Source organism: Malaclemys terrapin, chromosome 3, assembly GCF_027887155.1.
Source record: "Malaclemys terrapin pileata isolate rMalTer1 chromosome 3, rMalTer1.hap1, whole genome shotgun sequence".
NCBI lineage: Eukaryota > Metazoa > Chordata > Testudines > Emydidae > Malaclemys > Malaclemys terrapin.
Window position 1 is genome coordinate 53,587,888 of NC_071507.1, and position 115,690 is coordinate 53,703,577.

At 45.5% G+C, this 115,690-nt stretch overlaps 1 protein-coding gene across 1 annotated transcript; it reads right to left on the reverse strand.

The window, feature by feature from the left end:
- Nucleotides 1-217: 217 nt before the first annotated feature.
- On the reverse strand, nt 218-55,944 carry PARP1 (poly(ADP-ribose) polymerase 1). Its single transcript, XM_054022836.1, has 23 exons — nt 55,704-55,944; nt 46,575-46,737; nt 44,639-44,757; nt 43,218-43,432; nt 33,519-33,615; nt 31,326-31,442; nt 30,195-30,371; nt 29,029-29,170; nt 27,453-27,593; nt 26,359-26,601; nt 24,837-24,905; nt 22,698-22,830; nt 17,717-17,912; nt 16,127-16,255; nt 11,256-11,339; nt 8,467-8,589; nt 7,224-7,352; nt 6,615-6,713; nt 5,776-5,928; nt 5,259-5,386; nt 4,822-4,883; nt 3,123-3,237; nt 218-1,509 (listed from the first exon to the last, which is right to left on the reverse strand). Exons 1-23 carry the CDS (start codon nt 55,821-55,823, stop codon nt 1,428-1,430), a joined length of 3,036 nt encoding a protein of 1,011 aa, XP_053878811.1. The 5' UTR covers nt 55,824-55,944; the 3' UTR covers nt 218-1,427.
- Between the last annotated feature and the right edge of the window lie 59,746 nt (nt 55,945-115,690).

Below are 115,690 nucleotides of genomic sequence, written 5' to 3' on the forward strand. Positions count from 1 at the left end.
TTGGAACACTAATTGCAATCTCACCAACTTCATTATGTAAAAATCTGATTCATACTCTAAAAATCAAGCATTTTCGCATTACTGTGCCTGCAGGCATTATGATATACATATTAGAACGATGCCCTGAATTTGGACTTTCCTCTGTTGAGATTTAGCACATTTAAAATGTATGTATTTTAGCCCTCAACATGTGTAGTTTGTGAACGAGTCACAGAAGCAGGGTTATTAGTTATTTACTCCATGTTTTACACTGCATATATCAAAACAATGTAGAAATGGATAGCTCAGGACATTAGGTAAGGAACATTTAAACACCAAGTCACCATGGTCAAAAATCATCCCAGGTTGTTTTGTGGTCTATGGGAAGTGAGTTGGTCTCTCTCTGGATTTAAGAGAAATACCCACATCACAAAAACTACCATATTTAGAAATAATGGCACCTTCCGTTGACAGTCTATCAAGAGTGGTCAAGGATAAAATTGGCCATGGAGACTGAACTTGCATTTCAGCCTAGGTCAGGGCAAGTGAAGCCTGCTATACCCATGCAACACATTTGTTCTGTGGATCAGAAGAACATCAGTCTACAGGAACGACCTTCACCCCGCCTAAATCACATGAAAAAATGGTATTTAAGGAAGTTTGTTGAGGCTAACACTGAACGAAACATAGCAACATGTGTTGGTGCTTTCCATGGACAGTTGGAACATTAGGCCTTGGTTTAATCAGAAACTGCTTACTACCACCACCGACTGTTCATGGGGAAAAGAATCTCAATGGGAAGTCCAAGTTTTCATTCCAACATGGATTGTGAGATGTGTCCACAGGTTTTAATGTTCAGTGTTTATATTTAGAGAGACATGGCGTGTTTAAAAGCATTACAAAAGAATACATTGGAACAATTTAACAAAGCAATTCAATCATTTTGCAACATAAAAATAAAAGTTGTTAGTATGAAATTAGCTTTTATTTTTACCTCAAAATAAATGCACGTTTAACATTTATTCAAAATCAAAACTGGAAGAGGATATTTTAAACAAGTGGGCAACTTATTTTTAAATAGCGCATCTATTTGTAAACATTCATAAATTCCTTTTCCTCCCCAACTCTATTTGGCTAAAATCCCCTTCCCTTTTTTTTTTTTTTTTTGGTCTACCATCAATTCAAAGACACACTTGATAGCCCAAAAATTAGAAGTGGCTTAAAACAAAACCAGGTATTCATTCTCATCAGAATTCAGTTCCATGTGCTGCCACATATTTATATAAAAACCTCTTACTAAAGTGATTTACTAAATCTGGATTTAGTAACCTCTGCTGCATCTTAGCGCTTTGATACCTTGATAAGGGAAGTCAATGCTTAAGCATGTCAGAAGTCAGCACTAGAATGTAACTACATTATAACTCATTAACGGGGCTTCTAAATAGGGTTCACCAGAGTGATGTCTTATAGTTGAACTTCAGTTTCAGCAGGTACTTCAAATTTACCTGAGCAACATCATAGACAATATATCTGGGAAGGAAACAGTGAGTTAAGGAACAGCTACTATAAAACAACAACATAACTTGGACTTCAACAATGTTTACTTTGAATCAGAGTCTATTGTGTAAACTGCTTAAAGGAATAGGCAGAGTTACCAGACAGGAGCAGCACTGAAGAAAGTGTGATGGGAATCTCAAGAGACAAACTGACTTGGACCAGGGACCGCGTTTGCTGAAGATTATGTTTATGCAATGCCATTCTTGTCTGCCAGGACCTCATGGCGCCAAGTCACACGCTCAGTCCAAATATCAGGGACAAAGAAAAAGGTGTGGTCTGAACATGAGACTAAGGATCAGGAATTCCTGAATACTAATCCTATCTCTCTTACTATTTTCCAGTGTGAAGCCATTCAATCTGTATCAGGTCCCCCATCTATAAAAACAGAGAATACTTGCTAGCCTCACAGGGAGATTGAAAATGAAAAACAGTGCAATTGTTGGCATTGCTGAAATGGACTGAGACTGCCTGCATCATAGTTATTATGCTACTAAGTTTCATTAGAAAAATAAGGCAGTTCACCTTGTCTGTTCATTTTCTCAACTCTTAATGCTACAAACCTACTTCTAAGATGATGACTCCTAAGGGCAAGTCTACACCACAGTGCTACATGTCTGGTGAAAATATGCTATGCCAATGGGAAAGCGCTCTCCTGTTGGCATAATTACTTCACCCTTGTCGAGAAGTGGAAGCTACGTTGGCAGGAGAGCATCTCCCACTGGTATGGACAGTGCAAAACTGGTGTCGCTGGGGAGAGGGGGAGTGCACTTTTTCACACCCCTGAGCAACGTAAGTTATATTGACTTAAGCTGTAGCGTAGACCTGCCCTAAATCTAGATTAAACAAATTCTCACTAAGTCTGATGTAGTTTAAAACTAATAATGACAAGCTGAATGAATAGCACATTAGTTGACTCCATTTCATGTTGTCAACTGAACTAACATAGGAGCGATATTAAAAGCCAAACCTGCCATATGCTCCCTGCTGCCAGCTCTTAAGATAAACAGCTTTATGGTGAAACAATTCACCCAAGAGCAGTCAGCTGAGTTTCTGACAGGTCTAGAGATTGTTAATTTAAAAAGTTATTTGATTAGTAGGATGGGAGGAAGTGTATCTAGTGGTTAGATCATCTATTTGAGAATCAAGACACAGGTGCTATCCCTGGTTCTGTCACTGACATACCATGAGTGCGGACAAATGAATTATAGGTCTCTGTTTATCCATCCATCTAGAAATAGTAAAAGGCTAATTCCCCCCCTCAAGTGCTGTGAAGTTTAAATTTAAATGGTTTACAAAGAGCTTTGAAAGTGCTACAGAAGTGCAAAGTACTGTAGGTAACATAACTACTTACCATGTGTACTATTTCTTTTTATGCAGGGTTGATAATGACAGTTTCTTTAAACATTATTCTAAAATTGTTAGAGGGACTCTGCAAATTGTAGCTTACTAACCACTCCATAAAAGATCTAAAAGAAAAGGCTTCTGTATGTAAACTTCCTCTACTGTAATGGTGCTTGCTAATAATTCTGCAAGTTATAATACAGAGAAATGCTTTCCAGTTAAAGTGGAATGATAATAAAGGATACTCATTATATAGAAGACAGGTATCGCTAACTCCAGATGGAATCCCATTCCCTAAAGGAATATCTACACCATCTAGAGTGATAGTGGCTGTAGGATCTGGTGCAGTTTTGCCCAAACCTATGAAAAAGAAAGACAGTGTTAATTATAAGTTTGGAATGTAGGCAAAATCTTGTTCACATAGTATTAGAAAAATTCTCACTATTCTCAGTGTTACAGTCATTTATACAGTGCAATAGATGTGTGTGATACTTTACAGACCATTACAAGCACCATACCCCTACTCTCAATGGCTTGCCATAAAAGACATTTGGGGAATCCTATGGTATGTCCAGTCTCTCTGGCATGAAGTTTAAATTTTCTTATTTCTTCAAACGAAATTGTGTACAATTGCCAGATTACTTAAGAGCCCATTTCTGCTTGCACTGAAGTCAGAGGATTCTTATCCAGTTCCCACTTATGTCCACTGGAAATCAAGCGCTTCAGCACAGCCTCACTTGTACTGTAAAAGCCAGGGGTTCTCAACCTTTTCTTTTCCTGAGCAAACCTTCCCCCAGCTATAAAAACTCCATGGCCCAGCTGTGCCACAATAATTGTTTTTCTGCATATAAAAGCTAGGACTGGCGTTAGGGGGTAGCAAGCAGGGAAACTGCCTGAGGCTTTGGCTTCAGCCCTGGGTGATGGGCTTCAGTGCCCTGGGCTGCAATCCCATGTGGCAGGACTTTGGCTTTCTGCCCTGGGCCCTACTGAGTCTAATGCTGGCCATACTTGGTGGACCCCCTGAAACCTGCTCACGGCCCTCTAGGGGGCCCCAGAGCCCTGGTTGGGAACCACTGCTGTAAGCTACAGATTTATATCCCAAGAGATCTTAAAAGTGACGCTGACACTGTATAGACTATATTCACTTTCCAGTTCTCACACACCATTCCCAATACAGAGTACATTTAAACTGTAAAATTTAAATGAAATTAAAATAATGAACTAATTTCTGTTCTCCTGTATAAGCCCCTCCTTGACATACAGTTAATTTGGGGCCTAATGTACTGTATACTTACATGGACACTTAAGTCAGATCTTTACTAGAGTTTATATCTTAAAAATCAAAGATGCCTTTCAGATCTGCACTCTGTTTAATCAGGGGCATTTGTCAAATGTTACTCTTCCCCCAATTCTGTGCGGATAATTCTCAAAATTCATTAATTCCCTCTACAAATCCCCCAGAAAACAGGAACTTAAGTAGCATTGTAAGAACAGCAATCGTTCCAATTCCAGCTTTTATCAGCAACAGACAAAAACAGCTATTTATTCCCTGAATATTAAAGGGATTTTGAAAGTGTTATTCAAAATCCTTTACACTACTGGTTTATCAAGTAACATCCTACCTCCAGCAATGCCCAATACCAGATACCTCAGAGACAAACACACCTACTTTATTGTTCAGTGCTACACTTGGGGGGAAATTCCTGCCTGAACCTTAAGACAGCCAGCTAACACACTATGAAGCATGAAACAAGAGTCCCTCCCCCTCCCCATATGAAAATACATAAATACATTATTGAAGGTAACGTTATCCAATCTTTTTGAAGATACAGCCATAGCACAAGACTAGAATATTTTTTTCACCAAGCAAAAGCTGACATGGGATGAAGCAGCAACGATTGTTACAGTTATCGTCACCCTGATAATTTCTCAACTAAGCTTTACCTTTGACACTGTGTTTTCCCTTGGGCAACTTAGTTATGTGGGAAGCATTCTTTAGCTCATGCCTAGAAAGTAGAAAGAAGAACATTTCTGGAGGAGTTTAAGAGAACTTTCTTAGTGAAAAATAAAGACATTTAGTTACATTACTATGAAGTTATTTTACATACTATGCCTTTAGAAGACCGCTGTGGTTTCTCCTTCCTTATTATAGTTATTACTATTAATGCTGTTTCTTTTTAAGGCAATATTCTCTATCTGCAGCACAAATTTTACTCAAATTATTCACTTATTTCAGGAGTTTCCAAAATTGTCCTGATTTAAGAAAGCTTTTAATGATTTCCAAGCAAACTGCAACAGCTTCTCATTGTCACTTGGATGAAGACAGCTTAGGTGCTACCTTCTACAACTCTGAGCCAGTTAATAACATACAAGTTACTTACATGTTTCCAAGGGCAACCTCTCCCAGTAAGATTAAGCCTATTGGGTCAGTCTGAGACGTGTGACAGTAGTTGGCACTCTTGGATACCATGTCCGCAAAATAGATACCTTTACCGAACATGTAACCAGTCTGGGAGTGGGAAAGGAAAAAGGTTATCAAAATAAAATCCCAGCTTCAAAGACCAAGTTGATGTTGAAACCATCTGCCTGGAATTCTCTCTGTATTAACTAGAAGAGTAATGCTACAAAACAACCCCCAAGCTCTGTCTGAGGTATAACTTATTGGCAAACTTATAGACATGTTGCTCAGCAACCATTCTTTCTGGACAGCTTGAATAGCATTACATGTTCACAGAGGTCATCTGGCCCCTCCTTAACTAGACATTCTCTTCTTTAGGCTCTTACAGATAACAGCCACAGGAGACCAGACGGATGGAGGGGGGAAAATGTGTCAAGAGGAACAGGATGAGTGGCACAATTATTGTTATGCACTTGTTTAACAAGTAGCATTTTACATACCACAGGAGCTTCAGGGGGAGCTATTCGGAGACCCTGTGAGAAGATGCCGGCAAAGTTGGTAGCGCGGGAGCCATGCCAGAGCAGCTGGCGATTATGAAGCTGTCTGAACGGTTTGTAACGCTGATTTTCTCCTTCACGTTCAATCTTGAAGATCTTTATCATTTTAAAGAGGGAGAAAGGAAAACAAAAATCTCATAGTTAACAGGTGCATGGCAAGATGGTCTGATCTTGAAAATGGGTTAATTTGTGCTAGGAAAGTTAACATACTAAGAGAAGCAAACTTCACACTGTCATAATCTAACTCCAGCTGCCAGTTATCTATATCAAAGGTTACACCAGGACATTTCATTACAAGTTATTTCTCTTAAGTGCTGGCGCTTGGCATAAGCAGACTCAAGGGGGCCCCCATTTGCTTTTTTAGTATGTGTTAGGGGAAAAGGGGCACCAAAATATTCCTTCATAGGGCTCCGAGTGGGCTAGCACCACTTCTGTTCCCTACTCCCCCCCCCAATTTTTACTTGCTCACAACTTTCTGAATAATTCTCCTTTGGGGTTGAAATTTTCCAGGTTTCTCTTAGGCCAAAGGTGATTTTTTCCCTGGATTTATTAAGAGACAAATGAAAATAAAAACATCTTGACAGCAAGAAATGTCTAAAAACTTAGATTTGCAAATTCCTCCCCAGCTCCTTGCCTTGAGATTTTGTTGTATTCACTCATGTAACAAGTACTTTCTATAACAGAAGCTCAGTAGTTATTCAACACACAAAAGAGACACTGAAGAAAGCAAAGGTGTATAAACCAATTTTACACACCTAACTCCCCACCCCTTCAAAACTTACATCCACAACTTTTAGATCATATGCATTGTGGGTAGAGGCATGTGTATTCTTCACATACTGCTTTATGATCTTGGCTTCTTCTGAATCTTTATCAATAACCTGGGAGGAAAGAGCAGAACACAAAAGGTTTCCTTTAAAAATGCAGATTAATGTGATCCTGTTAGGTCATTTTGGGGACTGAAAAATTCATCCTGCAGTTGGTAGCTCCCCCCACTAAATCTCTTATTTATCACTAGGACAGACATGCCTCGGGCATCATAAGTTGCTTTTTGGCCAAAATCAAAGAATCATCTCTGTATGAGTTGAAGGGTGACACAAACTGTTATTGGAGGCTTTGGAAAGACCGGGAAATATGGGCTTTCCCCCATTCCACCCTTCAGGAACACAAACAGGGCATTAGAATTAAGAAATTATTTTTGTACAGATGGTGGAGTGAATACAGGCATATATAATGGTATACTGGGAGCTCAACATGGGGCATGATTTGTTTCCTGCTAGAGTGGAAAGCTGTATTTTTAGTTTGCCAGCAGTGCCTTCTACTCCATACGAATGGATGCCAAGTTCATATTCACAGCCACTGACCACAGTCTACTATTCTATTTCATTTACCTTAATGTTAGTTTTGAGCTTTTCATAGTTGATGTCAATTGGGTCTTTATCCCCATCTTCATTTCCACCTCTGAGAAGGCTGTAAGCGACCTCAATATCAAGCAGGTTGTCTAACATCTCCACTTTGGCCTGGATAATTTGAAGAGGTTATTTTTCTTACCATAGGAAAGTCTTTACAGCCTTAAGACCTTGTCCTGCAGTTGCTATGAGCATGTTAATGACGAGATATTTATAAATGTCTGTGCACCACTGCCACAACACTTGGGTGGCTCACATCAATAAAGCTATTTATAGAACATTTCTGTTCACAAAAACCCACCTATCCCTATTATAAAATCAATACAGCACCTGGGCAAACGGATCTGACACTTCTCTTTAAGTGAACCATCCCAGGCTCCAAAGGAGGGTGCAGATTTCAGAAGCCCTCCCCTGTTCTGCTGCCAGCTATGGAGAGTTTAAGCTCCAGAATAGAGAGTTTAAGCTCCAGAATAGAGAGCTCAAGCAAACTGGCAGACTTCATCTTCTGCAGAGGGTCATGGGGATATAAGCAATTTCTCAGACGAGTGGATCCCAGGGTGTGATGTCAAAAGCAGCTCAGTATCCATGAGGATTGTGTAGAACCTACATTAACACCTGCAATTCCTACGTTAAGGTCAAGCTCTACATCTTTCTCTGCTTTCACAAAGCTAAAAACAAATCCCCTCGGTTTTCCCCTTTCCATTCAGTTTTGCTACTTTAAAACTTTACATCAGTTGATCCTTTGGCAAAGATATGCAACAGAATATGGGCGGGAGTCAGGCTAGCATTTTCAAGCCTGAAAACCTAAAGTTATCCCACTTATACTGAGGAGGAATTTGGCCCAGAATCTCTTTAGCTGTATATAAGCCGCAAAGCCTGTGAAGTGATGGTTAAGAGCTAGTTCAGCCTTTGCTATGCTAAGCACAGGGGACAATTCTTCAGACATTTCTGGATAACAGCTAAGCCAACTTAAACAGCATAGAAAGAAGCCTACATACTTACACACAAAGCTACACTATAATAGTCAAAGCCTTACAATATCAAATAGGATTGCGAACAGTTCTGTCCCAAACAATGAAGCAATGGTCACTTTTAAGTTGACCTAGTTAAATTCCTAGAAGAAGGTGTTTCCTCATTCACACTTAACAAAACACAAACCTTCTACATTTGAATATCAGGTGCCAGAGCTGCTTTCCACAATAAATATCATAAGTTTCATTAATACCTGGATATGATCTAGGTTATTTAAGAGAGGTGGTTTCTTCATCCCAAAGTCATGAGGTATCAGGGTATAGAAGCGATTGGAGAGATCCAGTATCTGAGAATCACTGCCACCATCAGAAACTGCCTAAATGAGAAAAAGAGAAACGAATTCTGGGAAAGCTCTATGTAACAATAGATGCACTCAAGGTAAAAAGAAATGTTACCAATACAAGGACAGAGAAGCACAACCAAAATGATTTTAATGCTGAAACCCACTTAAATGAATAAAGGGACAGTCCTGTTAAATCACTTTCCATGTTCCAAATCAAAATACCTACAGAAATACAATCATTTTCCCGTAAAGGAACAACTGATAAAGGAATACGCTTGTTCGAAAGAAACCTGAGGTTCTGGTACACCAAAACGAACCGCAATAAAACCGTAAGCGCAGACATGCTCACAGAGTGAACTAGAGAACAGTGGAATGAATCATTTTGTTGCAGCATGCAGCTGATGTGCATTTACAGTAAGTCTGGAAGTGCCCCTCTGCATGCCTCTTTTGGGTACCATACAGAGGACTTTTGTGAGCTCTCTGAACGATATTGACTAGCGATCCTTGGAATGCTCCAAATCATGAGCTACAGTGCCTTATATCACCCAGAACAGATGAGCAGTACAGCATGTCTAAATATATCATTAAGCAAACACACTCCCCTTCCATCTTAGAACCTCATCTTGGAATGCAGAGAACAGAAGTAACTGCCACTCCACAGGAGTGTTAGGTCAAGCTCACTGCTAGCGCAACTCCACAGACTTCAGTGGATTAATCCCCCATTTACACCAGCAGCAGTGGATTTGGTCCTGTCTCAGGCCATATCTACACCAGGGGTGCTAGCGCAGCATAGCTACGGCATCACAGCTATGCCTCTTGTAACCCTGTAGTGTAGACACAGACTATGGTGATGGAAGGGGTTTTTCTATTGCTGTAGGAACTCCACTTCCCTGAGACACTGCAGTTAGGTCGACAGAGGCATTCTTCTGTCAACCTCGCTGCATCTACACCAGGGATTAGGTCAGCATAGATATGGTGCTTAGGAGAGTGGATTTTTTACACCCCAAGGGCTGTAGCTATGGTGACCTAAGTTTTAAGTGTAGACCAGGCTTAACTTTACATACTCCTCTACCACATGCTTAAAAGGCTGTTCTTCCTAAAGAACAACTTAGGTCTTTTTTACATTACAACACTGAAGTTGTGTCCTCTTAGGGCTGGTCTGCACTAGAAACTTACACTGGCAGAGCTGTGTCTCGTGTGTGTGAAAAGTGCACACCTGAGATGTAGCTATTCCGACCTAATCCTAATAGGCAGCAAAAGGTAGACAAAAAATTTCTTCTGTTGACCTAGCTACTGCCTCTTGGGGAGGTGGATTACCTACAGTGATGGAAGAACCCCTCCCCCGTTGCAGTAGTGAGTGTCTACACTGAAGCACTGCAGCTGTGTCACCATAGCATTTTAAGTGTAGACAGCCTCAGTTACAGATGGTGTGATTAATAGTAATAGTGTCCTCAGCAATGGGTTAATTAAAAAAGAATGAAGCAGCCCTTTTACTGCAGCCTAAAGTATGTACCCTTCCTCCATTAATTTTTAGTTGATCAAAACAAGTGTAACCTCTATAAAGTACAAATGCAGCAAGGAATCCAGCTGCGTTCTGAGCCCAGAATGACTTCTGAATTCCCTTGCTGGTTGTAAAGTCTGTTTCTTGCTCACCTGATCTGGAAAAAGGGGTAAAACGTGAGGTGGCAAAGTTTACAGATGATACTAAACTGCTCAAGATAGTTCAGACCAAAGCAGACTGTGAAGAACTTCAAAAAAATCTCACAAAACTAAGTGATTGGGCAACAAAATAGCAAATGAAATTTAATGTGGATAAATGTAAAGTAACGCACATTGGAAAAAATAACCCCAACTATACATACAATATGATGGGAACTAATTTAGCTACAACTAATCAGGAAAAAGATCTTGGAGTCCTTGTGGATAGCTCTCTGAAGACGTCCACACAATGTGCAGCGGCAGTCAAAAAAGCCAACAGGATGTTAGGAATCATTAAAAAGGGGATAGAGAATCAGACGGAGAATATCTGATTGCCCTTATATAAATCCATGGTACTCCCACATCTTGAATACTGCGTACAGATGTGGTCTCCTCATCTCAAAAAAGATATACTGGCATTAGAAAAGGTTCAGAGAAGGACAACTAAAATGATTAGGGGTTTGGAAAGGGTCCCATATAAGAACAGATTAAAGAGGCTAGGACTTTTCAGCTTGAAAAAGAGGAGACTAAGGGGGGATATGATAGAGGTATATAAAATCATGAGTGATGTGGAAAAAGTGGATAAGGAAAAGTTATTTACTTGTTCCCATAATATAAGAACTAGGGGCCACCAAATGAAATTAATGGACAGCAGGTTTAAAACAAATATAAGAAGTTCTTCACACAAGCGCAGTCAACCTGTGGAACTCCTTGCCTGAGGAGGTTGTGGAGGCTAGGACTATAACAGGGCTTAAAAGAGAACTGGATAAATTCATGGTGGTTAAGTCCATTAATGGCTATTAGCCAGGACGGGTAAGGAATGGTGTCCCTAGCCTCTGTTTGTCAGAGGGGGTGATGGATGGCAGGAGAGAGATCACTTGATCATTACCTGTTAGGTTCACTCCCTCTGGGGCACCTGGCATTGGCCACTGTCGGTAGTCAGGATACTGGGCTGGATGGACCTTTGGTCTGACCCGGTACGGCCTTTCTTATGTTCTTACCTGCTGAACTTCGTTAAGGATGGAGTATGCACTCTGGATCTGCCTCTTGCTCAGCTTTCCCAGTGGCATCTTCTGGAGGTCAATCTAACAAGGAGATTTGTTGAAGCAATTAAAACAGGACTCCATTACAATGAAACCTCTATCGTTCCTCTCATCTGGCCACCAGAAAGATCTGAGACTCCAGGCAGAATACATCATATAAAAATTAAAACAGTTCAGAGCTGGCATTTATCTGCACGGATTGAAGAATGAATAGAGCCGTGCAGCCAGAATATGGACAAGTTATCTCCCAATGGGACAAAATTACGTCTGTAACTTAAGATCATGTGCAGTACGTGGGCTGAACAAAATAAGTGTTTCAGTATAAGATTTAATATTTACCTAATGCCATAAGCATTCATGACCTTTTATAATTAGGTCTACTGCTGGAAAAACTAATATAAAGGTCAGTTTGAACATAATAAAATATCCTTCAGGAGATCACATAATGTGCCCAGTATTTTGACTGCAGTAACAGTCCAAGCGTACTCCATTTCAGCACTTGCACTTGGCACCTGTAAACTGCAGAGTAAGGCATGAGGAAGTTGTATTCTGTATTTTGCATACAGAGTGCCCCATCAAGGCACATGTTAACTAAAAGTGTAATCTCACAGTACAAGTTATGCTTCTGTTTTCCACATTTTATTTACTAATTTATTTTAGAAATAGATGTTGCCTGGCACCCCCACCTATCTCATCCTCCCCACATTTTGGGCAAACTAATTAAACCCCCCAGACCTTAATTCTTCTACTGGTTCACCTCTCAAGACCTTCCCAGATCTCTCTCTGGCCTGGTAGCAGTTTTGAACAGCTGGAGCTTGGGAGTTATAGATTAAATCTAGACCTTTTCATACACCAGCTTTGTAATGAAGAAGCATGCAGCAGCATTTAACAAAGCTCCATTTTAATTGAATGGTTTACAAGAGGTTATGGATATGCTCTATGGACATTAGCAGTCCTCACAGAACACCCCTCAGCTTGTCAGGTCAATACTATTTGTGTAGTTAGAGCACTGACAGGCACCAAGTCCAAAACCCTCATCCCAGAGAGGAAAAGTGTAGAGTGGCTAGTTCCAAACAGGATTCAATGGCAGAACCCTCTAGGAAACTCCACAAATCATTTACTGTTGGATAAATTCTATTTTATTCATTAAATTTAAGTTAAAATTCCCAGTTACACATGCACACCCCTTCTGCAAAGGAACTTGAGATTCTCTTCTGAACCAGTGAGCCTTGCCACCCAAGTGCTGAAGTAATTTGCATGATAATTTGCACCTTGTATCATGGTACAGAGATTTGCTTCCCCCTCCTGCTGCATCTATAACGTGATGAAATCCAGCTATAAAGATAAACCAAGCTGGACTGAGAGATAGAAGTCACAGCCTCAGCTATGACAGAGTGCAACTTACGATATCTTGAGGACACTCATGTAGAGGGACACATGCACTTTCAGGAGAAATAAGACAAAGATGGTCGTAATCAGACAAAACATTCTCAGTGATGACAATTTAGGCTTGCCACTGCCTAGACCAATACACATTCCCTAACAGCAAGATCTATTAGGCCTTGGCTACACTGGTGCTGTACAGTGCTGCAACTTGCTGCGCTCAGGGGTGTGAAAACGCTCCCCCCCCACCCCCCGAGCGCAGCGCTGTAAAACGCCAGTGTAATCAGCGCCTGCAGCGCTGCACACTCGCTCGCAGCGCTGCAAGCTATTCCCCTCGGAGAGGTGGAGTACTTACTGAAGAGCTCTCGCAGCGCTGGCGGCGCGACTATACTCGCGCGCTGCCGCGGCCAAGTGTAGCCAAGGCCTTAGATTGTTATGTAGCCTCCCAAGAGACCAGGTCTAGGTTGAAGTGCTGGAAGTCCCTTCTTCAAGTCACTTAAAATTAGCATTACCAGGGTGGAGTGGACTTCCATCTCCTACGGCTATATAGGAAGTAAAGTAGCAAACAAGATGTAAAACTATGATTTTAAGCTGCAAAGCAACATGGATCTGATCTGTTTAACTTTGGACAAAACAGCACAGAGATCATGACGGATCAGGTCTAGATCAATAATATAGCCACTTTGCTGCTGCCAAATGCATCAGGTATATTGTCAGAATCACCTCCAGTGCAGTCACATGCACCAGGTGGAACATGAGGACAAAACAACACAGAAGCGGCAGACACATGGGCTACCAGCAGCAAAACAGTTAATACACCAATGCTTCGCGAAGGGGTAATGTAGTACTTCGCCCCAGTGCTTGATGTCAGGGTCTCCATCCAGGAATGAGAATGGCCAGTACTAGGGTAGTTCAGGTCCTAGTCCATTTAAGCAGGTGTTTACTACAAACAATGGTGTGAAGAATTGTAACAGGACTAGTACAGGGTTAAGTGAGGGGAAGTCTTTACAGAATCAGAAAGCTGAAGAAAGTCTTCAGGTCACCCCCATCATGGAAATAATCTTTTATATCACAGCAAGTCTACCGGCAAAAAGCCTGAAGCTGCCAAAGCTATCTACACACATTGGGAGTGCCTGGATACAGTGCAGTAGATAAAAAGCACATGAAATCAGGCGGATGAAAGGACCCCTTGGGGAGACTGCACACAGTTTTTGGCTCCCTAGCAGAGGCAATATTCTTTCCTCATTGGAAAGAGCTGCTGCTCCCATGCATGGGATAATAACGAAGCCATAATCTAATGGGAAGAGCAAGTCTCCATTCAAGCTCCAGGGGCCATACAGAGCCTCAAATGGCACAAATTAGCATGGGTCCAATGGAGCTAATTTTCTCCAGATGATCTAAACAGTACAGGAAATGGAGAATCATTAGCACTTATTTTAGAGGCTTTAATCCAAAATCTGCTTTCAAAAGCCACAGAATATACAGGAAAATCTGTTATCATAGATGCTTCAGAATGTGCTTGCACATTAAAAGGACTTCAGGTATACAGTGTTTCACTGCACATGACAAACTGAAGTGTAGCTGTAGAAAAGGTGGTGTGCAAATTAATCTGTATGTCACAGAGAGCAAACAACACCTCTTTCAATATGCAATTTTATGCTAGGTGAATTAAACTACCTTTATAGGCTGACCAAAGAAAGCAAGAGAGAAATGTTGTTGAACATTACAGATGCCCTGACATGCAGCAAGCAGTTCACCCACAGCATTAAAAATAGATTTGGAGACTGCAGATGAAAGTTAATACACAAGTTTATATGCACAGGGTGAGACAGGCATATGGCCCTACTTGAACTGTGGGATGATTATCAAAAAATAGTGGCTGAGTTGTGGACAAGCCATGGAAAATTGCGGAAAAGTAATAATGGACCTTATTATTTGCAGTAATAAAGCCCATTATTATTTTTCCGTGATTTTCCGCTGTGGGCTGGAAGGGGCCCCCACTGTCAGCCTTGCACAGAAAGGGGCTCCCGCTCTCAAATTGCAGTGGAAGCCTAATATTGTGGAATCCGCAATTTCCGCAATATTGGAAGTTAAGTAGGGCCTTAGGCAGGCACTACCAGACCATTCTTAGCCCCACCTGTTTGGATTCATAGCTATATGTTATCCTAAAGACATGGGAAGAAGGGTGGATCACAGCACTTTTTTCCCTCAACTGAAAGAGTGGTGAGCCGCTGACCACAGGTCTACACTACAATCTTAAGACCTATGTTAGGTCCACTTACAGCCACCACAGTAATTACTACCCTCCTTCTGTTTGTGGTGCGCCTCTTGGGTGGGGGGGGCGGGGGAGGAGAGAGAGGAAGCTGAGAGCCAAGGCTTTCAGGTCTGCACAGCTCCCAGTTGGGAGCAGGGGGCTAGCCGCTTGGGGCTTCTTGCCTCCCATCAGCCGGAGAGAGAGAGAGAGAGAGCGCGCGAGCGAGCGAGAGAGAGGGAGGAAGAGAGTCGGGACTGCAGGGGCAGCAGGAAGTGGGGAGCCTGGATTGCAGCAGCCCGGCTGGGGAGCCAGGAGCCAGCTTTCTTTTCAATTTCACAGCTGATGTAAGGAAGCAGAGCGTACACAGACACTGCATCGCCCTAACTACACTGACATAAGGCCTACCCCTCTTGTGGGGGTGGAGTTATTATGTCGGTGTAGTAGGGTAACTTACATCAGCGCGAGCAAGGCTGTAGTGTAGACACTGATATAGTTAGGTCAATATAAGCTGCCTTATGTCAACCTAATTCCGAGGTGTAGAGCAAGCCTTAGAAACATTACACAAGAATCCGGCATTTAACATGACTAAGAGTAGGAAATAGGCTTTATCAAAACATCACCTTAATGCACATATCAGCTTTCTGTGCACCTCCAGAGCCTCAGTTATTTAAATTTACTAATAATAGTTTTACTAGTGTCAGGGCTGCAGACCCAGAAGGGTGTTTCTTGCCTCATGTATCAGTGGCCATCTGAGTTAAGATTCCAAAACCTCTACCAGTGGTGATGATGTGCATAACACAGAGGAACACAGAATGATTTTCCTGGTCCTAGGTTGAGCTTACAGGACGAGCAGACAGAAAAGTCTCCTTTAGATTTACAAGCTGAGAACATTCGATACAGACATCACTAATGAAAGAGATGCGCCAAGATGACATTTGTATAGTTATGAATGAAGTGGCATTTACAGGGATTTTTTAAATTAAACTAGTGATAAAGGCTGGTTAGAACACACACACACACACACACTTTTTGTTGGGCCTGATTCAATGTCCTCCAAAGTCAATGAATGATTCCCATTGACAGTGCTGGATGAGATCCACAGTGTGAACAGCCTGCTACTGCCAGCATAACTATGGTGTCTAGTGGGAAGGCGTAACTAGAAACAAGGAACATTAAATAAAAGTGCAAGTACCTCAAATTCCACCATGGCTTTCTTCATGCTCTCCACATCAAAGATCATCTTAATAAGGTCCTGGACTGGCTTAGGAAGCTTTGACTTGGTCCCAGCACTCACTGTCAGTTTCCTCACAGCTTCTTCATCCTAGAAAGAGTAAATACAAACATACCAAGGGATAAGGGAAATATATTGATTGTCATGGTAACAACTCAAAGCCAAGTTAGAGAGGGCACACTATTGCACAAATGACTGAATTTGGTGGGAAATGTGAGGTATTGCTCTGAGAATACAAAGCAATGGGTCATTAAGTCTGTATTAAAAAAACTGAATAATCGTTAACTTGACATATGTAATTTCAAGTGGTGCTCCATGTAAATGCAAGTTAAATTTAGAAGAACATATTTTTCATCTTCAAACTTGTATTTTGCTGCTTCACCCAGGCAATATTAAATAGGTTTTCTTTTTCAATAATACTTAGCATGTATGTAGATCTTGGTCTGAACTAGGGGACTGTGCTTTGTTTGAACTTCACAGCCTGTACTAATCATTTTCAATACATTTCTATTGTAAATCTGTCTATTCATGGTACAGTCTTCTGTTGACCACAATACCATCTGTGTGTTCTCCTGGATATAGATCAAAGATGCTGTAGCCTGATCAATAAAGCATCTGCCTTGTACTTCAAAACAGAGTTCAGTGTGCGTTGAGGTTGTAATTTTATTAACAGCTCATCAGTGTAACATTCTGAATTAATGCAGACTACTTTGCTAAAGCGACGTATTTTTATATTCAAACATTTCAGTTGACGTCCAACAATTTGGCCATATGAATATGTGATAGCTAGAAAATATTTTCTAATTTTTTTGTTACTGTTATCTTAGGGGCTATGTTCAACAACTGTAGGTTTAAAAAACGCTCAGAAGTATGATTCAAGTTGAGGATATCCCTTTAAGTAAACTCACAGAAGTTCTCAGGGGTCAGAAGAGGGAGAATTCTTGTTTTACTATTTAAACAGCTGACTCTTTTCTGCAATGGCTGATTTCTCGTTTTTGGTCTGTTCAGTATATGCATTTGACAGAACTCTGGGGAAGAGCCAGTTTTAGTGTTTCCTCTGTTTGGATGGGTCACTCACACAGCGGTAGGGGAGAGAGTACTTTCTTAAAACTAGGAAAATGAGATTGTAATGTACAACTGGCATTGGACTCGGGGATCTGGGCAGTACATGAAACTACTTTTGACTTATTGGTGTCCTTTTAACTTCCCCAATTGAGAGGTCCCAAAAGTGGGCGCACAGTGTCGACTCAAAGGCATCTGAGCTAACTTTAGTTTTAACACTTTTCTAACATGACTAGTTATCTATTTAAATGCACTGTTGTTTGCACCTGATCTACATGGTAAGCCACTTGGGGTAGGCTCAGTATCATCTTACACTCGCATAGCACTGAGCACTTTAGCACTCTGCCTAACGCAAAATATCCAGATTCCTGCACCTTATCCTTTTGTTGAACAAATGCATTCAAAAAGCAAATAAGATAATGCAGGATAAGTATTTTCCTTTGTGTAAAAAAGAATTATCTTCCCAGCACAGGAATATTAGGGAGTTACCTGTCCATAGTCTATTTCCAGGGGGTAGAATTTTTTGGGATATTTAGTGAAGTTCTTGGAATGCCAGGAGTTGCCCGTTTTCTCTTCATACAAATTCAAGAAGTGCTCAATGGCATCATCTTTAGATGGCATCTGCTCCAGTTTGTTACTCCCAATCGCAGTGCCAACACGACCCCAAGATCTGAAAACCCAATACCTAGAAGCAAACAAAAAGGAAAAGGGGACAAGTAAGATCTCTGGATCTCAGTTCTAAATGAATCTGATCCCGCAATAAAGACTGTGTGGACATAGTATCAGAATCATCCATCTGCGTTATCGTTAAATGGAAGGCTCTCTAGTTTTGGAATGACTACACACACATAATGGGGCAAGTTTTTATACATCAATGCCTAGAGCTACCAAAAAGTGGCTGCCACAGAAAGATGTGCACCCTATTTAGGCACCAATATTGAATTTGATGTGTGAATGTAGTACTGAAGGCCACTAGATTAACAGCTCTGGAGGCAAAAGTGAGGGTAGCAGTGAAAGCTTTCCTTTACTGTCCTATCATCATGCTTCAACTCTGACCTGGCGGGACCTTCCCCAAGGCCTGGTCTAACGCAGTTTTTTGTACTAATTTCACTATTTCAGTTGGGGGTGATTTTTTTACTGAAATAATCAAAGGAGCACACGGTTATATTACAAAGGAGCCTTTATACTGGTATAACGGTGTCCACACTAGGAGGGTTGTACTGCTTTAGCAATATTGGTATAGTTAAAATAGGGCCACTTCTGCGTATAGACAAGCCCTATGGCAGAGAGCCAGGCAACCGTTTGCAATCTCAGGAGACACCAACTAAGTTGCCACCTGGTATCCATTGTGGCTGGGATGCTGGCACTTGATCTATGGGTGGGGCCCTACCAAATTCACGGTCCATTTTGGTCAATTTCAGGGTCATGGGATTTTAAAAATAGTCTATTTCATGGTTTCAGATGTTTATATCTGAAATTTCACGGTGTTGTAACTGTGGGGGTCCTGACCCAAAAGGAGGTCGTAGAGCTGTTGTAGGGGGTTCGCGGGATTGCTACCCTGACTTCTGCACTGCCTTCAGATCTGGGCACTAAAGGCAGCACAGCCGCAGAGCTTCCTGAAGCTGAGGGAGGTACCTGGAGGTAGGTCTGATCTCTCCTGGAGGGCGGCCATACAGGGGAAGAAATCCTGTCCTGCCCCAGCCCTGCCAGGACTAGCAGCTAGAGCCTGGTGCACAGTAGGAGACCCCAGCTGGGGCACCCCCAGCCCTCCCCTCCCCTACAATAACTAGATTTAATGGGGGGAGATCTGATTTCACAGTCTGTGACATGTTTTTCATGGCGGTGAATTTGGTAGGGCCCTACCTATGGGACCTGGATTGAAACTAACCTTGCTTCATCATTGACACCCAACAATAGCAACCAAACAGTAGAACACCTCTTGCTCACTACCAACGTGAACCTCTCATCTCTAGTCTGCCAGTTCAGCTCTATGGTCCATCACTAGTCACCTGCGCCATCCAGTCCTCCCACCTACACACCAGAAAACCTTAAATATTGATACATTAGTCCAGGGATAGGCAACCTTTCAGAAGTGGTGTGCCGAGTCTTCATTTATTCACTTTAATTTAAGGTTTCACGTGCCGGTAATACATGTTAACGTTTTTTAGAAGGTCTCTCTCTGTAAGTCTATATTATATAACTAAACTATTGTTGTATGTAAAGTAAACAATGTTTTCAAAATGTTTAAGAAGCTTCCTTTAAAATTAAATTAAAATGCTGATCTTACGCCACCAGCCTGCTCAGCTCACTGCCAGCCTGGGGTTCTGTTCACCTAGGCCTGCAGCGGGCTGAGCGGGGCAACTCGAGGTCAGGGCAGAGGGCTGGGGTGTGTGTCGAGGTGCAGGGCAGAAGGCTGGGTGTTGGGGGGAGGTCAGGGCAGAGGGGGGTGCAGGGCAGAAGGCTGTGTGTGTGTGTGTGTGTGTGTGTGTGTGTGTGTGTGTAGGATCAGGGCTGAGGTGTGTGGAGGTGCAGGGCACAAGGCGGGGTGTGGAGGTGCAGGGCAGAAGGCTGGGTGTGTGGGGGGAAGATCAGGGCAGAGGGCTGGGGTGTGTATGGAGGTGCAGGGCACAAGGCTGGGTGTGGGGGAGGTTCAGGGCAGAGGACTGGGGTGTGTGTGTGTGTGTGGAGGTGCAGGGCAGAGGGCTGGGGGGTGTGTGTGTGTGGAGGTGGAAGGCGCAAGGCTGGGGTGTGTGTGGAGGTGCAGGGCACAAGGCTGGGGAGTGTGTGTGGAGGTGCAGGGCAGAGGGCTGGGTGTTGGGGGGTGCAGGGCAGAAGGCTGGAGTGCTCGGCTCGTGGGGGTGCTCCCAGCCCCCTGCCCTGAATGGCTCATGGCAGGGGGCTGGGAGGGATATGCCCTGTTCCACTCCCTTCCCCAAGGCCCATCCCTACCTCTCTCTGCCTCCTCTACGGAGCAGCGAGCACGCTGCCACTCGGCTCTGCTGTGTTGTGCTCTGCTCCGTCGCCGGCAGGGAGAGTGGGGAGCAGGAGGGGCCGGAATGCACCACGTTGTGGGAAGAAACGGGGGGTGGGGGGTGGGAGGGGAGGAGCGTGGCTGCCGCAGGACCAAGCTTCTGCCTCCTGCCCCCGCAGGGGAGAGCGGTGGGCGGGGGGGCTGAGTGGGGCAGGGGGCCGGGACTCTCCCCTTCAGGGGCAGGAGCTTGGTCCTGCGGCAAGCAAGCTTCCCTCCTCCCCCTTCTTCCCCCAGCGTGGCGCTTTCCGGCCCCTCCGCCCCCTCCTCTCAGTGGGCAGGCAGCGTGCCACTCAAAATCTGCTCGCGTGCCAAAGGTTGCCGACCCCTGCATTAGTCTGATTGCTTTGCTTGTGTGCTGTATCCCTTTCTCCCCACTCTTTATTCATCTGTCGTTTTACATGACATGTCTTTGGGAAAGGGATCAGCCTCTATCTTGCAAGCAACTAACATATTTGGGCTCTACTGCGGGCTAAAGAAGACAATACTGCAGAGTAAGATTAATTAGGATTTCAATGCTTTTTTGTTATCAATGCCCAACTTTATATCACACATAAAAACATAGGGGCATGGCTACAAATGTCAGATTTCACCGCTACTCATTAAGCGTTTGCCATAAGCAGCAGCACTGTAAGTGGATTCAACTTCCATTTGAGAGAGTCAGAGTTGTGCCTGCTTACATCAAGGCTGAACTGGCCTATAGTGGAGCCAGAGGAGATGGTTATTCAGAGAAATTCTGGTGGCTCTTGGGAGTCAGGGGGGAGAGAGAAGGAAGAGACAGCCTCAACTCTTGTGACTGCACAGACAAAGGATCCTGACATTAAAAGGAGAGAAACAAGGCAATTTAATAGTCCAAGTAGCGATCCAGAATGAAGCGAGCAAGCGGAAAGCCCACAATTCCCATTTGTGTGGTTGCCCAATGTCATCTTCTATGGCGCTGCAACTCCACTGTCTATATCCAGTCACTGCTGTGGCTGATTTTTGCTTTGTGAAATGTGGAAACTGAACAGAATAATGCAAATGTCAACTTATTATGCTCACACATTTTGAAAACAGACACTATGAAATCCTTGTTACGCATGCACAACTTTAAACTAAACTATTCACTAACTAGGCAAGACTCCAAATCCTAGTCTAAATTTAAAAAGAGAGAAACTGTCAAAATACAATCATTTACACGTCCGGCTGTGGTACTGGCACCATCTTAAAGAGTTTTTGCATGATTTGTAGAGATACGATTAATCTTTTTTTTTTTTTATTTGTCTGCACTGAATACCAGTCCTGAAATTTCATCACATACTAATCACAAATCCAGATATGGGAACTGGTAACAAGTGTCCAATTTGAAGTACAAGCAATTTAAATATCAGAGGGGTAGCCGTGTTAGTCTGAATCTGTAAAAAGCAACAGAGGGTCCTGTGGCACCTTTGAGACTAACAGAAGTACTGGGAGCATAAGCTTTCGTGGGTAAGAACCTCACTTCTTCAGATGCATCTGAAGAAGTGAGGTTCTTACCCACGAAAGCTTATGCTCCCAGTACTTCTGTTAGTCTCAAAGGTGCCACAGGACCCTCTGTTGCTTTAAGCAATTTAAAGTATAAGTCATCCACAGCTGAAATAGGCAGCTTATCTGCAGCCCTTAGCTTACCTTGGTTATTGTGCATTCTCTCTGCTCCAGGAGAATCCATTTTCCCCAAGGCCCTCTTGACTGCACCTTCCTCAATAGTATAGCATGTGCACAATTCTGATGTATGCTTGGCTAAGACTGGGCATGATGCTTCCTGGCCTTTTTCAATGCACCTTGCCAAGCCTCAGGGTACTGGTTTCTACATGCTTCACAGATGTGGAGCAGCCTGAAACTGAGCTAGCCTCCAGAGGCTTCGCAGTCAGCTCATACCAAACAGGAGTTAGAGAAAACAATGCAGCCTGCACGTCTCTTCATAAACCATGTCCCAAAATTAAATCATGCCAAATCCTCAGGCCAAATCCTGCCTTGCTGCTCTCGAATGCTGAGACACCGGTCCCAGGACATTATAGTTTGGGTGGTACATCATTTAATTAACCCTAATTCTATAGCTAAAAAACCCCAACTGATCAATCTGAGATGTTTTCACTATCAGTGGAATTGAGCACAAACCAGACTTGCTCAGGTGCTTATCAATTCCTAATTTCCATTTCATCCTGTAGGTTTACTTTTTTCATCTCACTCTATTCGGCAAAAATGAAACTAGATTGGTCAGTTTCACTTCCATGTTTTCATGCACTTATGCCATGTTGCTCTGTTTGGGTTTCCAGAACTACAAAGGAACTTTTCCCATACAGAACAAAACAACATCACAGAAATTTTTAAAAGAAGTCATGAAGACATTTCTATTTATATCTGGCATTTGTATAAAAAAAGTACTGTAAAAAATCCCACATTTCCATGGGAAATTAAACCCACCTGATCTCTCGGTCATCCTCCAGTAGCTGCAGTTTGTAATAGGAATTGGTTCCTCTGACGATATCTACCAGGCCGAGCGTGGCACTGAAGATTTTACCACTCTTTTCAAAGACATGAGCAGAGTCCTCCAAACCTATGAAGAAAGGTAGTGAATTAGAGCCAGGGTGAGGTAGTCATTTTGTATCTCCTTTCCTTATTCAGACTAATTTTGTGTATGCAGACTTAACCAAGAGATGTTAAGACACACACGGGCACAAAACTGGGTGACTGGGCAACAAAATGGCAGATGAAATTCAGTGGTGATAAGTGCAAAGTAATGCACATTGGAAAACATAATCCCAATTATACATATAAAATGATGGGATCTAAATTAACCGTTACCACTCAAGACAGAGATCTTGGAGTCACTGTGGATAGTTCTCTGAAAACATCCACTCAATGTGCAGCAGCAGTCAAAAAAGCAAACAGAACGTTGGGAATCATTAAGAAAAGGATAGATAAGAAGACAGAAAATATCATACTGCCTCTATATAAATCCGTGGTACACCCTGTGGTGGGGTGGCTGCCCCACGCCCTGAGAAAAAGGGCTGGAACAGGCCAGAGAGGCTGTGCAGGCCAGCAGCCAATCAGCAAAGGCCTGTGGAGAGCCAATCAGGGCCAGGCTGGGCCCTATATAAAGGATGCCTAGCAAAGGAGAAGGCAGTCTCTCCCTGACTAGCAAGGGAGGAGGACTGGCTCCTGAGGTAAGGAGGTAGTACCTTGGACAGAGCAGTGCTGGGCAGGCTTGGGGAAGCAGAGGAGAGCTCTGGCCCAGTTACCTGCCAGGTCCCTGCTAAAAAGGGTCGAGAAGGTGCACAGGGCCAAAGGGGAAGCAGCCCAGAGAAGATAGGCGGACAAGAGAACGAAGGAGGGCAGACAGAGGCTGCCGCTACAGGGTACCTGGGTCGGGACCCAAAGTAGCGGGTGGGGCTGGGTCCCCCATTCTCCCCTTGCACTGCACCTGGCCACAGAGGAGTGGGGCCGAGACAGACTGCTCCTGAAATGAGGGGATAGACTTTGGGGGTGAGAGTGGAGTAGTGGGCACTGCCGGAGGGCAGCGTCCTGAAGAGGACGCCACCGAGCGGGGAGCAATTCAGGTCCCAAATCAGCAGAGCAGATGACAGGCGAGACCACATGCAGAGGGCGTTCCGCAGCTGACAAGAGCTAATTCCTGAAGCAACAAGCGGGAGGCGCCAGCGGTGGTGAGTCGACACCCCATCACACACCCACATCTTGAATACTGCGTGCAGATGTGGTCACCCCATCTCAAAAAATATATATTGGACTTGGAAAAGGTTCAGAAAAGGGCAACAAAAATTATGAGGGGTATGGGAATGGCTTCCATATGAGGAGAGATTAATAAGACTGGGTCTTTTCAGCTTGGAAAAGAGACGACTAAGGGGGAATATGATAGAGGTCTATAAAATCATGACTGTCGTGGAGAAAGTAAATAAGGAAGTGTTATTTACTCCTTCTCATAACACAAAACTAGGGGTCACCAAATGAAATTAATGGGCAGCAGGTTTAAAACAAACAAAAGGAAGTATTTTTTCACACAACGCACAGTCAACCTGTGGAATTCCTTGGCAGAAGATGTTGTGAAGGCAAAGACTATAACAGAGTTAAAAAAAGAACCCTGTTCTGTTCATTCCCTCTGGGGAACCTGGCATTGGTCACTGTAAAAAGACAGGATACTGAGCTAGATGGACCTTTGGCCTGACCCATTATGGCCATTCTTACGTTCTTATGCATGGAGACAATGGAAAAGCCACTGTTATCTCTATGCATATGCAAGATGACCACCAGCATTTAACATTTCACCAAGCAAACATTTCTTCTATGAGGCAAGGCGAAAGGTGCTGAGAATCCACAACTCCTAGGTACCTCAATGGGAACCAAAGAGAACTCACGTCTCAGGTTTGGGCTATCATGGTTCATTTGCAGAGGAGAATTTAAAACAGAATTTGGTCCACTGGTTGGATCATTAGCTTCCCCGGTTAGGGCTGGGTACTGGCAGGGAGTGCTATGAGAACGCATGGATTCAAACTGATCAGACTCTGACTAGGATGGTTGGAGGCACAGCTGGTTTTCTGCACTCACCTGAATCAGGATCCACTGCTGCTCCTCCTTTAACTGTTAACTTCATTTTCTTTTCAGACTTGCTGGTTCCTGAAGAAAGAGATGGGAAGACCTTACATTTTTAATCTGATAAAACAGGATTGTCTGAAGAACTCTCCTTGAATCAATGCTCAAGTTCTTTAAAAGCACGAGAGTAGTTTTCATTCTGTCTGGATTCACACTAACAGGTTCCACCTGTATAAAACACACTGCTCTTTTAAAGCAATGTTAGAAGTCACTGCACTTTGTCTTCCAACTACACTGCACCTTACGTGATCTAACCTGGGGACTGACCGTCTACTGAGGTGACACCCATCTTCTCCCCTCCCCACACCAAACAGGTGGAACGTTTTAGTTAACCTGCTAGAATTTTGGTGAGAGTTGCTTTCATAAATTAAAACCTGGACAATTGTTTATGAATGATACATTCAGATTCTATTGCTGTGGGCCAAGCTGCTAATGCAACATACAACATGTGGTGGAAATTTTAAGTTTGGGGGTCACAAACTCTGTTCCTCACCTCTGAGCAATCAAAGGTTGGAAGGATCCATGGAGACAGCACATTCACACACCAGAGAAATGGATGAAGAGGAAGATATTGTGTATCTGTCTCTAGACAGAGACATTATACAAGCCTCCTTAACAGTCTCAAATGTGCCCTATGATCTCAGCATCTCGGTCTCAAATGTGCCCCATTATCATGGTCTCTCAACAATGCGTGTGTACATCTTTCACACATTAGCTAGAATGATAATTCACAAGGCTGAACTCAGTGCAATTGTTTCTGAAGTTTAATTTATGTACACTGAACTTACCTACTTATCTTCGACCCTGTACCAAAGCCTCTGGTTTGTACCTTGCCTGTTGCTCAGATGGGGACTGTCACCAGTATTAACAGATTTATTTTGTTGAGTCACTATATTTTGGGTGTCTAGTAGAGCATGGGAGAACCCAGGAATCTTGGGTTCTGCCACTCACTATATGACCCTGAGTAAGTCACAGAACATTCTGACAGAGAGCCAAATTCTCTGCTGGTGTAAGATGGGGCAGCTCTATGAAGCCAATAGGGCTGTGTGGATTTATACCAGCAGAGTGTCTCAGTGTATAAGCCTAGAGGAGAAGCAGAGTTTTTTCATTGGCTCACCCAGCATTATTTCAAACTAAGGAATACAACAAGCTGTCTCTCTCCCCCCCAGGCAAGAGTGAGCTAGAAGAGGGACAGGCAGTACGGCAGGGAGAAACTCTACGAACAGCCCGTTCGGGAGGGAGTTTGGACATTGAGGCTGGTCTGGCCTTGGGATTTTGTTACTTGAAGAAAAAATAAGGGCCCAATTTGGGGAAAGAGGTGAGTTTGGACTATAGCCAGGGCACCTGTGCTGTGTGAGGAGCACACCCATTCGCCCTCAGACCCTCACACAAGAGGCATGCTATGGAAGGGTAAATTAACGCTTAAGAACACGGTAACCAACACTCCTGTGGTGACAAGAGCCATTGTGTTTTTTACCTTGTTCTTCCTTGACCTTCCCAGCACTCTTCATATTTGGGAGCCCGCTGGACTTTCCTCCCAGGGATGTCTCCGTGTGCTCCTGCTTCACCTCTGCACCCCAAGGCGAGAGCGCATGCAGCGACAGGAGCTCCTGGAAGCCCTTGTGGGAGGATTTCACGTCCTGCAGAAACTCCTCTGAGACCACCCGGACTTTGGCCTCCTTTACTTCTTCCATCTTCTTGGTCATTTTCTCAACTTCCTCTGCAAGGAGGGGGATAAGAGTCAGGGAAGCTGTAATCCAAGTTTACTGGAGCAAACGTTACAGTGACAAAGATAGTGCAGAGCTCTTCCGAGAGGCTCTGATTCTAGTCCTGCTGTGCTGGTGCAGGCTTTGTAATGTTTTAAGGAGGCGTTTGCATGTGCTACATCCTGCCCAAAACAAAATCCCCAACAGCCTGGTCTAGGCTAAAACAAAGTTACCTGTTGCATAGTGACTTTCTAGATTTCAAACCTTGCCTCACCTCCCAACTGAGCCAGGGGCTTGGTGGGAGCTGCTCTGATGAGGCCCGTGGCAGCACCCTCCAGGCCAACTGTCTATCAGGGACATTTCTCCCCTACACCATAAGGGCCTGATACTGCACCTTTGAAGTCAACAGGTGTTTTGCTGTTACTTCAGTGGGAGCAGGACCTTACATTGAAATAGTCACAACGAGGCCGTGAATGAATGCTGTTAAATAGTTACGCCTGACCCCACATTTGACACGTAGATACAACATCAACCTCAGCTACCCGTTACATAAAAGAAGCCACCTCACAATTAAAACACAGTCTAGTCCTTTAAAATCCACAACAGGAAATATACCTATTCCTGACATCAGCTCTACTGCAGTCAGGAAAACACCAGGAGATCACTCAAAACTAAAAGCACTGTAGAAAGTCTTGCTTACAAAATATATTTTTATTTACTTTTCCAAGAATATGAAAAAAAACCCACTATCCAAACATGGCTCAACAGAATGTCACTTCAAGCCTTTACATAGGAATTTAACTATGGCCTTTATAATCTAACTCCCAAGTCCTAAGGTTGCTGTTGATATAGCATTGTTCCTCACTTTGTGTGCTGATGCACAGGGTAGCCTTGTTCGCTGTCCCTGTCACCTTTCCGCCCAGGTCCTCAATCATAGCCTTCACTTCTTCCTTGTTCCTGGATAATTTTCCAAGAGTCAAAATCTTCATGCTGGATAATGGCTTATCTAGTTGTTCAGAAATAAAACATCACGTAAATAAAGAGCATTGAGCACTAAACCCACAGATCCCGAATCTGATACTGCTCTGAGCGATTGTCACAACTGTTCATCCTCCCCTAGTACAGAGAACATACAAGCCAGCATAACCCAATGCACAGCAAGTTTCCTGGGAACAGGGGTGGAGAAATGAAAAGGGTTTTAGACTGAGGACATGACTATACTGGCAGCAGACACTGCTTGCACACTGTTGGCTATGAAGTGCTAACACAGCTTCCCTTTTCCATGTACAGCAAAGGGAGGACCCAAGGGAAACCTAAAGGTAACATTTAAGCCACCTCCTTCATTGAAAAGCTGCTTTGGGGGAATTGGAGAGGCAGGATGTCGAGATGGGACCAGACTGTGAAGCAGATATGGTACTGAACTGCCTTAGCCCTGTAACCACTCAGGATCAAAGTGGTAACACAGCTCTAGCACAATCATGTTACAGATCAAACACACCTGTAATAGGTTTTGCAGTCTAGACAGCCACAAACGCTGAAACACATCACAGTAATACTGAAGACTGTTACAAGCGCTGAGGGCTGAATAAATCAAAGTAGCTCCTACTGATAGGTAGATGGGGAATGTTGGAGGAGTCTGGGATCAAGAGGATAGAGGAAATAACCATTAAGTGAGAGAAGCCAATGACTGGTAAGCCACGTGCAAATAAATTATTTCAAACAAGCTACCGCCTTAACAGTTTAATGTTGGATGTGGAACATGTGATTTTAAGGTCTATGGATGTTCCTCACAAAATCAAGCAAGAAGCCTCCTCATTAAATGTTTCATTTGAACCCTAGTCACACTGCCCAAGGAGTTGGATAAGCTCTGCACAAACACCGTTATAAACGTGGTAGGGAAAGGGGATCCCCAGGGGCAGTCCAACGTTTAAAACTCCTAAGTGACTTGTCAAAGCACAACCTGGAACTCAAATGTGTTTGTCCACAGACTGAAGCTGGGATCTATCCACATGGGGGTGAGGAACAGAAGAGGCTGCCTCTGCTTCTCACCATAGCGATTCAGCCTGATGTTGGAGCAGAAGGAGGGTACAGTATATTGCACAGCACTTCAGGGACACCACGTGATTGGCCATCCACGTTCCCGCTCCTGAAGTGCAGTACAGCAGACAAGTGACTGAGCAGAGCAACAGGAAGGAGCTTTGCAGAGTGAGCAGGTCACACACTGAAGCCATAGCTTCTCAAAAGACCAATCAATGCCTCCTTGCCAGTGAAGTGCCAGGAGAAATCCCGTAGGCAGCACTGACACCTGCCATTCCCCTCCCCACTGCCACACTAGAGAAAGCATAAAGTGAATGTTGTTTGGCTCCAACAACTGGATAGACACATATTTGCATTCAAACCAGTCTCTCCTGGCTCTGAACACTGCCTAGCGAGTCATTTACCTGCTGGCACAGACGCCTTCTCTGTCAAAGGAGCAGAAGCTGCTGCTGGAAGCACTGCGTTCACAGCCACAGCCTCTGGAGGGAATGCTCTGTCTTGCTTTTTACACTTAAATTTCTTCAGGTAGGAGATTTCCCGGAACTCCTGGGGGGCAGCATCATAAGAAGACTTTAAAACCTACTAATACTGTTACAAAGTTAAAAGACTAAATTCAGTATTGGTCAGATCTTGGCATTTACTACTGAAAGATTCTTACATGGATCTCAACGTGGTTCACAATCAATTCATTACATAAGCCACACAGCCTCCCATGCGAGGTAGGTAATTATCCCATTTTACTGATTGGGAAACTCAGGCACAGAAAGGTTAAGTGACTTGCTCAAGGTCAAAACAGCAATTTAGTGACAGTCAGGAATAGAATCAGGAGTCCTAGCACTTCCCCAACCCCTTCCCTAATTATTAGAGAACACTGCTTCCCATTACACAAGAACCTAATTCCCCAGCCACATTTGCTCTCTCTCCTCAGTGTAGTGTTTAAAACAAAAGTGGAGGAAAAACCTTGATTTTTTTCAGTTGATATTTCACCAACATTTCTGCTGCAGGATTTGTAGTTTTTGTTGTTGTTTTGTTTTTAAAAGCACTGATCATTAAAAGTCATGAACACAGTCTCTGAAAATGCTTTTCCCAATTCAGAGGGAAAGCAGACGAAACTGCATAGCCGTTCGTTTTAAGATGATAATTGCTTACAGTGTTCTGGAATTCAGACATTAGCATCTGAAATCCTGAGAGTGCAGAATTAGAATCGCTTGCCTCAGTTAGAAAGGAAAAATTGAAACAGCAAAATGAGCCAGTCATTAGGAATTACACTAAAAATCACCGACACAAACCACAAGTCACTCTTGCAGGAGCAGGACAAATTGGAGAGGCCCAAAGTTCTGGAATGGAAGAAATAACATCTCTCCGTCCCACTGCTACTGTAAAACAATCTCCCCTGTGCATTAGCTATGAACAGCTCTTCCCATTCTCAGAGGCGCACAGAAGCTGCAGTATGTCCTGCCATCTAATACCAAGCTGTGGGCATTAATATTTATTCTTCCCTTCCACGAGCAATAGAGTAATTTATGAATTAAAAGTCCAAGTTTTAGATAGTCAAGTTTGCTGCATCTACCTTTGGGATTATCCATTCCTTCCTGTTGGGGGTCTGTGTTTTGGCAACACATTTAGTCCAGGCAGTGATGTCCCCTGAGCAGTAGTATGCATCACTCTTGAACACAAACTGCCCCTTGCACTCCTCACAGGGAAGCAGAGCTCCGAATGCCATCCCATCTGCTACTCGGTCCAAGATCTAAAGCAACACAGAAGCAAACAAATCATGCCAGGATAACAGTGGAAGCACACATAGCACACTGTGTCAGAGAATCCAGCAAACTCACACGCATCTGAATACCTTGGCCTGAAGACAAACAGTGTTACTTGTTGAATCTATAACTAGCTTATAAATAAAAGCACATTCCTCAAAACTACTTGTGGCACAAAGCCTTGACCACATGTCACTAAGTTTGCCTGCCCACACACAGGCACCCACTTGTGCCTTTGGACGGTCATCTCCTCATGACAAGGCTTCTGCTCTGTGTCTGAGACAGCTTGTTTATTGTAAAGTGCTAAGCATGCTTCCACTGGAATAAGTTACAAATGTTGCTGGAAGATGGGTGTTACATTTGGTTACACAGTATTTGGCTGTCAATGCATAATCCATAATAATCCAGTTTTCCTCCTTGGAAAATGGTCCTTGACCATTTTAATCCTAGAGACCTACTGTAGCCATCCCACCCCAGATCCCCCTGTCCTCCCCAGCATCCTTGAGGCTTTAGCACTGTTTTAGGAAATGTAAATATTCCAAGTTAGAAATGGCTCACACCTTCCAACGCCGATTGCAAATGCCACTTCCTATCCCATTCACAACACTGTATGGCAACTACAGTAATTACTTATCTGAATAAGTAACATTAAGAAAATCTTAAATGTAGTTTTAGCTTCTTTTAGTGTAATTAAACTGCTGGGAAGAAAGAGTAGATCTGATGCCACATGCCCAGCCTGCTCCCCACAGACCACCAGCAGGGCATGGAGCAGTTTGCAAACCTCTGCCATGTTTTCAATCCAACTGATTTTTCTGTTCTTGAGATTTTACAATAGGCTTTTGCTTCAGACCTTTGGCTATCATTAGCAACATGGCTCTGAATGAACCTCACGGATTCAGACAGACAGTCACATTCATAAAGAAAATAAAACCCCAACTCACAGCAGATTCCCCAGAAGGCACTTCCTGTTTGTTGGCTATCAGCAGCTCTTTCAGGTCGTTAGTGGAACAGACTTTCCTCAGCTCATCTTTGATGCTCCAAATCAACTCTGTCTGCTCCTGTTGAGGAAAACTTGGCAGGTTGGATATTTGCAATCACTGTCCAATAAGAGCAATCCTGAAGAAGCAGGCTACTGTCAGGCTTTCAACAAACCAGAAAAAGGCAACTAAAAGGAACACCCGCAAACAGCCCGATGCGGTTACAAGTTGTCAGGTTTCGGTGTGACTGATGAGATTGTGTGCTGTGCCTGTGTTTTTCCAGCTGTGAGGCTGCAAGTGAAAGTCAGCACCAAGAGAGACAAGATGCATTTTCTCCCTCTGCTGTGCTTTTCTCTCCCCTGTGTGTGTGTGTCTTGTTTTGTTTTGTTTCTAGGAAATGGGATCAGACTTTAACAACAACTGCTCCAGCCCATCTCAACTAACTTCTCTTTTCCTCAGAAGGACAGTTACCACCATCTTTAATACCATCTAAGAGATTGTCAAATTGGGAGTTTAGGGGAGTCCTTTTAAAAATCCAGCTGGAAGGAAAGGGAACAATAAATGTTCACATGAAAATCTTACTTAATACTTCACATTTCAAATGCTTTAACTGTTTTTCCTTCTTTTCTGTATCTTTAATAAAAAGTCAAAAAGACGTTTATGATGTTTGCAGCAGTACTGAGCAGGCAGAGGTCTCCGCAAACCAAATCTTGAACCTTGTTTAACTCTGTTTAATGTTGGACAGTGACGGGGTCATGTTAAACACCACTGACTCTCTAGGCCCACATATTCCATCTAAATGAATACAACAGGTCACATGATAGAAGTAGAGCCCACAAATCCTGACTTGTACTGCCCCTTTTAAGCTATGAGACCACATACACACACTCCCCTATACAAAGGGACTATAAAGGTCAGTGATCCAGGCAATAAGGGAAAAATCTAGAAACTCTTCTTTTGGGGCTTTCCATTGAGAGGGAGAAAAGGGATGGATAATGACAGAATGTTGGACACTAAAATATCACTTGAGATATTTCTAATAATGCACATGTATTTGTCGTCTGTGTGTTTAGCTGTGGTTTTCTCTGTGCCATGGTGATAATGGGTAGGAGATACATACGTTAAATAATTTCTAGTTTCAGTAAAAAAGACAAATGAGTTCATCATACTAAGAAAAAAAAACATGATGAATTTAAGAGTTTAACCCAAAACCAACCCCGATTCTCAGAATGCTGAATTGTAGCAGTTAAAACCTTCCTGGTCTGTAGATTGCAAAATAGTGTGCTCTGCTAAGGATGTAATAAGTTATGATTGCAAAATAAAGCAGCAGAAAACTAAAAGGCCTTTCTTCTCTGTGTAAGCTGTGTTATGGCCATACTATTAAGACTTCAATTTCAGGAAAAGCTGCTGGTAATTTTTTCTTGAAAGATATCTATGCCAAACTTTCAATGTCTATAAAATTCTTGAAACCAAATCAGAAATTCTTTCCACTATCTTTCCTAAACCAAATACACAAAGCTATGATTTATCAAAGTTTATACTGAAGCACTGAACAGATGAGTCACAAAAGTGTGCAACTGAGCAAGTGATATTATCTCTCATTGACTTAGTTCCACACCTTGTCTCTGTTCAACTTCTCACATTTTATATGCTCCAAGATTTTAGGCAACAACATTCAGTTTTAATAGCATCCCTGGAGCCAGGAAGTGGCATAGAAAGGACTAAAACAAGTTATCTCAACAATGAGACTTTCACCTCCAGGTCACTCATTCAAATCCAGCCACCAACAGTGAGGACCTAAAGCGCTACCATCCAGTACCCTTTTGGTGACCCGTATGGAATGATGTGCTCTCTTATCAGGAGCAAAAAAGGCTCCACAGCACAAGTGTCTTTATATCTCTGAGGGGCCACGGTCTGAATGGGCTTGCATAGTGAACACCACTTCACAGATGAAGCATACTAACAGGACAGCATGAGGGACGCTTGCATTGCTGCGGTTCACACACTACTTGTGTGAATAAATAAGACTCTAGATCCTGTAGCTGTGAATAAATAGGACTCTACATGCCATGGCTGTCAAGCCAGCACTTTTCAACAGCATTACATTCCCTTTTGGAAAAAAAGTTTTACAGGTTTGGGCTAGCTCAAACAACAAACCTTCAACAGCTTCTCCTGCTTGGATTCTCTGTCTTTTTCTTTTTTCTGTTTCTTTTTTGAGGTCACATTTCCATCCACCTCATCTCCTTTTCTCTTTCTAATGGAGAAACACACACAAAGGGAAGTCATTCATAAGTGTTTGGCAGCAACTACCAGAGCTCAGTCTGATTACAGTGGATTGAAACTGAACACTTCGTACAGACTAACTTTTTGATTGGTGCAATGCTAGTTCATTTTTCCTTCCTGCTAGATCCTGCTGAAAAATTCTAGACTCCACAATGGAAAATCATGACCAGACTATGCCTGCTTAAAACAGTTTTCCACTGGAGACCTGTACAGACTGGCAAAAGTACATATAAAAAAATTAAATTGCATCACCCAAGAGCCTCAGGAGATATTAATCTGGGGCTGTATTAACTATTTGAAACATCTTCACTTAAAAAATAAAAAATCAGTAGGAATCAATATATTTTCTCAGATCAATGTAATAGCTGGCATAAATACAACTCCTTACAGTAGGGACATTAGTGGATAATTTATCACCAATACCTGGCTTTTCATTCTGTATGAATTTGAAGTGTCATGGGTGGTAAACACAATGACCCTGGTAGGCCAGTTTTCTTTCAAAGGCCTCGATTAAAACCCATGTAGTATCAGACAGGAAAAAAGTTTATATTGGCCCCCTGGTTTTAAGTTGACACTATTCTCACAGTGTTATGACAATTCTGCACAAACAGTTTAACTGAAGTTGGCTGGAGCTGCAGTGGCTGTTGAGAATTCTAGTATAAAATGTTAGTTCAGAAAGCCAATAAAGGACTTGGGGGACTTCAAAAAGGACAAGGGGCCCCACAGAAGACAATTTACAAATTTCCAGATCCAGGCATGTCATTTTCTTGGCCACAGTGGACTTGACATATGGTCCAAAATTCAGAGTGTTTTCACTCTTTTGGGGAGAAAAGGGGCATTTCACACAGCTCAAGGGAGACAGACCCACAATAACTCAGAGCTCAAGACAGGATGCATATACCAGTACTTTTGACCTCTGGTTTAATTCTTCCAGGTCCCCTATCATTCAAGGCCATGTTTGTTGTATTTTTAAGAACAAAGTGACTGTACCTGTGTTTCTACCACGACCACCACCGATTGTGAAAATAACATTCTCTATGAAACTACTTATCACCATTTTACATGGTTTACTCTTTTTGCACTTCTGCCAGCTTTGACAATGGAAATAAAACTAGCCCAATCTTGAAGTGTTTGGGGTGTAAATAATGCAGGGAAATGTTTATATTAAAGGATCCATTTTTATGAAATTTCAAAGATTCATAGAAATATTTCCATTGCATTTAGACTTTATAAAACCTGTCAAGGGTCTAGAGTTTAGCCAAACTTTGGTTTCACTTACTGCGACTCAGCAGCAGCCCTTTAAAAAGCATCTGTTACTAATTAGGAATCACACTTGTGGGGGAAATCTCTAATCCCCAGAGCCCTCAACACCGTCTACCAAATTAGCACGTGAAAGCATTCACTTCCTCTCAATCTCTCTCCAATTGAGTCGCATGTTCAGATAAGTGAGGACATTAGTTTGACTAGGGGTTGTTGGCCTCAGATGGCTACACAGTAAAATGCCTGCACACCAACCATCACCTCCAGCTGGGAGGCCCAGAATGAGGCAGAAAAGCTGCACCACATTCTGGAGATCACTTGTTTCACAAAAGAAGCCACATGCTCCTTCCAACATCCCTGCAACTCACTCACCTGAATAGCTGAAATACCAAGAAAAGCACAAACTAAGAGAAAACCTGGCCTTCAACTGCCACCAGAGTGAATGAGTCCATCCAGTCCCTTCACCAAGTGAGCCAAGCCAGGAACCTCTCTGGTGACCTCCTAACATGGGGCAGTAGGTTTTATGTACTAGCTGCAACGACTGAAGTCTTTTGGAAGTTCTGCAAAATTGTCACCTGCACCAAACCTAGCCTGTGCAAAAAGTTATCAGCTCAGGCCCAGTTCAGCAAAGCACTTTGTGCTTCAGCTCATTCCATTCTTTGACTAGGGAAGAAGTACACTTCTACCCAGATATAACGCGACCTGATATAACACGAATTCAGATACAACGCGGTAAAGCAGCGCTCTGGGGGGGCAGGGCTGCGCGCTCCGGCGGATCAAAGCAAGTTCAATATAATGCGATTTCACCTATAACGCGGTAAGATTTTTTGGCTCCTGAAGACAGCGTTATATCGGGGTAGAGGTGTATGTGTTGAACTTTCAGGGACATGCTCAAGTACTTTGTTAAATCAGCAGGCTAATATCTAAAATGTCTCCTTTTTGGCAAGGGGAAAGTTAAGCAACACTCTTATGTAGTAATCAGACTTTCCCCCACAATCAGAGTCAGCACATGAATAGCCAAAAGCCTAATACGCCACTGAAAGGCACTGCAGTCAAGGCGCTGTGCCCACACATTCCATCAGCTCATGAAGTCTTTGGATGGTTCTCCTCAGTCATATGCAGCACTGGATTACTCTCTCCTGGTACAGGAATTAATGTAGGTCATAAGTTAACATCTGGACAGCAGACAGCAAGAGGCTTGCTTAAAAAGACTAGCGCCTGTGACCAACTGACATAAGCCACCACCAGAAATGTTCCACTTTCTCCTCACCTTCCTACCGGATACAAGGGGTTTATTTAAACTTTTGGAAAGCTGATAGAGGAAGAGGGCTAAGAAGGACTGGCATACTGTATCCTGGCTCTTCTGATCACCACATCAGCCATCCAAGCTCAGACCTTCCTTGCGGGGAGAAGAACATATGAAAAATACTAACAGCAGTGGAGATTCTGGGGCAAAACCAGCAGCCAGTCTGAAAAGGGAGAAATGCAAAGACCATCACCTCAGTCTGCCCTCTTCAAAGCATGTACTGATTGTTCTTGTTCCTTGTGTGAGTGGTTAATATAACACTGCAGTTAAACCAACCCTGCCCAGTGGCATCTGGAAGGCAGCCTCTCTTTCCCCAGTAAAAGCTGCCTCAAACAAACAGCAATTTCTACTCTACAAAGATAAACGTACAAGAGAATTCTAGGGCTATGGGCATTTACTCTTTATATATTTAGAACATATGCTAGCTGATATTCAAAGGAGGTGCAGCCCACAGACTTTTGGCAGGTTGCCAATGTAGCCCTCAGCACTAAGCATCAGTGCTCCCTACAAGGTGAACCTTTTAGCACACAACCACAACCTTTTTCTTGTGCTGTTGCAATGTGGTATTGTCAGGCAAAGTGTCCAGCAAATCCATCTACCTACTTTACACCCCTAAGACTAGAAATGAAAACTCAGAGCACATACAGGAAAATCGGGTGTTGTGCTTAGATTGTATTGGGCTGGGACTCAGAAGATCTGGGTTCCAGCACCAACTCTGCCACTGAATCATTGTGTGACCATGGGGAAGCTTCAACTACAGCAGACCAGAAAGACAGGGAACAGCTGCATAAAGTTTTCCTCCCATTTTTGATACACATTTTATTTAGATAGAAGACTCCCAGCCAGCTCTCGCTATAAACTCTGTGCCTCAATCCCCCACCCCACAATCTGTAATATGCAGACAATCTGTAATTGTGTCCCTCACAAGAAGTGCTGCAAGACTTAGTTCCAGAATGTGTGCAATGCTCCTTGAGCTCCTCAATGGAGGGTGCGATGAAAGCGCAAAGGATGTGTGCGGTATTCCAGTCACAGACACAACATTTGGGTCCAAACAGAGCTCTGAAAAGGGAAGCCAAAGGCTTCATTGTTAAAATCTCATCTGGCTTAATAAAAGGTGCATCAGAGACAAAGATGTTCAGTTCATTTCTCCTGCATGAACTAACGTGTGAGGCAAGTCTTCTGGGACATTAGCTTCTCCAGTCAATCACGCCAGTTTTGGGCTTCAAGAGAATTTCTTCCTATCTCTTTGCAAAAGGCCAGCAGCGAGAAAGCAAGGGAATTCTACATTACTCCCAATGCTTGCTAGACTCCTTTTCTACATGTACAGCTACTTTCTTGGCTGATCCTTAGAACCCATGGCTTGACCACCTAGCATGAGCAGCAGGAGAAAAGGTACTAGAGTTGAAAGACTAGCTGGCACACTAGCTGGATTTGGCACCTTCATGCCCACAGCGTTTGCTGCTGTCCAACCTCTACATGAACAAAGACGGCAGGGTCAGAAACCTTGGTATGGGACCTCAGTTTGCTGCACCCTATATCACCAGGCTAAATTATTTTCCATTGTGATTCTAGGTTCATATTTTATTTATACAGCAACTTGGCAAACAAATCCATGGCCTCGGAGTGTAAATGCTTCACAGTCCAAGCAGAATCACTAAAATCCCCGGAAAAGGAGAGCCAAAGCAGACAAGAGCAAACATTTACATAGTGAAACTTTTTATGCCCTGCCAAAGGTACTAAGCAAACCCGTCATATTCTGATCCAACTACACTGATGTGTTACTCTGTGCAAAGCAGAACACATACCACAGCACAAAGCCTACCTGAAAACTGCATGCAAATGTAGACTTTCAGCTCTCTGCACCTGAGAATGGTAAAAGCTCATAAGGGTAAAGATGGCCAATTCCCTGGCACTACCTAGCAATAATTGTGTTCGTCACAATCGATGAACTATAACTCAGATATGCTGAGAATTCACTGCATCTGGGAAAGCATTGGTTAGGAAGGTGAGCAGACTGGTATGAGAGGGACTTAAGTAATGTATAGCACAGACCAGTGTTTCTCAAACTTGTACTGGTGACCCCTTTCACATAGCAAGCCTCTGAGTGCAACCCCCCTTACAAATTAAAAACACTTTTAAATATATTTAATACCATTATAAATGCTGGAGGCAAAGCGGGGTTTGGGGTAGAGGCTGACAGCTCACGACCCCCCCATGTAATAACCTCATGACCCCCAGTTTGAGAACCCCTGTCATACAGCATATTCCTAATCAATGTAACTACCCAAAATCTTCAGTAACAAAGACATAAGATTGCCTAGTGCTGTCAAGCCATCCCTATGAACTACCTGTAGCAGTGGTGGGCAACCTGCGGGTCATATGCAGCCTGCGAGCCGCAGGTTGCCCACCGCTGACTTGTAAGATAAGGTTATTTCCCCTCCTCCATTCCTCACAAATGCTGCGGTTAGAAATGGCAGGTGCTCTGCCTTTAGATATCAGTTTTCAAAAGGTATCTTGTATATGTATTGTGCTGGAATGCTGAATACTGAGTAATAATACTTCAATCTTACCACTGAAGAGTAAGTAAAAAAAGATGCGTCTAATCATGCCAGATTACCCAAGGTAAGTTAAAATTTAATTAGATTCAATTTTTGTCTCACAGATCAGTGATCAAGGAAAAAAAAAAAAAAGACTGACAATCAATTCCGACTCTGCCTCTGTTGGCAACAGTGATGACTCCAAGCACAGTAAAAGAAAAGGGGGTTCTGCAGTTGAGTTTGTGACCCGCTCAGTAAAACCTATCCACAACAGAAAACAGTTCAGTGAAACTGAAACTTGAGGGCAGTCTGTGTAGATGGAGCCCAAGACACAAGTATGACAGATCTCAATGAAAGCTGGAAGGAAGCGGAGATTCTGAGATCTCAAATCCTGAGAACCAAATCTGTAACAAGAGTAGGCATGTGGAATGAATGTCCCCTTGCATGGGAAAGCTGGCAGAGGTTACACAAGAAATAAGAATGAAAAAATACCACCTGAACATACTTGGTGTCAGTGACATGAGATGGGCAGGGAGTAGCAAGATTGCAGCTGATGATGCTACAATCTTATACTCAGGAGGAGCAACACATGAAAGAGGTGTAGGAATTGTGCTGGATAAAATCACAGCGAAGACTCTGCTGGCGTGGAAGCCAGTGAATGACAGAACAACTACAGCCAGGCTGCAAACAAGACATGTCAAGTGTACAATAATCCAAGAACATGCACCAACAAAATGAGCAGGTGACAGTGAAAAGAATGCTGCACCTGCTTATAGAATGTAAGTCTTGATGTCATAGCTAGGCACTTCCAAGCTGATGACAGGCAACTCTGATGCATAAATTGGCAACAGTACTGTCTGGGAAGAAGTCAAGGCCATAGTAGCAGAAGGCATCTGAACTAATAATGGCAAAAAAGCTCTCAAATCTCTCTGACACAAATACCCTAAAACAGGAGGCAGTCATATTCAGCACAAGAGGATTCATAAGCTTACATGAAAATCACCAGACAATGCGACTGTCAACCAGATAGACCGTGTGTATATGTAAGAAATGGACACCTTCTTTGAGGGATGTCAGAAGAGCAGATGTTGGCTCAGACCATTATCTTTTAGTGGCCACATTACAGCTTAAACTCAAAAAGATCAGGAAGATGGATAAAGAGTGTTACAGCAATAGAGATGTTCAAAGACAAAAACTCAGATCAGACTCCAGACTGAATTTAGCAACCATTTCAGTGTTTTACAAGACCAGGCTGATGAAAGTCCGGAAGACAGATGGTCAAAGTGGAAGAAGGTGGTAGTTGAGACAGCAGAGGAAGTAGTGGACTACTGGAGAGGATGGAAGAAAGATGCATGGTTTACACCTGGAACGTGGGCAGCGACTGAGAAGCAGAAAGCTCTAAGGCAAAAAAGGAACAGTGCAAGACACAGGCAGAACTCTTAGAGGCAGATGCAAGAAACAAAGAAAAAGGACAAAAAAGATGAGATGCAGGCAAGACAGAGAAGCCTGGGTTCAGGAGAAGGCTGCAGAACAAGAAGATGCAGCACAGAGAGGAGATTTCAAGCAGCTCTGTAGAATAATGAAAGACCTCTCGAAGAACCCAACCATCGCAGAGATTCTGATGGACAGATGTTGAAAACACATGAAGAACAAGCCAGATGACAGAAGGAACATTTTCATTCCATATTAAATTCTCCAGGGCCAACAACCATGCACAGGGTCAAGAGAAATGCCAATGCTAAGTTAAAAATGGAAAAGGGACCTGTAGAAGTCTCGGCCGAGGTTCGGCCCTCAGCGGGGCTGTGGGGTATCCCACCGCCTCGCTCTGGTCTGCCGTCAGTCCTGGTCCGGTGGTAGTGTGGGACAGCAAACACACAGTTAGGGGCTCAGGCCCTTAAGCAGCGGCTGAGCCAATAGTCAGGAACTCAGGCCCTTAAGCAGGGGCTGAGTCAATGAGCGAGAGGTCCCAGCCTCTCTAAGCCAGGGAAAGGGGGAGTCTGCCACCCAAGGGGTGGGTGGCAGGGGGGATGCAGGCCCTCCCACTCCACTGCGTCCAGGCCCAGGGCCCTAGCAGCAGCGGAAACTTGCTGCTGTCAGTGGGGATCCTGGCCGCAACACACTAACATAGGCTCTGGCAGTGTTGCAGCCAGACTGGGGTCGGCTGCCCCCGGGCTACTTCCAGATTCCCCCTTGTAGGGTACCTGCACCGTTCTAGTGTCCTTGGTGGTCTCCCCCAGCATCGATTCCTCCGGGTAGGTAGCTGGAAAGGGGAAGGCTCGGCCCGTCCTCCTCGGGGTAACGGGCGAGGGGTAGGCTTGGCTGGCCTGGTGAGTCCTCAGGCCGGTTGCGGCCTGCTGCTGTCTCCAAAGCAGGAGCTCGGCCACAGACGTCTGCGCTCTCCAGCGGCTTGTTCTCCACTGAGCTCTACAGGCGGGCTTTTATACTTTCGGGTCGGCGCCGTGACCTCTGAGGAGCGGGCGCCGGACCCAGTGGCTCCGCCCACGTTGGTGTTAAGGGAGGTTCGGCCCTCAGCGGGGCTGTGGGGTATCCCACCGCCTCGCTACAGGACCAAACACACCTAATGAAATTAAAGCAACCATCTAAGGCCTCAAATAGTGGTAAGATCCTGGGGTTGACAGAATTCAAGCAGAGGAATAACAGGTGGGAGGTGAAATTCTGACTGAGCAACTAACAAAACTCTAACGAAATATGAGTGAAAGAACAAGTGCTGCAAGACTGGAAAGATGGTATCAGCATGGCATTGCCAAAAAAGGTGATCTTACTCAGTGCACGAACTGGCAAAGTTATTGCCTGGGATTGATAACAGTGCAAAGTATTGGCTACTGTTATGCTGAACAGAATGAAGAAGGTAGTGGATAAAATATTACCAGGAGAACAGACTGGATTCCATCCAGGTAGATCATGCTGTGAACAGATATTCACTCTTCAACAGATCACTGAAAAAATTACTGCTTGGCAAAAATCCATCTTAACTTTATCGACTTCAAGAAAGCTTTTGATATTGTGACTGGAGTTAGGCAAGGGTACGCATTATCACCAATCCTGTTTGCATTAGCCATAGGTTGGGTGATGAAGCAGGTAACAAAAGACATTGCAGGAGGTGTAAAATGGGTTAGCAGAGATGAGTTACATGACCGTCACTTTCCCAGTAACATTGCTTTAATAAATAAGATGTGGAATGGAATGACTGCCTTATACCAGAGGTAGAACAGGAAGCAGCAACAATTGAATTGAAAGTAAATGCAGAGAAAAATCAGATTATGAAGGTAGGAAAGTGGACAGCAGATGCAAAGGCCTATGTGGATGGAAAAGAAGTCCAATGGGTAGAAGAGGTCCATCACCTGGAAGTCTGAATATATTTGAAGGTAGGTGCAATAAAGATATTCATACAAGATTAGGAAAAGCAAACACCACTTTTGAAAGGTAAAACAACATCTGGTCAAACAGAGGTCTCCATATTAAACTAAAGGTCAGATTATACCATGTGACTGTACTGAGCATGCTAATGTATGGTGCAGAGGCTTGGCCAATGACAGCGGCTATTAAGAAGAGATTGGAGGCTGCCCGTCAGAGAGAGCTGAGGAAGATACTACACATTTCATGGAAAGACAAAACAACAAATGCAAGAGCAAGGGAGCTGACAGAGCAGAGCACGTTAGAAAATATCAAAGAAAGCTCAGGTGGTTGGGACACATACTCCCTATGGAAGATGGGAGACATGCTAAGCAAGCACTGAAGTGGGTGCCTAAGGGAGGAAGGCCAAGGAAGAACAGGCATATGACAGTGAAGAAGATACTGAATGCGCTGGCATCACCTGAAAAGTACCACACCTAGTGAGTGACAGCCCAATGGGTCAGTGGCACAGGAGGAACAAAAGTTTAAGGAATCACTTCTGAATCAACAGATCAGAAATAAAGAGAACAACATTAACACCAACACCACCAGACAGTGCAGCACAGAGTCTTTACAACTGAACTCATGAGAACGGTCATACTGGGTCAGACCAAAGGTCCATCGAGCCCAGTATCCTGTCTTCTGACAGTGAGCAATACCAGGTACCCTAGAGGGATTGAACAGAACACAGGTAATCATCAAGTGATCCAGTCCCTGTCACTCATTCCCATGATTGCTAGTTTATGGCACAAAATATTAGACAATTTTCAAAGCCGTGGTTGCTTGGTTGCACTCTCTCTGTATGTCCAAGGGAGATACTTAGATTGCAAGCTCCTAAGGGCAAGGGTGGGTCTTGTTTTAGCTGTGCACAGTGCCTAGTGCAACAGGGCTCTAAATCCCCCTGATTATGGCCTCTAGGCACTACTGTTATACAAAAATAAATGGTATGACAGAGGTTAAAAAGTCCTATCTATATAAAACATGGAATTTGTGAAGACATGCAGTGTGTCTTCATGGATCTTCTAGCCAGCAGGCTCTCTTACATCCCCCACATACCCTTCACTCTTCATGGCAGGCAGCTGCTTTTTCAGAGCTTCTTTATCTTCTGCTTTCAACATCCCAAAGCCCTGGAGCTGACTGGCTCCAAATGCAGGGAGAAAGCCCAGTTCTGCTCGGTGGCTCACAAAGCAGTCAGGATGGTACCAATTATCTATCATTCCCAGCTGGGGCTTTTCAGGATGCACCATCTTCTTGGAAATTCTGATCTGGCCCTGAAGCAGAGAAAAACCAACAGTACAAGCGTGGTGTGATGCCGCTCTGGGAAGGACTTGAATGTTAATTCAGAGAAATAGGTTGGTGATTTTATAATGAAAGTAATGCTTCTTAAATAGCAGGAGTAGCAAAAACTATTCCACCAATTGCCTGCTAGCAGTCGCATGCTGAAATTTACATAGTTATTTTCATTCTAATCCCCCTGGTTTCCCCTACTCTGAAAATTCCCTTTTTGAGTTAAACTTTTCACTTTTAGTCTCAGGCCATACTTACTACTTCTTAAAAAAATGGTGGGAAATCCCATAACCAGTCTGAGCAAAGAATAAAATTCAGTCAAGTAATTTTTGCTCAGTAATAACTCAAAAATAGCTAACCACATTTTGGATCCAATCCAAACAACCTTTACTCATGCAAGTAGCCATACAGAGGTCAAGCAAGCAAATCCTGCAGGATCAGGCTCCATGCAAGGAATTTTAAATTATAAAACTTTGGTTCTCCAGAAATTAATGTGTGAGGACTAATGAAGTCTGACCAGAGTCAGCTTGATTTCTAACCAGATCGTATTCTGAATTACAGTTCAGCCTATACTATTCAAAACAATCACTCAGACATCCTCATTTCAAAAACAAATTTGGACTCCAATCCTGCAAACACACGTGAAAATTTATGCATAGGAGTAATCAGTGGGATTATTCACATTAACAAGTACTTGCAGGTTCAGAATCTTATTTCGCCAGCATTTCTTAAATACCTGTATATGGACGAACAGGACATACCCTACAAAACAGTGATGGGATGGGACAGTGGAGAGCTGCAGTACCCATTGGCCTTCCTCAACAAAAACACATTTACAGTTCACCAAAGCTTCTCTCCAGGCTATTCCTCTGCAGGAACACCAGCAGTAATCTGCCAATCAGCTCCAATGCCTGGACCAATTAAATGCTTTCTTTCCTTTACAGAAGGAAGAGTCAGCAGGTCTAAATCCCAGGCTCTGAAGAGGTCACATTTGAGACCTTACTGCAGTGGAAGAGCTTTGGGTTGACAAATTGTTCAGAACAGAGCATTTCTTCTGAGAAAGTAATGCAACTTTTAAACCCATAATATAAAAGGAGAACAACAGAAAGAACAATAGTTCAGAACTCATGGAATTAACTGTGTTGCCCTGGACTGGAAGGGAAAAAAACCCAATAGCTGCGTGTCTCTACCTTTTCTATTTTCTGTTCACAACCTTTGCAGGTACTTCTGTTAGACTTGGCATATTCTGCAGCGAAGTCATTTAAACTCTTCTCAGCCTTGCCACCTCCCTCCTGGTCAGTCCCTTTACCTGGAGAACAGAGGCAAAAACACTATTAAACTTCTAAAGTACATTTTATTGCTTAAAAAAAAAAGTCTCCCTAACTGTTTATCATCCCCCCAAAATCAGCACAAACATAGTGAGAGACTAGCTGTGAAACAAAGCCAAATCAGCCACAGCCCAGTACATTTAGAGAAATAAGTACAGTGACAAAACCCACAAGTATGAGAGGGGCAGCCGTGTTAATCTGGATCTGTAAAAAGCGACAAAGAGTCCTGTGGCACCTTACAGGCTAACAGACATATTGGAGCATGAGCTTTCGTGGGCAAATACCCACTTCATCAGATGCATGTAGTGGACTACATGCATCTGACAAAGTAGGTATTCGCCCACGAAAGCTCATGCTCCAATATGTCTGTTAGTCTATAAGGTGCCACAGGACTCTTTGTCGCTTTTTACAAAACCCACAACACTCTCTCTGCAATTCAGAATTCTACAGGAAGCGTTAGGAACTCTGCAGACTCATAATAAACTTTGAACGTTACTCACCTATACCTCAGGCTTCACTACTGGGGAAGACAATCTTAGTCTCGCACCTGCACTTGTCAAGAAGCATATAATGCTCCAACAACACTAGTCCCTGCAACTTCACATTTACAAAACAACCCCTATGAGAGATGAACTTTCTACTCTGAAGAACACAAGCCTGACCTGCCAAAGGAGTAAAGTGAGGACTCTAGCTCTAATTCCAGCTCTGTCACTGAGCTGATATGCTGCTCTGAGGTAAATCACCACCTTTGTGCTTCAGTATCCCCATACGTCAAGAGGGATATGGCTTAACTATAGCTCACATTCATACTGTGAGGATTAACCAGTTAATGTTTAAAAAGCACTTGGGAAAAGTCAAGTGTTCTGTACGTGTGCAAGGAGGAACTGTGGAAGTCTGCTTATGTAACTGTATATTTTAGAACAGTTATACTCAGACCTCAGTGGTCGGGGAGCCAAATTAGTGATCAACATTACCCAAAAGAACCACAGTGCAAATTCACTGCTTCATTGTCTGTCTGTTCTAGTAGTATAAAATAAAATAAAATAAAAAATAAAATAAATATTGTTATTGAAGATCTGACCAGAACTGGAGTCAACCAAATAGCCACACCTCAAACAGAACTCCCCTTTTCATATACAAGATGCATTTCTTTGATATGGTGTTACATGCCAGAGAGGCTGACTTCAACCTACAAACCTCCCACAATTCCTGTGTTGTACAGACATTGATGGCTTCAGTCTGCTCTATTATTAATTATTTGTATTACTGTATCACCTAGGAACCCTAAACATACCCAACCACTTCCAATCTGGATCTGATCATTTCCCTGACCATTTAGTTAATTGCACTGAACACTTAATACAGTGCTTATACAATCCTTACTAATGTTTTCTGGAGCTGATATATTGGTAGGTGTGATGATTTCACAGTAGGTCTCAGGTTACTAAGACATCACTACTTTTCCATAGTGTATTACAGATCATTTACTAGTACCAGCTAATTGAAGCTAAACTACACTAGTCAAGTAAGTGAATAAAGTATATTTAGTGATGCAGTGTCCTTTCTTTTTAGACTGTTTCTAACTATTTCACAAGGTTCAGTATACACAGTCTCCTAGTCACTATCGAGAATCAGGAAAGTTCCAGGGATTGTTCTGATTTCGCCATCTGAAGGGACATCACAGCCAGTGAGCAAAAAACCCAGTACCCATAATCACATCCTTTCAAGTATAAATAGGATGGTTCTAAATGGACATGGCATCTTGAATCTCCGTAAACATCACTTTTGCTTTACTTACCTGCTGCGACTCCTCCAGTTTCAATTGCTTTTTTGATTTTCTCCTGATCTTCCCATCGGAGCTCAGGGAAGCCATCAACATCTGCATGGGACACGAGTCGGGCCCGCTTCCAGAAACAAGTATAATGATGCCAGTGGGGGACTTTACCATCGAACATGGGTGACTAGGAAGAAAGCAACATTAGGATGAGGTGAGAAAATTCAGATATAACCAAAAGGAAAAAAGTCACTTTCTTTCTAATCACATGCAGGGATTTAGGACAAGGCACAAGAATTCAGAATCCTATGGCAGTACCACTAATACCACTGACCTAAGCTAAGAGCAGGGTCACAAGGGGGCTTCACAGAGGGAGAACTTCACCCATGTTACAACTAGTTCTTAATCTTCTTTCTTCCCTTTCCCACATTACTCAAAACAACACATTGACAGAATCATGATTGCACCATTCTGAGTGAGAAACAGCACCTGGGGGAGTGTTCAGCAGAGCCATCTGAAAACAAGCTCTCTATGAACAGGGAGATCTTAATTTTAGCTGGGAGGTTACAACCGGCCTTAACTGCATAAGGGCCCATAAAGTGACTGAGGGTCCTGTTTTTCCAAGCTTCTTAGCGGGTTAATTGGGTGCAGGGGTAGGTGAATGGGGAGTACTTTGTATGCATACAGTGTATTCAGATAAGAAGTATACTTCAGATTGTCACTGACTGGTGTGAAGCTTTTCCTTTTTCCAGGGGTGCCTTGAGGTTTCAACACAGCTCCCTTATATCACTCCTTCACTCCCAGAATTATTTTGCATTTGAAAAAGAGGGCTCCATCTCAGAGCCCTTTGGTTTTACCCCACACTCTGCCAGAGCAGCACTGTTAAGCACAGTAGGGCCCCCTGCTAAGTACTGAAGAGGATGCTTTGGCAATATTTGCAGCCTCAGGAAGAGGAGAGTGTGATCTCTCACTTTTAGGCAATGGTGCCCGTTGCTTTTTAATATGCAAAATGGACATGTGATCTTTGGGAGGTAATCCCGAACTTGAAAGGTTTACATCTCAGAAGCACCGTGTCTCATTCCTCTGCAAACATTATGGTTTTAATTGGAAATTAAAGCTAAGACTACACATCAATATCTGCTCAGTAATGCTTTGCATTTACTGTCCGTAGGACTTTTCATGCTGTATGTGTGGAGGGGAGTGGTGGGGGGGAGAGAGAATGTGTTTCATTACCCTTTTACAGATGTCGCAGAACCGGTATAGTAAAGAAGAGCCACTGTTTTCCTCTTGGGGTGCCGAAGTTAAAGCTACATGGTGAATTAGTGGTAGAGTCAGGAATAGAACCTAGGACTCCTGACTCCCATTGTCCCTGTCTTCATCATCAGACTCTGTTCCCTCTTTCCACTTGTTCTACACAACTCCCTCCTCGCATTAAAAGTAGTGAATTCCCCTCCCATCTCTACAGGGGACATAGAGCTCTCTTCTTGATGTCACTATTTTATATCATCCATAGCAGTCATATTATAATCACTGTGGATTTTTTTTTCTTAATCAGCTGTTCTGTCTCTCTTACTTTCAGCCGGACAAACTGATTGCCAAGCAGGGTCAGGCCAGGTCAGTGCTTAAACAGGAGGTCCTCTAAGGAACCACTGTAGGAGTCCATGAGTCAGTGAGTGCTTCTGTAGGGGAGTTAGGAATCAGAATTATAGGACTGGAAGGGACCTCGCGAGGACATCTAGTCCAGTCCCCTGCACTCATGGCAGGACTAAGTATTATCATAGGCAATCCCTGACAGGAGTTTGTCTAACCTGCTCTTAAAAATCTCCAGTGACTGAGATGCCACAACCTCCCTAGGCAATTTATTCCAGTGCTTAACCACTCTGACAGTTAGGAAGTTTTTCCTAATGTCCAGCCGAAACCAACCTTGCTGCTATTTAAGTCCATTGCTTCTTGTCCTATCCTCAGAGGTTAATGAGAACAGTTTACCTCCCTCCTCCTTGTAACAACCTTTTATGTACTTGAAAACTGCTATGTTCCTCTCAGTCTTCTCTTCTCCAGACTAAATAAACCCAATTTTTTCAATCTTCCCTCATAATTCATGTTTTCTAGGCCTGTGAACCAACCTATATCATGTTGGTATGAGGTGTAGTGCTCTGGAGCTGCTATTTGTGGATGGGATGTGCAATTAAGATTCTGTGCTGTTAAGGTTGTTTACAATGTTAAGGAACTTCTTGCAATGGCAGAAGTGCTGATGCTGATATTGACTTGGTTCTCCTCCCTAAATTCCTTTCATTTCTCACTCAGACTGTTCCCTTCAGCAGGAAGGGAAAGCTAAGTAACGGGCACGTCTCATATGATACACTGAGGATTTGCATAACATCTGGAGATGTCACAAGTGTGATCTAATCACAGGTGGGCTCAGACTGAAGCACAGAGTTATATGCAGTTTCCATTCTGAAGATGAAGGGAAATGAAATCTTAGGGCTCGTTGCACACCCCACCTCAATGCAGCCCTTCTTGAATGAACCACAAAAGTTCCTATTGTAGCACCGCTCTAATGCACAGGATAAAAAGCTCACTTGGTCCAGGGTGCAAGTTCTAGATGGGGCACCTGACCAGGCTGCATGGGCACAGAGCAGCATAAATGCCTGCCTCCCTCTCTCACAGGCTGATGGAAGAGCTAGAAAGGAAAATATAGAACAGGAGTACTTGTGGCACCTTAGAGACTAACAAATTTATTAGAGCATAAGCTTTCGTGGACTACAGCCCACTTCTTCGGATGCATATAGAAGTGGGCTGTAGTCCACAAAAGCTTATGCTCTAATAAATGTGTTAGTCTCTAAGGTGCCACAAGTACTCCTGTTCTTCTTTTTGCGGATACAGACTAACACGGCTGTTACTCTGAAACCTGTCAAAGGAAAATATGGGGCTGCTCGGGACCAGGGACCCTACAAGTGTAGGAACCAGAAGATGCCCAGGCTGGGGAGCTGTGAAGGAGATGGGACCCTGGAAGAGCTGCTGAGGAGCAGGGCTCTAATCATTGCTTTACTGAAGGGGAAGCAGGAACCTTTTGCTGCAGGAGGGGGAGCGGAATGAGGCGCCGGTGAACAAGTTACATGCATATGGTAGGAAGCTGAGAGTACAGTGGGGAGAGTAAGAGCATGGGGAAGAGGGAAAGATTGAAAAAGAACATGGAGGAAGTAGGGAGTACATCAAACAATGGCAGAAAATGAGAAAGGAATGCTATAAATTGGGGGCAAGAGAGGAAACAGAGCAAACATCAAAAGAGATGGTGGAAAACACACCAAGCTGTATTGTGGTAGGAGTGAAAGAAGAGGAGTGAAGGGGAAAGGAAGGAAGAAAAAATGCAAAGGAAGTTTAATAAATTGAGGTTTTGTATTTTACAGAGCTAAATAAATACAAATATTCTTACTATAGGAACAAAAAAAAAAAGATATGCATATCTAATGGGAACAACTAGAAGTGTATCGGTGCCTCTTGGGAAGCGGGAGAAGGCTGCAAGTATTTCTCACAGTGGCTAATAGGCTCAGTCCTCAGGCTAGTGGGTGTAGGACAGATTTTTCAAGCAATGCCCTAATGGGAAGAGATCTCCTTATTGTGCTACTTCCATTGGATCAGAATGCAATCACACTAGCAACAGCCAGGATAGTTGGCACTTATCTGAAATGTCTCCTATTGAGGAATTTGTGAAGTGCTCAACTCTGGAATGTAACCTTACTTAGTTGAAGCAAAGGCGTAGCCTCAACAACAGAAATTAGGCCTCTCTCCATAATGGGTCTGTGAGAGCCAAGAAAGCTGCACAGTGTAACAGTACATTTTCCAAAAAAATATATAATCAGAATGATTTTTAAAATGTCCTGCAAGTTACAAAGCATCAGCTGCCTTTTCATCATGGTGCTTTTCATACCAGGCCTTTCCTACCTCTCTGTATTTTGGCAAAACATGCCAAATCTGACTGACTTCTGCTGCCTTGGGTGGCCAAAAGCCTCTTGGAACCTTTTCAGCCTTTTACACCACTGTTTTTCCAGCAGAAGCATGGGGGTCTGAGTCTAGCAGCTGACTCTTGGGTTCTATTCCCAGCAATACCACTGGCCTGCTGCAACACCTTGGATAAATCACTTACCGGGGTGGCGGAGCCTTCCCAAAAGGGGGGGGGGGCGCAGAGGCCCCAACCCCCCTCAAGGCCAATTCTCTTCCCCCAGAGGCCCCACCCCCTCTTCCCCTGGAGGCCCCACCCCTCAGCCAGCCGCCCAGGGCAGGTGGAGGGACCCAGGCTCCTCACAACTACCCGTGCAGGTCTTAGTCAGGCCAAGGGATGGGGCCTTGGAGCTGCAGCCCAGTCATGGTAAGAGCTGCGCAGCCACAGAGGTGTGGGGAGCCAGTACGGACCCTCCACCTGCCCTGGGTAGGGAGCCTGGGGGGCGGGAACACGGGTCGGGGGCTGCTCTCAAGCCCCCCACATCCCAGGCAGGTGGAGGGTCTGCGCGGCTCCCCACAACTGCCTGGGCGCCCTCCGGGGGTAAAGGAGGGGAAGGGGGTGGGATCCCGTGGCGAAAAATGGACAGGCCTGGTCCATCCTCTTTCAAAAAGTGGGAGGGCCATGGCCCCCTGGCCCCCCTGTCACTTACCCTCATCCTTTGTGCCTCAGTTTCCTCATCCGCAAAATGGGAATAACACTCTACCTCAGAGTTATTGTGAACAATAGTGTTCATAATCTAAGATCCTCAAATATGGTAGAACCTCATCAACTCCCACTAACGATTAGAAGCCTAATATGAATTAATGGATTTTGCTTGATCCAAGTTCCACTGAAGTCAACAGGACTCTTTCCCTTGACTTTAGTGGGAGTTTGACAAAGCCCATACCAACTAAGCAAATAAATTTAAGAGGACAGTCTTTTACAAAATAAAGTTAATGTAATCTGATAATTGCAGTTTAGTTCTAATTATTTGCAATACTCTAGAACACACCAGTGAGTGTTCTGTAAAACACAAGTCTTAATTACTAAGACTGAGACTTTGCTATGGCATTATTAAATCTCTGCTGAGGCGTGAAGGGAGAATACTAATTTGTCTGTGAATTATCCAGTGTCCCGATTAGTAAGGTTTTACTGTAAATTCCAACAACTATAAGTTATCTAGATGCTCTAGTGGCTGAGGCCAGAATACAAAAGTCTGATGTATTTGTTCCATAGTGCAAAAATGTCAGATTAATTAAATCTAGTTTAATCCTATCCCCAATTCCTCCTCCTCGCTCTCAAAAAGACTGAAAGAGTCCTATTAGTACCCTGGAAAAGACCTCCAAATTTCAATAATATTCTAATATGAAACTTAACTGTGCACATTACACAGTATTAATTCCAGAAGGCAGCCTTATCCAAGCCTACAGATAGCACTTGGTATCAAGGAAAAACAATAATGAAGAGCCATTTAGGAATGTGTTCATTCCAAGAAAAGAAGAAGATTAAAATATCTCTATGCGACAAAAATAACCAGGTTTAATCATGGATGTGGCCAAACTATGATTATGACATAATATGTGGGGCTGTCAATTAATCGCAGTTAACTCAAAAAAATTAATAGCAATTAATCGCACTTATAACAATAGAATATCAATTAAAATTTATTAAATATTTTGGATGTTTTTCTACATTTTCAATATTGATTTCAATTACAACACAGAATACAAAGTGTACAGTGCTCACTTTATATTATCTTTGATTACAAATATATGCACTGTAAAAATGATAAAAGAAATAGTATTTTTCAATTCACCTCATACAAGTACTCAAGTGCAATCTCTTTATCGTGAAAGTGTAACTTACAAATACAGATTTTTTTTGGTTACATAACTACACTAAAAAACAAAACAGTGTAAAACTTTAGAGCCTACAAGTCCACTCAATCCTACTTCTTATTCTGCCAATTGCTAAGACATACAAGTTTGTTTACACTGATGGGAGATACTGCTGCCCACTTCTTATTTACAATGTCAGCTGAAAGTGAGAACAGGCGTTTACATGGCACTTTTGTAGCCAGTATTACAAGGTATTTACATGCCAGATATGCTAATCATTCGTATACCCCTTCATGCTTCGGCCACCATTCCAGGAGACATGCTTCCATGCTGATGATGTTCATTAAAAAAATAATGCGTCAATTAAATTTGTGATTGTACTCCTTGGGGGAGGGGGGAGGGAGAACTGTATGTCTCCTGCTCTGTTTTACCTGCATTCTGCATATATTTCATGTTATAGCAGTTTTGGATGATGACCCAGCACATGTTCATTTTCAGAACACTTTCACAGCAGATTTGACAAAACGCAAAGAAGGTACCGATCTGAGATTTCTAAAAATAGCTACAGCACTCGACCCCAAGGTTTAAGAATCTGAAGTGCTGTCCAAACTCTGAGAGGGACGAGGTGTGGAGCATGCTTTTAGAAGTCTTAAAAGAGCAACACTTTGATGCGGAAACTACCGAATCCAAACCACCAAAAAAGAAAATCAACCTTCTGTTGGCGGCATTTGACTCAGATAATGAAAACGAACATGCGTCAGTCTGCACTGCTTTGGATCATTATCAAGCAGAACTCATCATCAGCATGTCCTCTGGAATGGTGGTTGAAGCATGAAGGGACATATGAATCTTTAGCGCATCTGGCATGTAAATATCTTGCAACGCAAGCTACAACAGTGCCATGTGAACGCCTGTTCTCACTTTCAGGTGACACTGTAAACAAGCAGGCAACATTATCTCCTACAAATTGTAACCAACTTTGTTTGTGTGAGTGATTGGCTGACCAAGAAGTAGGACTGAGTGGACTTGTATGCTCTAAAGTTTTACATTGTTTTATTTTTGAATGCAGGTTGTTTTGTACATAATTCTACATTTGTAAGTTCAACTTTCATGATAAAGATATTGCGCTACAGTACTTGTATGAAGTGAATTGAAAAATCATTTTTTGTTTTTTACAGTGCAAATATTTATAATCAAAAATAAATATAAAGTGAGCACTGTACACTTTGTATTCTGTGTTGTAATATATTTTAAAATGTAGTAAACATCCAAAAATATTTAAAATAAATGGTATTCTATTGTTGTTTAACAGTGCGATTAATCGCAATTAATTTTTTTAATCGCTTGACAGCCCTAATAATATGTATTCCTCCTGCCTGTGTGGACTGAAAAAAGTCATGAGGAGTCATAACTATTTTAACTTTGGTAAATTCCCAAGTCTGTCTGTACTAGCCTTTTCGCCTTACTATTTCCCACTGTTGTTACCACCAGTGAGAGCACTTTGGCAGACAAGGCATCAGCTGCCACTAGTGTTTTCATCACCACTAAACTCCTCCAAGCAGGACTAGACTAGTTTATAATACTAGTACTGGGCCTATGCTTGCACTACACTGTTGCTAGTAGAAGCAGAACTGCACTCGAGGTGGTAATGGTGGGAAATTTCAAGAAAAAAAGTCTTAGGCTAGAAGCCCTAAGCTAACACTTATTTACCCAACAGGTTTCCTTTCTTTCCAGACAAGTGAGAAGCAATATTCTATAAGGCAGCAGAGGGCAAGCCGTATTTAAACATGGTTATGTTTAAAAATACAGACAGGGTCTGAGATGAAAGGCTAGTTACAGATTTGTTGTTGTTTTTTTTAAACCACACTAATCAAAACACAAGTTTCCCTGAATAACACACTTTTCATCAGGCCATGGGGAAAAGCAGAGCAAGGTGTGAGAATGCACTGCTAGGGTGGTGATGCAGACTTCATTAAAAATGCAGAGATCGAGGAGGAAGGGGGGCATGCAAGTTGCCACTATAAATAGGTTAAACATCTACGGATTATCAGACAGGAGGGAAGATTTAGGCCAGTAACAAATAGCATTGTCAAACACACACATTAAGCTGCCCAGGAAAACTAAAGAATGTAAGTGAAAAAGCCTCCACCGCTCTTCAGCAATAATGGAGACTGAGCTTACACGTCAACTGAATGCATCGTTTTGATTTCAGCCCTCCCTATATGCAATTATTTGTCTCCACATAAAGGTCTCCAAGCTGCAGACTGAGGTAAACAGCATTGTAATGTGTTCAGCAAATGATAAGCAACTCACAAAACAATATAGTGAAGAGAAAAGGACAAATATTCCCCAGTCAGGAAGTTAATGAACAGTTAGAGTCCGGGATCACATGGACTGTGAGAACAAGGAATAGAATTTCTATTGCTTTCCCCCAACTCAATAAATCGCATCTTCCTGCGAAATCTGCTAACAAATTCAATTCAAGTAATTAAATTCAAACAAACAGGACGATGAAATTAAAATGGAAGCCATCTAGAACATAACTTAAGGTTTTCCTTGTGTTTCTTCCATCAAACAACCACAGCAAGATAAAGCTGTGACAACGCAATAATTTGCGAGATTTTAATAAACTGTCTGCCTTTCATATCGCATTCTTGCTCATTTCAGCCGATGCACTTCGAATGCACCCTAGTAAGGGTAGTGGGCGATCAAGTCATATTTTCTATCTGATATGCAAGATCACATACCACATCAACGTCCCCTTCTTAGGAGCATGTGTGTTTCACTGAAGCTAGCTTGCAAAAGCAGGCCCACACACACGCTACCGACTCCCAGCACTTGAGCAAACACCACCCTGCCGCAACTCGTTCAGATTCGAGTCCAAATTCTCTCCAGCGCCCCCCAAAATCCCAGGGAGACGCCATCTGGCCCCTGGGCACAAATCCCTGCCACAGTGATGTCTGAGGACAAGTCGGGGCGAACGGACTCAGAACCCGCACAAATCTAGCCACCCCCATCCCCGCTGCCAGAGCTGCACAGTGCCGTGCCGGGGAGGGCCACCCGGGGGCTGCAACAGCGCCGCGCCACGAAACCAAACGCGTGCCGCCAAGAGCTGCGCTCGCCCGGCGCGTGCCGCACCCGGGCCGCTTTGCAACCGGCGCTGCCAGAGGGGAAGGCGTGGAGCGGACACTTGGCCCAGGCCACCGGCTGAAAGCAACACGTGGCCGCCGGCCTAGCTGCCGGGGCCGCTCCGCACGGCCCCCGGGGGTTGCAAGGAAGGCGGCGCGGCTGCCGCGGGGCCCGTGGGCGGGGCCGGCTCCCGAGCCCACGCGGTACCTGCACCATGATGGCCAGGCGCAGCGAGTCCTTGGCGATGCTCTCCCCGCATTTCTTGCACGAGGCCCGGCCGCTCTTGGCGTACTCGGCCCGGTACAGCTTGTCCGCCGGCTCCGCCATGGCGGCCGGGGGCGCGGGCAGGGGACTCGCGGGAAGCCGACAGCGCCGCAGCAACCGCAGCGCCGAGAGACACCGACCGACCGCCCCACAGCCGCTGCCGCGCCGCGCCTCCCGCCCGGCGCGCTAGCCGAATGCCGCGCGATCCACCCGGCCTCAGCCCTGCCGCCCGAGCCGGCGTTCGGCGATCGACTGAGGCTGCCTGGCAGGGCTCGGGACGTTCCGGCTCGCTACAGTGTATCAATGGGAGGAAGGATGTACCCCGAGGCGCGCGGGGCGGGGAGAGGGTGTCACGTGGCGTCCCCTGTCCGAGCCGCGCAGTATAGTGGGGGGAGGGCGGTCCCCGGCATTTACCGCCCATTGGCGGGGCTGCTGCTGACAGTCCTCACCGATGACTCTGCTAAGCGAGTCGTTACAGCCCAGGGGCACCCAAGGGTGGGGAACGTCTGCTGGCATCTAGTGAGGCACCTGTCAGGACAGCCCATTGCCCGCCTGCTCACTTCCAGGCTCTAGAGAGGTTTAACCTTGAAGTTAGAGGCAGTTGAGGCTGTTTGTAGCCTTATCTTCTTGACCACTGCATAGTTGTGCCATTATAACTGGCCCAGAAAGCTCCTCCTGGGGTAAAACGTACAGGAGGAGGAAAATTCCACTGGGTTCCAAGGTCTCCCACACCTTACCAGTCCCCATTGTCCATATGATCCCACAGGAGACCAGTGGCAGCCGCATCACGGCTTTGTGCTTCCACGAGTGGCTTTAGGGAATCAAAGCCCCTCTCCCAGCTCCCCGCCAGCATGGTCCCCATGGCTACAGCTGTTTCCCCATTCTTCTTAAAGGGGGAGTTCTGCACTGCTGAGGGGACCACAGAAGAGTTAATACAGTCTGTGAAACTCATCAGAGCCAGACAGCAAGTTGGATGGAGTATGTGTATCCTGGAATCAGGCATGACCCATGCGCCTACACATTCTCAGTTTCCTTTTCCCATATGGAACCTAAACCTGCAGAGAGCTCTCTCTGAGCTGCCCAGTGGTGTGTTGATGTTAACTTTAACCGCCACAGAATTCAGGGGAGATCTGCAGGTCATGAGCCACTTCAGTCCATATATCTCAGATCATGTGATCTCTCTCTGTGTGTGTAAATGCCAGACTAGATCACAGAAAGTCACTTGAGTGCAGATGTGAATGGACAAAATCCTGTAGTCTCAGATGACTTGTATGACGGATCTTTCAGTTTAACTCAGGTAATGTCCACTTGCAATATAGTGACAGGTTTCAGAGTAGCAGCGGTGTTAGTCTGTATCCGCAAAAAGAACAGGAGTACTTGTGGCACCTTAGAGACTAACAAATTTATTAGAACATAAGCTTTCGTGGACTACAGCATCCGAAGAAGTGGGCTGTAGTCCACGAAAGCTTATGCTCTAATAAATTTGTTAGTCTCTCAGGTGCCACAAGTACTCCTGTTCTTTTTACAATATAGTGGCTCTGTAGTGAATGCACAGGTCATCCTTATCCTTCTGGGCACAGACTAGAATCTTAGCATTCTCCCTAATTAGCAAGGTTGCTGAAGCTCCCAGGTTTGGATCTCTGTTGTTGACACCTGCATGTACAGTCAGTGTTAATTAGGTCAGTATGTAACTTATATAACTTGCTGTAAATTCCATCGTGACTGAGCTCATTACAGAAGAATCCCAATGTCACAAACTAATTGGGGATTGCGGAGCGGTGTTCAAAAAATCAAAAAGTTCATAAAATTGAACATTTAAAAATTACAGTAGGTACAGTGCATAACTTAATGTGCTAATCATTCAATGACAATGTACATATTGAATGGAAACAAATGTATGCAGTGTACCTTGCAATCTTATATGAACATAGTGTACCTGTAACTGGTGAAATAATACACCTCTGCTCTGAGTGCACACGCCTTCTGCTCACTGCCAAGTACATATGTGTAGCTTCTTGATTGAGGGATACAGGTTTTTTCTCCACCAGGAAAAGTGATTTATGTAACCGGTTGTTCATAACATCAGTGTTCGTAAAATCGGGGTTCTACTGCAGTACTTTGCTGTTGAAGTTAAATTTATATACGATTTCTGCCCTTCACAGTACACTAAAGCATTATTTTATTAAATGTCCCTAAACTTTACGTCACAGAAACATCATATGGCACTGTATGTTCAGTATACTTCTGGGAAGGGATTCAGTTGCCAAAGGTGCAGAAACATGATTTAGCTGATAAGGTGACCTATATTCAGTAGATATTGACCTATTTACCAAGAACTTTACACAAAAAGCAAATTCCAGAATGCATATATTATGGAAGAGAGGAAACATTGTCATTTGGTATTCATCCAACACCCAGGAGCTATACAGGACTGCTGCAGAATCAAAGTGTTTTGAATGCTCTAAGATGCTTCAGTAACAAAATAAAAAGATATGAGGTTTCAAAGGCACCTATCCAAACACTGATTGCTTTGTGATCTGAGAAGATGATAACATAGCTTGTAAAGCTGCAGGCATAGCCATAAAATCCAGTAGCTGCCAAAAGGGCCATTGCTTCAAGTTGTGTGTGAAACTGTACTGTACAAGTCAGCAGTTTCCATCCTTTGGGTCATCAGCAGTTATCAGCTCTCATCCTTCGGTCTCTAGCACAAACACAGATTTGCCTAGTTACTTGCAACTGGGTGTTCATCAGATGCTAAGTGTCTCACATAAGTCATGGCACTCTTCCTTTAAAGAAGAACAGAGCCTAGCTCTTCTCTTGAAGCACAATGGCAAATAACATACAAGTGTTCAGGGCATAACTGAGAAGGACCATCTGTAAGTGGTTTGTGTCACAGTGTCAGAGTAACTGTACCTGTATTCCCCAGTCCTTGATTCCTCGAGGGCACCTACTTAATGTTTCCAGCTCCCAGTTGTCACCTGTCTTGGGTGGAGACCCATGTCTCTCCCTTCTCACCAGGGGTTTTAAGGCTGCACAGTTTCCTGCCTACATTAGGATATCCCCAACAAGCCAGTCTGCCTAAAAGCCAGCACCTGTGCTTCGCTTTCTCGCCAAGACTGTGAAGTGTATATTACCAGCAGTTACAAGTTAACACAGCTCCTTCTTAACAAGCACCTATATGCCTAAAGTAAAAGCATTACAGATAAAACATAATAAAATATTCTATATTAATGCTAAAGCTTCCCAGAGGTCACCCATCAGTCTTATGGGGCCCTTAGTAAGCCAAGATCTTTCCAACCCTTCTGTAAGAGGTGGGGCCCCCCGGGACAGAAGGTTCTGTCCACTTGATGAGAAAGAAGGCCCTGAGCCAGTTAAACCTAGCCTTTTGATATCAAAAGCCCTTACTTTGTCTTTTGGTCTCAGGAAAACCCAGCTTGAACAATTACATGCAAACCTCCCCAGGGTGTGGTATCTCTCTAGAGGGGTTTACAGCCTAAGCAATTCATTGTAATTCCACCCCCCCCCCCCCACCCCGCACTGTTTTTGGTTCCTGGAGGAGCTGTGATAACTCTCCTTCCTGGAGTTACATACAATCCCTGGGCTACAATGATACATACATTTAATACAATATGGTCTCCAAAGATATTGCATGTGGTTGCAATATCTGTCACAGCTTGAACAGAAGGGATGGGATAGATGAATAGATGCAGTGGGGACTTGGAGTTCAAGAGATATTTGTGGTACAATGGGCCAAGAGCAGGCAGAATAAATCTCTGAGGACAGGAAAGGTACAATCGCCCAGTGGATGGGAATGCTAGTGAGCAGGTGCTCTAGGGGCATCCGTGGGAGCATGGAAGGCAACAGATGAAAGCTCTATAGAGAACAGCAGCACTGGGGACATTAGTGGTTCTGTGGGTGGAAGATCTGAGGTGCAAGCACTCTGGGGACATCATTGATGCAGTAGGCAGACAACAGATGGAAGTTCTGGGGAGTGGGAGCTCTGGAAACAGCAGTGGTGCTGTAGGCAGGCAGCAGAAAGGAGAAACAGCCACCCAGGAAGAACAAGATACTTATTTTTTCTTGTTTCAGAGTAGCAGCCGTGTTAGCCTGTATCCGCAAAAAGAACAGGAGTACTTGTGGCACATTAGAGACTAACACATTTATTTTAGCATAAGCTTTTGTGGGCTACAGCCCACTTCATCGGATGCATAGAATGGAACATATAGTAAGGAGATAGATATATACATACAGAGAACATGAAAAGGTGGGAGTTGTCCTACCAACTCTAAAAGGCTAATTAATTAAGAGAAAAAACTTTTGTAGTGATAATCAAGATAACCCATTACAGACAGTTTGACAAGAGGTGTGAGAATACTTAACATAGGGAAATAGATTCAGTGTGTAATGGCTCAGCCATTCCCAGTCTCGATTCAAGCCTAAATTGATAGTGTCTAATTTGCATATTAATTCAAGTTCAGCAGTTTCTCGTTGGAGTCTGTTTTTGAAGCTTTTCTGTTGCAAAATCGCCACCTTTAGGTCTGTTACTGTGTGGCCAGAGAGACTGAAGTGTTCTCCTACTGGTTTTTGAATGTTATGAATCCTGATGTCAAATTTGTGTCCATTTATTCTTTTGCGTAGACACTGTCCGGTTTGGCCAATGTACATGGCAGAGGAGCATTGCTGGCACATGATGGCATATATCACATTGGTAGATGTGCAGGTGAACGAGCCCTGATGGCGTGGCTGATGTGATTAGGTCCTATGATGATGTCACTTGAATAGATACGTGGACAGAATTGGCATCAGGCTTTGTTGCAAGGATAAGTTCCTGGGTTAGTGTTTTTGTTCAGTGGTGTGTGGTTGCTGGTGAATATTTGCTTCAGGTTGGGGGGCTGTCTGTAAGTGAGGACAGGTCTGTTGCCTGCCACGCTCCCACAGATGCCCCTAGAGCACCTGCTCACTAGCATTCCCATCCACTGGGCGACTGTACCTTTCCTGTCCTCAGAGATTTATTCTGCCTGCTCTTGGCCCGTTGTCAAACTGTCTGTAATGGGCTATCTTGATTATCACTACAAAAGTTTTCTCTCTTAATTAGCCTCTTAGAGTTGGTAGGACAACTCCCACCTTTTCACATTCTCTGTATGTATATACATCTCCTCACTCTCACTATATGTTCCATTCTATGCATCCGATGAAGTGGGCTGTAGCCCACGAAAGCTTATGCCCAAATAAATTTGTTAGTCTCTAAGGTGCCACATGTACTCCTGTTATTTTTTCCTGTTTATTCATGGCACGGGAGGGGGTGAAGCAAAGTCAAATTTGGAGGGGAGCAGTACCCTCTACCAAGAAGACATAGGCTGCCAACTCATTTAGACAGCCATTTATATGTTCTGCATCATTCAGACCTGTCTCCAAATATGGTCTGACAATGGCAGCTGCAGCATGAGTGAGAATTTTATGTGGTAGCTGTGGATTTCTCAGAGCTTGTCTACACTGGACATGCACACCGCTTCAGTATAGATGCTGCCTATGCCAATGGGAGGGGTTCTTCCCTTACTGTAGATATACCATCTCCACAAGAGGCAATAGGTAGGTCAACAGAAGAATTCTTCTGTCAACTTAGTAGTGTCTACACTGGAAGTTAGGTTGGTTTAACTATGCTGCTCAGGGGTGTGGATTTTTCACACCCCAAGGGATTTAGTTAATCTGACTTAATTTTCTAGTCTAGACCAGGTGTAAGAGGTCAGACTCACCCCTGCAGCACCCCCTACTGGTTGCTTCAGGGAATCAGCTTGTCCAGCACCTGGAGCACCCTCTGCAGGCCAGTGATCCACCTGTCCTCTTCTGGCCCCCCTGTCCCTTCCAGGACCCAGTGCCCCTATTACTGGAATGCTGCCCCCTAGCAGTACCCCACAGATCTGGGTCTCCCCTCCCTGGGGAACCCCCACCACTATCCCCACCTTGCCTCAGTACTAGGCCACTGCCAGTCACCAACTAGCTCCCGCTCCCTGAGGCAGACTGCAGTTTAGGCCACTCATCACTGGCAAGGAGGGTTTGGACCTGCTGCCTTAGTCTAGCCCTGGGCTGGGCTGTCCTCTGCAACCCCCAGTACCTGTTGGCCTTATGCTAGGCTGCAGCCTAGGGCTTTCCAGGCTGGGGCTCCCCAGGCCTGCTCTACCCAGGTACTCTGTGTCTAGCTCCCTGCAGCCAGGCCCTTCTCTCTCTGAAGGCAGAGAGAGACTCTGGCCTGAGCGCCTGGCTCCCTGCCTTTATAGGGCCTGCTGAGTCTGTTTGGTGCATGGCCCCAGCTGCAGCCACTTCCCCCAATCAGCTCAGCCTTCACGCTGCCTGCTCCCTGGGCTATCTCAGGCCCTTCCAGGCAGGAGCAGGTGTCCACCCTGCTACACCAGGTTTCAGTAACCAAGCCAAAATATACTGTTACAGTAAACTGGAGAAATCCATTATTTCACAGGTTTGTCTGCTTACAGCAATAGTGAATTTTGCTCATAATCTTTATGCGTTATTTGTGTTCAAGTACTGGCAGAAAAATAAAAAGACTGATCAATACATATATAAATCCGAAAGAACAACTGTCTTTATCCCAGCTTCTGATCAGAAACAAATACAGACTAGAAACAATAGGAGATTCTGGGCATATTAGCTTGTAAAGCCAGACATTTCAGATCTTGATGAGTCCATAAGCAGGTCTTTACTCTGGGAAATGTCATTACATGACAATAATACATTTGTTTGCTGTGTTGTTGTGGCCGTGTTGGTGCCAGGATATGAGCGAGACAAGGTAGACAAGTGGTGGAAGGAACAAGCTTTCAAACTTCACAGAGCTTTTGTTCAGGTCTGAGGAAACCAGAGTGTTTGAGCTAAATACAAATTGGGACAGACTGTTAAACACAAGGGGTTAACACGTGGTGTGGGAGTCCACTTAAAATTAAGTGGTCAATTCAGGGTTAGCAGTCAGTTGGATGTGTTATGAATTGTTCTAATGAGCCATAAAAACAGAGTCTCTGTTGACACATTTGTTGCTGGCCAAGCTGTTTGAGTCCTGCTGGTGTTCTATATGTGGTATGTATGGTACTTGAGAATAGCTAACCTCAAGCTGTTACCTTTCATCTGTTAACATTTGGAGATTAATTACACAAACTTCCACTAGGAGTGCCCAAACTGTGGCCCAAACACTTTCCCCACAGTCTGAAAATCCTCTTCTTATAACTGCAGGGTTAGCTGATCAACAAGTTTAGTGTTGATGAACTCAGCTAGGAAGCAAGTCTAGTCCTCCATCAAGGAAGATACAATACAAGCAAATATTAGGGTCGGGGGAGAGCTGGTTGGGAGGCGGAGGGAGAGTGTGCGTGTTTGTGGGAGAGAAAATTTCAAGACAATTTTGTAGAAGTTTCACTCCTTCTTTTCAAAATTTTGAAAATTAAAAATAGGTAGCTGAGGTATAGAGCTGGTCAAGCAATAAGGAAATAATTTGTGGAAATGTTACTGAAATGTTTCCAGATGTTGTTTCAAATTTTGAATTTAAAATTTGAGGAATTTCATCCAACTGTAACTGTGGCTCATTGAAGACAATGGCAAAGCACCCACTGACTTTAATGGTACAGCACCAGGACCTCATTTTGATAGAATTTTATGTATATTTTCATATGCAATTTTGGTGCAGTCCTGCAAAGGCCATTGGCACTGCCATGTCTGAGCAATGTGATCTTTTTCCTCTCTAGAAGTCTGGGATGCTCTAAACAAGGGACATGTTACAATTTCTGTAGGAGACCTAAAAATGTAGGTATGTAAATTCTGGTAAATCTTTGCATGTAAACTCTGATAAAATTCATCATTGACTTGCTAAGGAAGTAGGGCTCAGTTTAATGCCTATAGTTTGATGCCAAGTTCCATGACATTTTTTCCCCATCTGTGTAACACCTTTTATTCAAAAGGATCCTCAAGAACTTCAGAAACTCTGTACAGACACAGGCAGTGTGGTCACGTAACTTGAACTAGGGACTGACATTGACTCTAGGTTGACCAGATGTCCCTATTTTATAGGGACAGTCCCAATATTCTGGGCTTTGTCTTATATAGGTGCCTATTACTCCCCACCCCCGTCCCAATTTTTCATACTTGCTATCTAGTCACCTTAATTGACTCCCTCCATGGCCTTCTGCAAGTCACTTAATCTATCTATCTAGATTTCCACATCATCAAATGGGGATGATGATACTTGCCTGCCACTTTGGAATACGGTAAGGATTAGTTAGTTGGTGTCTGTACAGTGCTCTGAAGATGTATAAATGCTGAAAGTATTATATAGAAAAAAGAAGGGCATCACCTGCTGGTGAAATTTAAAAGCTGATTAGTTGCACATGGCAACACTATCCAACAGCAGGGCAGGAAGTGAAGACTAGGGGGCCTTGGCTACACTCGTGGATTCACAGCGCGTGAAGCGCGAGTGTAGTCGCGCCGCCAGCGCTGCAAGAGCTCTCTCACAGCGCTGCAAGTACTCCACCTCTCCGAGGGGAATAGCTTGCAGCGCTGCGAGCGAGCGTGCAGCAGGCGCTGATTACACTGGCGCTTTACAGCGCTGCACTCGCTGCGCTCGCTGCGCTCGGGGGGGGGGGGGGTGTGTTTTTTCACACCCCTGAGCGCAGCAAGTGCAGCGCTGTGAATTGCCAGTGTAGCCAGGGCCTATGATTGGCAATTGAAATGGTACGTATGGTGAGAATGTAGTCACCCACATGCACGCTAACCCCTGCTGTGTAAACACCCATGAGATGGAGGTTTAGATGGTGGGGTGGGTGGGAGGAAGAATAGAAAATTTCAGGGTGTGGTTTGCTGTCTCCTCTTGGGTAAGGGGGAAATCTATGGGCTAGTCTACATTAGAAGTGCTATAGCGGTGCAGCTGCACCAAGAGAGCTCTCTCATCGGCATAATAAAGCCACCTCCATGAGAGGCGGTAGCTATGTCAGTGGGAGAAGCTCTCCCACCGACATAGCACTGTCCACACTGGCACTTAGGTTGGTGTAACTTACATTGCTCAGGGATGGCTTAGTCACACACCCGAGTAACAGAAGTTATGCAGACATAACCTCTAGTGTAGACAAGCCCTATATCTTAAGGCATTTACATGGGCCTAAAGCTTGCCAGATGATCTGACCCTCCATCTTAGCAGGACACCAGGGCTAACAATACAGCTCTTGAAAAAAGGGCCTAACGTCCTTGATAATCAGAAGCAGTCAGGATGTTAGGTTCACATCTCTACCAGCAGGCAGAACCACCTAATATCAGCTTAGGGAAGTGGTTCAGTAGCTGCTTGGGAAAAGGGAGAAGAAGTGACAGCTGAATTTATTCTAAAACACTGATGACCATTTTAAAATTACTTCTTCAGTGATTCTTGAACCAGATGTTGTTGGTCCAGAGATAAAGCATTATGTTTAGTCCATTGTGTGTTTCATGCAGGTCACAGCTATCAATGCGAGTAGCACAGTGGGATCAGAGGAAGAACATACAGTCCAAGGTTTTAAAATGTACCCCCAAACTTTGTATCCTCCTTCTCTGAGGAATTCAGAGTTCAACAGGAATACAGACAGCATCTTAAGAACAGGCTCTAACAAAATGTCATTTAATTTTATTAGATTTACGCAGGACCCTGCTCTTATGAGTGAATGGTTATATGAATAATTTTTCCTGATTGGGGGGGGGGGGAAATCATATCCCTCGATCAACAAGGTGCATGCGTGCATACTTGAGCAGGGGGCATACACACTCAAAACATGGGTGGCTACAGGAACACTATGTACACACAAACAGACAAGACTGTAAGAGGCACACTGAACATTTATTATGTACTGTAATAGGTCCTAGCCGGGGCTCGACCCTTCCGGGCAGGAGGGGAGCCACACCGACTCACTACTGTGGGAACAAGCAGTCAGTTAGTCCCGAAGCTCCGGCTCTTGGGTGCAGGGCCGGGGCAAACACAGTAAAGCTCAGGCCCTTGACTGTAGGGGTTGAGCGAGCGAATAGTTCAAAGCCCAGGCCCTGGATCAGGGCGGGGCAAACACAGGTAGGCTCAGGCCCTTGTTTGCAGGGAGCTGAGCGAGCGAATAGTTCAAAGCCCAGGCCCTGGATCAGGGCGGGGCAAACACAGGTAGGCTCAGGCCCTTGTTTGCAGGGAGCTGAGCGAGCTAATAGTTCAAAGCCCAGGCCCTGGATCAGGGCAGGGCAAACACAGTTAGGCTCAGGCCCTTGTTTGCAGGGGCTGAGCGAGCAGATAGTTCAGAGCCCAGGCCCTGGATCAGGGCTGGGCAAACACAGGTAGGCTCAGGCCCTTGTTTGCAGGGGCTGAGCGAGCGAATAGTTCAAAGCCCAGGCCCTGGATCAGGGCGGGGCAAACACAGTAGGCTCACACTCAGTTGCAGCCGGACCGGGGTCGGCTACCCCCGGGCTACTTCCGTGATCCCCCTCAAAGCCTACCTCGTTCGTCGCACCGGGCTCGGGCCAGTCCATCTGCATGGACTCCTCTCTGCCAGGGCTCGGTGGCAGGTCCGGTAGCTCGGCCGGGAAGTCAGGCCAACGGTCCTCAGGCGGCTCCTCTGGGTAGCAGCAGGGACGGAGGGGCTCAGGTACAGTCTCACCCTCAGGGTTGGTGGGGTGGGGTTCCCAGGGATTCTCCCAGTGACGGGATCGGACGGGCTCCGGTGGCTCCTCCTCGTAGCGTGCCCTGGGTAACTCGGGCCAGCTAGGGTCCAGGCCTCGGTCTTCGGCAGCCTTCTGGCCGGGAGCTCCCGGCCACACGTCTACTCCCTGTGGTGGCTGGCCGCCGACTGAGCTCTGGCGGCCGGCCTTTATACTTCCTGTCCCGCCCCTTGACTTCCGGGGGGCGGGGACAGGCGGTGGTGGTCCCACCCACTCTGGTGCCTGCACGTGGGCTCCCTCTTCTGGGCAGGAGGGGAGCCACACCGACTCACTACATGTACATTATCATTGAAAGATTAACAAATTAGCTTATGCACTGTACCTGTTGTAATTTGGAGATGTTAACTTTTACGGACTCCTCATTGCCCAGTTAGTTCATAAAAATCAGTGTTCAACTGTATTCATTAGCACAGAACCTGAAAGGAAAGAATTTTTGATACTAGCATATTTTGAATATGTTATATTTAGGTAGAGGAAAAAATTGCATTGTTATGCACTAGATGGCCCTAGCTACACACAAACTAAGTCTCATTCATGTGTATGATACAGTAGACTCATAGAAAAGAGAGATGGAAAAGACCCACCAGGAGCCAGAGCAGGATTGTCCCCTACAGTGAATTCTCCATGGCTTTTGTCCTATCTAGCTTTAAATGTGTCAAGCAATGAGGCTTTCACCACATCCTTTGGGAGATTATTCCCTAGTCCAACGGTGCCTTCTTGCAATTTCAAGAAATATGTCACCATCTCACTCCTGAGGCACTTCAAACAGAAGTAAACCAGAAAAGAATAAAGTTTCAATCCTCTGAAAATACCCTGTTGTTTTTTCTCTAGACACCTTAGGGCTGCCAGTCAGTGAAAAGCTCATTGCTATAATTAGTGCTTCCCCCAACCCTGTGGCCGTTGTCTCTCTGAAGACATGCAGCATTATTTAAAGGACTGAGCACAGGACAAGCCGACAGGTTCTCATCCTATTGTTATTCAAGCTAAGTAGCTCAAATCTAGCTTGAATATGTGTACACGTGCTGCATTCACAGCTGTAATTGCATTGTAGCCATACCGGCTGATGCTCATGGCTTGTCTACACGGTATAAGGGCTTGTCTACACTGGCACTTTACAGCGCTGCAAGTTTCTCACTCAGTGGTGTGAACCCCCCCACCCCACCCCGAGCGCTGCACGTTTCAGCGCTGTAAGGTGCCACTGTAGACAGTGCACCAGCGCTGGGAGTCATGCCCCTCACTTTAACGTTGCTAGTGAAGATGTGCCCTTAGTTATACCAGCACCGGTACAGTTACACTGCTATAGTTATACCAGTATAACTCCCTGTTTGGACACACTTATTGTGGAATAAGTCACTTTCAAAGGCTATGGCTACACTGGCGCTTTACAGCGCTGCAACTTTCTCGCTCAGGGGTGTGAAAAAACAGTGCTGTAAAGCACCAGTGTAAACGGTGCCCCAGTGGAGGTGGAGGTGCCCCTCGTGGAGGTGGAGTACCTGCAGCTACACTCGCACTTCAAAGCACTGCCGCGGCAGCGCTTTGGAGTTTTGAGTGTAGCCATGGCCAAAGTGACAAACTAAACTGGGAAAGGGCCCTTTTATCCTGGAATAAGAGTGTCCACTAGGGAGTTACAGCAGTATAACTATAGCACTTTAAGTTCACACCCATGTCTATACTAGGGGTGCTACAGTGACATGGCTAGGGCACCTGTTGTATAGATGCAGTCTATAGTGACAGAGAGAATTTTTCCACCTCTGTAGGAACTCCACCTTCCCAAGTGACAGTAGCTAGGTCACTGGAAGCATTCTTCCATCAGCTTTGCTGCATCTACACCAGGATTTAAATCAACATATGTACGGTGCTTAGGAGTGTAGATTTTTCATACCCCTGAGAATCGTAGCTACGTCAACTTAAGTTTTAATTGTAGACCAGATCTTATACTGGTATAACAGCATTCTGGGTAATTTTTTCATTGGATTGTGGGATACCTCCTGGAGGCCAGGGGAATTATGGGACAAGGGTCAAACTCCCATAACTCCTCCTGTTGTATCCAATGAGAGGAGAATCAGGCCCCAACAGGCCGATAGTAAAGAACAGTGGCTTTTCTTAAAGACACAAAGCTCAGCCCTTCCACTTGTGCTATACTGACAGTGTCTTCAGAGTCATAGCAACCAGGCTCTGCCAGGTTGCTTTGGGGCTCAAGTTATGATGTGGGGAAAGAGGCCTTCCTCCAGCATTTCCACCCAGCTGAACATCTGATAGAAATGAGACATTACTGCTTGTAGCCTGAAGGAGAGTCAGAACTGTTCTCTCTCATGCCTGGATGAGTCACTGGAGAAGAGTTTCCCTTACCTACTCTTTCCTCTGAGGTAGCTTGACAGGTCCCTGGTTGAGATTTTTTTAAATATAAACTCATTTTAGTGGGAGGATCAAACAAGTTCACTGACAAGTTATCCTCTCTTCACTGCTGCCTCATTCTCTCTCTCAGCCCTCGCAGTGCCATGGATTTTGCAGGCAATTAGGCATTTAACAGTAGATAGCAGCCACCTAGGGCCTGATCCTGCTTCTTTACTCATGGGAATAGTCCGAATGATCTCAATGGGACTACTCGTGTGAGTAAGAGATGTATAATTGGGGCATTTAATCAACTGGTGGTGAACTGGGGCTGGGTGTGCACTACCACACTTAAATGTCTATATTTAGTTTGATTTGTACACTTAAACTGGTTCGCCGTTCTCGCTCTGGGAGGACCTGGACTCAAACTCTGGTAAAAAATACACTCTTCTGGTAGCCCCTCCTTCCTGCAATAATTAACATATACAGACCTGAAAAGAATGCAAGTCCGACTTACATGGTGCTCAAGCTTTTTGTTGACCCTTTGGACAGGGTGAATTTCACCCTTAAGAATAGACTCCATCCTCCTCAATCACTGGAAATTCTGCATTACAGACCAGCTCAGAAAGCTCCAAGAAACAGCTCTGACAGCTCCTCCTGCCTGCAGCCCATTTCTTTCTGCCTTCCTGATGTGGGGAGAGGAAGATGATGGAGTGGGAGGTGGGTGGTGTGGGTGCAAAAGCATCTCAAATTTCTCGACTGAAGGCTTAACCCTGCAGTCTGGGTTAAGCAGGTTCATTGATGATGTAAACAGTGGCGTCAGTTACACATCCAAGGTGGGGGGATGATTGTGCAGCCTCTGAGTACAAGCAACTTCCATTGCAGTCAATAACACCGGCTCAAGCAAAGCTATCGCTGACGTTCCGCTCTGGTGTTAGCCGGACCAGTGATCTGCTAGGTAACTCCAATCCTTGACTCTGGGAGCCAGCCTTACCCTGCTCTGCTGTGAGAACCCCCACTCCTGGGCTGTTCACGCACAGCCTCTAGCATGTAAGGTGCTCCTTGGATTGTGCAACTGAGTGACACTAGCCAATATCTCCAGCCCCAGACACAACCCTAGGAACCTCCATCTTGCAGTGTCCAGTTTCTCCCCTGGACGCTGCAAGCTTATACGAGTTCGTCAGTTTAACAGAGAAATTAATATGTAGCCGGCTTGTTATCCCAAGGGGAGTCTCTGACATTCTTCAAACCAAACGCACTGCTTCAGGTAGAATAAACAAACAAATTTATTAACTACACAGATAGATTTTAAGTGATATTAAGCGACAGGCAGAAAGTCAGAGTTAGTTACCAAAAGAAATACAACATAAGCACACAGTCTAAACTTTCAATCCTTGTAGACTGGGCAGCAACTGGATTAAGCAGTTTTTCTCACCCCACTGGATATTGCAGTCCTTAATATACAGATTTGTTCCTTAAACCTGGGCCAATCTCCTCTGTTGGAGTTGTCTCTTCTTCTCAGTGTCTTAGTTGCTTGCAGTAAAGGTGGGGGCAGGAGAAGGGCCCAGTATGTGTCCACTCTGTCTGTTTAATACCCTCAGTCCATGTGCTTGGAGAGCACAAGTCTAGGAATGTCTGGGAAGCATTGCTGAATCTCTCCAGGCAAAGTTGAGCAATTCCCCTGGTGTGGCCTCATGCAGGTGAATCATTGCATTGTAGCTCCCTTGCTGGACAATGGCTGTTGATGGGTTGTTTGACACCCCACCCAGGCGTTGGTTACTTTCCTTGCTGTTGCCTCTGGGGAGCGAATATCTGGCTGATTCCCCAACTTACAGCATGTTTTAGTGACTACCATACAACACAATTCTCATAACTTCATATGCATTAATGATACACATATATGGATAGAGAAATGACTTTCAGAAGATCATAACCTTTCCCCGATACCTTACAAGGCATGCTTTATATGTAAGATCACGATTATATGAAAATGAGGAATATCAGGGTTACAGTACTCTCCCCCAAGGTATAGAATGTCACACTATCACACTTCTAAGCCTCTGCCCTTCCATAGTATCTAATCCCCTCATGATCTTTAATCACCAATGAAGTAGGGAGCTAGCCACTGTCAGAGATGGAATACTAGATTTTAGGTCTGATGAAGTCTGGTTTCCTAGAACTTGCCCAAGGTCATACAGGAAATCTTAGCAGAGCAGGGAATTTAACCAGGTTCTCCCAGCTCCCAAGCTAGCCACCTCACCATCCTTCAGTTAGAACTACAGCATTAGGACCCACAAAAAAGGAAAGGAACTTCAACCTAGGCAAGCCTTAAGTTGTGTGTGGACTCTACCCAATGTCCTGTGAGCTTCAACATCAGGAAACCAAAGCTCACCCAATTCTTTCTGCTCATGACACTCCTTAAGCATTGGTAACTGTGTCCCCCTTCACCACCTGCAAAGTGGCCTCTAATGACCCCTTGTGTGGATGCCACTAGTAAAAAAAAAAATTGATGTGAATGAGGAAGTAGCAGCATGGAAACACATTTGCAAGCTTGAATCAGGAGAAGGGAGGAGAGAGAATAAGAAATATTCAGTTTCTCAAATATACATAAAGCCAACTGTAGCCAGGATCAGAAGGTGAGTTAACATTAGAGATTGTCCTGAACCTAATCCCCAGATCCACTCTCAGATCAGACTTCTTGCCAAGATGAGACAAAAGCAATCACTGAATCATGGTCAGGGGCACATCCCTACTCCAGTCCACTATGATTTGCTTTATAGATTCATAGACTCTAGGACTGGAAGGGACCTCAAGAGGTCATAGAGTCCAGTTCCCTGCCCTCATGGCAGGACCAAATACTGTCTAGACCATCCCTGATAGACATTTATCTAACCTACTCTTAAATATCTCCAGAGATGGAGATTCCACAACCTCCCTAGGCAATTTATTCCAGTGTTTAACCACCCTGACAGTTAGGAACTTTTTCCAACCTAAACCTCCTTTGCTGCAGTTTAAGCCCATTACTTCTTGTTCTATCCTTAGAGGCTAAGATGAATAAGTTTTCTCCCACCTCCTTATGACACCCTTTTAGGATACCTGAAGACTGCTATCATGTTCCCTTTCAGTCTTCTCTTAACTAACAAATGCTGCTAGTGTGCCAGACAATTGGCTTGTGTGCCCCGGCTGTCTTGGCATTCTTATTTACCCATCATGGCCACCAAAAGGTACTGGGGCAGCTGGACTACCATGAGCACAAGGTATGAAGCAGGGAAAGTCAGTTAGTCCTTCCATTTCTCATTCTGAATGTGGAAGGAGAAGAGGCAAGAAGAATGAGCTAGGGCACTAAAGAGTAGACAGTCTATCTGGTACTATTGATAATGGGCAATGAGTCCATGGGAGGGTGGGAAGGGTAAAACTTCCATTGACTACAATGTGCTTTGGATGAAGGACCATGATGCTTATATCTACAGACTCCTGCCACAGAAATGCAACCACCTTTAGGATGCGACATGGCAACTTTTTAAACAGGGTTCAGCAACATGTTACCAGTGAAGCTACAGATGGACTTTAGGGAGGGAGAATGTCATTGTGCAAGTTAGTCCTGGGGTCCTGGCAAAATTCTAACACACTTTCTTTTGCAAATATAGATGCCATCTGATCTTAATAAACACCAGTGGTCAGGAACTTGCTTCATTAGCGCAGCCAAATCCGAGCTCTCTTTGCTTCTTTGTACATTGGCTCTTTTTATTTGGTGAAGGCTGTACGTGATTTTGTTTAATGAATCTCTGCAGTTCTATCCAGGCGAGCAGTGAGATGCTCCCTCAGGACTCGGGCCAATCGCCTAGTATGTGGCTTAATCTCTCATTAGAGTACACTCCACTACAGCATCATTTATACCAGTTGTTTTCCTGATAAGGAGCTAGTCAGCATAATTCTCCTCACATTACTTCACTTCCAAGCTATTTCATTCTAAATTGCCTTTAAAAGTGACCACGATTTGGACCCAGAAACCTAGAGGCTTATCCCCCCACCCCACCTCCATTATCAAAACCAAAAGGTGCTTCCTCTTAAGCCGAGGAGTCGATGTAAATATCAAAAGCTCAGCCAGGATTTCCATTATGAACATGTATGTAGAAGAGCTAAATACATACTGCTGGTGTAAGCTGATGGAGCTCCATTGAAATCATTCCCTTCATTACAGAAAATCATGATCTGTTTGCAGGCAAATTGCCAAGGGCAGTGATAATTTTTGCTTTATGAATTATTTGCCCAGGCTTAGTTATTATACCACCCCCATTCATTTTAAACACATCTCTATATTTCTATCTCTACAGTGTTCCTGTATTTATGAATTCTTGATAAGAAATCTTAGCATTCCACTGTGACTAATAACTACTAAGGTTTTGCTTAAAGACTAATTGGATTTTGTCCTAAATTCAAATAAAAATAAGAAATAATTGTCCAAGGGCATCTGAGGTTAGCCTTGGCTGCATCTGTCCAGAAATCTGTTAATAAACAGGCCGCTTATTTAGCTACCTAAATGTTCATTAAAAAGGGCCTAACTTTAGACACCCAAGTTTAAAAATTTACTCGAGTGACACACAATAGGACAGTGGGGAAATTGGAAATAGAACCCAGGAATCCTGATCCCTCCTCTTCTGCTCTAACCACTAGACAATGCCTATCCAGATATATACTCCAATACTGCTGTAATTAAAGTACATGCAGTGCAACACAAATGCAATATAAAATTATTTTCCGTACAAATGATACATAAAGCATTTTAGAGAGCTAAATTATGCAACACAGTGAAAATATATAGCATACATTAGAGAAGAGGGTTATGGAAATACATTGTTTGGTGGATGAATTTTTCTGGACCAGTGGTTCTCAACCTAAATATGCGGCCCAGGGCCCACAATGTGTTACCTGGGCCGCAGGCTGAGAACCATAGCGGGACAGATGCTGGGGTCTGTGGGATGGGGTTTGGGGGAGGGGAGCGCTATGGTTCTCAACAGTAACTACAGGGTGTGTGAGTGATTGCTGGACCCATGCTAAAAGGAGATTAGCCTGTAAAAGGGAGTGCTCTGGAACTGGTGAGGAAATTATCTGTATTTCGTTTGATTAGACATAGATTTGCGCATTTTATTTTATTTTGCTTGGTGGTTTACTTTGTTCTGTCTGTTACTACTTTGAACCACTTAAATCCTACTGTCTGTATTTAATAAAATCACTTTTTATTTAGTAATTTACTCAGAGTATGTATTAATACTTGGGGGAGCAAACAACTGTGCATATCTCTCTCAGTGTTATAGAGGGCGAACAATTTATGAGTTTGCCCTGCATAAGCTTTATGCAGGGTAAAACGGATTTATCTGGGTTTAGACCCCATTGGGAGTTGGCCATCTGAGTGCTAAAGACAAGCACACTACTGTGAGCTGTTTTCAGGTAAACTTGCAGCTTTGGGACAAGTGATTCAGACCCTGGGTCTGTGTCTGGAGCCAGATGGGTGTGTCGGGCTCAGCAAGACAGGGTGCTGGAGTCCTGAGCTGGCAGGGAAAACAGAAGCAGGGGTAGTCTTTGCACATCGGGTGGCAGCTCCCAAGGGGGTTTCTGTGATCCAACCCGTCACAGGGAGGTACCTAGAAGAGCGGCAAGAGCCGCACAAGCAGAGAAGCCTGAGCCCATCCCCCTCCCTCAAGGGCTGTAGGGACACGGTTCCAGCTGCTTCCTGGAATGGAGCAGCATGGAGCCGGGGCCAAGGCAGGCAGGGAGCCTGCCCTGGCCCCAGTGAGCACTGCTGCCACCCCGGAGCCGCTCTAGGTAAGCGGCACCAGGCTGGAGCTCACACCCTGAACCCCTCCTGCACCCCCAACTCCCTGCCCTGAGCCCCCTCCCACATTCCACACCTCAACTCCCTGCCCTGAGCCCCCTGCCATATCCTGCACCCCCAACTCCCTGCCCTGAGCCCCGTGCCACATCCCTCACCCCTAACTCCCTACCCTGAGCCCCCTGCTGCATCCCACACCCCTCCTGCACTCCCTGCCCTGAGCCACCTGCTGCACCCTGCACCCCGACCCCCTGCCGCACCCCTCTTGTACCCCACACATCAACTGCCTGCCCTGAGCACCCTGCACACCTTCTGCACCTCAACTCCTTGCCCTCAGCCCCCGCTGCACCCTTTCTGCACCCCCTGGGGGTAGCGTTGGGGTGGGGACTTCAGGGAAGGGGTGGGAAGAGGTGGGGCAGGGGCAGGGCCTAATTGGAAGGTGTGGAGTGGGGGCTGGGCCAGAGGCAGCGAGGGGGAGGGGTTCAGTGATGCGGCCCATGGGCCAATGCACTAGTCCTCATACGGCCCTCGAGGTCATCTGAGTTTGAGACCCCTGGTTTAAACAGTCCCCTGGAAAGCCCAGTCCCTCGACACTAAGTAAGCAGATCCCTGGATATGGCGATCCCTGGATATGACAATGCCCCTCTGCCATGTACACTGGCCAAGCTGGACAGTCTCTACGCAAAAGAATAAATGGACACAAATCTGACATCAGGAATCATAACATTCAAAAACCAGTAGGAGAACACTTCAACCTCTCTGGTCACTCAGTAACAGACTTAAAGGTGGCAATTTTGCAACAGAAAATCTTCAAAAACAGACTCCAGTGAGAAACTGCTGAGCTTGAATTAATATGCAAACTAGATACCATTAACTTGGGTTTGAATAGAGACTGGGAGTGGCTGGGTCATTACACATATTGAATCTATTTCCCCATGTTAAGTATCGTCACACTTTTTTGTCAACTGTCTAAAATGGGCCATCTTGATTATCACTACAAGAGTTTTTTTTCCTCCTGCTGTTAATAGCTCATCTTAATTAATTAGCCTCTTACAGGTGGTATGGCTACTTCCACTTTTTCAAGTTCTCTATATGTGTGTGTATATATCTTCTTCCTACATGTTCCATTCTATGCATCTGATGAAGTGGGCTATAGCCCACAAAGACTTATACTCAAATAAATTTGTTAGTCTCTAAGGTGCCACAAGTACTCCTTTTCTTTTTTTGAGAAAATCCAAGTTCTTCTGTTCTGAAGAGACCAGACACATACCAAAGGTCAGTTCCTCCTTACATCTCCCACCTTTATTCCATAAGGCAATGCTCAGTCTGATCCTGCAATGAACTTATGTAGGCTTTGTTAGTTAAATGAAAATGTAAGAGATATTTGCACAATGCTAAGAATACTGAAGATGGATGGACATAAACTTTAGTTATTACCTTATAAAACTTCTATTCAATGTAACAAGAGTCTTATAGGTTCAGCTTCTGAGGTTTATCCCAACTGTGGAAGCTAGGGGTTCTTTACTTGGCAGACAAAGTCTTTGCCTCTTAAGTCCAGTCTAGCAAAAAGAGCCTTGTTACCTTTCACAAGGCAGCTTTTATCCAAAACCCCCAGCCATGTGACCATTCTGACCCCCCAGTGCCTACAAATGCAAAGGTGCTGGTGGGGGGTCCGTGAGGTACAGTAGAACCTCAGAGTTACAAACACCTCAGGAATGGAGGAACTTGCATCTGAAGAAGTGAGGTTCTTACCCACGAAAGCTTATGCTCCCAGTACTTCTGTTAGTCTCAAAGGTGCCACAGGACCCTCTGTTGCTTTTTACAGATTCAGACTAACACGGCTACCCCTCTGATACTCAGGAATGGAGGTTATTCGTAACTCTGAAACGTTTGTAACTCTGAACAAGGCATTATGGTTGTTCTTTCAAAAGTTTACAACTGAACATTGCCTTAATACAGCTTTGAAACTTCACTATGCAGAAGAAAAACATGGTTTTTAACCATCTTAATTTAGATGAAACAGGCACAAAAACAGTTTCCTTTCCTTTACAAATTTACAACAACAAAAAAACACCTCTCCCCTTTTTTGGTAGCTTACATTTAACACAGTACTGTACTATACAGTATTTCCTTTTTGGTGGGGTCTCTGCTGCCTGATATGAGATGTGTGGTTGACTGGTCAGTTCGTAACTCTGAGGTTCTACTGTAGTTCTTTAGTGAAGTCATCCTATATGACTCATCCCTGGGTGAGAGTTTATCCTTTCTCCATTGTCTTGTAAACAGGTTTCTACTGCTGTACTGAGAGTCAAAGAATTTTCTCTGGACATGTTGCTTTGTAATGGGTATTAATTGACCACTCTCCCCCATAAGGGGTATAACCACTTCTGTGGGTGAAACTCAAAGATTAATGGTTTGTTATCATGGGGTCTGTCCCATCTATATTACAGTTATGTAACACAAATGTACAGCTATTACTCTTCATATGAGAAATACAGAGATTAGCACATGAGTATCACACTCATCCACTCACCAGCATTGAGGAAACTCCAAAGACTACATATTTTACTTCAGTTTTAACAATTTAATTTCAATAACATTCTACCAGCATTAAGCCGGAGTCTAAAAGGCCTGGTCTATACAACAAAGTTAGGTTGATGTAAGCTGCCTTGTGTTGACCTATTTGTACTTGTGTTGCCATTTAAGTTAGTCTCCTACCAACGTAAGCTCTCCATTACACCGGTATAGTAACAGCACCTCCCCAAGCGGCAGAGAGCCACGGTCGATGCACTGAGGTCGACACAGAGTGAGTGTAGGCATTGCGTTACCTGTGTTGACCCTAACAGTCTTCCAGCTCCCGTCTGACAAGGTTTGACGCTGACCGCTCTGGTCACAATTGTTAATTCCACTGCCCAAGGGTCATACATACTAGAAGCCTGCCATCCTCGCCCCCTCACGCCCCACCCCAGCTGCTTAAAACCCAGCGAATTTTTGAAATGCCTTTTCCTGATTGTCCATATTGGCACACACACCTCGCAGATCTCCATTGTTGTGTGCACCTTCCCAGCTGACCATGCCGGCTACATGCTCTAGATGCGCTGCGGCCTGGAGTCTACAGGAGATACTGGATCTCCTGGGTTTGTGTGGAGAAGAGACTATACAAGCACAGCTATGGACCAGCCATAGAAATGTGGACATCTATGAGCAGATTACACAGGGAAGCAGAAGAAGGGGTATGGCAGGGATCATCATCAGTGCCTCATGAAAGTGAAGGGACTGCAGCGGGCATATCAGAAGGCCGGGGAGGCCAACAGTCAAGTCGCAGACCTGGCACTTTTTACAAAAAGCTGCATGCCATACTGGGCAGAGACACCACCACTGCTCCGCATACCACCATAGATACCTCTGAGGAACCTGAGTGGCAGGGTGCTATCAGCAGCACCCTGTGCACTGACATTGCTGCAAGGAAGGCTGCAGGCCCAGCTGAGGCCAAGTATACATTTTCTGGTGGGGGACTGCGAGCACCAGGGTGACAATACTGGGCTAGCAGTAACTGGGGAGAATATAAGGGGAGGAAACAGGAAGTAAGGGGCATCTCAGAAGGAGCTCAGGAGGAAGCTCAGCGGGTGAGTGTGGGCTGGGGAGTGAGGGCTGCAGGGAAGTTTACCCTGTATCACTATGTAAGAGGGGAATTGTAATGATCCCTCTCTCTCCCTTGGGGAGGGAGGCCACTCAGTCTGGTCCCATCTGGCCAGGACCAGAGTCCGCAGGATAGTCCAGAGCCCACAATAGGGCGTGGTGACCAACAGTTACAATTAGGCTTTAGCCGGGGTTTTGGGCGGTTCAATCTGCCAGCCCTTAAACAGGGTCCATACCTGAGCTGGGGCCTGGGCTTGAGGAGGCTCAGCAAGCAAAAAGTCTCAGGGCTGGCTTTAGCCTGGGCGGGGCTCAGGCAGCCAGCAAAGCACAGGGCTGCCCAGAGGATTAAGGGGGCCTGGGGTCTTCGGCGGCAGGGGTCCTTCCGCTCCGGGTCTTCAGGGCAATTCGGCCGCGGGTCCCGGAGCGGAAGAAGCCCCTGCTGCCGAATTGCCGCCAAAGACCTGGAGAGGAAGGAGCTCCGGGTCTTCGGTAGCAGGTCCTTCACTCTCATGGGGGCCCCTGAAAAATCTCGTGGGGGCCCCTGTGGGGCCCGGGGCAAATTGCCCCACTTGCTCCCCACTCAGGGCAGCCCTGGCAAAGCAAACAGTGTATGGGTGAGCTGGTAAGGGAGGCTCCTTCTTCAGGGCTAGAGCTTTCCTGCACAGTGTAGGGAGTCAGCCGCCCCAGGGTGAGGTAGCAGGGGGATGCAGGCCCACCCTACTCCACTGCATCCCAGCCCAGGGCCCTGGCAGGGGCAGGATTGGCTGTCCCTGCATTGGTGGGGATCCAGCCGCAACACGCTGACTGAGCCACACCTGGCTCTGCAGCTGGCTGCTCTGTGGCTGCCCTGGGCCACTTCCTGCCTCCCTGGGGTTCAGTACCTGTAGCCTCCAAGCCTCTTCCAGAAAATCAGGGTATATGGCAGCAGGCACTCTGGGCCAGTCCTCATCAGCATCTAGGGATCAGGAACAGTCAAAGCATAGGTTCCCCTCTGCAACACTGCAGAGCAGATGGAGCATCCTTTTCCTCCTCAGGCTCTCCCCCAACTGTGCTGCAGGGCTGGCCTTTTATACTTCCAGCCATGCCTGGGTACTTCCGGTTGGGGGGGGGGGGAATATAGGCTCCACCCTCAAAGGGGAGTGTAATGGTCCCTCACTCTCCCACTCGGAGTGAGGCCACTCGACTTCACTACAGGAATAAATACACATCTTGGTGAAAGATAAACTGCCCAGTGCGTGTGAAGCTACCTGACCTAGCCAGGGAGTGAGATTCACCAGGTAGTGATGGAGGTATGTCGTGACACCCTTGCATGAACAGCAAGGATGAGGGGGCAGTTGGAGGAGGAAAAGGAGGAGGATGGGGGATATGCAACTGCGGGGGTCCAGGTATGCCACAAGCCAGGACCTGTTTGAGATTCCACCACAGTCCAGTCAATCCTGACAGTTGATCACAAGTGAAACCAATGCAGGGCAAGGAATCTTGGGTAACTGTATGAATTTATTTCCCATTACAGTGTTGGTACCCCCCGCTGAGCAGGACACAGCTATTGACTTTTCATTAGTTTCCTCATACTAAAAGAGGTATCAGTACAACAAAGAGAGGTACAGTTTTTATCTACAGTACACAGATTAGCAGCATACAGGCCTGGGCAGCTTTGGGAGGTCAGCAGTGGCTGTCAGGGCCAGCTCTAGGCACCAGCAAAGCAAGCAGGTGCTTGGGGCGGCAAATTTGCAGGGGTGCAAGAATCCAGCATGGGAGCTGAGAACCAATAGGGAGCCCTGGGAGCTGTAGTTTCTTGGTTAGCTCCCTGCCTATAGAGCCAGCCCTGGAGCAGGGAAAGAACTACATTTCCCAGCATTCCCTCTGCCACAATTAACAGGAAAGGGAGGGGAAAGGAGTGTGGAACTGAAACCTCATGCTGCAGCTTGCTGTAAATCAGGGTTCGGCAACCTTTCAGAAGTGGTGTGCCGAGTCTTCGTTTACTCACTCTAATTTAAGGTTTCGCGTGCCGGTAATACATTTTAACGTTTTTAGATCTCTTTCTAGAAGTCTATAATATATAACTAAACTATTGTTGTATGTAAAGTAAATAAAGTTTTTAAAATGTTTAAGAAGCTTAATTTAAAATTAAATTAAAATGCAGAGCCCCCTGGACCGGTGGCCAGGACCCGGGCAGTGTGAGTGCCACTGAAAATCAGCTCGCGTGCCGCCTTCGGTACACGTGCCATAGGTTGCCTACCCCTGCTGTAAATGGTAGGGACAGAGCCACCTCTAGGTTTTTTGCCGCCCCCCCCCACCCCAGCCCTGGGCTCCCCCCGCACCCCTGTGTTGCCCCAGCCCTGGACTCTCCCCTGCCCACACCCCCTGCTGCCCCAGCTCTGGCCCCCACCTGCACCCCCCTGCTGCCCCAGCCCTGGGCTCTCCCCCCACCCGCACCCCCTGCTGCCCCAGCTCTGGCCCCCACCTGCACCCCCATGCTGCCCCAGCCCTGGGCTCTCCCCCCACCTGCACCCCCTGCTGCCCCAGCTCTGGCCCCCACCTGCACCTCCTGCCGCCCCAGCCTAGACTCTTCCCCCCCACACGCACCCGCACTTCCTGCCGCCCCAGCCCTGGGCTCTCCCCCAAAGAAAGAATTGGGTGGACTAAATGGACATTGCACCTCTCTATCTGAAGCCTAGCAAGGCAGATACGTGGATCCCACTAGAATTTAAAATGAAACGTAAGGGAGGGGAGGCTCTACTAGACTGGGCAGCTTTAGATACAGCACCAGGCACGGAGGAGGATTTACACTTCTGAGCCATGGAAGCAGAAATTGACTTTTCTTTTCCAGATTTAGCTAATATTCAGAAAGGGAATCCAGCACCTGCCTTCCAGATTTGAACACCCTCAGAATTCAGGAGTGCTCAAGCTCAATTTGGGCAGCTGTTACTTCATTTCTCCCAAATCAAATATACTGATCCACTGTAACTTGCTGTAGAAAAAGTAGAATAAATTGAGCAAGAAATGCTTCCCAGTGATTTTTAGGACTGGAATTGCTATTTTCAACAGCCATTGCTTTTATTATTATTATTATTATTACTATTTTTTTTAAGTTTTAGTTTTATTTATTTAAAAGGAAGACAGCGATATTGCATTGGCAAATTCCCCATAGAAACAAAGAGTGGAACAAAAGAATAATAAAGGCACCTCAACTTTTCCTCATTTATGTAGGACAGTCTTATAATATGCATCCAGATATCCTCCAATCACACAAGCTGAAAATTGTTCCACTTCACTGCAGTTCTGTAACCATATGGGAACCAATCCTGTCTGTGTTCTGTGCACACCTAAAATTCCTGCTGAATGACCTGCCCTGGAAGTGAGTTACCAGTGACCCAGGGCTGGGGCGGCAGGAGGGTGCAGTGGGGGGAGGGGGGAAGGCAGCCAAAATTTTTTTTGCTTGGGGCAGCAAAAAACCTAGAGCCGGCCCTGGTGGCTGTGCTCTCTGTACCTTTGTTATCCTCAGGAATGAGATATCAGCTAAAAATTATCACTACCTTCCCTGCCCCCCACAGTCTGGGCTGCTGCTGGAACTCTTTTTATACTGGTCTTCTCCCCAGGAGCATGCTTGACAGCGCCTGAAGAACAGAGCTTACTTATCACCCTATTATCCTCTTGGTGCTTACAAACTGATTGTTTAATAATTTGTTCCAATATCTTTCCAGGTATTGAAATTAGGCTGATGGATCCATAATTCACTGGGTCCTCTTTATTCCCCTTATTAAAAACAGGCGCTATGTTTGCCCTTCTCAAATCCTCTGAGAATTCACTTGTCCTTCATGAGTTCTCAAAGATAATTGCTTCATCTAGTTCCTTAAGTACCTTAGGATCAATTTCATCGTGCCTTGCTGACTTGGATACATCTAACTTACCTAAATATTCTTGCACTGTTCTTCCCCTCTTTTGGCTTCCCTACCTTCCCCCGATTGCTAATGTTGATTGTGTTAAGTGTCCGGTCACAATTTACCTTTTCAGTGAAGACTGAAGTAAAATAGGTATTAAACACCTCTGCCTTCTTGATGTCATAAGTTATTAGCACTTCTTCCCCACTAAGTAGAGGACCTATACTTTCCTTCATCTTTCTCTTGCTCTTAAATGTATTTAAAGAACCTTTTCTTATTGCCTTTTACATCACTTGCTAGGTTTAACTCATTTTGGTGCCTTGGTCTTTCTGACTTTGTCCCTACGTGCTTGTGCTATTCTTTTATACTCATCCCTAGCAATTTGTCCATGCTTCTACTTGCTGCAGGATTCCTTTTTATTTTCCAGGTCAAGCGCTCCTGATATTGGCCTCATAGTATTCTCCCTCTTTTTCCTTTGTATCTGGATAGTTTGCAGTCGTGCCTTTAATATTGTCTCTTGAAGGAACTACCAGCTCTCCTGGCCTTCTGTTTCCTTTAGATTTTCTTCCCAGGGGACTTTACCTACCAGTTCTCTGAGTTTAAGTCCATGGTTCTTATTCTCCTGCTCTCAACTCTTTCATTTCCTTGGAATAATTAAATCATTTCATGATCACTTTCACCCAAATTGCCTTCAACCTTCAGATTGGCAACTAATTCCTCCTAATTCATCATTATGTACAATCGTGTCCTAAGAAATGGAAATTGCGCGTGATCCTGCTCTCACTAAATTAAATGGCAAAACTCCCACTTGAGTTCAATGGGAGTTGGGGTGGGCCTGTTATATTCCACTCTCAGCATGAGTGTCACAGACAACGGAGTAGAACAAAGAACTGGACAAAGCACTTCTCAACATCCTTTTGCGGGGAGAAATAAAATGTGTGCAAAAGACAACGATGAAGGTTGCTTTATGAACACAGGCTGAAATCATTGTCATTTCCCTTCTATTCCCTCCATTCCAAGTACAATTATAGTGGCATCAGCTGTTCAGGATGTTCCTCTGATTCGTGGTGGCTTTTCTCCACAAAATTGTTCTCATGTGGGGTTTCAAATTGCAGTTGGTCTTATTATTCTTCCCACAGGAAAGACACAAACACCAGCTTGTCTTCTCAATCACAGAATGCACAGTGCCAGAAGAGAAAACATTGGACTTTTCACTCCCTATTCAGGCTAATCACTGCTTCCTCTCAATAAATTCTAAACAAGATGGACAGCATGTTGACCAACTAAATATAATGATGGCCTGAAGTGACAAAACAGCACAGGGCAGCACTGGGTGAAGACTTCCGGTTGCATGAGGTAACTCGGTCACCCTCAAGTGTTTGGGTACCTTAGTGGTGGATCAGGGGAGGAAAGTCATTAAGCATAGCGGGCCAAATACTCAAAGGTACTTCAGTGCCTAACTTCCTTTGATCTTAAGCAGAAGTTGATTGATAAATTCACATTGGAAAACATAATCCCAACTATACATACAAAATGATGGGTTCTAAATTAGCAGTTACCTCTCAAGAAAGAGATCTTGGAGTCATCGTGGACAATTCTCTGAAAACATCTGCTCAATGTGCAGTGGCAATCTAAAAAGCTAACAATGTTAGGAACCATTAGGAAAGGGATAGATAATAAGACAGTAAATATCATAATGCCACTGTCTAAATCCATGGTATGCCCATGCCTTGAATACTGCACGTAGTTTGGTTGCCCCATCTCAAAAAAGATATATTGGAATTGGAAAAGCTACAGAGATGGGCAACAAAAATGATTAAGGGTAAGGGGCAGCTTCCATGTCAGGAGACATTAAAAAGACTGAGACTGTTTAGCTTGGAAAAGATGACAGGGGTGGGGGAAAACATGATAGAGATCTATAAATCAAGAGTGGAATGGAGAAAGTGAATAAGGAAGTGTTATTTACCCCTCTACATAACAAGAGCCAGGGGTCACCCAATGAAATTAATAGGCCGCAGGTTTAAAACAAACATAAGGAAGTACTTTTTCACACAACGCACAGTCAACCTGTGGATCTGGATCTTGTTGTCAGGGAATATTGTGAAGGCCACAAGTATAAATGAGTTCAAAAAAGAATTAGAGAAGTTCACGGAGGACAGGTCCATCAATGGCTATTAGCCAAGATGGTCAGGAATGCAACTCCGTGCTGTGGCTGCCAGAAACTAGGACTAAATGACGAGGGATGGATCACTCGATAAATTGCCCTGTTCTGTTCATTCCCTCTGAAGCATCTGGCAGTGGCCATGGTTGGAAGACAGGATACTGGGCTTGATGGACCATTGGTCTGACCCAGCATGGCCACTTTTATGTTCAGAAGTCTCTATTTTTAGGGGAATTTACAAAACAAAATATCCCACTTGTATGGAGCTTAGAAAAAGGTGTCACTTCTTTGGGCTTTGTGGTCTTGTCATAGCAAAGATATCAATCAAACATAACAGGGCAAATTAATCCCTATGGTAACTCTCTCTCTATTTTAGGAATTTCTATTGCTCTCATCTCTGGTGTAGGTAAGTGCTTGAATCTAATGGAGTTACTCCAGAGATTATTTGGACTCCATGTTTCTGTATGGCCAAATGTCCTCCCTGTCATTTGATTTGAGGGGATTATTGTCTGCCAATGAGAGCAGGGAGCTGGAATTTAGAATTCCTGAGTTCTGTTCCAAGGTCTGCCATTGACCCACTATGCAATTTAGATCATTCACTTGCTGCAGGGCCAGATTGTGCCCAACCATTTAGCAACTGCACATAGAGCCTTTCCTCATGTGTTCTCCGTGTGGGAGCCAGCACAGTTCCAGTCTCTGCATTCTCATCAGCTCAGGTTCTTCTCCTGGGAGTGTCTGAGGGTGCAACCCACTTCAGAAAGATGAAGAGGGGGCAGGCTGAAGGTAGGGCCAGCCCACCAACCTCTTTCAGAGCTGATACATAGTGGAGAGGAGGGCATGCTACAACTTCCTAAGGAATTGTACAGTGGGTGTGCTGCTTCTCCATGTTGCCTCCTTAAGGAATAATGCCTCCTAGATCTCACACTAGCACAGAACCATTCCACACTGCCTCTGGTGTGGGCCCATGCCCAGTAGAAATTATCTGGTCCCTGATCTCTTTGTAGCTCAATTTCCCCCATCTGTTAAATAAGAATAACAGTTACCTTCCTCACAAGGAGCTGGTGGGTGTTGGGAGGCTTACTTAGGTAGTTTTTACACTTTGACATCTCTAAATGAAAGGCATGATAGCAGCACAAAGTCATATTGATACATATACATATATTTACCGCCACAGAAACTGCTCAGTACATAGACTCTTGATGAACAGCACTGGGAAGAGCAGACCATCCAAAGGAAACTCCTCGCTATGCTTCAGATGGAGGTATAAACTTCTTTGTTTTCACTTGTTCAAAGCATCTTTTTGTTTCTTATCAGGAAACATAGACCAACATCCAAAGTCTCCTTGCTGAGTAAGAACATCAGCAGATATCTCTGTACTCAAGATTTTCTGGTAACATTAATCAGCTGATGATCAAATTGTTCCCTTATGCACAAACAAAGCTGATGTATTTACAAGAAGCGATTCTTGTAGATCAATTCCCTCTGCTTTCAATTGGAATTGATCAGTTTCAGGTTCCTAATATCTTTTGATGAACAAATCCATGTTGTATTCATCTCCGGGATATATAGGCTAGGAAGTGTCTTATGGGAAGGATCTCTGTCCTCACTCATGCCCACTGAAAACCTTGATTAAGTAACCCATCAGCATAAGATAAACCAGTCATGAAGATCCAATGCTGCCTTCAGAACTGTTATGAACAAGGCACTCTCAGCACCAGCTTGTTTCTCATTTTAATAACTAACCAATTATTGCCCAGTGCCAGAATAAAGAATTTTGGGGCCTTCTGAACTACAGAAATTGTCCTCCCCCCACTTTCATTCGAATTTGGCCCAGCTGCCTCCGTCATAATGGAGGGATGGCAGGACCAAACCTGAATGGCCCCATGCAGCCGGTCACAACGCCACCAACCAAAAACTGGTGGTTCAGGGCTCCCTTGAGATGGAGACCTAGTGCAAGTGCAACTAGTGCACATTGGTTAGTCCAGGCCTGCTCTGGGATTCCTTTCTGAATTGGTTTGCTATAAACTATTAATGCACCTCTCTGTGTAACCAGAGGCTGCAGCAGAGTGAAACATCCACCACAAAAGGGCCCTCAGGGATTGGCTTTTATTTCCCATTTATTTAATTTTCCTCAACAGATGTTTTCTTGTGTTCGGTGAAACTCTTTTTCATCCTTTATTCAGAAAAGTAGAAAGGTATCGCAAATCCGGTGGGCTCCCCTAGGAGCTGAACTGCACAGAGTAATGGTGACTGCAATACAGGAACAAATTAAGGTGACAATCTGAGACTGCACAAAAATGTCTGCTGTGTGAAAGCAAACACAATAAATCTGATGAAGGGAGCAGATATGTCAGCCTTGTGCCTCCCTGGGAATCCTTCTAAACTGTACATATGTGCATCCTGAAGGCTATAATTGCTGATTATTAATGGACACTGAATGTTTTACGGTGCTGCACAGAACATTAGTTTGTCAGAAAACTCAAACAGATTTTGTAAAGAGCTACACTCAGCTGAAAGCTACATAGAATTTGCCACATGGGAACAGATCAAGAGTCCATCTAGATGAGTAACCTGTCTGACAGCAGTTAATGCCTGACGTTTCAGAAGAAGGTATGGATGCCAGTCTAATATATTTGGGGTGGCATGCTTAAGCATATCACTGTTAGTTAAGAGGAGCTGGGTTCTAGTAGTCCCAGATTTTACAGTGACTTTGTCTTGGGTTCAGTTTTCCCATCTGTAAAATGGGGATGTTTACACTGCAGTATCTCTTGGGAGTGCTGTGAGGCTTATTTGAGAAAAGCTTTGAGAGTCTTAGATGGAAGATGATATAATAATGCAAAAATATTATGAATTGTGCAAGATCAGTTGTTAAGCATTGTTGCCTATCTAAAGTGCTAAGTATGGATAATACTACAGAATGAGGAGAGATTTCTTCCTCACCCTAGCTGGGGATCAGTTCACACTGAAGCATGAAGATTTTTCTCAGCATTAGGGAACTTATTAAGTTTCTGTGTAACTCCAGGAAAGAACATTTTTAATGCAGCCACCTGCCCAAAATAGCTCAGTTTCATGCAGCAGAGGAGCTGTCAGTTCTTCTATTTTAAATCATGTTAACCCCTTGTTGTAACGTGGATCTAGCATAGGGCTGCCACCTGTGTGTATCTGTTGTGAGGGACCAAACCTTGTGGTGACAGTGATACTGTGAGCACTGGAGAGGAATCAGCTCGTCTTGGGACTCTTCACCCCTATCTATCTCCACCCCACCCTGAGTCCCAAGACCCTTCTTCCAAACCCATGTGATTGTAGTGGGCCAGATTAGAGTACAGCAACTGGAATAAATCTAGAGTAACTCCACTGCCTTCAATGGACTCACACCAGTGTAAGTAGAGCAGGATTCAGGCTAGTGCTTTGTCCTTTGTACTCTACCATGTCTAGAAGACCAGGAGGTGCCTGTTCACTAGGAAGTACTCTGGGGAGTGATATCTAAATTGTGTCCATAAAATGTACAGCTGCAAACAGGAAACTGCAGGCACAAAACAGTCACTTGTCAGTGCAATTACCTATTCTACACACACAAGTGCATTCATTTGCACTTAGTTATCACCCAGCTGTGCCTGTGTGATCAGATTTTGCAGATCAGTGCAACATAAACATCTGTTTTTGAACGCTTAACATTCTTTAGGAGAGAAGGCAACATGGTCCAACAAATAGGCCTCTCCTTTTTTAAAATCAACCTCTGGCCCAAGTTCACTATTTGTGTAAGCAGGTGCACTGGAGTTGTTCAAGTGAGTTTGATCCTCAGTATCTAGGGTGACCAGACAGCAAGTGTGAAAAATTGGGACAGGGGGTGGAGGGTAATAGGAGCCTATATAAGAAAAAGCCCCCAAAATCGGGACTGTCCCTATAAAATCGGGACATCTGATCACCCTATCAGTATCTAATAAAAAGGAAATGTAGGTAACAGAGGGGGAATTGACAACCATTATCACATCCTCTTTTGTAGACATAAAAACATGAAGGGAGCAGGGAAAATAGTATATCTTTTGTTTAGTTCTAGAACTGTTCATTGCTGTTAAACTCCAAACCTTAGTATTCAGTTCAGGCTGCAGACCTGACATGAGTCAAATTCTATCTTATGTTCTTAGCCAATCCCTACTTTGTATGTAGATGAGATTTTAAAATGGAGGAGGAATAAATGTCTATATTATATAATATTTAGTTATAGCGACATGTACATGCCTTGCACAAGAATTTGGGCACATTTACATAATGAAAAACAAAACTATAGCCATTTTGCTCATAACAGCCACCATTCTCTTGCCAACTTGCATCCATCCTTTAACATCTTTAGATTTCACTTCAAATCAAACAAACTCTTAGGCAGAAACACAAGTCTTGCACTGTGCTCTGAACAAACTCTGACTCTGGAAGAGCAGGATGGCACGTAAATTCCACAGCTAGATACTCTCCTCCGAGAATGCTCCCCTGCCCTCAGGCATCATGTGTTAAATGTAGGGACTGTCAGTATTACCTTGGCTGTTTGGAGATGGTAGCTGGAGACATCTGTCTGATTTTTTTGAGGAGCAAAGGATACAAAACCCAAAGGCAATATACAACCCTGGTTTAATTATATCTCAACCTCTTTTGCTGCATTTCTAAAATACAAACTAAAGGCCAGTGAGACAGATGGAGGGAGAGCAGCGGTAAAAACTTAAGCAACTCGAGATTCTCCTGTTAAAGTGAGATCGAAAGTACTTCCTGTGCTGTAGTTAATGCTAGTTCCTAAAACTATTGCAGAAAGCACTTTACAAGCCAAAGAACTCAGTTTCCCCATGACTAGTGTGGAATGGCGCTTCATTAAGTTCTCCGTCTGGCTTTTGTGAACAAAGTACACAAATCTCTTTCTCATTCTACTTTTTTCTTTCTTGTGGGATGGTTATCGCTTTCTCCATTGCCGCCTTCTCCTCTCATAAGTGTTCTTTCAAAGTGGATCCTGTCGACAGTCACTGTCTCACAAAGAAGTAAAAGCTTTAAGGGAAAACAATCTGAATCACAAGAAGGTTACAATATACTGACCAGGAAAAGGAAGGAAATTTGTGTGCATTTCCATAGCAAAATTCTAATTAAGTTGTCTTACATATGACATTGGAAAGACTAAGTGTTTCCATATATACATGATTTGAAGAGATGTTGTCAAATAGGTTAGGGTCAAAATTGAGTGTTATTTTTTTTTAAGTGATGTTTACAAAACCTAAAAACAGAAATAAAATGAATCCATTCAAATGTTACTTATGTGGTCAATGCAATCTATAGCACAGGATTAGAACGAAAGGGTGACCAGAAATTGTATCTGAAAGGTGGATAGACACTTTTCTCATTGAGGACCGTTTGTGTGCAGCTGCTGCTATTGCTGTTGTCTCAGGCTGTCTGAGGTGATGTAGACGTATTTTTCATAGTTGCAGTGCATGCTTAGCATGAAGATAATGGAGGAATTACAGCTGTAATGAAAGGAAGAGCTGCTCTGGAGCAGGATTTCAGCTGGAAAACTAATAGAACCTTTGGGGACATGGCATTTGCAGCAGTAATGGGCGAATGTCAAAGGATTTAGGGCAGATAAACACTAAAGAATTATGAGTAAAAGTCCCTAATAAGTCCAGAGGGGAGTTAGAAAACTAAACAGTGAGTTTGTTAAAAGGCATCATAGTTAGAATGGTGCTGGGAGCCAAGAATAGACAGTTCTAGTTCTGGCTCTGCCACTGATTCAGTGTGTGACTTTGGACAAGTCACTTAACCTTTGTTGTAGCTCAGTTTTCCCTTATATGAAATGGGGATAATGCAGATCTACCTACCTCACAGGTATATTTGAAAAATTAAACATTTCAATTTCTAAAAAAAAACCAAAAAACCAATCCAATAGGCTCTATCAATTAAAATATCACACACACAATTTAAACCTCTAGAAAGTAATTTCAGCCTGCCAAAAGCTGATGATACAATCAGGCCAACACAATAAGTAAGTCTCCCTCCCCACCTCAAAGCATCACTTCTTCCATAGTTAACCCATGGAAATATAAAGTGTTAAGTGTTATTAAGGCTTGGTCCATAGCTCTCTAGCAGGATACTGAGTTACTTCATCAGACCAACTTCTCTCTGGCTCATCATATCCCAAGGGGCGTGGCACCATTTCCAACAGTTTAACCCTTTCAGTGCTGTCCCATACACCATAAAACTTATCCAAACCTCATAGGCTGGAAAAAAAAAAATCAGTGTGGGAAATCCCATGCCTTTCTTGTCAAATAAAATTCTCCCCAGATTGGATCTGAACCTCAAAAATTCAGTATGGTGCAAGTTACACAGACAGTTGTGTGCCATGATCAAGTCATGCTCCAGGTATTTTTACATGCAAAGGGTGAGATTGTTTTTGAGAAGCGTGGTAACTACAAATGTGGCTGGTGGTGAACTGTATGGATTTCTAGATGCAGAGGTAGCACTGCATTGCCAGTGAGATTAAGGTTCATGGGAATAACTTAAAAGGAGTTGTAAAAAGAAGGTTAAAGTAGTAAATAAAGATAAAGCATGAGGAATTCTGTACCTGCAAACCTGGAAATCAGCATCTACAGGAGGCAAGGGAGTTCTGTGGAGCCCACTGCTTGTGTGAAAATCTGTGTGCTTCCCATTGTGAGCACTTCTGTTGTATGTGGACACCAGGGGTGAAATTGTGGGCCTGCTGAAGTTACCAACAAAACTCCCATTGACTTCAGTGGGACCAGGATTCACCCGAGATGTGTTATACATACCGGGGGTTGCAATGCGTCTTGTATGCCAAAATGTCGAGTGTGGATGGGGCTGATGAATGGGAAGATATAGATAGGATAGTTTCATTATTTCTGAAAGCAGATGCAGGTTATGTGCCACGGAGACATGGGCACATCTTCCAGGGGACAGAGAAAGAGGAGACTCCAGAGGGTCTGGAGAAGATGCATGATCATTTAACTCCTGCTTATAACAGAACAATTGGATCATGGTCTGATAGAAGTCTAGAGCCACTAAATCCAGAATCACGTGGTCAAAGCCTGAAGTCATTACTCAGCCATTACACAGGCAAAACTCCATCAAAATCAAAATTAAATGTTGCCTGAATACAGACTGTAAGAGTGGGCCCATCCATTGTATACCAGTATTCTCACATACTCTGCTAAGCAAGGGAATGGCTTTACGGGTAAGTAAAATAATAATCATACAACAGAACATAAGCCTCACTCTAGGTTTTCTCTTAAGCTTGGTTGTTTCTAGGTTCCTCTAGGCCTCTTTTGTCCTAGTTCCTACTCCCTACAAAGTACACCCACGACCCACCTCCCTTATGTCCCAGGAATACAGGCCACACCCACAGTTAAGAGGTTGCACCTGCCATGACCGGTCAGCAACCTTCATTAACTTTACACAGGATTCTAATATGTAGTAACCACATGCGTCAAGAGAAGAGTCCTGCTGACCTGTTACACCCTAGCACTGACTCCTTCTGTGGTGCTGGGTAAATCTACTTCAGTTGCTCCATCTGTTAAACAGAGGTCATCATATGCCCTTGTAGATGTTTTGCCTGGGTTAATTAGGGAATGTTTGTAAAAGCCTTTGAAGAGAATACTTCATTAATAATTGATCCCTTTTCATCAGGGGATCTCAAAGCACTTACTACAAACATTACTTCACTTTCACACCAGCCCAGTGAACTAGGTAAAATCATTCACATCACTGTTTTACAGAAGAGAAAACTGTAGCACAGAGAAGTTAAGTAACTTGCCTGTGGACATTCAATGTGTCAGTGGAAGAGCTGGGAGCAGAATCCAGATCTCTTGACTCTCAGTCCCTTGGTCTAATCTCTAGTTGTGCTTCCTCCTTCAAAACTGAGAGATGAAAATGTTATACAAGTACCAAATAACACTATTATGGGTGTGGGGGAGAAAGATTTCCTGGAGAGAGGGGACATTTTACATCAATCATTCCCTCCCCCACACCCACCCACCGACTTCAGAGATTTTGAAAAGCACTAAAGATGATGCAGTTTGATACATTTTAATCAGTTTCTTCCCCCATGAAATTATGATCCAAATATTGCTAATAACTAAACACAGTGCAACCAGGTACTATATGTTCTGTCCTGTAAAGCCACCATTGATATGTGATAGCATGGTATCTCAGATGGGGCAGTAGGCCTCTGCCGTGGGACTGGGACTCCCCTCTGCACCCACATTTCACCTCATTGGACATGCCACATGCCAAGGGTAAGGTACTATGACTCAGGGTGAAAAGTAATGTGAGTGAAAGGCAGCAGTTTGAGCACAACTTGGAGCGGAGAAGCCAGGAGAAAGGCCTGAGATGATGGGAAAAGAAGAGGTACTAAAATCCACATGTCTGCAGTGGAAGGAAAGGCAAACAAAAGGCTTGTATGAGAAGGAAGCAACTCTGTTAGAAATGCTCTAGAAAAATGAATTTCAGATCCAAATTTGTCCTCTTGAAAAAAATCCATGGTGTCAGGAGCAAGGTTCTGATTCAGAACGATACAGAGCGCAAACGCTGTGAAATGTGCATTTGGCAGCTAAGAAGTGGCAAACTGGAGCTAAGAGTTTGGTTCGGGACTGTCCCCAGCATGTACAGGATGGTTGTTTATAGTTGCATTTTTTTGATCCCCAACCCACAAATGGCCAAACAAATGATCCTTTAACTCACAATATCCCACCATCCTGTCAGAGTCTGATGTTAGCTGGGGTGGGAGCCTCTTCCTGCTGGTGCAGTGCTCAGCTCCCAGGGTTGGGAGGGGTCACCAGAAGGGGCTGTGAAGCCAGCTTCACAGACTCTTTAAGCATCACTTCTGCCCAGGACCACCGTTGTGAGTGGAGAGGGTGCTGAGGAGCTACTCTGAGCCTGGATGGGGGGTTGAAGGGGGTGGAACAGGAGCAGAGGCAGCAGCCAGCCTGTTCCTATAGGGCCAAGGATTTTGATGCCCTCAGAGAGTAGGGGTGTGTTCCAACAGGTGCTCAATTGGCTGAGCGGTACTGGTCTATAAGGGTGGGTCCAGGAGAAAGGGATTATAAATTGAGGCTGTTATTCTAGCTGTAGGTAAGGGGGTGCCTGATATGAAATGCCACTTTGTGAGTTATTATTATTAAACATTTATATTTATATTGTGATATATTGTGACTAAAGGCCTCAGCCATAGAGAGGACATTGGAGTAAATGCCATAGAGGATGTCACGGTTCAGAGCAATTGTACCTCTGCTCCCCCTTCATAGGGGCATCCACTCTCAAGCATCCAGCTCCCAGCCCTCACCTCTGTTGGGCTGAGATATGCATCGCACTCCCTCCTGATGGGCTGCACCGTTCCCTGCACACACTGTGAATTCCATAGCCAGTCAGACTGCCTCTGCAGGCCTGCTTTGCTTTCTCTCCAGAGGCTATAAACAGCCTAAGTGCCTACAGCTGTAAGGTACCACACCTCTTTTCCTAAGCAAGAACATTTATTCTTAAGCATAACAGCGAAGACATATTAAAACAATGAAAGAACCTACTACACACTTGCTAATAAGCTTAATAGAGATCACCCCCAATTGTAACAAGGGCTCTGGTAGGTGATCAGTCCTTCAAACCCTACCAAGGGGTTTTTCTGTGGTCACAAGTTCATAACATCCTTGACTCAGAACAAGCGTCCTCATGAATCTGTGATTCGTTCCTTTGGGCCACTGATCTTGTCCACGTGACACGGGATCATCAGGGCAAAGCTTCCAAGGCTGAGCTCTTGCATAACTGGAAGGGGTACATTTGCATATGCCTCTTCTAGAGATTTCCTGGGAAACCCACGTAACTTTAAAAGTTCATTCTTGTCTGGCCAAATAGTCCTTTGATGCTCATACCACTTCCCAGGGTTTACATCTGTCATGTCAACCCCCTTCCCCGAGACATTACAGTGGAAGCAGGGAAAGAAAGAGAGGGTTTAAGTGCAGCCATTTAAGAGATAGAGCAACTGTTCTGTCAAGTCTTAGGGTATGTCTACACTTCGGGATTAATCCAAATTTATATAATTCGAATTTTGGAAACAGATTGTATAAAGTCGAATGTGTGCGGCCACACTAAGCACATTAATTTGGCGGTGTGCGTCCATGTACCGGGGCTAGCGTCGATTTCCGGAGCGTTGCACTGTGGGTAGCTATCCCATAGTTCCCGCAGTCTCCTCCTCCCATTGGAATTCTGGGTTGAGATCCCAATGCCTGATGGGGCCACAAACATTGTCGCGGGTGGTTCTGGGTACATCCTCCCCCCTCTCCAGGGAAGCAACGGCAGACAACTGTTTCGCGCCTTTTTCCTGGGTGAACAGACGCCATACCACGGCAAGCATGGAGCCCGCTCAGCTCAAGACAGTAGTCATGAACATTATAAACACCTCGCGCGTTATCGTGCAGTTTTTGCTGAACCAGAACCTGCAAAACCAGGCAGCGAGGAGTAGGCTACGGCAGCGCGGCGGCGAGAGTGATGAGGACATGGACATGGAATTCTATCAAACCGCGGGCCCCCGTGCTTTGGAGATCATGCTGTTAATGGGGCAGGTTATAGCTGTGGAACACCGATTCTGGGCCCGGGAAACAAGCACAGACCCGTGGGACCGCATAGTGTTGCAGGTGTGGGACAATTACTAGTGGCATGCGTAAGGGCACTTTCATGGAACTTTGTGACTTGCTTTCCCCTGCCCTGAAGTGCCAGAATACCAAGATGAGAGCAGCCCTCACAGTTGAGAAGCGAGTGGCAATAGACCTGTGGAAGCTTGCAATGCCAGACAGCTACCGGTCAGTCGGGAATCAATTTGGAGTGGGCAAATCTACTGTGGGGACTGCTGTGATGCAAGTAGCCAAAGCAATCTCTGAGCTGCTGCTACGAAAGGTAGTGACTCTGGGAAATGTGCAGGTCATAGTGGATGGCTTTGCTGCAATGGGATTCCCTAACTGTGGTGGGGCGATAGATGGAACCCATATCCCTATCTTGGCACCGGAGCACCAGGGTACCCAGTACATAAACCGCAAGGGGTACTTTTCAATGGTGCTGCAAGCACTTGTGGATCACAAGGGACGTTTCACCAACATCAACGTGGGATGGCCGGGAAGGATTCATGACGCTCGCATCTTCAGGAACACTAATCTGTTTAAACGGTTGCAGCAAGGGACTTACTTCCTGGACCAGAAAATAACTGTTGGGGATGTTGAAATGCCTATAGTTATCCTTGGGGACCCAGCCTACCCCTTAATGCCATGGCTCATGAAGCCATAAACAGGCAGCCTGGACAGGAGTCAGGAGCTGTTCAACTACAGGCTGAGCAAGTGCAGAATGGTGGTAGAATGTGCATTTGGCCATTTAAAAGGTCGCTGGTGCTCGTTACTGACTCGGTCAGACCTCAGCCAAACCAATATCCCCATTGGTATTGCTGCTTGCTGTGTGCTCCACAATCTCTGAGAGAGTAAGGGGGAGTATGGTTCAGATCCAGTTCTAGTTTTAATGAAGTTATTGAAGGTTACCTCTAATTCAAGGTTGAACCACAAAAGTGGGTTACATTTTCCCTTGGTGTTGAATGAACATTCCATGAATATCTGTAAGTTGTCAAGGGAGGGTTTGTGGGAGCCCATGGGATGTGCTCTTCAAACCCGATTATTTAAAGTTGCTCCAAAACCCAGAGAAGTCCCCTGGTGCTCACAGGACGAGCTAGGCTAAGGGGCTGTAGAGGTACGAGTAGCCTCTATGTGCTCAGAAGGGATTGGCAGTGGAGAGGAATGTGGGTTTTATGTTGGGGAGAAAAGCTGCAGTAGAGGGTACTTGGCGCAAAGTACTCAGCGTCCTAGGGCTGAGGACAAAATTCTCTTCTCTTCCCTGCCTTGCTGTTGTGTGTTCTGCTGTTATTCTACAAATGAAACTTCCACCGGCCTTGGTGAGTCAGAAAGGAGCAACCTAACAAACTGGCTCCTCTTCTAGCCTCCTTTCCTCCAATCTGTCTTGGGTAGAGGAGACAGGGCCACAGAGGAGGTGAGTGCTTGAGTCTTCACTATTGTAACTATTAAATCCTACTGAGTTGCTCCTGATAAACTCTGGGGCAAGCCAGTCCTGAGATTTTAAAACAAGAGGACCGTCAATGGGATTTAGACTCTTAAGTGCCTAAATCCCTTTTTAAGAGCCTAAATCACACTTTCAATCAGTTAGGGCTTGTGACACTATGTACAGCAACACCAAAATACCTTAAGAAATCTGGGCCAAAGTTTCTTTCCTATGAGCTAATCTCTAATATCTGTGGGTTGTCTGCTGCTTTATAGTTTCTAGAAACACTTGCTTGATTTTTTTTTTTTTTTGGCAAAGTTCCTCAGGAAAAATGCACTTGTTTATGTGAAAATCATTATCTTCTGTAGCTGTTTTGGGCTGTGACACATGAGACAGCTCCTTGTAGATGTACGTAAGTAAATACAGTAGGAAGAAGAGGATTCAGTTTTAGTGCTTGACGATCATAGATCTTGAACCTGCAGTCAGAGCTGTTGTGTCACTTTTTGCAGAGTGCTGGGGTCAAAGAGAGAGAAAGCATGGGATGGTACCAGGCATTATTACCAGTGAGAATTACAGGCCATGCTAAACAGGTATTAGAGCAGTGATACTCAGACCTCAGTGGTTCAGGAACCAGATTAGTGATTGGCATTACCTACAAGAGCCACAGTAGTGCGAATACATTGTTTCATTTACTATAGTACTATATATTTAAACAGTATGATGGGGAAATATTTAGTTTATATTTTTCTCACAGCAAAATGACTGACCAAGTATTATTATTTTATCAACTACAATTGGTTAAATAAAATACTAAAAGCATCCTGATTGGTTAATAATTAACTCACACACTGTTTTAATATCATGTGCTGCAAAGAGCCGCAGGAGACGTAGTAAAAAGCCATTTGTGGCTCCCCAGCCACAGTCTGAGTATCACTTTATTAGAGTGTATATTGCACCACATACATGGAGGAGGGAAAAGAGAAACAACATGGAATGAGCACTAAAGCACTGGAATCAGACACCAGATAATTGTTAGGAACCCCGACCACAGGGCTGCCAGGAACATAATCAGTACACAGAAGGCAGAATTGGACAGGGGCGCTGGAACAATTTGTATAGTGGCAGTGCTGAGAGCCATTGAACCAAACTGTAAACGCTGTATATAATGGAAACCCCTTCAAGCCAGGGGGTGCGGCAGCACCCCCACCACCCCTGGTTCCAGCACCTATGCAATTGGATGTTCTGTCATTATTTACTCAGGGGCAAGTCTGGCTCCAGATCTGAATTCAGATCCAAACCTCCCCAAAGTCTAGGAGTGCTCGTGTACATCGAGAGGGGTTGGTCAGGCTCCTCTCCGATCGATCCTTCCAGTATTTCTGAGTCACCCACACCTTATTCCCCGCCCTTAACACACTGCAATTGGAGGAAACAGACTGTGTGATAAGCTACTTAGGATAGCCTAGGCTAACAGGCGATCCCTGCTTCAGTGCACCACGAGTAGGAAAACGTCTCCACAGTCTCTGCTAGGATAACACAGGAGTGAGGGTGAAACTTCTATGTGAGGCCTCGATCCTGCAGGAGTATGGCCGGCAGGAAGGCTGCTGAGCCCAGAGATTTGTTACACTCAGTCAAGTCACAGCAAGCGGAAGGGAGTGGGCACTGCAGGCTGATGGACTGGCCGGAACACTGTACCCAGCATGTGGCAAGAGGGATCCCCTTTCCTTAGAATCTTCAGACCCCTGTCTGTGTTGATGACTGGCCCCGTTTTCAGCTTCCTCTACGTGCAGCTCCTCAGCACTACCTCTGGCCGGGGGAAGAAGTAATTGCTGACCCTAGCTGCTGCTGAGCACATCCGAGGTGTGGAGAGACAAAGCCACGCGCACGCCATTTCTCTGCAGCGACGCTGCTGCGCGGTGCAGAGCTGTGTGCAGCGCTGAGGGGTATGAGCCAGCATCTCAGCCCACCCTGAGCTGGGACTGGGCAGCAAAGGGAATGAGGTGGGAAGGAGCTGGGTGGGAAGAAGTAGGGTGTGGTCAGGGTACAGTGGCTTGTAATCCTGGACATGAAAATGGCTGCCATGTCCATCACTGCAAGATATTCCTGCTGCCACTCAAGTACTCCGTTCCCTCGCTGCAGGATACAAGTAACTCCCCGCTGCCTTCCAGGCTGCTTTACTTGTGTGCGCAGAAATGCTGCCCTTCAGGGAAAAGGACAGCACCGGCTGCCCCAGACACAGAAATGCTCCCTGTGAAACAGCATCCCTCGCTGCCAGCTACTCAGTGCAGCATGACACTTGCTGAGCACCACATTCTTGCCAGCACCTTCAGTCTGGAGTGCCAGGCCAGCTCCCCTCAACTAACATTCCCTCTACTGGATCATGAGTAATAAGGCCTTCTGCAGGACTGAGCCTGGAGAGGCTGCCAAGAAAATCCCCAGGTTGATTTTTACGTGCTGAAAGGTCTATGCAAGAGCCTGCTGCTGGGAGAGTGTGTGTCTCACCAGCAAGATGAAACTGATTTATTCAAGCAACGATGTACTTTTAGTAAATGGAAGGGTATGCTGGGAAACGCCTGGATGAAAGGCACAATCTCACGCTGCATTACCGGTTGATTCTGCATGATAATGCGTTTTGATTTATTCTTGGCCAGTCCTAACTACAAATAAAACTGAACGTTCCTATGATAGGGTCAGTAGCTCACCACTGCGGGGCCTTCTCCTGGTCATCTCGGGGAATTAGTTTGAGCCAGTAGAGCACCCTCTTTGGGTGGCATCCCACCTGTCATCTCGCCTTTGTGGGGTGCACGGACTTGCATTGCTCCCAACATTTGGCATCCTCTTCTGGAACACTGTCCTCCGACAGCGTCCCTTTGTCCATTCACACCCCCTTCTGGGGGGGGAGGGGGTTAATCAACAGCCCCACACCTTCAAGCCTGATCCTCACAGTCCAGGACCTGGCGTGGTTCTGGCCGGCCGCTCCCTGCAGCCTCTGGCTGTGCGTAGGGCCTCACAGCAAACAAAGGGGAAAAAGTGGGGGGGGACTCAGGCCCGCCTACTACTCTGAGTCCCGGTCCAGAGGCCCTCGGGCGACAGTCTCGCTGTCCTCCTTCTCCTTCCTCCTCTGACTATCCCTCTGGACCGCTTCCCCAACAGCCCTTCTCTACGCTAGGCCTCCTCCTCCCAGGCCTGCCGCCTGGCAGGCTATGGAGTAGGGCCTTCTCCTACTCTCTCAGGCTGGCCTGCACTGTGCTGTCCATAGTACTAGACTCCCAGCTCTGGAGACAGACCTTCCCCTCTGAAGGCCTGGGACAGACTGACTGCTCCTGCTCTGGGCAGTCTTTTATATGGCTGAGGCGGGCCCTGATTGGCTGGCCCCAATCTGCCTTCTGATTGGCTCCCAGTAAGCCCTTTCCTGATTGGCCGCGTGCCTATGCAGGAGCCTAGGCCTGCCACAGCCTACTCTCCCTGGGTGTGGGGCAGTCGCCCCACCACAGTTCCTAAACATGCTGCTTAGGTGAAAGTTTCTAGCAAATAGGCAAATGGAAGGTTTATTTATTCGTTAATTTGAAGAAGCATGAAAGGAAAAGTGGCCTTTATTTTAATATGAGCTGGATAAAGCTGCAACCAAGGCATATCTAAGATTTAACTAGACATTTATGTCCAGACCACAAGTGCTGTTGTATCCTATGGTTGGGCTGACAGAATAATGTGCAAAAAATATATTTTTTCTTGATAAAGAGCTCCTAAATGCTGAGGATAAATTATAATACTTGGGGCACTTGCCAGCTCTCAGGGAACTGGGAATGGACCACGGCTTTGATTACACTAGAGTTTACAGCAGTGCAGCTGTACCAATACTATAAGCTCTCTAGTGTAGCCGCTGTATGCCAATTGGAGGGGGCTCTCCCATCGACTCAATGAATCCACCCCCAGCGAGCGGCGACAGAAGTTATACGACAGACGTGGTAGTGTAGACATAGAGGTGAAAGAGGTCATAAGGTTTGTCTGAATCTGGCTCAGATTGGAAGGTTGACACCTCCAGGCTGATGTGAAAAGGGAGCGTGATCTCAGTCTGGATTCCAGTGGCCAGGTATCCATAGCTCACCACCATTACTGCCGTCGGCACCCTTTTTGTTGAAGAAAGGCCAAGGACTGAATGGGCTGTGCAGAGGCTGCTGTTAAATTAGAAACTATCCACCAGATGAGGATTAAGGCACCTTGGCAAGGCACTCTGGGGAATCTTGAGCTGCACTGCACACATTCTGCACTCCCTTCTAGTGGGGAGAGAGTAGGCCAGTCTCCTTGGCCTTGTCCACACAAGGGATGTTTTGCAAAAACAATCCCTACGGTTGTGGGTCTCCAGGGGGCAGAAATGATGGGGGCCTTAGTGTAGACAAAGCTCTGGTTGCCATCAGAATTTTTTAGTTCAATGTTTTGACCTCTTCTGAGGCTGTTCTGCTCTTGGCAGAGACCACCAACAGGGGTACCAGCTGTGGGGACAGTGTGATTTTGGACTGCACTGGTTGAGACAACACTGTCCAGGATGGATAGATATTTATTCCATGAAATAATACACCCGAACATGCAAGCATTTCCTTTAAATAACATCCTACATGACCTCAACATGCTGTAATTTAATAGAGGTGAATGGGATATAAAGGGGATGTAACACAACATGGGTTTATCAAAGGTAGATCATAGCAGACCAACCTGATTTCCTGCTTTGAGAAAATAACTGATTTTTTTAGATAAGGTAAGTGCAATAAATCTAATATACTTGGACTTCTGTAAAGCATTTCATACAGTACTACCTGGGAAATTATTAGTTAAGTCAGAGAAGATGGGGATCAGTAAAGCATTGTAAGGTAGATAAAGAATTGGCTAAAGGGGAGAAGGCAACAGGTTGTGGTGAAAGGTGAATAATCAGACTGGAGGGAGTTTACTAATGCAGCTCCTCAAAGATTGGTCTTGGGACCAATCTTATTCCAGATTTTTATTAATGACCTTGGCAGAAAAAGTAGGAGCGCTCTAAGGAAATTTGCTGATGATACAAGTTTGGGGCATCATCAGTACAGCGGAGGGTGGGAATATTACACAGGAAGATCTTGATGACCTGGAAGACTGGAGTGACAGAAATGGGATGCAATTCAGTAGTACAAAGTGCAAGGTCATGTCCTTAGGGCCTAATAATAAGAATTTCTGCTACAAGCTGGGGCTCATCAGTTGGAAGTGACAGAGGAGCAGAGTGTCCGGGTTGATCACAGGATGACCATGAGCCACCAATGTGTTGCAGCTATGAGAAAGGCAAATGGGCTCCTAGGATGTATTAGGTGAGGCATTTCCAGTAGAGACAGAGAAGTGTTAATGCCCATTATACAAGGCACAGGTGAGATCTCATTTAGAATACTGTGTATAGTTCTGGTCAGCCAGGTTCAAGACAGATGAATTTAAACTGGAACAGGTACAGAGAAGGTACTCGGATGATCAGGGGAATGGAGGACCTATCTTATGAGAGGAGATTGGAAGAGCTTGGCTTGTTTAGTCTAACAAAAAGAAGGCTGAGAGGGGAGATGATTGCTTGCTATAAATACATTAAAGGGGTAAATACCATGAAGAGCTAATTAAGCTAACTGTTGGCACAAGAACAAATGGGTATAATGAACTGGCCATGAACAAATTCAGGCTGGAAATTAGAAGAAGATTTCTAACTATCAGAGGAGTCAGGTTCTGGAACAGCCTCCCAATAGGAATTGTGGGGTCAAACAACTTAATTAGTTTTAAGAGACAGCTGGACACATTTATGAGTGTAATTGTGTGATGGGGTTGCTTGTGATGGCAGGGCTCAATAGCCCTGGGACTCATTTCCAGTTTATGTCTTATGTTCCTAAAGCTCATGCTTCAAGGTTTCAGCCAGCCACCAGCACCCCCCGTGTATTCTGGGAGGATTTTTTGTATCTCCTTCCTCTGAAGCATCAAGGATGGCCACAGCTGGAGATAGGACATTGGGCAGGGTGGGCCAGGGCTCTGAGGTGGCACCAAGCATTCTCTTTCTCAGGTGCTTGGCTGGCTGGTTCTTGCTCACATGTTCAGGGTCTAACTGATTGACATATGCAGAGCTGGGAAGGAATTTTTCCCAGGTCAGATTGGCAGTAACCTTGGGTTTTTTTGGCCTGTCTCTGCAGCATATGGGTGCAGGTCACTTGCCAGGATTATTTGGGCATCTCTCACTTAATCATTTCACTGCATTGCACTGGTGCACCTCAGTCTCATCTGTCGTACATAATAGATGAGTCTCCTGTAGGCTGTAATACTTTGGTCTTATTTTGGTTGTGGGGTTCAATGTGCAGATGGCCTGTGATATACAAGAGATCAGCCTAGATGATCTAACAGTCCCTTCTGGCCTTAAGCTCTATGACAAAGCCCTTTCAAAAACTTTTGTGGTTTCTCTCTCTCTTTTTTAATGGAAGTCTATTTGTGGTTTGTTGTATTTTCTCTCACAGACCCTACCCTGCCTTCATGGAAGGCTCTGAAGGTGTCCACAGCCCTTGGCATGAAGGAGAAGGGTGTTTGCTCTGCTGGAAAAGCTGTTTGCTCTCCTGGCTGGATTCCACTCTGAGAGACAGCAGTAATAACAGCATTTCCCGTATGTTCAAGCAGCCATTGCAATACCAGCCACCTTTCCTTGTTCCAATCAACCAGACTGACAGACAGCTCTTCTCCCCACACCTTCTGCAAATGGCTGAGCAAGGAAAATAATTTCATATGATCTGTCCTGAAAGACTGACAAATCAATGCCTTCATGCCACCAGGCAGCAGAAAAGAGCTGGTAGTTATATGTACATAGGTGCATTCTGCTGATGAGCCAGATAGAATGGAAAATGCCAGTCTGCCCCTTAATCAGGGAACTTAACCAGTGTTTGCTCCATGCTAAATAGAAATAAGTGCTCTTTAATGAACATAAATGCCCACTAAGTTTCTGGCTCAGAACAAATCTGGGAGAGAGCTTGTTCTTGGAGTTCCTCATATAGGACAAGCTACACCTCTGCACAGGGGACCAGTCAAAGTTTATGCCACATTTACACCCTATTTTGAGGACTTAATAGGTCTTGTGCTGGCCCTCTGTGCACAGGGGTGAATCTCACCCTCAGAGAAGAGACTGGTGCAAAGGCTAAGTTAGGGATGAGTAATTTCTTTGCTGATTTCTAGTCCTCAGTTGACTATTCTGAAATTTTCAAAATGTTTACTTAATTTTGACCCAATTTTCACTTGAGAGGAGTCGGACCTCACCCCCGGCAACTGAGAACTCCCATGGGAAAGTACAGAATCTGATGCAGGTCCCAAACTTTGCAGCTTGTCGGGGGGTTGTTTTTTTGGCACCCCTCTGAACTTCGAGGTCCTAGCCAGATGTAAGTGCCAAAACACAACAGTGTCAGCTGAAGGATTGTCATTGATGTGTGTGTGCCATCCCCACAGAGCGACTGCACCATCCTGGGGCTGCAGGAACCCAGCAGGACTTTCCCTGCAATCACTACCCTGGGCTGCTGTTGGTGGTGCTGTAACTGAGAGCAGGGAGGGATAGCTCAGTGGTTTGAGCATTGGCCTGCTAAACCCAGGGTTGTGAGTTCAATCCTTGAGGGGGCCATTTAGGGATCTGGGGCAAAAATTGGGGATTGGTCCTGCTTTGAGTAGGGGGTTGGACTAGATGACCTCCTGAGGTCCCTTCCAACCCTGAGATTCTATGATTCTATCTGTATGCTGGTACCCAGGCAGTCAGGAGAAGGAGGATCCAGCCTGACCTAGAATGCAGAGGGCTGAGGAGGAGACAAGAGGTTGTAGGAGTCAGGAATGGGAGAACCAAGTTGAGGGGGACAGTAGCTGGAAGAGGAGTGAGAAGCAATGGCAGATCGGATCCGGCAGGGGGGCTGGCCCAGACCCTATGGGTTTTGTCACCCAGGGCAGAAGACCATTTTTGGCCCCTCCCCACCCAAAAGGCGCAAGCAAAAAACCAAAACCGAAAATGGGGATTTGGCGCCCTTAAATGCTAGCACCCAGAGTGTCTGCCCTGATGGTCCTCTCCTACAGCCAATCTGCAGGGGCAGTGAGGGGTTGCGGGGGGACAGGATCAGAGGGAGGAGTAGAGAAGGGTCTGGCCAGGGGTGTATAGGCAGGGATATGTGGGGGACAGGAGCATAGTAGGAGGGTGGCAAGAGCCAGGCCCAGGGGATGGGTAAGCTGGGGGCAGGGGGAAGGTGGCAGAAGCCAAGAGAGGGGATTAGATGCAGAAGGGGAGTTTGCATGTACATTTTTTGTTAGCACAATTTAGGGTAAGAAGATAATGAAAAATCCAAGGCCAGATTCTGTGCTACACCCAGATAGGTGTGCAAGAGTTTTTTCCTGAGGGGAGAAAAGGAGTATGTGATCATGTAATTAAAGACTGTATCATAATGCAGCTGCCAAAGGGGCCAAATTAAAGTTGCACAAGCAACAACCTTAATTCTGGCATTTCATCACTTTGGAGTGTTTGACTTTTCAAGCATAATAATGTTCTTTTAACATAGGGCTTTTAAAATGTAATTGACTATGTGGAAATGAAAGGGACTAATACCATTCCTTACACAGTACACATCAGTGGACTCTAGAATCCTGCATAGAGGGAATCAGGACACTTTACAACAGTGGCAGCTGGTGCCTAAAAAAAGTGGGGTGTGTGGGGTTCACAATTAGAGAACACCAACCAAACACATTGTCTCTGATTCCCTCCTTCTCCCACTAAATTTCCAATCCCCCAAATAAAACCACTCAGCCAATGAAACAATTTGGGGCTCTTCCCCCTTACGCAATAAGTAACTTTTGCTCCCTGGATATGCTCCTCTGCTAACTCCCACCATGGCTTCCTTGCTCCTCCTGAAACTGAGCAAGCAGCTCGACTCCCTGTCTTTTGCCCCTCAGCAGGCCTCCCTGTTCCCTCTTTCACCCCCCTCGTGAGGTCACAGGCTCAAGCTAGGGTAAACCAGACAGGTGTGTATTCCGGACCAGACATCTGAGGGATGTCCAGATGGGCCTTTAAAATGTGTTAACTCCTTCCAGTTAACTGGCAATCAATTAACTTGAGGCAAAACACTCAAGCATGGACAATCCATATGGCCTTTTCTTCACTAGGAGGAAAGATGCATTTTTAACACGTTTTAAGCTAGCTCATGTTAAAGTCCAAGGCAGTGCAGTTGTTATCTGTGTTAGCTGGCCAAGGCAAACCCTAGGGGAGAGGGGCACACAGCCAGTGAGAGTATCTTCACAATCGATTGTGAGTGGCATCTTCTTTTGGCAACACACACGGAAGGAGCTTATTTTAAGGGTGGAATTTGCAAGAGCTATCACCAGGTTTGTTTCCACTCTGATCCCTGATTACAAGGGAAGGCGATGCCTTTGCTGAAAAAGCGTTGGCTGAAAATGGCCAAAAAAAAAAAATCTTTCAAAGCATGTGAAAGTTAACCAGGTCTGTTTCTGTGGGATGACATGTGACGTCTTTATCAGGACTCTAGCCCCTCTGGGGAAGGTACCAATTTCTATAGGACAGAACCAGCTCCATCAGGAACATAGCTGGCTGAGAGTTAAACATAAGACCTGATGCTTTGGGTTACCAATGTCTCAGAGCCTGTGGTGGGAGGGAAATATTTGCCCCTGAGCTGGGAGAAGGGAGAGCTGAAAAAGAGTCTCTCTGAGCTGCACAGTGCTCCCAAAATTCTGCATTCAGGGCAGGGTTTGAATGGTGTGAAGTAAACAAGGGCTGGGTCCACACATTCTAATCCAGTGGTCCTCAAATTGTGGCGCACGCTCCCCTCCCCCAGGAGGACATAGATGGAGGAATACCTGGGGGGGCGTGGCGGGGTCTGGGCCAGCCCCCCATTGGGGGCAGGGAGAGAGCACCACCCAGCCCCACTCTGCCCCCAGCTCCGCTCCAGCCCCAGCCCCAGCCCCTGGTCCCCACTCTCAGCCCTCGCTCCTGGCCGCAGCTCCTGTCCTGGTCTGGGGGGAGTGGACACATTCCAATATTGGTAAGGGGGAGGGGGCGCAAGAAGAAAAGTTTGGGCACCACTGTTCTAATGTATTCAGTTTCTATCTGTGGTATGACAGAAAAAGAAATATTGATGTCTGCCTCATTTACTGAGCCCCGTCCAACCAGGCACTGATTGAGGCAGGGATCATGTGGGAAAACCAGGATGTGTTGATGATCACATGGCCATCGTGCACCCCTGACATACTTCATCCCAGGAGATGATGCAACAATGCTGTGGTGTCAGTGGCTCATGCCCAGCTACAGCCTGGCAGCCCCCTAACATTCTGGCCTCAGAGAGCAGCAGAGGCAGGCGAGCCTGGGGAAAACCAGTGTTAGTTCATTCAAGAACTGCCTGGGGGTCTGCAGGGACAGGTATGGGAGAAAGAAGAGTGGGCCCAGGAAGGCAAAAGTAACAAATAGGAAGAATAAAGTTAGATGCCACAAAGAATTGTACAGAGGCAGAGGGACCACAAGGGATAATTCTCAGGAGGAGGAATGACCACATGGGACTGTGTGCCAGCTGAGAAAGAGAAGGAGGAGGAGGAGGGACCGCCAGGACCATGCACCAGAGGAGCATGAGAAGGAACTGTATGGGGCCACACAACAGAGAAGGAGGGACCATGATGGACCATGCATTGGAAGAGGGACTGCAGGGATTGTAGGCTGGAGGAGGAGAGAGCACAAGGGATCACATGCAGGAGGAAGAGGAACTGCAAAGGATCATGCACTGGAAGCAGAAAAGAAGGGAGTACAAGGGACGAGATGGAATTTATATGCCTTGAGGAATGAGTGGTTGAGGAGAGAGAAGGCTGCACCCACCAGCAGAGTTGCTGGGAGGAGCCTCCCTGGGGACTGGTGAATTTTTGCTCCCTTATTTCTATGCACCCTGAGCCACTCAGGTGCCATGGGGTAAGGCAGGGCAGAGCCTTGTGATTGTTCCCTGTCATGGGCATCCCAGGGCAGGTTTGGGGGGTGGTTTTAATAAAGTTCCCTTGTGTATGTTGACGGCTGTCTCCTGTGCTTCACTCTCCAGCCCTGGGAAGTACCTTGGTGTGGCAGCTGGGCTTCCCTGCCATTTCATTGCTGAAAAAAAAAACAAAAAAAACAAAAAAAAAACCACCACTCAAGTCTCCCCCCCCCCCCCCCCCCAGTCATGGCTCCCTGGCTGACCATCTGGATGGGGTTTGATTGAGGTGTCTGGCACTTTTAGGTGAAATTAATTTCACACACAAAAAGACAGAGGCTGTGTGCAGGCTGGAGAGCAAGGTCCACCCCTACGCCCAGACCTGCAGCACAGCCCCCAGCAGCTGTGGACTGGCGTAGTGTCCCCAGCACCTCCAGACAGCTTGTCTGTGGTACTAGAGCATGGATCCCTGCCCGTGTTCAGATGCCTTCCTAGGCATCCACCTGCCACCCCCACGCTGTGGAACATGATTGGTCGGGAGGGCCTTCCCATGAGCTCTAGCTACAGGGGTGAATTTCAGCCAATATGCCCAGCAGGTCCTGTATTTATTATATTATACACACAACGGTCTCCCCCCTCTCCTGCAACCTATGTTAAAAAGAACATTAGGGTTAAGCTGATCACTCAAAAGTTAGGAAACAGATGTTAAGGTTGCCTGTGAAACCCCAGTTTGCTCCTGTGTGTGTGCACACATTATAAGACAGTCTTTAATTACATGATTGCATACTACTTTTCCACAGGACCCCTGCCTCATTCAGTGCACAGAACAGAAAGGGCCACTGAGAATTGGTTCGGGCCCTGGTGAAAAATTTTTTTCGGGCCCCCCAGCAAGGGCGGACCGGCTAAACAGGGCCGACGAGACAGGGGGAAGCCAGGCCTCGGGCCCACTTCCGGACCCCAGTAATTTGTACCGGCTTCCCCTCCTCCCCCCATCAGCCCTGAGGACAGATGGTGCTCACTGAATGAGCACCTATTTAATATTTTGTTTAATCCCCAGGCCTTATTTACCATACACTATTCAAACCTAGCTCTGAAGACAGGATTGTTCATTTCCTCGTGAGCTTTTCTATGGTGCTTCTCCCTAAAATATCTGAGTGCTTCACAAACATAAATGAATTTATCTTCACAACACCTGAATGAGGGGCAAGGATGATATCATCCTCATTTTACAGGTGAGGAACTGAGGCACAGAGAGAATAAGGTCAAAGCATCCACTAATTCTGGGTTACCAATCTGAGACATCTAGGACATGACTCCCCCCCCTACCCCCCTAGAATCCTTAGCATTACAGAGAACTTTATATGTTCAAAGCACAGCTCCCATTGACATGAGGTGCCACTGTGAGTGCTCAACACATCTGCAAATCAGACCACAGGGTATTCAGTTGAATACTCAGAAAATGAGGAACCCACAATTAGTGACCACCCCTGAAAGTGTGGGGTGAGTGACTTCTCTGGCATTAAACAGGAACTTTTTGGCAGAGGGAGGGGTACAGTCTAATTCTCCAGGGTGGCATTCAACTGCTTTAACCCTGAGACCATCCTTTCTCTTCCTGCAGTCCCCTGCCTGATTTACTACTCACCTTCCAACTTCTGCAATAAATGAGCCAAGGGTCCTACAGACAACAGCCTCCTTCATTAAACACTTGATTCACCCCTGGAGCAGGTCCATCCTGGGTACTGAATGAGGCATGGGTCTGTGGAAAAATAGTATGCAATCGTGTAATTAAAGACTGCATTATAATGCATACGCACAAGGGGCCCGGGGCTCTGGCTGCGGTAGTGGTGGCTGGGAGCCCCAGGCCCTTTAAATTACTGCCAGAGCTACTAGCTGCGGAGGCAGCTGGAAGCCCCGTGGCTTGGGGACGATTAAAAGGGCCTGGGGCTCCAGCCACTGCCAGGAGCCCCGAGCCCTTTACATCAACGCCGGAGCCCCGGGGCTCCTGGCTGTCGCCACTACCCTGGGGCTCCGGCAGCAGGGCTCTGGCATCAATTTAAAGGCCCTGGGGCTCCGGTGCGGTAGTGGCAGTCGGGAGCCCTGGGCCTTTAAATCACCGCCAGAGCCCTGGGCTGCCACTGCTACCCCAGGGCTCCGGCAGCAGAGCTCGGGAGCCAATTTAAAGGGTCCGGGGCTCTGGCCGCCACTATCGCAGCGCAGTCCCGGGTCCTTTAAATCGCCAAAGGAGCCCCAGGGGCTCCCAGCTGCCACCACTATCCCGGGGCTCCGGCCGCCTCCACTACCCAGGGGCTCCAGCAGCAGGGCTCTGGTGGCAATTTAAAGGGCCTGGGACTCTGGCCGCTGCCGGGAGCCCCAGGCCCTTTAAATTGCGGGCCTGGAGAAGCCGGTCCGGTACAGCATACTGGCTCTTGTTGGTATACCGGCTTACTTTCACCTCTGCCCCTTGTGCGTATGCATTATAATTTCAGTATCAAGGGCTGCTTAATTCAATCCTTAGGGAAACTAGCAGCACTAAATGTGAGAAGGTCTTTGATTTTTCTGCCAGGGTTTTCATTGTTCTGTAAGAAATACAATCTCCCCCTCAGCAGTGAGGCAACTCACTGGCTTTTCTGTCACTTTCTATTGATAGGCACCATACATTCCATTCCCTTTTGGCATAAAGAATAATACATCACTTACTAACTCCATGAGTAAGAAGGACGACAAAAGGGGGAAGCTAAGTTTTGCTATCTAGGGCTTGTCTTCAGTGTAACTGTTAGCTCTGAAGCTCATGTTACTACACTTGAGCTGTTCCACTTGAGCTCAGCCTAGTTGAGTTTAAGGGTATGTCTACACTGCAGCTGGAAGTATAATTTCTAGCTCAGGTAGACATACAAATGTTAGTTCTGCTTGAGTTAGGGGGCTAAAAATAGCAAATGTAGCTGTGGCAGGAGAGGATTGTTCTCTACTTGAGCTGGAAATTACACCTCCAACTGCACCATAGACATACCCAGCATGACCACATTGCAAAACAGCACTACAGCTACACACATTGATTGCATTAGCAGCTGACAAGTTGTTGTCACTCAAGCTGCTGCATCCCTGTGATCTCAGAGGCCCATTGGTGCTACCTGTCATGACCAACTGGGGCTTGGGTGGTCAGACCTAGTGGTTGGAGCAGGAGTCAGAGTCACGAGTCAAGCCAAGGGTCAGAGTCAGAGACCAGGGGCAGGAACAAGGCAGGAAGGTGAGACCCATGAGCAGGTCAGGAAAGCCAGAACCAGGAGCAAGACAGGGAACCAGGGACAAGTCAGGAAGGCAGGGCTCAGGAGGTCAGGTGAGAAGGAAGGGTCTAATGTAGCAGCCAGACAGGAATTCACCAAGGACTTCACAGACAACTTCCTGCGCCTCCTTCTGACTTAAATAGTGTCCTCAGCCCAATCAGGGACTCTGGAGTTCCTCTAATCAGGTCCCTATGCACAGTGGTACCTTTGGTGGAGTGGAAGGCCTTAGGGCTCCCAGTTCTCCAGTCACTAGTAGAGCCATCAGGTGGCGTTGGGGATACAGCAGTAGTCTGCAGGCCTGGGTTCAAGACCCACAGATTCTCACAGCAGCTGGCAAAGGGTTCACTGTTCTGCAACAGCAACTCCTAAGTGACCTGACAAACTCACTCCACCTAGTACACCACTTTCACAGTATTTAACTATAAAGAATATCGTGTGAGGTCTTAAATGAAAGCTGGTGTCACACTGGTTATGAATACTGTCATAAGATGTATATATGGATGATATTTAAGGAGTTGTGTATATGTAGTGTGACAAAGTTCCTCCTCTATCTTGGTGGATCCTGCGCTTAGTGGCAGATTTTCTTGCCTCAGAGATTCACCATGTGGGTTGGGGAACAGCCCAGAGACCTTCCCCTCTAGAAGAACCCACAGTCTAGGTCAATTGGGAGGTTTGGGGGGAACCTAGGCCCACCCTCTACTCCGGGTTCCAGCCCAGGGCCCTGTGGACTACAGCTGTCTATAGTGCCTCCTGTAACAGCTGCATGACAGCTACAACTCCCTGGGCCACTTCCCCATGGCCTCCTCCAAACACCTTCCTTATTCTCACCACAGGACCTTCCTCCTGGTGTCTGATAATGCTTGTGCTCCTCAGTCCTCCAGCAGCTCACCCTCTCACTCTCAGCTCCTCACACTCACACCACAAACTGAAGTGAGCTCCTTTTAAAACCCAGGTGCCCTGATTAGCCTGCCTTAATTGATTCTAGCAGCTTCTTCTTAATTGGCTCCAGGTGTCCTAATTAGTCTGCCTGCCTTAACTGGTTCTAGCAGGTTCCTGATTACTCTAGTGCAGCCCCTGCTCTGGTCACTCAGGGAATAGAAAACTACTCATCCAGTGACCAGTATATTTGCCCTCTGCCAGACTCCTATACCCCACTGGTCTGGGTCTGTCACAGTAGTGAAAATATGTTTTTAAGTCTATTACCAAAGAGAAAAGCAGGTTTCTTCCAGACAGGAGGTAGGAGGTATAGTCACCTGTCTATCTCAATTCACAGGTAAATTGAGCATTGCAAGTCAGCACAATTGGAGCCCAATTTACATATGAAGTCAACAGGCGGATGGAAAAACACCTGAGACTAAACCACAGCTGGTTGTCCTGTCTTGGGAGGGGGGGGGGGGGCAAACAGGAACTTAGAGGAATATAAAAAGAATGCAAGGAGACATTTCATTATCCTTCACTGAGGAATATCCTGGTGGAGGAGGATGCTTCATGAGTGCTTGGATCCTGGTGTGTCTGAAATGAACTAGCTCTGTAAAGGATTGAACTTATTGGGAGATGGCAGGAAATCTACTTTATTGTATAAGAAAGGTAACTGCTGGTTTGTGTAGACCCAGGTTTGCGTTTTAATATTTTGATTTATATGTAACCATTTTGTTTGTAACTATCCTTACTCATTAGCTTTTAAATCTTTGATAATAAACTTAAGATTGTTTTCACTATAAATATATCTCAGTGCTGTGTTTTTACATAGGTGCTGTCCTCAGTTGAATCAAACAAACTTATGTGTACATCATCCCCTTAGGATTAGTGAACCTGGTAATTTTTGTGAGTGACTGGACACTGCAGGGGAACACTTCAACAGGACTGCGGGATTGGCATTCACCGCCTGTTAACCTGCAAGGCAAAGTAAGGGCTGGCAGAGCCCTGAGGAGGTTGTCTGGTCAGTAAACAGACTTGATGGTGTCAGGAAGCTGACACCCAGTTAAGCATCAGCAAGTCTTATTCTTGGTGGAGGCTGGGTGAGGAGTAACAAGGTGACTCACAGGCCTGAGAAAAATGTCACAATCCCCACTGCATTATTTGCAACACTTGCACTTCAACTCACCCCCTCCCCACCAGATAGGCCAGCCAGCTCGAGCTTGCAGCACCATATAACTCAAAGTAGAGATTTTTGTGTGTGGATGGGAGTCATGTTGAGGCAAAATGTGAGTTATACTTTGAGTTAACACTGCAGTGAAGACAAGCCCAAGGTACTTATATTGCACCCATTATAACAAAATCTGAGCACCTCACAGTTTTTAATGTATTTATCCTCAAATCACCCTATGAGGTAGAGCAGAGCTATTATCCCCGTGCTACAGCTGAGGAACTGAGACACAGAGAGGCTAAGTGACTCACTCAAGATCACATAGGAAGTCCACGCCTGAGCAAGGACTTGAACCTAGGTCAGGGGTCGGCAACCTACGGCACGCGAGCCGATTCTGAGTGGCACGTAGCTCCCCTGACGCGGTCCCGGCCCCCAGCCCCACTCAGCCCCCCCCCGCCCACCTCTCTCCCCTGCGGGGGCAGGAGGCAGACGCTTGGTTCTGTGGCAGCCAAGCTTCCTCCCTCCCCCGCTTCTTCCCCCAGCGTGGTGCTTTCCTGCCCCTACCCGTCTGTCCCGGGCCAATCAGCTGATGGCCCTGGGGAGGGGGAGGGGGAAGAGCGGCAGCATGCACACAGCTCCGTAGAGGAGGCAGAGAGAGGTAGGGATGGAGCCTGGGGGAAGGGGGTGGAACAGGGCATATCCCTTCCAGCCCCCCCCACGAGCCGAGCACCCCAGCCCCCTGCCCTGACCCCCCAAACACACACTCAGCCTTCTGCTCTGCACCCCCCCCACACCCCAGCCCTCTGCCCTGAACCTCCCCCACCCCCCACACACTCAGCCCTCTGCCCTGAACCCCCCCACACACTCAGCCTTCTTCCCTGCATCCCCCATACTCCCAGCCTTCTGTCCTGAACCCCCCACACCCCAACATGCACCTAGACTTCTGCCCTGCACCCCCACAGCCCCAGCCTTCTGCCCTGAACACCCCACGTTCAGCCCTCTGCCCTGAACCCCCCACCCAAACACACACCCAGCCTTCTGCCCTGCACCCCACAGCCCCATCCTCTGCCCTGAACCCCCCCCACACTCAACCTTCTGCTCTGCACCCCCACACCCCCATCCCTCTGCCCTGAACTCCCACACCCCAACACACACCCAGCCTTCTGCCCTGCACCCCCCCAGCCCTGATCTCTGAACCCCCCCCACACACCCCAGCCCTCTGCCCTGACCCCTGAAACACCCCCCCCCCCAGGTTTGGGGTCCCAGCCGCAGGCCCTGATCAGCCCTCTGCCGGCCTAGGTGAACAGAACCCCAGGCTGGCAGTGAGCTGAGCAGGCTGGTGGAGTAAGATCAGCATTTTAATTTAATTTTAAATGACGCTTCTTAAACATTTTGAAAACCTTGTTTACTTTACATACAACAATTTAGTTATATAATATAGACTTATAGAAAGAGACCTTCTAAAAATGTTAAAATGTATTACCGGCACGCGAAACCTTAAATTAGAGTGAATAAATGAAGACTCGGCACACCGCTTCTGAAAGGTTGCCGACCCCTGACCTAGGTCTTCCAAATGCTACACTAGTGCCCTAAATAAACCCTTACCTGATGTGACGGAGCAGGGAGCAGGGCAGATTTGACCTGGGAATGTTGCAGGGGGGTTGCAGTGGGGATGTGGGACTTCCCTTGAAGGAAGCTACCTGAGCTGTAACCTGAGCCAGGAACGGGGGTGGGGAGAATTAACACCTTCTGCCCGGGAGACTGAACAAAGGAGAGGAGCAGCGGGAGGAGTTTGGAGTTAGTTTCGGTTGGGGCTGGGTGGTGCAACGCAGGGAACCCCAAGCTGGGGTCCAAGCTCCCTGAACCTCCCCGAGGGACCTAATTGAGGGGGTCTGGTCGTACCTACACGCTCTGCTTGAGACTGTGTTCCTGTCCTTAAATAAACCTTCTGCTTTACTGGCTGGCTGAGAGTCACAGTGAATCTCGGGAAGAGGGGTGCAGGGCCCTAACTCCCCCACAATCCGCAACAACTGGTGGCAGCGGTGGGATCTACTGCACCCCGTGGACGGCGCTTCCTGCAGTAAGTGACTGGGGAGCAGTAAAACGAAGGGGGATTGACGGGGACCAGGCGCGCTGAAGAGTGAGAGAGAGACGGTTATTACCCCTGGGAATGTGTGACCAGCGAGAAGGACTTTTGCAGTAACAGGGTCCCCCGAGGGGATCGCAGCGAGTGGTCCCAGGGGCGGAGGAGTCTGCAGCTCGACCCTGGCAGAGAGGTGGTGACCTCGAGAAGGGCTGGCACACTAGGGGGCCCCCTGGGAACTGTGGGGAGCTGTGAGCACACAGGCCGGTGAGTGGCCAGCAGGAAGATGTATGCCAAGCGGCTTAAGAGCGACCTGGTGGAGCTGTGCAAGCAGAGGCGGCTGCGCATTGGGAGGCTGACCAAAGAACAGCTCATTGCCCAGCTGGAGGCAGAAGATCGCGCGAATGAACTGATCCCTGTGTCTCAGGGAAGCAGCCTGGCAAATGCAGCGCAGGCACCAGTGTCTGTCCCAGCTGGGAGTGGTCAGCCGGCTGCTGAGGGCGTCCCGAGACCCCTCCTTCCTATGCCTAGGGGAAGGGTGGGGAGGAGCCCAGCAAATACCGAAGGCGCCGTGGCCCCCCCGGCCAGCAGGGGGTCCCCCCGGCGAAGCTCGCCGGCCAGCAGAGGATCCTCCCGGCGACGTTCGGCATCCGGGGAGCGGAATTGGCTGGAATGGGAGAAAGAGCTAAAACTGAGAGAGCTGGAGGATCGTGAACAACAGAGACAGCATGAAGAGAGACAGCGTCAGCATGAACGGGAGGAGAAAGAGAGACAGAGACAGCATGAACGGGAGGAGAAAGAGAGACAGCATCAGCGTGAACGGGAGGAGAAAGAGAGACAGCATCAGTGTGAAGAGAGACAGCGTCAGCAGGAACGGGAGGAGAATGAGAGACAGAGACAGGAGAATGAGAGA

Excerpts from the sequence above, each read along its gene's own strand:
- PARP1 (XM_054022836.1), bottom strand. The coding sequence starts at position 55,823 with ATGGCGGAGCCGGCGGACAAGCTGTACCGGGCCGAGTACGCCAAGAGC. Across the intron at positions 43,433-44,638 it reads GTGAACAGAAAATAGAAAAG|GGCCAGATCAGAATTTCCAA; the intron begins GTAGAGACACGC and ends TCTCTGCTTCAG. Across the intron at positions 29,171-30,194 it reads AGGAATGGATAATCCCAAAG|GAGTTCCGGGAAATCTCCTA; the intron begins GTAGATGCAGCA and ends GCTGCCCCCCAG.